General features: G+C 47.3%; 1 protein-coding gene and 2 non-coding genes across 3 annotated transcripts; all 3 read left to right on the forward strand.

Moving 5' to 3' along the window:
* The first annotated feature begins 23580 nt into the window (after positions 1-23580).
* Positions 23581-86246, forward strand: RPL5 (ribosomal protein L5). Its single transcript, XM_069641806.1, has 8 exons — positions 23581-23723; positions 30195-30264; positions 30344-30459; positions 30728-30862; positions 46755-46957; positions 68629-68806; positions 76779-76867; positions 86087-86246. The coding sequence occupies exons 1-8, from the start codon at positions 23721-23723 to the stop codon at positions 86184-86186; spliced, it is 894 nt and encodes a 297-aa protein (XP_069497907.1). The 5' UTR covers positions 23581-23720; the 3' UTR covers positions 86187-86246.
* LOC138565378 (small nucleolar RNA SNORD21) lies at positions 68489-68581 on the forward strand. The gene has a single exon (XR_011301265.1). It is a non-coding gene; the product is annotated as a small nucleolar RNA SNORD21 (small nucleolar RNA).
* On the forward strand, positions 72320-72412 carry LOC138565377 (small nucleolar RNA SNORD21). The gene has a single exon (XR_011301264.1). It is a non-coding gene; the product is annotated as a small nucleolar RNA SNORD21 (small nucleolar RNA).
* Positions 86247-144179: the final 57933 nt, after the last annotated feature.

Consider the following 144179-nt stretch of genomic DNA (forward strand, 5'->3'; position numbering starts at 1 on the left):
TGTGTTTGTGTTATTCCACCCAGACTTGGGTAGTATTGGCTGATATTGTGCTGGAGAGGGGGCGGCCCACTGCGCTATACAGGCTCTCGAGTGGGGGTATGCCATGCCTTGCCGCCTTTTCTGCTCGTATGTGGGGTAGTTCTGGGTTACCAGTTTACAGTTGCCATTTGACTCGCCCAATAATATGCTTGAATGTGTGGGAGCCCTATTCCTCCCTCCCACATTGAGCGTTGGAGGGTACTCAGTGCTATCCTTGGGTGTTTCCTCCCCCACAATAATTTCTGTATTGTCTTGACTATTTTGCGGGAATTCAGCTGTGGGAAGGCGTGGGGGGCATTTTGTAATATGTATAAAAAGCGAGGCAGAGCCAGCATTTTGAAGAGTGCTGCTCTTCCTAGTAGGGCCAGTGGCCTAGGTCTTGTGTAAAGCGTTTCATAATTGCTTGTAAGTTAAGGGTCACATAGTCTTCCAGTCTATTCGAGATCAGAATGCCCAGGTATCGGAATTGTTCAGTTTCGACTTAGTATTGGGGGCCCTCGGGAGGTATACACTCTACTCCTTTAACCAGGAGGAGTATCGATTTGCTCCAGTTCATTCTTAAACCACTGAAAGTGACATATTGTATCAGTATTTGTGTGACTACTGGACAGGAGACTGCCGGGTTACCCAAATAGATAAACAGGTCATCGGCATAGAGCAATATCCTGTCTTCCCATATTGGGTTCCATCGGAAACCTGACCATGACACTGTGTTCCTTAGGATTATTGCCAGGGGCTCAATTATCAGTGCGAATAGCATGGCCGATAGCGGGCAACCCTGTCTGGTACCTTTTCCTAGTTGAATGATGCGGGAGGGCCAGCCGTTTACTCTCACTTCTGCTATGGGGGCATTATATAGGAGCTGAACCCATTTTATGAATTGTTCCCCAAAGCTCATTTTCTGATGATTATCCATAGTGCCTCCCAGTGGACAGAGTCGAAGGCCTTCTCAAAATCAATGGCTAATAACGCCAGTGATTGTTGTAAGGTTGGTGCTCTTTCAAGCGCTAAATGCAGTCTACGGATATTCATTCTCGTGGATCTCTGTGGCATGAAGCTGCACTGATCGGGCTGGATCAGGGACGTGATAACCTTTTGAAGTCTGTTGGCAAGTCATTTTGCCAGTATCTTGGCCTCAGTGTTTATCAGGGATATGGGCCTATAAGAGCTGCATTTGTCTGGGGCTTTACCCACTTTTGGCAATACTATTATGGTAGCCTTGCGCAGATCCAGCGGGAGTATACCCTCCCTTTTGGAATGTTCGAACATATTGAGCAGGTGTGGTACGATGTTTTCATGGCTTAGTTTCTTCCAAACATCAACCGGGAGACCATTCGGCCCTGGGGTTTTGCCTGATTGTAATTGGGAGATGGCTGTTGATATTTCCTCCTCCGTAATATCACCCTCCAGTGAATCTGCTTGTTCTGTGTCTAGTGATGGGAGAGCAACGTCATCTAGTGCTGTGGTATTTATTGGGGTTTTTGGGGTGCTGTAGAGCTCTTTATATTATGTTGCAAAGCAGTCTGCCAACGCACCGTCAGTTGAGACTAGGTCTGCGTTCATATCTTTAATACTTCTTATTTGTTGATGCCCTTCATCGCGTCTTTCCAGCCAGGCTAGTAAGTTCCCTGATTTCTCCCCTGTTTCATATAGTCGTTTTCTTATGGCTCTGTGTGCCTTTTTGGCACAGTCCAATGATAGCTTATTCAGTTTTTTTGTGCTAGTATTAGGTCTCTATTTGTCTCAGGGGTGTTATTTTGTATGTGCTGTGTTTCCCTATGTGCCACCTCCTTTTCAGCGTCTAAAACCTCCTTACGGTGTGCTTTTTGGTGTGCTGCTGTCCATGCAAGAATTTCCCCTCTCAGGACTGGCTTGTAGACTTCCCATAGTGTTCCAGGGTTGTCCACGGAGCCAGTATTTAGCCAGGTGGGAGGGGGTCGTGGCCTTTTGGTTTCGAGTTCTATCAGCAATGGAGAGTGGTCGGAGATGCCACAGGGAATTAAGGACGCACTACATGCCTTGTGAATATTCTGAGCTGGTAGAAAGAAGTAGTCTATTCTAGACAGTGAGGCGTGCATGCCTGAATGGAAGGAGTATTCACATGTATCTCTGTGCAAGTCACACCATACGTCTCTCAAGCCTAGTGCTGAAGCGAAGGTAGCTAGCTTGGTGTTAGTTGTTGGATTCATCCCCCTTAAGTGTGTGCCGTCCAGTCTGTTATCCATGACCTCATTGAAGTCCCCGCCCACTACCCAGATATCAGTGGTATTCACCGCGAGAATGGGTGTAATGTCTGCTAGTAGTGTGGGTAGAAGTGCTGGCATGACGTATACTGCCATGATCGCAATTGTTTGGTTCCATAGCGTGGCATTTACTTGTATATATCTACCCCTGTGTCGTGAGTTACCTTCAATATCGTTAATGGAAGCTTCTTATGAATTAGGATCAACACCCCTCTTGCACCCATGGAAAAGCCTGCGTGTATCGCAGTCCGGTAGAGGTTGCATACCGTCCCAGCTAAGTGTGTTTCTGTTAAGAGCACTATGTCCGGTGCATGGCTATTTATGTATTGTGTCACCAGGTGTGTCTTAATGCTAGACCCTAGCCCGTTAATGTTCCATGTCATAATTTTTAAGCACTTGTTAGTTATCGTGGTGGCCAGTGCCACTGGGTATGTGGGGTTTGTGGTGCATGCTCATGCCCTATGGGAGATGTCTGTTCTGCAAGTGCCAGCATTTGTATTGTCGTCGTGTAATTTGTGTTTAGTGTGATCACAGTGCCTTTGCATAGAAGCATCTGTTGCCTAATTATAAACTTAAAAACTGCTAAACTTCAATACTCGTGCATTAACTTTCAACGTTCTGGAACAGAAAAATTGAACAGTTTAGTACTCTACTTTACAGACAGTCACGTCTACAAATACCTCTGTGCACTGAGTCGCCAGAGGTGTTACTTATAGTATTTACAGAGAGACTGTGTTGGGGGGTTTGTGTAGTCCTGGCTACCAGCTGCTCTATACCTGAGTCATGTAACAGCGCTGATGGTGTTGTGAAGTGGCGTTGCTTTGTTCCATGCCATTGTGTGTTTCTGCTTGTGTAAGCCCAGTCCGTCCCGCATTAGTCATTGGCTCCATTTAGTGGTGGTTCCATCTCACGTTGCGTGGTCGGGTGCTACTCTCTCAGGTCTTGGTCTGTTTCTGCTTGTGTCCCGCCTCCGGCCCGACCCCCAGTCACCTTCTAGGATTCTTTCTGCCCAGTTCCATGCTTCTCTGGGGTCTGTGAAGAGCACCTTCATGCCGTTATGGAGTATTTTAAGTTGTGCAGGGAACAAGAGTCCGTATTTTATGTTGAGAGTCTGTAGACGTTTTTTAAGTGGGTTGAAGGACTGCCCCACTTTCTGCACCTCCCTAGTGAAGTCTGGGAAAAGGGTGATTTTGGAGCCATTGTAGGTTATGGTTCCTTTGGTTCTGGCCATCTGTAGTATGGCATCTCGATCTCTATAGTTCAGGAGCTTTGCTATCACTGTGTGTGGGGGGGTTCTGGGGATATTTCTGCCTGTTGGCATGCAGTGTGCACGTTCTACTGAGAAGAATTTTGATAGGGACTTGGGAGCGAATAGATCTTCAAGCCATTGTTCTAGGAACAGCTCCATGCTTGGACCCTCAGATTTTTCAGGCAGTCCGAGAATCCGGATGTTGTTTCTTTTCGCTCTCTCTTCCCCTTCTTCCACTCGTTCTTCCAGTGCTTTGAGTGGTGCCAGCGTTCCAGTCATTTGGCAATTTATGCTTCTCAGACCCTCTTCTGTTCCTGATATGCGGCCCACAGCTTCACCTGTGCAGCCCGTCAGCTTCTGCAGGTCATGACGCAGTAGGGATACCTCTGTGCCTATGCCGTCCATTTTTTTTCTTCATCGAGGTCCTTGAGTTCGCAATGGCGTTCATGACACCCTTAAGAGATATACCCTCTTCCTCTGTTCCTTGTGCATCAATGGGTTTGGTTTGCTCCTGTTGGGTAGCTTGGGCCGGGGTCGTATACTGCTCTATTTTACTCTGCGTTGTCGCATTCTTTGCTCTGTCTTTCCTCATGGCGCTCAGGTTTGAGATTGTTTGGTGTTACCTCTGTCCCACTTGGTCTGTGGTTACGCTGCCGTGCCGGTCAGTAGTTGTCGACTCTGATTACTAACGTTTGGTTAGGTGCGCTCCAGTGGCCACAGTTATGTTCAAAAACACTTGTGAATTGGACTGGCAGAGCCTTGGAGGTCTTGTTTCGCCTCTACGGGGGTTTAAGTCGTCGTTTAATGTCTGTCGGAGCTGGCCATAAGTGCCATGTTGTGGTTCTATGAAGGATAGTATGGTCGCCAATCTCAGGTTCTGCCACACCAGGGAGGTTCAGCTGCGGTCTGTATCTTCTCTACTGTTCTTTCAGAGTCGCTTGCTCCCTACAGGTCACTGAGATCGCACCACTGTCATCATTTCTTGTCAGCGTATTTTACTGGGGCTTAGTTCACACTGGGCCTCATTACGACCCAGGCGTTAACCATGGCGCTATTAGCACCATGGCTGACACCGGTACCTTACCGATTCCGCCATGGTGAATGGCGGAATTACCGCCCCATTCCAAGGGTGGCGGGGCGGTAATTCCCCATTCACCATTGGCCCTTCCCCATTCCCATTTTTGCCCCCATAGGGCTCAATGGAAATGGGGAAGGTGGTAATTACGGTACCGCAAATTGCGGTACCATAATTACCTCCAAGGTCCCTTTGCGGGTCCTGTCCTTAACGCCTGCTAGAAGCAGACGTTAAGTCAGGACCCGCAAAGGGAACTCGGAATAGGGCGGTAAGGGTTTAACGGCACCGGTCTGAGCTTACCGGGCATTGGTGTGGGTGGCTGGGATTCAGGAGCGCCGCTCCTCCGTGCCGCTCCCATCGGGTGGAGCAGTTTCAGGTGTATGGCGCTTCCAGTTGCTGGATCACACGCTGCCCCCAGATGCCTGCTGCCTCCAGTCACGGCTTCCTGTGTTCACCTCTTTCCGGACGCCCAGTTGAGAGGTTGCGCCTGGCCTTTCGCGCCGCGTGTATTTCCCTTCAGGAGGAGGGGCACAGGCCTCCACAGCAGCCGGAACAGCCAGGTATCCCGCGCCGGCAGGCCGTTCCTGCGACACCAGCCGCTCTGCCCCAGGTAGGTGTGGAGCGGAGCCGGGGGCGCTGATGCTCCTTTGTTTGTTCTGGGCCCACATACACCTCCCGGTCAGGATGCTTTCCGACACCAGAGTTGGTGAAGGTGCACCACGCTCACACAGTCGCACTGTGCTGTCAGTCCTTCACGCGGGCCGTCCGGGTTGATGGATCCGCTGCTTTACTGCGTTCAGACCGCAGTGTGGGTCCCGGTGGCCATCTTGTTCAGGGTGCCTGGTCCACCGTCTCTGCTCCTTTCTCGCACCTACCTTTTAAAATGCTCTCCGATTTTCGTCAGTGTTGGCGCCATTTGTTGCCGAGGGTTTCCGCAGCCAGCTCGAGTCGTTTTCTTAGGTTTTGGGTACATATTTAATTAGGATATTGGCAGGATTAAGCCGGCGGCCTGGGAGCAGTGGGGAATCACGTACTCATCCCGCGTCTGCTGGCCACGCCCCCAAGAAATACATTATTGAGCGATTGGGTCACAACCTGGTGGAGCATCGAGGATCACCAATTACAGCCCTCAGCAACCATTCCCATGACATCTTTCTTACCAGGGGCGCCGAGTACGCGAGTGCTCTGGGGTCAGGGCACCCGCTGGCAGAATGAAGTCGGGCTGTGCCCCCCCCACCCCAGGCAGTAGAGAAGAGACGCCGTACGGATGACCCTTTCTTCCATCCATACTGTGTCTCTCTCTGGCCCGATTAAAAGCCGGGTAAAAAACGATGTTTAGAAATGGAGGCACAGGTGCAAAGCAAGATGTATTTGTACATCTGTGCACCCCTCTTGCATTGCATCTGTGCCTCCATTCGTTTTGGGTTGGGTATACTTCTACTTCTGTGCACCCCTGGTGCACTGATGTAGAGGTACACCCAACCCAAAACGATTTTTTTAAATTGAGGGACAAATTTTCTAAAAATCGTTTTGGGTTGGGTATACTTCTACATCTGTCCCAAAACGATTTTTAAAAATGGAGTCACGGGGGGGCGTGGCCGGGAGGCGACTGAACGGCATGGCTCCTTAAGTGCTCCTGTTCAGCCCTGTCATCGGAGCGATTTCTCGAGGGCTGGAATCGCCACTTATCACCACAATCAGCATGGCAGCGGTATGAACACCCAATGCCCCCGGCGCATAGAATCGGGAGCTGATTAATCCAGCCCCTGCGGCCTGTCGAGCCCCAGAATCACACCGCCGGGCCGGTGGGGGGAGGACCAGGATTGGTGGGCTGGCACGCAGATCGACCGCAATGGCAGAGGGGGAGGGGCCGCGACATGCTGTGCGGCCTGACCATACACTGAATGGAAGACTTTTGCAACTGGCCGCGAGTCGCTGGGGGGACCTGGACCTGCCTCTACCTTGAAGGATCATCGTGGGAGTCCTGGCGCGTCCCTGGCAGTGCACCCCGCGAGCTGCCAAGGCCGGGAGTTCCCCGTGGCCGCGCCCCAGAGTGACCGGTGGGCTGGAACCCTCCAGCACCACCCTGAAGATTTCTATGAGGCGGCGGCCTCTCCCCGCGAGTGGATCCGGGTACAGAAGAGACACCCACGGCCTGGGAGCATTGGAACAGAGCGGCGGGGGGAGGGGTTCCATTCCGGTCCCCGCTCATCTCCAGCCGCGGGGGCCCCTACACACGCCGCACCAAGGGAATCCTCAGCAAACCCCCGATTTGAGACCCGCTTCCTAAACGGGCACCTCCTCTTGTCTGGGGGCCGCAGCTGGATGTGACCCGGCGCTTCACCACCCGCCTCCATCACACCAGACCCGAGCGCACCTTTGGTGGTACTTCCGGCAACCCCACTGTAGCTCCAACCGGTGGGCAAGCAGCAGCCGGGGCAGCGCCCACCGGCACTATGACAACCAGCATCTGGTACTCTTAGGGCTGGAGGAGCGGCGAACAGGAGATTGGCTCAATCGACCATGGGGCTGGGCTCCAACCTCAGAGCAACAAACCTGCAACCCTGTGAACAGCTTCTCCTGAGGGCGGCCTGCGTCTTGGGTGTTGTCAGAGCTGGGACAGCCTATACGCACGATGGGGGCGGATGCCTGGGCATCCCCTGGACCTTCCCCTGACACTAACTGGACAAGCTATCTCCCTCTGATCAGCCTCCTTGAGCACCAACACAAGCATGTCCTTTCTTGGTTAGGCTAGCACCCTAGCTATCAAGCAGAACGCTGTTCCTAAGCAAGGTGGCCCCAGATATCGAACTCTCTCCTCATGCCTCTGCGGTCTAAACGCAGCACTATCAGGAGGGTGGCCAGGGAACTCCCCCCACCCTCGACCCAGGCATCGAGCGACGCGCCCCCTGCGACCTCCCCGGGGGGGGCTCGCCGGCATCACCTCCCGGTTCCGACCCAGAGACCTGCAACATAACCAGAGAGCTCAACCGCACCCGAGACACGAGGCTCTGCCCGACCCGCCCGCAGCTGAACAATAGGAATAGCGGCCTATACATGGGACCGAGAGAGCACCTCACCAATGCAGCAGAGCTCAGACGAACCCTGCAGGAACCAATTCAAAGTGCACAGGGAACAGCTCCCACGTCGGGCAAACACCGTTTGGATCCAGCGCATGCAGCAGCCCGCATCTATTGCATCGGACCAGACGGAGCAGCACCAGAGGGGAGTGAGCCCTTCCACGCGTGGCACAGCCGGCACCGTGCAGGCTTACACCCCTCTAAGGTCCCTTAGTGCCGGGAGCATGCAGAAGGAGCAGCATCACTGCTGTCTACACCCCCCGACTGGGGACGCCATGGCAAAAAGCGGCAAAGTGGAAAAACAAGCGGACACTGTGACAATGATGACCATCCCTAACCAGAATAAAGCAGGAAAACCCGACCATAAAGCGGGTGTAACTCCTGGGGGCACCCACACAACGGAGCAACCGCAGACTGACCATTTTGCTACCAAAACAGACTTAAAAGATCTTCTACTGACGCTCACCAAAGAGATCCAGAAGGGCACTGAAGAGGTCACCAAGAAGATCGCCTCACTGGACAGAAGAGTGGAGGAGGTGGAAAAACGCACCGAGGAAGTTGAGAATGGCCTGTGCGACAACATATTCGAACTGGAGTGCGGCCTAAACACAATAAGGGCATTGGAAGCCAGATGCGACCACTCGAAGCCAAGCAGGAGGACACAGAAAACTGATCCCGCCACAACAACATCTGCAATCATGGGATCCCTACCACAATAACTAACGCTGACCTCGAGTGCTTCACCAAAGACCTGTTCAGGTTCATAATAACATTACCAGACAGCTCCCCTCTAGAAATCGACAGAGTCCACCGCACAGCGCCAAGTCAAGCATCAACCTCCCCTCCGGACGTCCTCCCCCAGATCCACTTTTTCAGGGTCAAGGAGGAGATAATGAGAGAGGCTAGATTTTAGAAGCAAATCACCTTCAGGGGCGCCAACATTGCGCTGTATCAGGACCTGGCAAGCATAACCCTCCAGAAGAGGAAAGCCCTCCGCAACCTAACAGAATGGCTGCAAGAACGGAAAATACAATATCGCTGGAACCACCCAAGAGCCCTAAGTTTTGAGTGGGAGGGAACCAGCAGGCAGATTCTCAACCCAAAGGAGGCGGACCGGTTTCCGGGGAAGGGATCCACTGATGAGGATTCCGAGCCGGCGGCACGCTCCCAGCAACAACCTGGCTCGCCATCATCAAGCCGCTGGTCACACGCCGGTGGGTGCCGCAGGCCCCGGGGTCCTCGGAAGTAGCATAACCCGAACTGACTCGGTGGGCCCCAATGAACCGCCCGAAGTTGATGTGGAAGGTTAGTGCCATGCCTCTCAGAACTCCCCTGGGACTTACGAGCACTGACATTGCACCGGGTTCCCCTCTCTTCCCGGTGTGGGGGGAGGGGGGTCTCGCACCCATGGGGACACTCACACGCATGCAGCTAAGAACATAATCCCATATCAATCGCCAACTGCACTGACCATGAGCATAATTTGCCACGGCCTTGCAGATACCCTCTATTCCTTTGGGATGCAACTTCTGACGGTGGGGTTGACTAGCAACCCCACGGATGAGTTTTATGGTCTCATCCCAACAGTTTCGAGGGGAGGTGGGGGGTAGTTATGGGGCCCGGGAATAGTTCAGAATCCCAATGGCCTCAGTTAATAGTTATAATCTCACACATAGACATCGGTAACCATGGCAAATCAACACACATGCACGGGAACCCTTCTAAGGCCCCCCTTTTACTGCACAGCACGATCCGCATAGAACCAAGCGCTCCCCCATAACCAATAGGCCCGAACAACGTTTGAGATGTCCGCATCCTGACTTGGAACGTCCAAGGTCTTAACTCTCTGAGGAAGCGCAAATCGGTGGAGAACAGACTAGCATCGCTAAATGGGGACATAGTAATCCTCTAAGAAACTCACCTTCTGCCAATTGATGAGCACCGAATTAAATTCAAACGCTTCAAGCAGGGCTTCTTCGCCTCCAGTGGTGAGAAAAAACGGGGGGTGGCGATCCTACTAAGTGATAAATTCCCTCTGGCTAACCCCTCAGTCAAATCGGATCCAGCAGGCAGATATCTCTTCATACGAGGACACATCGCCGATCAGCCAATCACAATCGCAGGAATCTACGCCCCCCAATGCAAATCAGGACAAGTTTATCCTGGAACTACTTCCAGTGTTGTTAACTTTCACCATGGGATACCTCCTCATCGGGGGGGGGGGGGACTTTAACGCCGTCCAGGACCCCGTAAGGGACAAATCACTGCCTCCGTCCAGTCCCTATATCACCCGTGGGCTGGCCCAAGCTAAGCTGCTAAGAGAGTCAGGCACGGTAGACATATGGAGGGTAGCCAACCCAGAAACCCACGACTATACATACTATTCAAATACGCACGGGGGCATTCCCGGATCAACCTCTTATTAGCCACTAGCACACTATTTCCATGCTTCAGTAACATTGAAATCCATACACGCATGGTATCGGATCACGCACCAGTCTCAGCGGACCTTTCGGTCCTGGGGGGTCACGATCCACCGACCAGATTTTGGAAGCTCAATGATACCCTTCTACTGGACCAGGTGATCAGGGGAGAGGCGAAAATCGCCTTGGTCAATTACTTTAAAGAAAACAAAAACCCCAAAGTCACAATAGGGCTTCTGTGGTAGGCTATGAAAACGGTAATAAGGGGGGTGTTCATCAGCGCAGCCGCTGAGCAAATTAGAATCTCCAAACTCCACACGCAGGCCCTGGAATCCAAAGCCTCCACATTAGAAAAGGAATGAAAGGCCCAATACTCCAGAAAGGTGGACAGGGAACTAAAAAAGGCCAGAAGAGAGCTAGAGATGCACTGGGCCGACTGCACCGCGAAGGCATTCGCGTATACAAAACAATTTTACTATCATAAAAGTAATAAGGCAAACCGGATACTAGCATACAAATTACAGAAGATACACAATAGGAATAATATTGCAAGCCTCAAAGGGCCTGATGGGAAAATCAAATTCACAACTCCGGATATAATAGAAACCTTGGTGAGCCATCACAGGTCGATTATGCAAGGGCCGCCTCCATCTCTGAAGGAAAGGGCCCAGCAGAAACACTACCTGTCGTCAATTCACGCCCCGGCTGTCACTGCCCCCCTCGACTCCTTAGACGCACCAATCTCCGCAGAGGAAATCTTAGATGCTATAAAATCACTAAAGAATACTGCCCCAGGCTCGGATGGGCTGACGACCAAATTTTATAAGACATTTGCTCGCGTCCTAGCCCCCCAACTGACACTGCTGTTCAACTCCTTCCTGACCACTAAAAAGGTAACAACTTCCATGGCCGAATCAACCACTATCCTACTCCGGAAACCGGGGAAGGACCCCGAGCAGGCGGCCTCATACAGGCCAATAGCACTGATGAACACCAAGGGGAAAATCTATTCAAAGGTGCTAGCAGCCAGACTGGGCAGGTTCCTCCCCGAGTTAATACATAAAGATCAAACAGGCTTTATCCCGGGTAGAGGGACCCATGATAATATCAGACGAACACTGAACATTATCGAATCTGCGAACAGAATGAAAACCCTGCTCCTGATTATATCCCTCGACGCACATATAGCGTTTGACTTAGTAAACTGGGATTACATCCGGAGCACCTTAGCTAGCATGGGACTGGGTCACAATATCATAACCTCAACAATGGCAAACTACGCGACCCATCAACACAACTTCGAGTCAACGGTAGGAAATCAGAGCCCATCCTCATAACCAGAGGCACCGGCCAGGGCTGTCCATTGTCCCCCCTGGTGTTCGCCTTGTCCATTTCCGAGAGGATTTGTTTAAATCCTAGCATCAGGGGTGTCACCGTAGGCGGGATAGAGCACAAGGTAGCACTCTACGCGGATGATGTTCTTTTAAACATCACCGACCCGGACTACAGCCCCTGCTTGAAGAACTAGAGGCGTTTGGGGCAGTCTATGGGTTCAGAGTGAACTATGATAAGTCCTCAGCCCTGCCGATCAACTCACCAAAGCGGCAGAGAGACATCCTCAGCCCCAAACTCCCCATCCCATGGGCCAATGCTACACTGGAATACCTAGGGGTCCGGATTCCCAAAGACAGTGCCCAGATCTACAAACACAATTTCCCACAACTATTTAAAGCGCTCCGAACTGACCTAAAATGGTGGAAGAAGCAGGAGATCTCCTGACTAGGCTGAGCAGCGGCGGTAAAAATGAAATTACTTCCCAGAGTACTGTATCACTGCCACGCTCTCCCAACCCATATTCCAGATGAGATCATCTCCTTGCAGCGGGAAATCATGAAATTCATCTGGGGGGGAAAAATCTTGCATCGCAAAGAAAATAATGACCCGGAGTCGCCAGATGGGGGGCCTGGGCGTTCCGGATATCCCCAGATACAAACGAGCGTCCCAACTCTCACACGCCTTTGCCTGGATGCGGACCGAGGATCACCCATGCTGGCTGCAACTCGAAGAGGAATGGTGCAATTCAACTCTGTCTGACCTGCCGCATATCCAGTCCTGGAAGTCCTCCCCCACCCTGAACCCGCTACCGGCAACATGCAACATGGTGAACAGCTGGAGAGCTGTGACCCGGAAATGGGGAATCAGAAGCTCACTTGGCCTACTGACTCCAATCTGGGGCAACCCGGGTTTCTCCCCCGGCCTCTGCGGCCGCAGCTTAGACAGGTGAAAGGAGGGTGGCCTTCATAGGATCTCAGACTTTCTGGAGGGGGGCCAGCCCCTCTCGTTCGAGGACTGTAAGGTGAGGTTCAGCATCCCCGAGGAGGAAAGATTCCGCTACTCGCAGATCCGTCACTGGATCTCTCAGCGTATCATCAAAGAACGCGGCTCCAGGGACCTAACGCCTCTAGAACTCACATTGACATCCCCCCCCCCAGGGCAACATATCTGCTCTCTACAAACTCTTGGAAAAGACTAATCCAGACACGAAAGAAAGATACATGTTGAACTGGGAGAGGGATCTGAGACGCCCCCTGGAGCCAGAGACATGGAGCAGAATATGGTCAAGGCTTCACAAAAGCAGCCAGTGTGTTACTAACAAGGAAGGTGGATATAAGGTGTACTATAGGTATTACATTACGCCATCCCAGCTGTTCAAATCTGGCGTAAGATCATCACCGAACTGCTGAAGAGGCTCCCCGCAAGAGGGATCGCTATTCCCTCTTCTATGGGAATGCCCTAAAGCAGCACACTATTGGAAAGGGGTGCTGAGCCACGTACGGGCCATCACAGGCCTCTCGATCCCGTTTGACCCCGGAATTGTCCTGCTGGGGGACACGGGGATAGGGATCTGCCGCTATCTGGGAACATGGCCCGCTTATGCACACAACTGTTAACAGCAGCCAAGATAGCCCTCGCCCGACTCTGGAAGCACCCTGAAGGCCGCTCGATTCCACTATGGTGGGCCAAGTGTTGGGACATTGCCATAGCGGAAAAGATCACAGCACTTCACGCGGGCAACCTCAACCCCTTCCGAAACACCTGTGCCCCATTCATGACATACGCAGAACGCTATCCAGCTCTCACGCAAAAACCCACAACCGCCCGCTGGCTAGGCTGAACTATAATGCGGTCGCCCCCTACCCAAATTGAGCTTTTCGCCGCTGGTCCCCCGGCCCTATGGCCAAATAACGCAAGGAGTGAACTATGCGATAATGTATAATTTTCCTAACACTACCATGAATTGTGCCATTTTACACTTTTGCCATTACTGTTGTCTACTGCTGAATTGTTTCTTTTGTTGATAACAAAAAAAATATCCATTTTGAAAAATAAAATGGGAGGCACAGATGCAAAGCAAGAGGCTCTTGCTTTGCATCTGTCCCGCAATTTCTAAAAATCGTGGTGAAATAAAAATATATGAACCAAGTGTGCCTTCAATTGGTATGTCCTTTCATCTGCTTTTTGCACTGAATTCCTGTTAAAAGCAAACATTTGTACTGCGTCCTAGGAACAGATAGCATGCATACATTTCATTTTAGTATGTAAAAGAGCTAATGAGGGCACATATGATGACACAAAAGATGTGGAAACATTTTCAAATCTTATGATTCAAATGAGGGGAATGTGGGAGTGCAAAAGGAAGTGAGTATTGGGACATGTGGGCATAGTAAATGACACAAATGCGGAGCATTTTCTACTGAAAATATTGGGCATAGAGGTCAAATCCTGGGCATATGGTATGCAAGTGAGGGATATGGTGTGAAATAGAGGGGTATTGGGATGTACACGATAGAGGAGGGGCCAGTAATGGTGAAAACTAATATTATATTTGCAAAACTCCTTTCAGTTAGGGTTTTGGAAATGGTCGCCTTACTAGTTGTGATAAATGTATTATTGAACAAGGTGTATTCTGTTTTTATCAAGCGTAGAATATGATGTCTGATTATTGATACACTTTTATGATCCCAAATATATAGGGTGCAATTGTAGCTGGGTTTATGCATAAGTAGTAAGCATGTGTGGGTTGACTGCAGAAGAAGAAAACCTTGACAAAGCCAACAGTTGTTTTCTTTTGTGTAGGTACTGGAGAGGCATTTGCCAGGCCCTCTGCTAGTTTCTCTATTTGCCAGCTGTCTCCAAATTATGACCAAGTAGCAGAGTTCCATCATTGGCTGTGTTGTCAGGAAATGCACAGGTACTCTAATATTGCAGGCATTTCTATTATATTCCATTACATCTCACTGATAGTCCAGCTACCATTATCATCACTCTATGATACTATGAAGCCGTCCCATGCCGCACACTCCTTGTGTTGCGGAGGGGACCCTCCCTACACTGCTCCATCATGAAGTGGGTGGTGGGACCCAACCCCTTGAGGTACGCTCACACATGCACCAGGGTCCTGACAGGGGACTTCAGTATAGGCCATACCAGTTTTTGGAGACACCTTAAGAAATTGGTGTTTCCGGAGTGAACAACCCTCTTAATAGCTTTATGAGAGTCTACAGATGCCCACACTGTCCTTAGTAGTAGTCCTTTTAGAGTAGGGTACAGTATTGTAAATCTCCATCAGTGTGACTGTAGTGGACAGCACTAGGTGACCTCTTTGGCGTATCCGAGCACTGTATAAACATTAGATCAACCAAGAAGCACCCTTTAACTATAAGTTTATTTGGTCCTCGAAATTTGCATTTCCCACTAGCTATTATCTAATGGTCATTTGCTAGTGCTGAGTAAGAAATGGTGTGTGGGTATGTGTTGGGGTGAGTGGCTTTTTTGCCTGGCTAGTAACTTGCAGCTTGAAGTTCTTTCCCCTGGTTTATTAATATAATAATCTTCATCCAGGTGAGAGAAAGCCATTTTTTACCATATGCAAAAATGCAGATGGTAAATATACATTAATTTTTAGGTCCACTCCTTCCCATAGAAAAACCTTTATGCACAGAACTATCTGCAGGTGGTGCATTGTTCCGTTTAGCTATCTTGCTTATTTTTTTCTGGGACCAATATCCTTACCTAACTTCATTAGAGAGCTTTGAGATGATATTGTATTTTATTGTATTGTATTTTGCTTTATAAAGCCTGAAACCAAGGCTCGAAGATATCAGGGCGCTGAGGAGCAGGACTGCCGACGATCCCCTAACTGAGAGATTTAAACATTAAGGAATGTCTTTAAGGCCTTAAGAAAATGGAGGTGATCAGACAGCACTCGAAGTGGAGGTGGGAGAGCATGCCACATCTTCACAGTCAAAACAGGATGGCATGGTTGGTCGTATTGAAAGCTGTGGAGAGGTCAAGTAAAATGAAAAATCTGACCTCACTGCGGTACTGGAGCCTGGCCATGACATCAAGAACAGAAATCATCACAGATTCCATTCATCTAAGAAGTCTAAAGCCTGCCTAAAGAGTTTTACTCAAGGGAACATGAAAGTTGTGGGGTAACAATGGATTCCATAAGCTTAATCAAGTATTAAACAAGCACTCAGTTAGAAATAGGGCACTGTTTCAAAGAAATTGTCTACTTAATTTTTGGAGTCCCAAAAGCATTACACTTACATGCAGTGTACCCCAACTGGTAATGCCAGAGCTGCCTGTCGAGGGATGTTGAAACTTCTTTACTTGTTTTCCCTTGGATTGGGAATTTCTTTTTGGTGTTGGTGGTGGTACTACACCTTGAAGCTGTACTTTCTATTTAGCAAACATCTCTTTCTCCCATCCTAGTTGTGCTGCTCTGCCTTTTGAGGGCTACAACCTGGATGATTATAGAGGGGCGCAGTAGGGGCAGTGATGGATTACTGGAATGCAACTGGAAGGCTTAAACCTCCTTCTTACTTGACTTTAGTATATGCAGTACATGCTAGCCAATCTTTCCACCCACCCCCCTTGCACGAAGTTGGCGACTACATGCAAATGCGGTCATAACTGCTGGTGATGTCACTTCCTATATATGGGCACCCCCCGGGTAATTCATAAGTCGGCTCCCCTGTTTTTTACCTAATACAAAACTATCTTCCCAATTGGATAGTTTGGATGCCCTTACAATAAGTTAAAGTGGAGAATTGAGAAGCATCTCTGATCGCCAGCTTTTATTTCACATGGTCAGATAAGCGTGCTTTATGCAGCAAAAAAACGGAAGTGCAGTGACGGTGGTATGAGTCAATAACGATGCACACATAGCTTTTTGCTCTCCACCTAGCACATCTCTGCATTGAGGTTGTCTATTGAAGGAGTGATGGTCATCTAAATCATCTCGTGTGCATGATTGGATCCATGCATGAGAGAGCTGGACCTTTATTCGCACTTCACCCCAGTCCTCAGCTGTGTAAAACTATGTAGAAGGGGGCTGCCGGTAGAACAGCTCCAAGTTTCAGTTATAGAGGAGTCATATATTATTTTATCCATTCCTGTTATGTTATTTTGCATTTGTATAGCGCTTTATGTATCATTGGTACGATCTCAAAGCGCTGGTAGGTTGAACGCCCTCGAGAACCGCCGTTCAAGTCAGTTGAGAGAGAGAGAGAGAGAGAGTCGTAAAGTGCGTGGGCGCACCAGGTATGTGTTCAGCTGGTGTGGTTGTTGCATGATAGCTGCTTCTTAGCGATAGGTGTGGTGCTGAGGAGATCAGTTGAATGTGTTCAGTCTGAAGGGTGGACATCCAGACTGAGTTCTGGCTGCGTTAGGCCTGAGGAGACGCCTAAGCTAGCCAGTATGTCCTAGCTAGCTGTTTTTTATCAGGATGATGGGTAGTTTGATGAGTCATGTTAGTATGAGAACAGCTTTACCGAATGTGTCATAGTACAGCTGTGTTGTAGTTGAATGGAGGTGTATAGGAGAGAGTAAGCGTAGTAGTGTGATATTGTGGTAATCAGTAAAGTGTATGCGACCAGGCACACTCAATGATGTTGGGAATACTTTCTAAATTCAACTTTTAACACAGTGATGCTATTAGGGCACACTCAATGATGTTGGAAATACCGTCTAGATTTAAACATTAGCACAGTGATGCTATTAGGACACGCTTTCTAAGTTCAGCTTTAACACAGTGACGCTATTAGGGCCCATTTTCTAAGTTCAACTTTAACACAGTGACGATATTAGGGCACACTTTCTAAGTTCAACTTTAAACAGTGACGCTGCTAGGGCACACTTTCTAAGTTCAACTTTAACCCAGTGATGCTAATGGGGCACATTTTGTAGATTTGACATTAACACAGTTACGTTATTACGGCGTACTTTCTAGATTCAACATTAACACAGTGAAGCAATTGGGCACGCTTTCTAAGTTCAACATTAACAAAGTGACGCTATTAGGGCACACTCAATGATGTTGGGAATACCTTCTAGATTCACCTTTAACACAGTGACGCTTTAGGCACACTTTCTTAATTCAACTTTAACAGGGTGACGCTATTGGGCACACTCACTGGTGTTGGGAATACCGTCTAGATTCAATATTAGCACAGTGACAGCATTAAGGCATGCTTTCTAAGTTCAGATCGAACACAGTGACGCACTTTAGGCACACTTTCTTAATTCAACTTTAACATGATGACGTTATTGGGCACACTCAGTGGTGTTCGGAATACCGTCTATATTCAATATTAGCACAGTGACGCTATTAGGGCACGCTTTCTAAATTCACCTTTAACACAGTGACGTTAATAGGGCACACTTTCTAAGCAACTTTAACACAGCAACGCTATTCGGGCATACTTTCTAAGTTCAACGTTATCACAGTGATGCTATTACGGCACACTCAGTGATGTTGGGAGTACCCTCTAAATTCAACATTAACACAGTGACGCTATTAGGGCATACTTTCTAGATTCAACTTTAACACAGTGATGCTATTAGAGCACACTTTCTAAGTTCAACTTTAACACAGTGACGCTATTAGGGCACACTTTCTAAGTTCAATTTTAACACAGTGACGCTATTAGGGCACACTTTCTAAGTTCAACTTTAACACAGCAACGCTATTCGGGCACACTTTCTAAGTTCAACGTTATCACAGTGATGCTATTACGGCACACTCAGTGATGTTGGGAGTACCCTCTAAATTCAACATTAACACAGTGGGCCTCATTACACGGATGGCGGAGAACCATGGCGCTATTAGCGCCATGGTTCATGCCGGTAAAATACCGGCACCGCCTTGGTGGAAAGGGGAATTACCACCCCATTCCAAGGTTGGCGGGGTGGTAATTCCCCCTTCCAGCATTGCCCTTCCCCATTTCCATTTTTGCCCCATAGGGCTCTATGGGAATGGGGAAGGCGCTAATTACAGTACCGCAAATTGCGGTACCGTAATTAGCTCCTTGGTCCCTTTGCGGGTTGGGTTTTTAACGCCTGCAAAAAGCAGGCGTTAAATTCCCCAACCTGCAAAGGGACCTCGTAGTAAGGCGGTACGGATTTACCGGTACCTGTAAAATACCGGTACCGGTAAACCCTTACCGCCTACCGTGTAATGAGGCCCAGTGACTCTATTAGGGCATACTTTCTAAGTTCAACTTTAACACAGTGACGCTATTAGGGCACACTTTCTAAGTTCAACTTCAACACAGTGACGCTATTAGGGCACACTTTCTAGATTCAACTTTAACACAGTGATGCTATTAGGGTATATGACGCTATTAGGGTATACTTTTCTAGATTCAACTTTAACACAGTGATGCTGTTAAGGCACACTCAATGATGTTGGGAATACCCTCTTAATTCAACATTAACACAGTGACGCTATTAGGGCACACTTTCTTAAGTTCAACTTTAACACAGTGACGCTATTAGGGCACACTTTCTAAGTTCAATTTTAACACAGTGACGCTATTAGGGCACACTATCTAAGTTCAAATTTAACACAGTGACGCTATTAGGGCACGCTCTCTAGATTCAACTTTAACACAGTGATGCTATTAGGGCACACTTTCTAAGTTCAACTTTAAGACAGTAATGCTATTCGGGCACACTTTCTAAGTTCAACATTATCACAGTGATGCTATTACGGCACACTCAGTGATGTTGGGAGTACCCTCTAAATTCAACATTGACACAGTGATACTATTAGGGCACACTTTCTAGATTCACCTTTAACAGTGATGCTATTAAGGCAACTCCATGATGTTGGGAATACCCTCTAAATTCAACATTAACACAGTGACGCTATTAGGGCACATTTTCTAGATTCAACTTTAACACAGTGATGCTATTAGGGCACGTGCTATTTATCACAATTGTGTCTAAATGTGGCACAAGCTAACATTCGCAATTCCGTCCAAGTGCGGCACATGCTAACATTCACAATTCCAACCGGGGGTGGGACATGCTATCATTCACAGTGCACCTATTGAGCGATGTGCTACCAGTCACAATTCTATCTAGGAGAGGCACATGCCATCATTCGCAGTTCCACCTAGGTGTTGCACAAGCTATTTTTCACAATTTGATCTAAGAGTGATGCATGCTATTCTTCACAATTCAAGCTAAGAGTGGGAAATGCTAACATTGTTACACCTGTCTCAATGTGAGGCTGGCTAATTTTCACTATTGTCTCTGGGAGTGGCACAGTCCAGCCTTAAATTAGGTTGGTGCTCGGATCTCTCTAGGTGTGCATGGTGTAATTCTTTGGCAGTTTATGTTATGGGAACGTAAGGTAGAGTGGCTGGGGCTTTCTGGAGTAGAGTAAATGCTCTACACCCCACCCATGCCACACTTACAGTTTTGTTGGTGTCTGTCCGCTGCTGGCTTCACTGGCTTCCCCTGCTGACACCTGCCGACACTTTGTGGAGTTGCTATTGTAGGAGCCGCCCTTTGCCGTGGGCCCTTAGCCGAGGGGGCTGCCGGGCAGAGGGCTGCCTTGGGGAGACCAGTGATGAAGGGCAGTTGGACCAATCACGGGGTGGGCGGGTAGGGGAAAGGAGCCACGATGGAGCGGGGGGCGGGTGAGAGGGCTAACGGGCACAACGGAGCCCAGATGATTTCAACAGAGGATTGTCGCTACTTCCACAGCAGGGTCCTAAGTACCAAGCACAGCGTCCCTGGACGGGTCGGGAGGCGGGAGGGGAGGCTAAGCAGGAAGAGGGTGCGGGGTGGGAGTGGGCTGCTCGGGGCCTATGAGGATTTAAAAAATAAAACTTACCAGAATGGTGCCTACACTCACCGTGCTCCGCTGGTAATGGTAATGTGAAAGAACGCATCTGGCATGCGGCCTATATGTTGTACACCCTTGCTCTAGAGGCTGGAATTCTGCCCCGACCTTTACCTCTTTTAAAACCCCTTTGTTGGCTGGTTGAAAAGAGGAAGACTGTCCTTGAGGAGTGTACCACGAGGATGAATTGGACCTTGTGAACCCTTTGTTCCGAAATGAACGCTGGGTATTGAAGCTACCCCTAGTGAAAGCGTTTGTTGGATATTTGGATCTGTTGGATAATGTTTCATGATTGGTTTGTGGTTTCTAAAGCATCATCTACAGTCTTTCCAAAGAGGACAGTCTTCTATGGGCATGTTTATTAGTGTTGCCCGAGTTTGTTTAAATTCCGAAGTACAAATCCATGAAGGGTATTCCCCTCAGCTATGATTCTGCCAGAGGTCTCTGCTGGATCGAAGGTATTTAAAATTGTGTGCCACCGGTTTTCCATCATTAGTAATTTTAAGTAACTGGGACTTAATCGTCCCAGGAACGGAGTCAAGATGGTTTTGTAGTAGATCCCACTGAGCAGTATTGGAACTGGCAAGTAGTGTAGAGTTGTTAGCTATACGAGTAGGGTAAGACCCAGAAGTGGTCACTGTTTTGCATAGAGCATAGAGTCTCTTGCACGCTCTGTCTGGTGGTGCTTCAGTTTGGGACAATGGTACGCCCTGGCATTTTCCTTGTTGTGGTGACGAGAATCTGGCTTCACATGGCCCCTAATGTAGCGGGGTCTGATGGTGCAGGCTAGACATTCGCAACTCTTGGGTTCACTGCCCATGTTAGAGAAGGTGAAACTAATGACGGGGCAATCCTTTTCTTAATTGACTGTATAAAAGGTATTGCCCGACCGCTTTTTTTTCGTCCAGAATGTCATTTACAAAATCAGTGTCCTCAACTGTGTCCTGAGTTTGGATTTTAAAGTGATCTGCAACTCTTAAGGTTGGTAAAATAAGAGCTGGTCTATTGTGGGGCGGGTTGGTGTCTGGGTTCCAGTACAACATTAGGAGACTGTAAAAAGGAAATGTCAGGATCATCTGGTTCAGCACCTGTAGGGTCATTCTACTGAGTCCCTTGGTAATCATCCTGGTCTTGACACTACAGAGGATCTTGAGAGTCTTGTAATGCGTCATCTTGTGGTGGCTCAGTAACGTCAATTACCATATGTGTTGGAGACATACAAGGCCTGGGGGAATTAGACTGAGTTTCCCCCATTTCCCAATAAAGTATTTTTTTCCAATAGGTGATTTGTCCATAAATGAGAAAGAATGAAACCTTATCCATTGTGTCCTCAAACCATTCTCTGGTCCAATTACCAGTTTTATGAGTTTCTGCTAATGGGAACACTATAGCTTCTGTATCTTCCCTTTGACTCTTTTTTTGTAAAGATTCAGACAAGGGGTAGGTGATCTTAGAATATCTAGGGACCTCTTGTGGGGTAGCTGGTGCTGAGTTGGGGTGTTCCTGAGACATTTCCAAATGTTTCCCTTTAGGCATCTTGAGTATCTTGTGTTTCAACATTAGCAAAATATGTTCCGTCAAAGGTTTGGAAAGCACAGTAATCTGAGCCGGTTTACTTTTTCCCCTAAGCCTGGCCAGGAAGGCATTAGTGTAGCAGGCTTGTGGTGCGTGGAATCTGTAGGCCTTGCTGTACCTTCCACTACCACGTGGCCTTTCGGCGTACCTATCAAAAGCCGGCTAGGCGTTGTGTGTTAATGTCTGTGGTGTGTATGTCTTTGTCGCCAGATGTTTTCCCCCTAGCAGCGCGCTGGGCCTGCCGTTTGGGGCTGGGGACCGATAAGCAGGAGCAAGAAGGCTCCTCTAAAATGTCTTCGCCATCCTGATTGGAGCTACAGCTGCTGTGGCCTTTCGGATCTGATTCAAAGGCGCCAGAGGGGATCTCGTAACTGAGCCATCATAGGGTAGGCTGCCCACCTTTTGGTGTGCCACTATATGAGCGCCTTAGGCTTAGAGAGTTTGCCTGGCGCACAACAACCTTCTAGCTCTCAGAGAAGGCAATGATAACACACTAGGAGTGTGCTTCCATGGACATTTCCTGTTACACAACAAAATTTAAAGGGTGTTCTCTCCATTTTATAAAATAAAATGGCAGCTAGAAAAAAGCAGTGTACAAGGGGCGTGAAAAGATGTAGTCTATAAAAGTAGTGAAGATAATCAGTACCCGGTCTCTACCTACTACAAAGCTAAAGTCTGGTGTAGGCCGAAGCCTGCCATAGCTTCACAGAGGAATTTGCTGAAATCTGCAGTTGACTGAGGCTGCTCATCGAAGCATGCGTCGAAACTGCATTCACCGAAAGGACGGAATAAGTGTTACAATGCAGTTATCTTAATCTTAAAGCATCAAAGATATGGACTCAGCATTTAAAATGACCGAGCACGATACAAAAAACTATCTGATGGACCTCGACGAGATAAGGCCCATGGGTACAGTAAACACACTAGTGATAGCATCACAATCCCGCCCACGTAACTTTCTAAGTTCGAAAGCAAACTAGGCAATACTCTGCAACTACCACTAGATGTCTGCCTATGCAAAGCATGCGATTCTAAGTCGATCCACAAGCCTCCGAAATGATCTTATTGGGATGTGTGCCACACGCCATAGGCATGCTTTGTGTTGAGGTTACAGATGAGAAGCACCCGAGATCGGCGATTGTACATTTTCAATGTTTGATTTGATACATTTCTATTGTGCTTAAACAAAATAAACTGCATGCAAGTGCAGAGGTTACTAGATTATCAATCATATTGTCAATTACTGACATATAAACAGTAAAAAAAACATTTAAAAAAGCTGAATTAGTGAGTAACCTTGTTAGCCTGTGACAGCAATGTCTGTGTGCAGAGCAATGCCGCTTGACAGCATTCTCCTTGTTAACATTTGATTAGGGACCTTTTCATCAATGTTTGGTGATGTGCACCATCTAGTGTCCAGAAATAAATTAGACTCCCCGTGTCTGTTTCAAGAATAAACAGCAAACCTGTCTCAACCTTTACTGGCACACAACAAAATCCTCCTCACAGACCAACTAACACAGGGCAGCACTATAATTATACATTCTGTTTACTCATAACCTCATTCAGAGACACTAGAAAAGCCAGGAGATGTCCAAAAACCGGCTAACCAGTGGCTGTGTTCTCCTCTCGCCGTTAGATGGCGGCAGTCTTTTCATCGCCTGCTTCCAGTAAGACGAATACCCTCTTTCCCACTCGGTTCCACTTGTCAGCCAGGCGACGGCCTACATACTACGCATGCGTGGAAGGAAAGGCCTTTTTCCCAGCTCAACGGGAGCCGAGAGTCGATGCGGTGACTCCCCTGTCCGTGCCAACATAGGGCAGAAAAGTGTAAAATGGTTAGTAATGTTCCTCCCTTTCTGCGCCGCAGAGCTCGGTACGGTGCTGCACAACGCCTGGGCCCGAGGATGGGGTTCGATGACAGCGCTCCTCTGAGGATGGACTCGGATTTATAGAGCGAGTGACTGGTGCTCCCTGGAACGTGGCGCTGCCGGCGAGTACTCGCCGCGGGTTCCGGCTGACTGTCATTTGTGTGGCAAGGTTTCGGGACCGGCAAAACTGGGTTTCACGCTGGTGCGGTGTCCCGGCTATGGGGGGAGGAGTGTTTGGGGCACGGGCGCCGCCATGTTTGGTTTCGGAGCAGCCCGGTACTATATCATCCGGCTACGGGACTGTCTACTTTCTGGGAAGCGGCGCCATTGCCTGCTTTACTCTGGAGCATGTCCCCTAATTGCTTCATGTGTTTTTTTTTTTTTTTTGCACGCTTGGGTCGGTCTTCGTCCGTAGTTTGCTTATTTGACAGTGGCTCATGTACACGCTGGCACCAGCTGTTCTTGATTCCAGGTTCAGTTTCTGTCCTAGTTTTGACCTGAGAACACACCTCTCGTAATCTGATACATAAAGTTGCTCTTTTAATGCCCTATTTAGCCATGTTCTTTTAAAATCGCAGGCATTCCCCACATTTTGTATGTTACCCCAGAGTAGTTTATCGGTTACCCTAAAGGTGTTACTTGGGGAGCGCTTCTTGGCCACGTGCGCTGTGCGGGAAATCGCAGTACATGACTGCGAAAGGGTTGTACGAGTACCTGAAAAATACAGGGTAACAGAAGAGGAAAGCCAAAGCAGTATCAATGTCCAACAATTCACGTATGTGCGATATAACGAATAAATGCAATCCAGAAATGGTAACGCCTTTAATTCACACCTTTTTGGAATGGTAATGTCAACATTAAGCAATACAAATAACAACTTGTAGCGAGTTTGAGGAAAACGCCGGAAAGTTAAATGCGCGCTTCACCGAGATTACTGTGCACTATAAAAACGGAAAGCGTTATTACAAGATTTGTAAAATGTAAACGAACCTGTTTGGACATGGTGAAAATGTCAGGGAAAGGCATTCATTTCGTGCCGAAATGTTTTTTCCGTCAAAACAGGCAGTCGGTTCTCTTAGGAGCTGGAAATAAAAATGAAGCTCTAGTGCAATGGCATATTTTCAACTTTATCTTGTTTGCGATGATTTTTGACACTAAATAAACAGATGTCTATATGATCAATCATGAGTGACTTATTTCATTCAGAAGGATCTTGGAAGGTTAATTGAGTAGAGTGAAAACTAGATGGGGAGGAAGAATAATGAATATAGATATCGGGAGAGCATTCCGAGATACCATGTTATGTTGTGACCTTTTGTATAATGATTTCTTCATATTTCCAAGCTCTTTCTAGGAATTTGGTGACCGAAGCCTTGCCATTGCAGGTTTTGCATTGGAGACTTGAATTGCAGTCATGCCAGTTGATATTGCTGCACAGTAGAAAGCAATACGCGTTTACACCCGATTATCTGCCTTAAAACACCTGGTTGCAATATATTGAACAGTTGTCAGTTAATACTTCACAGTAGTTTGCTCTTTTCTGATGATTGTGCTGTCTGCACATTTCTGGATTGCTGTATAGGGTGGTGTTATCTGACTCGCTGCATAAGGTTTTGCCTGTATATAGTGCGTTATTTTGCATAAGGCCAACTTGGTTGCGAGGGTGGGGAAGGAAACTGAGGCTACTGCCCTGCTATGTAAACACTAGTAGGTTAAAAGATCTGCCCGAGTAGCCGAGACACAGTGTGACCCTTTAGACAACCCATTTCAACATGGCTAACCTGATCGTGTCCTGTTTGAGGGGCAGGGAGGCCATTCCAGAGGGAGGCCCCGGCAGAGGAGAAATCTACCCCCTGCTCTGCCTGGAGAAGTGTCTAACCCTTAGAGTTGTGGTAGCTGAGCAAAGGGCTCGAAAAGGTAAGTATTTTGGGAGGGCATTGGATGTAGTGCGGGCCCTGGCACCAGAAATCCTGGTGGACAATACAAAGTGTCTTGAACTTGATCCTTGCAGCCACCGGAGAGATTTTAGGGCTGGAGATATGGTCCCTGGGCTTGAGGCAAAGGATACGTTTTATGTCCGAAGGCGAGTCGTAAAATGCCTGAGGTGTGGGATCTAAACTGGTTCTAGAGGCAGTGTTCTGATGTCTGGTGGGAGGGGCTGTTAGTTTGTCTTGTGGTTAGCTTAATTGGTATGTGTAGTGTATGGGTACATAGAATTTGAGCATGTTGGGTTAGAGACCTCGATGAGCATGTTGGTGAGGTGTGCAAACAAACCTGAAACCACATCTATTCAGTCATGAAAAAAGCATTGGATACCATAGAAAAGCACGAAAATGTGAGGATATAAAATAAAGTTACAGACCGTGCACTGTAGCATTTTCAAACTCATTTTGAGGCTCTTTTCCCCACAATATATGCCAGTAAAAGAAATCTGTTTACGATGCCTGTGCTTGGAGGTTGCACCATGTCCGCATTGCCATATGATAAAATACACCTCTTGGCTTTACCAGTTAAGACTAATTTTTCTATACTCTTGCCTGGTGGACAGATGCATAGAAGGCCCACCTATATTGTGACAGGGACAACTCTAAAAGCTGTAGCCAAACTAGTACAAGGTAGCAAGGCGAGTGTTCTAGGCTAAAGAGGTGGTGAGTTTGTAAGGGGTCCACAATGAGCACACACAGTGAAGCTGTCAAGGAACGCACTTGGACAAACGGGTATAAAAATAAGTCTTTACTTATGGCCAAATGTCTACAAACAGATAATATTATCACACAGAACTAAAAATTAGATGCATATGTAAAATTACTGGAATGGGCCTAATACATATCAAACTCCTGAAAAGGAAGGTACAGATTAGTATTAGCACTACTAGTCAGAAGAGATTCAATCCTTACTTAAGAAGTCCATCCCTAAAATGTGTGGGGCCTTGTGCCCAAAGGATCAGCAACATTTCCACACAGTTTATGAAGCTGGAAAAAATGAAGGTAGGTTCTTTTGGGGTCCAGTGAACAGTTGTCAGGTGGAGAGTTAAACTAGCTAAAAAACGTGTTCCCCACTTTTGGACTGCTTGTGTGAACAAGCAATGGCAAAGCCAAGTGTTAAAGTTTGATAAAAGTTATCAAACTTTTTTAAAGGGGGTTTTTAGGGGTCAGCTTATTGCTTCAGCTCACCCCATCAATTCTTTGCAGGACTTGGCAGGTCGGTTGAAGGTCTGAGTCCCCTTTTCCTGCCGTCTGCCTCAGCTCTTGATCCCCAGGGGTTGCAGGTTCAAGCAGCTCTTCTCTGGTTTGTCTGATGCTGGTGCAAGGACTCTCAGCGGAAGAATGCAGCAAAATTCGATGCAGGGCCCCTCTTAGGACAGAAATGGACACGGGTATGCAAATTCAGATGACGGCCACTGAAGCACGGTGACGCAAAGGGATTCACTTGACGCAGTCAGGCTTCCCCCTCCTATCTCTGGTCCCCTTGATGCTAGGAACACTAAACATCAGGGGTAAGTCTTGTTGCACCAGCTGAGGATCCCCGAAGTTCCAGACATCAACTCGGAATGGTGACTTCTGCAGCAAAGTAGTTTAAACTCTGAGCCGATCAGCAACAGGCTGTCCTGGGGCGCTTTGAAGGCTCTTCTTCACAGGACTCAGAGCTGAATTAGGCAATGGACGTTCTCTCCACTCCAATGGTCGCAGCTCCTTCGCAGGACTGCTGGAGATCTTTCACAGGACAGGGCTCTACCAGGGCAGAAGTTGGTTGCCAACCCTTCTTCAGACGGGTCCACAGTGTCTTTGCAAGTCTTGTAGCTGGACAGGAGTCTTGGCTCCTTCAGTATCTTCCAGGATATCTCTCACGTTGGTAGAGGGGTCCTCTTCTTATTCCAAAAGCCAGGTAAGAGCAGCTTCCCCCACTAGCAAATGATTGATCTGGCTAATGCAGAACCACTGGTGGCAAAACTTAATAATTCCTCTGACGCACTAACAGCGGTATGTCGATTGGGACCAGACAGTATCAGCCCACTTCCTGGCAGGAAATGCACATAGCCTTCCAGTAGCCCACCAAATGCTTCTGCTTTGCCAGGCACTGAAAGTCTTATAAGGATTCCCCTGGCCTCACAGGCCAGGAAGAAGGCTAAAGGATAAGATGGCCAAAGGACAAGCAAACATTCTGTGGCATGGCTGTGTGACCACTCGCCACAGTAAGTAGCCAATCTGCATCAGAACATGGTAAAAAGTCACTGCTGCCACCAGCTTGTCCATTTAGCACACAGAGTAACCACAAATTCTCGAGTGTTGGTCTAGGGCAAATCAAAAAGTGCCTGCCCCCCCCCCCTTGCATTGTATTCGAAGATTCATTGTACAATGACAAGTGATAAGTCACTAAAAGTAACCAGACTAAGGGAAGCTATGTTTACCCAGTACTGACAGTCTGAAGGACATGTCATTTTTCCCATAACCGATGAGCAAAAGCCACTGTAGTGAAGCTCAAGGTTTCACTGTTCTTTGTAAAAAGAACAGGTCAGATAGCAAAAATCTAAGCGATAAGTTTGGGGGTCCATAAGAATGCACGGTAAGGTGCAGTAAAGGGGAATAATTCATAACACCAGTGCAAAATACCATGCCACCTTAAGAAAATAAGGTTAGATTGGCTGCACCAATGAAGTCTAGCCATGTAAATACTAATCATGACTTTACCCTTGATGCCCAGTAAAACTTTCCTTGCCAAGTGAATTATGTTCAGACTGGCCCATCAATGTGGGCAAGTACCACATAGGAACAACCATCTTGCTGCCTTCACCCTTGATGACTAGAAATGATGTGCCACAGTAATAATGCGTGTGTGCTGCAACTACATTTTTCTTACTGTGGCAAGCTTGCTGCCCAACCCATTCCCCCAAACTCCTCCCCCGCATGTACTAATGTAAGACCTTATCACCTTTGTGAAAGCCATGCCACAGTAAGAAAACAGGTCATTGTATTTTACAAAGATGATTAGCTGCATGCACCAATGCCCTCCTCCAGGTCCCAGCCTTCCATACACGGGCAGTCGCGCTTACATACAGCTTCTCTTAATCATTCACACACTTAGGCAAATAGTCTTACACTCGCTCTTTTCAAATAAACTCACACACGTTAAACCACACAAACGTACACACACACACAATTCATGCATGCACAGCATTCCCTTTTTATTTGCTGCATTGACGATCATTTCAGGATGCTGGTCTTCCCCCTTACCTTCACGTTGTAGGAAGTGGGTCCAAACAAGCTCTTCACCCTTTCTCTTGCCAATTCTTGGATAAGGTAGAGGGGTAGGGGCCGCTTTCTGACCCCATCCGGATAAAGACTGGCAGAGCGAGGGGTGAGGGTGATGAGTGCTTCATGCACCATGTTTTCCAGCGTCCCAGAAACGTTCCCACATCGCCCATGTTTTCCCTGATTCACAGAGCTCTAAATCGGTGAAGGCATGGGTGATTTATTCACCATCTTCACTCATGTAAAGTGTGGTGTAGGGCACAAGGGACACCACTATTACTTGCATTTGGAAAGAAGTTAAAGGGTTTTAGACTATTTGCAAATATAAACACTACATTTTAATTGGTGAGTTAAAATGACCGTCTGTACTGCAAATCATTTTTTTACATTAACCTTATGGACCTGGATGGTCCTGAAGGGGGTAGGCTCTCTCCTAGCACCAACTTTGGCGATCCACCCCATAATTTGTGGATGGAATGTAGAGTGCTGTCTGGAGATTATCAATGCTGTAAACTAGGTAGTAAGTTATGAGAGACATGAGCTTTTGGTTTAGAGAACCAGTTGCTTTAAGGATGAAGAACCCAGGTGCACATTTCAACTTCCTTATGTGAGTTGGCTGAGCTCTTCCTCGAACCTCACTGAAACGTGCTTGGGTGCTGTGCTTGGTGGTCAGCCAAAACATTTGCCTGTTTGAGTAATTAACAGCGTTTGATAGGTGATCAGAGCAGGGGTCAGAATTCCAGCTCACTTCTTTCAGCAGTCTACTCCAGTATCTCCTAAACTGAGAAAGCAGGCAGAGGTTTAATCCCTGCGGCCTTCCCATCCTGTAAATGCAACATTGCTTTTTGCTTAACCAGCATGAGTAAAATGAGTGTAACCCTACAGTTTGATAATGCATAATGAGTTTAAGGCAAAGCTTGTGTCGTGAGAAATGTTTGCAAAGTGCAATGTGAGTATTGGAGACACTGGGCAGTGACCTGAAAACTTGAGGTATTCTACATATTCACCTACAACTAATCTTCCTGTCGATGTTGATAAAAGCATGTCACGTGCTTATATTTCTGGCTGATAACAATCTGTATTCGATCATGGTAGTGTCCAAATTGGGCATGTGATGTTTGGCAGGAGTTAATTTATGCCAATGTAACTGGTTATACGATGAGCTTATTCCTGCTATTTTGTTTTTAAGGGGTTTGTAAAAGTTGTAAAGAGCAAGGCCTATTTCAAGAGGTACCAGGTCAAGTTTCGTCGAAGGAGAGGCAAGTTTTATCTTTCACTCCACCTTTAATGCTATGCGTTTCTCAAAACACTTTAACAATTGGTAATTTCTATTTTCAGAGGGGAAAACTGATTACTATGCTCGCAAACGGTTGGTGATTCAGGACAAAAACAAGTACAACACTCCCAAGTATCGGATGATTGTACGCATCACCAACAGAGATATCATATGCCAGGTGTGTATGGCTCCTTGTGGACAAAAAAGCCCTACATTAGAGCACTCGACCGTAAACGCTAATGTCCCTTAATATCCATCTATTAACACTTGTAAAATGTAATGGGTGGGATGTGGCGAGGTGTCAAGGGGGGTTGTGCCGGAAGCCTAACGCACTGCATATATATCTCTTTTGGGGCGCTTCCTTTTGTGTCTTTGTATTCGGGTACATGACCTAGTGACCACAAAACAAAAAAATGCATTATTTAACTAGACACATTTTCTTCCAGGTTGCTTATGCCAGGATTGAAGGAGATATGATTGTTTGTGCCGCCTACTCCCATGAACTCCCCAAGTATGGTGTGAAGGTTGGACTGACCAACTATGCTGCCTCCTATTGCACAGGCCTGCTGCTAGCACGGAGGGTATGTATGGCCATAATCACGATCTTTGAAAAAGTAATGGCAGACTTGTACGTTTTTTTTTTCCATGTTAATTTTTCTTTAGCCATTGGTTTTTTGGTCTTGCACTGCATCTGACGTGTACTACGGCCTCCAGATAAGTGTCATATCAAGCCTACTTGTGCATTAAAATCCTGCAAATATGACACCTTTTTTAGCTTTCTATGTGTAAGTTTACCCATCAATTTAAAGCGGAGGTCACTGCAAAGGGCAGGTGCCTTGGCAGAAAACAGATCATATGATTCAGATTCTTATCTGCATGTATAAAACTGCAGACAGTGAAACTGAGCAGTTCTGGCATTTTTGTCTAGACTGTGTTCTGAGCATTTTAAGAAGGTGAAACTCGGTGCGATGAGATGGTTTTTCCGTTTGACTTCCGGTATATGTTGTGTCTGGAGAGGAGCACTATGCATGCGTATTTATTTTCCTAGGATTTAGGATTGTAGCAGTAACAAGGTGGTAAACTTGGTTACAATTGGGACGTATCCTTTTAACAAACAAGCAATGCGTTTTCGGTGAAAACTTACTTGCATTGCACAAGTATTTTTCAGAGGTCCTGTGTTGGGTGCATTTATCATAAAGTTGCTTCTATGTGGTGTTTTCACACATTGTTGGAGAACATTTTCCACAAATGTAGATCTTTTTCAAGCTAGACAACTTTGCTACACTGTTTTGGTTATGTTTTTGATTCATGTTTGAGTTGAGTAATGTTCTGGTTGCTTGTTGCATACTATTCACAGCTTGCTGAGGCAAATTACATTTACTCTTACCATTTATTTTTGTTCTAACGGTGTGTAAAATACTCCCCACCTTTTTAAAACCTTATCTGGGCATGGGTTAGTATTCAATGTCTAGTTTTAAACGTCCATTAAACCTTAAAATGGAGTCAATGTAGTAAATTGTACTATTGTCAACTGTAGCGCAGGGCCCTTGATTGTTACTCAATAGCGTGCAGCTTCTTTCAAATCTTCAAGACATTTAAAACTTTCAAAACCTGGCTCTCCACCTAGCGGAAGCGCTTTGCAAAACAATGAAACAGTTGCATTTGCAAAAGAATTAGAAACTCTGCAAAACATGTCCCTGTAGTGGTAGTCCAGATAGGTTTTTTGTTTATGTAGCTCTTCATGCAGGATTCCTCCAATTTCTAAACACTTATTGGCTCAGTCGATCGTAATTTTACTGACTTCTGAAGGACGTAAGGCTAATTCTGGCCAGCCAACATTTGAACATGACATATGTAGATTGCCTCTGCGCTATCGTTATCAGCAATGGCATAGCATTAAGCACTACTAGTTCCAGCAAATGAGAGCTTTTCTTAATCTAGAGACATTTCTGCTTTCAAATCCCAAAACGCATAATTCAAGTTGGCGTTATTGACCAGGTCTGTTTTACAGAAGATATCATGTGCAGACATTTGTAGAGGGAACAATGAAAGGCATATTGAGTGACTTGGCCACCTGTAATATTAACACCCCTTCTGCAACATGCTTTGGGAAGTGGAGCGATAAGTGGGGCAGCTGTAGAGTAGCCGGGAAATGGTAGACACATTGATTGTTCAAGCTTGAATTATTTCTAATTATAGTTTACTAAATTGTTACTGTTGGATTTCTAATTCATTTAGCCTTTGAAGTCTCTTTCAAATTTTAGTACTTCTGTGAGGAGCTTGCACTGCAGAGGAAATTAACTGTTCTGTTCTATGTGGGTGGTGCTCCCACTCCTGTTAAGCTATTCCTATTCTATTTGAGGAGAACTTGGCTCACCCCTGCTGGGCATGTTCTTTGTGAGGAGAACATGGACTGCTTAAACCTATGGGGTTTCTGTTTTATGCAAGTGTAGCTTGCATTCGACAACCTTCATTTACCTGTTTAGCAGGGTTTGGGGGGGGGGTTGAGGGTGCTTGCGCTGTTCTTTCCTGTGCAGTTTTGTCCGAGTGGAACCTCCACTGCTGTGACTGCCTTATCTGTGGTAATCTTGTACTGCTGAGACCCATGACATTTGTTACATGCGAGGAATGGATACTATACCAAGGTCTGTGGCATTTTTCTATTTTCGAAGGGTTTGCATTTCTGCATACTATGTTGTACCTCTTCTATAGATCCATTCCTCATTTGTTCTGTGTCGGTATAGTCTACCATTGGTCAACTTGCATTGTTCCACGCCACAAGTTGTACATGATGGAAGCTTTCATTGCCATTGCCCTGATTTGCCTTTTGTTTGAGGGGGAGCGTGATTGGCTCCTGCTCAAGATGGTCTGTTATTTGTGAGCGACTATGCTGATCTTGTACTTATCTATGCATGCAGGGGAAGCTCGATGTTGGTGCTTATCTATTCTATTTGGTAGAGGGTGTTAGTTCTACTGCACACGTATCTAATAATTGTGAGAGGAAACCTGCCTTTTTGTCATGTTCACTGCTAGAGCATCATTCCCATACAGTGTTAACTCTTTGGATGAGTCTGCTACAGTCTCACATTTCTTGTGGAGGAAAAAACACATTGTTGCTCCTTTTTTATATTGCATTTATTCTTGAAGTTTAAAAATGGGGAGTAAAAGTGTGACGAATCAACTTCCGGGGAACCAGTGGTCCAGGCATGAATATCTGTTTCTAAATCAATCGGCCCCACACCTCTAGTACACCAGAAGGGCTCCAAACAGATTGGTAACAAGTCAATTATACACCTCCTTCAACTTTGTTAACATGGATGGAACGGCAGGATTACAAGGCATAAATGAGTGAAGAAAAATTGATTAGCAGAGTCGACTAATGTTATTTGATTAGCAAACTCAATTGATTAGCAATGTTGTGCTAAACAGATGTTTTACCAAGATGTACAATTAGCAACAATGTAACGCTAAAGTAAGACATTAGTGAGATGAGTCAGGCTTTACAAATTAGAGTTCTGCTAGACCTACCTAGTAACTTAGTTTACTTACTTGACCTAAGAGAAATGCACTCAACCTATGGCAACGGATGACAAAACATGTAAATGCACTTTCTGTAAAATGGTGCATGTCATCACAAACCCACTTTGTTTGGCCCACTGCTGCTACCCAGAGGCCAGCCATGCACAGCAAACCTTTATTTGACATTTATTGCAAATGTTCAAGCATCCCCTGCAAATGACTCTCCGCGCATGAAATCTACTCGTCTATGTAAGTGGGCGAGTATACTTTGTGAGCCCTGGATGACTTCTGTAATATGTAAAAGGTTAGCTGCATGAATGGACACACATAGATATGATAAAGACTCTGAACAGTTTGGCCAGCTCTCGCTGACAGGTGCAAATATATAATGCAATTCTAATCATAGAGCAAAGCATATGATCAGCCTCCTCTTAGCTTTGAAGGCTAACTACAGTGCAAGTCTAAGCAGAGTGGATGGCGTAGCGGGCATAGAACGGGACAAATTCGGTGGACTATTTGTCGCCTTCCCACTTTCAGGGTAGCTGGTATAAAACCACAAGGTGATACAAGATAGAATGTCGGGGTTATGGGATCAACTCATGGGTTGAGCACCAGTTGAAAAGATGTATGCAACCAACAGGCCACAGCACTAGGTTTGCATCATTTGGCTGTGTGATCGGGTACATTTTTCAAAAGTGTTAATTCCTCAATATGATGCATCTTCACCAACAAAATTAAATATAATTGACACCAAGATTTTAGTACACTAGCCTAAACTTTACTGTAAAGATCGACAATGTAGTGTTTTACAGTAGCAATACTGTATTCGTTTTACATTTCTAAAACATGTAAAGTTAAAACAGACGGGATATAGTTGGCTTAATCGAAATAGCATCCCAATTACTTATGACAATTATTTGAAAAAGAGAAATTCCTGTTTAACACTCCCACATGCCTTTGGCACTTTAGAGTGGAGGAGATAACTGCTGCGCTCTCTCGCCATTAGCCCCTTTCAACTTGGGAGTGGACAGAGAAGAGGGTGGCGAAAGCCCTGAGGACAAGGGAGGAATGCAGGGTGAGCTGTGCTTTCATTGAACAGGCTAACTTAAATGGCTAGCTTTGCTACACAAATGTTAATTTAATAGCAAATCTGCAGAATTGCATAGCAAATTGCTACGTGACACCTTATTTTATGCCTTGGGCTTATCTCTGCAAGGTCGTGGATAGTTTTAGTTGCAACAGCAAAAAACAATTACCCAATGATAAAAGGGACTCAAGTTTGTATACAATCTGCATTATTATTAAACAGACAGTTCTAGCACACTACATAATACAACCCACCCTATAAAGGAATGCAGGTCCTCTGCAGACAGTAGCGAGAGTGCATCCTTTAACTTCTCGAAACCGACATGAGGCTAGTTGATCAAGAAATCTCAATAGTTCAGGATACTTGGTTTCAGCACAAAGGGAGCAATGGGGGTCATAAAATGTCACGGGGGGCTGGTGGGCAGAACCACAATGTACCCTGTGCTTGTAGAAGTTCTTGGTGCACAACAGTGTAGTTGGTTTTAGGGAGATATGCTGCCTCTGCGACAGAGTTCAAGGCTGGAGACGGCTGCGGGGTATCGGTCGGCAGGCAGTTTCGCGAGTGAGGCTGGCCTACACGGCGGCTCAGGGTCTGGAATCGTTCTCTCGGTGCTTGTTGGCGGTTCTGAAGCACTGGTCGAGATGTGTCGGCAGCGTGTGCGACTGGGGCTTGTCAGCTGTGCAGCTTGAGGGGCTCGACTTGCTTATATGCCCTTAAGTGGACACTGGTTGATGTTTTCTGTGCACTCCTAGCTTCTTTGCTGGGCTTGTGACGTCCTTTAAGGTGGAATGGCCCAAAGCTGAGGAGAGTGTTGCAAAGCTGAGGAGTGTTGTAGGCAACAGTTTTGACCTTGGTTTGGTTCAGAGGCTTTACACCCAGGAAGTTTGCTTGCCGATCCTAACTGGGCATATGTGCTGGCTGGGTACCGGTTCTGCATCTGCCAGAGGGTCCTCCTGGATTGAGTATCTCCCTCGGTTCCCTGGGCGATGTTTAGGGGAGGTGTCTTTCTTCCCTCTTGGCGTTCCTGGCCTTCTTTCGTGGCAGATGCAAGGCAGACTGTACCTTCAGCCAGGGTCCCAGTGAGCTCTTCTTGCTACTCCTTGCAAAGTCTTCAGATCTGCTTAAAGAGGGATTCTGCCCTCTTTTAAAGGCAAATAGGCCCCAGTGATTTGTGTAGGCTAAGCCTACCTTAAAGAAATGGGGCCTCCATGACCCCTACCCTACGAGAGGGGTGGCTTCACAGCCCCCAACCTCGAGCTGTATAGTTGGATAGCAGCACAGGCTCAGCATGCCTCGTACTGTTGGTCGTCCGCCCATTACAGCTGGCAGTGAGAGATACTGACCTACAAAGACGACTCTCCACTAGACCCTACTGCCTCCACGCTTTTAACTTGGTGATGGAAACTACCATTAATGGTCGAGACACACCCCCTTTTTACAAATGGCTTCCCATCTGGAGATTCCCTGGGCTATAACCTACATATGATACAGCGCTGTTACACCACTGGTATGGGTTGGGGTAAAGGGCACTGACAGATCTATTCCCCCAATGGAAGGTTCATCATACCCCAGACATTAAGTGTTTCCGATCCTGATCCAGAGCGTCTGACACCCCAATACTATAGGCTGCATGCAGCAATCCGATCTGTGTGGCCATGCTTCCCGGATTAACCCAAACACCCAGGAATTACAATACATTGCCAGCTCATGTGGAGCACACTGGCTAGTCCCCTTCCCCCCCCCCCCCCCCCTGTATAAAATGATTCTGGGGAAAATTCCAGACACTGCATCCAGGGTGCGTGCTGCATGGGTGAACGAGTTAGACCTCAGCCCAATGGAAAGCTGACTCCCAATGGAGAGCTAATGTGCTCCCCCGCTCGCAGTCTCCCTCAATTTCAGATTTTGCTGCATACAGTACACAATTCTGGAAATGTTGTGTTGTAAACCCCCCTCCTGGCCCCACCCCACACAGGCTTAACTGTTTTGCCCTGCAAATCACTCCACACTTGCCTAAGATGCTATGATGAGGAGGCCGACCATATACTCATGTTTTGGGCATGTACCAGGCTCAAACATCTGGAATGAGGGTTTAGACACTTGCAGTGATCTACCATTGAACCAGATTCATTGGGGGTTTTGTTTGGGAAGGCACTGTGAATAAATATCCTGTCTAAATATAAGGTGTGTTGTAGCCAAAAGATGTGTACTCGGCACTGGAAGTAATCCTCCCCTCCTAGTTAAAAATGTGGCTGGCTGCACTTACCTGGACTCAAACATGCGAGGAGGAATATGTGAACCCACTTGCTCTGCACTCCCGCCCCAAGAATGGTCTGAGTTTCGTACCTACCTTTCCAACCATTCTGATTGATTTAGATCTATTGCATAGCATGCTTAATGACCACTTTACTCTGTAATTGGCAGTATACCATAATTTGTTATCCCGGACTGTTAACACTGTACCAATAATATGTTGAATCTGTCTGTATAAACTCTGAGAACGCATCTTGGCCATGTACTCTAGTTTTGCTGATCAAAAGATAAAAAATGTGATTTTTGGTAATGTTTGTGCAAAAGAACTTAATGTGGTGTCCATAGCATTTTTTGATTTGTTTCATTTAGTGGTGGGGGATGTTTGCGTCGCTTCACAAGAGCTCAAACCCTTGTGTCCAATTTTGCTGGCATATCTGGTTCCAGAATTTCATCTACACTGGTAAATAGGCTTCCACTAATGCGAGAATGAAATACATGATAATACCAGGTGGAGTAGAAGTTTACCACACGCCCCCCCCATCTGTGTGTAGGGTATGAGCGCGCAGCGTTGCAATTCTTCAGTTTTGAATTTGGAATGTTTCCTCTGCCCCTTCCCTAAACCATAAAGTGGTGCTGCAGGTAAGTTAGATCCTGGATCTAGCAAACAAATGTTTATTCTGCATTGTTATCTCAAGATTTGTATGGAATGCATAATGGTACACCCTTCTCACCATAATGTTTAACGTATAGTGTAGAAAACTAGTGCCTCTCGCATAGCATAACACCCTCCTCGCTGAATGTGTTCATTTAGAGTCCCCTATTCTAGGATGGTGTGATTAACTTTCCTTATCTTAATTGAACTTCTATTAATCATTACAGTTGTGATCTGCATTTTCACGAGGGAAGAGGTTGACTCTGGTTTGATTTCCTCCACTCTTGCCTCACACCGCATTGACCACTTCATGTATCTGCTTAAGTACAAGGGATATTTTACTGCAGTACCTTTTCTCAATTACCCATCAAAATTTTCTTTAAAGGGCGGCCCATATTTACCAGTACTCCTGTTAGGTCAGCACCTTGTACAAAATTGAGAATCTCCATACTACAGCCCATCGTAATAAAAGGTGCCGGTGCCTCCAGCTTTTTTCACTTATTTGTAGTTGTTAGCCACTATGTCTCCACACAAGTATCCCTATTACGGTCTTCATGTCGGAGAACGGACAACTAGCGTGTTGACTACATGTTCTATCTGGGACCCTTTTAATACATGCTCCTTTTATACATGCTAGGTTCTCCTTTTTTTGCAATTTTGCCATATATTGAACGGGGTCCTTGCACTGACTCAAGTTATTTGGAGGGGAACAAGGGTTGTAGCTACCATGGATGACCCAGTTGGTTGGCATTTTCTTTGACACCAGATGAAGTGACTGCTCTTTCCTGGACTAAATCTTGTCTCACATGGTATGGCTTCCCCATCAGTCAAGCGTTAACGCACTTGACTATTTGCCATGGGTACACTGCTATGTTTGAAGCACTATTTTTCTGGTGGGTCGAACACTGCCTTCTAAAAGTAAGCAGTGTCTTATGAATTGCAGGATTCATTCACTTGGTGGTGGGTTCCTTCTGAGGCTAGGGAGGTGAGCCTGCTATGCAATAATTCCCCTAGGGGTGGTGGTAAGCGAAACCTCACAGGGAAAGCCCTCCCCCCCCCCCCCACCCCCCAAACCCCTGCCTTCCACTGAGGGACCGGAGCTCCTGTTTTGCAGAATAACTCCCTTAAACCTTTCCCTTGACACCAACAAACCACTGTTCTTGAAATACAAGATCCGAGATTCCCCTTTAATATATTGCAAACACCATGCAGAATAAGGATGAGAGTATTGATGATTACCCTGGTCTCGGACCAAAGTACTTTGATAAAGAAGATTGACCCAACAATGAAAAGGGTTCAACAGACGAGGATGGACTACGATCCTCCGCTGGGGAGGACCCAGCAACCTGTAATAAAAAAAGAGAAGAGGGACTTCTCTCAAGTCGTGAATGGAACAGCAGACTGAGAGATCCTCCTTCGGGAGGAAAGCAAGACAGAAGGTGTCTGCCAGTAGCCCCGAAGTCTGAGGCTGACTAGCGGAGGGGAAGAACTCTCAAGTAGAAGCAGGCAAGGTGTGCAGCCAGCAAAATCCCTCCAGCGTAGGGGAATTCCCAGCCAGCATCCCTCCTGGTCTTTTTCCAGCAGGTCTGCTTTTGAGAACTATTTTCAGTTTGTCTTAATTATTGCAAAATGCCTCTTGGGTTACTCTTCTCCCCACTGTAAACTTGGGCACTGTAGATGGAAAATCTACATTTTCTTTTTGAGCTGGAAGAAAAATCATCTTTAATACACGTTGCTTTTTTGGTCGGATGGTGGGCCTGCACCTCCTTACAGGATTTCAACAAGTAGTTAATTTGTCTTTTGGGCCTGCGCTTGCGAATCTTTCAGTGCTTCAATCATTGCGTTATAAAGTTCTAAACAAAAAGGTACATACCACGCTCAGCTTGGTCAAAATATAAAATCCTCTGCAAGTTAAACATATCCCCAATTCAATAAAATTGCTTGCATGCTAGGTCACAATTCAGACAAGGTTAAGTCATCCAAAGCCGCCTTATCACCCTTGTGTAAAAATAATTGGCAATATTGGAAAAACATGTGGCAACAATGTGATAGTCATATGCAAAACGTGTAAATCGCACGCCTAATGTTGTAGTATTTAACATGCACACATCGTGTAATGACCCAACCAGACCACATTAATAACCTGATATTAACATTCTGAGAAAAGTGATTGTAGTGAGGGGCCTGCCATCTGTCTGCCCTTTATGAAGGAGGCAGTATCGCACAGAACAGCTCACAGGATCACTGACTTGCTCAGTAATCGTACAGGTAATTTTGGTGTATGACCAATAGGCCTTGCCTGGCTTGCTCATAGGGCTCTTGGATATATTGCGGGGTGCAGCATCACAAAAGTGGTTTAAAAAGACAATTCTGACACTTGGTTGCAATGGCATCATGTTTTACAGTGGCAGTACAGCAATATTCTGCTTAAGGTGGCTAGGCATCTATTGGAATTATTTGTAAATTGTATGGTGTTTTGCTCAACTTATATTTTAAAACTGTGCTCCTAAAATGCACCATTTGAATCCAATATCTCTCTAGATCTCCCACTTTGTGTAGATTGCTGAAGAGGATCAACCCTATTAATTCTTTTTCCAACCCATGGCTCTCCATGTTCTCTCCCTGTATTTGCCACCCTGTTTTGTGCTGTGCTCTTAGTTGTTAATTAGGTTTAAGCTATACTCAAACTGGGTACTTCCGACCTGCACCCATCAACACCACTGGGTTTGCATCTTGACTTTCCCACAGTCCGCTAATGACCCACCCACCCATTTTACTCTTGCAGAGCAACTCCACCAATAGTGGCAGACAAGCTATACAAGACCACTTGAATAACATTATTGTGTATATAGAAATATATACTTACCACCACGGCTCACTTTTCTCACCGAATTACTTCACCCGTACTCTTCAACAAAGGCTGATATAGAACACTCATTGTATGTGTTTTATGTCCTGGCATTGATGACGCATGCCACTTTACATTCCTATTTGGTTTTTATAAAGTAAAGAAGACAAAACGCCAGAATGCAGCGCAGCTGGTAGTTTTCTACATTTACTTAAATGTAAACTTGCTGTTAGTAGTTTAATACCTGTGTTGGCACATGCATACAGGGGAGAGCTCCTCCATATTTGAACAGTCATGAGACGTGGAATACCAAAGACTTGGTGGCGGAGAGCAGATTCTCTCACTTCCTACTACTTTGACCAGAGGGCAGGATCCATGGTGCGAGTAGCCCTTATTTTCATGTGTTTTGTAAACTTGGGCCTCTTGCGACTCAGAGCCAGTGCCACCTCCCCTCCCTACTGCATCAGATTCGTGTCCACCCCCCAAAGTCACAGAGAAGCAAAAGGACGCTGCGACATAGATCATATTCTCCTACTTCCCGGACCAGACTCTTGCAGCATCACTGAGCTTCCCAGCTCCATCTCCTATCCCCAATCCCTTGTGGCATCCCCCGGTCATGAGACATGGAACACCACATTGCTGCGCCCCCGGCAAAGGGGACTGGCTAAGCTAAGAGCGCCTTCTTTGTGGCGGATACTATCCCTGTTTGCTTGTTCTCGTCTGGCACCCTTGCCCTGCCAGACTTACAACTCCTCCGTCTACTTACAGTTAAGGGACCTCTTCAGTGAATCTTGCCATTGTTTGTATTGACAGACCAGGGCTCCTAATTTGGATTGCTACTTTGAAGCTTGCCATTGTTGATACTTGCCACACCTGCATTCGCAGCATAGCCAGACATTTGACATGCACACTATTTCTAATTACCCTACCCTAGAAATACATAATTCTCGGCCCAAGCACCAACACCCATAGAATACAGCCGAGTCCCACACATAATTGAGTCCAATTGTTTACATAGATTGACTCCTCTCACATTTTGTCACAGCACCTGTCCTCACACGTTGTTATATGGACTGCTGTAAGGGACCTACCCATTCCCGATCTACTGTCGATGAGGCCATAAATGCGCACATACATTTAAATGCCACATAACTTATCACAAATGCCATGTTAACCTTAAATACACTTGGGGTACTGCTGCCTTAAAACCAAAAAGTTGTCTTCAAATAAAATAACCATAAACGGCTACACTTACCACTAGGATGAACATTTCTTCTTGCATGCTGGGTCTAAAGGCATTGTCTCCCCCCCCCCCCCCTCTCCGCCGGGTGGGGGGGGGGGGCAGGATAAGAAGCCCAGGGGATTCAGACGCCAACGGCACTCATTTTCACATCTGATACACAGAGCTACTGCGGAGCCTTAGGCAACCTACCAGTGTCTCATGACCCTGGCTCTAGCTTGTGCTTTTCTACAGAGCTTGACTCCTATGTATTTCAGTGTGATGCCACTGAGGCTTGAGTAGCGCTTTTCATGATGGTCTCATACACAAAAATGTTGTCTTTTTTGGAATTCTTGTGTTTTCACAATTGCACACCTCCCCTTACAGTAAGTGCAGTTAGGATACTTTGTAGCCTTAAACGTTTTACCTGATGGCTTTTTGGTTACTTTGTTCCTAAGACAAGCTAGTGGAAGCTTTGTGATTTTTCTCGTGTGATATTTTTCTTGTGCCAGTGCCGAGTGTTTGCTTGTCCTTTTGCCATCTTATTGTTTGGCTGCCTTCCTGCCTTCTTGGGTCAGGAAACGCCATATATGTAAGCCCTTTCCTGATAAAAGCTGCTCCTTATGTGGGCTTTGAGGGTGTGAGAGCCAGACAAGAGAGATGTCTGGTCCCAGTCAACATCCTCTGGCGCCTGAAAGTCAGTTTCCGGACTGATGTGATGACTGGTGGTTGTCCAGGATTAATTGAACAACCCTGGACTGTTTGTGTGTTACCATTGGTGGGCTTGGGCCAACCACACAGCCTGAATTGTGGCTAAAAGGAGGGTTCCTGCAGCAATTTGACTGGATAGCGTTGGAACTGAGACTTCTACGAAGAGGAGCAGCCCACTGACAACCAGAGATGAACCCTGCAGCTACCCACCATCACCTTCCGGGATGGTCCTGGTGAAACCCTGCTCTTCTGCCTGATCTTGGAAGACTGTTGTTGGTGCTATAACCCTTTTAGCATCCACCCCTTTCTCGTGGAACCACACCTTTCAAGTGTCCCTGGATCACCCAGTGGAATTACCAGCTCCCTTTTGGGGCTACGGCTCTGTAGCTATGTTTTGGGCTCACAGGATCGTCCACTTATGCCATTAAGTCGCCTTTCCTTGCAATTTCAGCCTTCTGAAAAGGGGCATTGAGCTGGTGCTGCTTCTGTGTTCAACGCTAGTCTCTGCCTGATCTTGGTAACCTCCTTCGGCAGTCCTGTGAGGTGTCCTGAAGGGTCTACATCGCAGAGGTCTTAATTTCCTCGCATGGGGTCATCTTCAAGAAGCTGCCTGGAATAGTCTGAACTGTGACCACCTTCCAACCTGAGAAGTTGGCTTTGGAGCCCAGAGAATTCCGGGAGACCTGTGGTGTCACCTGGAAGAATCAGTTGGGGTGGGTTGGTGTGGGGGTGACATACCTTCTGTCCTCTATCTCATAGGGTATGGAGTCCTTGCCCCTAAACTCCCTCTGGCATTTCGTTGTCCAACCTGGGTCATGGATCCTGTTTTAAGACTTGCCTTTGTAACAGCATAGAGTGGGGGTATTAACCCATCTTGAAATAACTTACTGGCTTACTTATAAGAAAGTTTAAATCCTCACAACATCCCACTTCAATAATTCTTAAATGCCTTCACCAGAGAGACCTCAGTGGAACTAGTGACTTCTAGGACTGGACTTAATCACCACACAGGTCCCTCTTGGTTTTTCTTGCATTTCATTACTTACCAGATGACTACTGGTATGTAATATTTCTAAGGTTAATGTATAAAATGAAACCAAACCAGACCGCAGTGCTACATGACGGCTACTGACCGAAAACGCACTGGTGACTGGTTTCTCCAACAGAAGCTGCCAATGGCACATCAAAACCCTCTTGCTCTTTTCCCTCTCAACCCCACTAACAAACGCCCAACCATTACAGAACCGCCAGAGCACCAAGAGACCCAAGTGGCGACAATACACGTTACGAAACCATTAACATTATATGGATCTCGTAATGAGTAAATGTACAAATTCTTGAATGTGGTTTTCATTCTTTTTTAAGAAAGGCCTAAATTGTATTTTCATATAGTCACCAACTTATAGTGAGTTGCCCCGCCCCGAAAGCATAAGCGCGCATGCAGGGGAACAGACATTAGAAAAAACATACGGGAAAAAGAAACCAATGCAGAGTCGTACTACAAAACGGGGTCAAACAGAGGAACGTTTTCAGTTTCTGCTTAAACTCCAGAAATTGAAAGGAAGTCAGGAGGTAGTTCAACACAGCAGGAGCAGCAGCAAAAATGCTCCCATACTGAGATTCTTCAGCTCGGTTCTCGGAACGCAAAGAAGGTTCATATACCTTCTCTGGTTAGTCCTCTTCCTCAGCCTTTCAGCTAGATATTTCCCGGATTTGTTTTGGCCAGGAACTTGTGTGATGGCTGGAATGCGGTCCTGGAATCGTTAACCAGTTGCGCCCCTCCCCCCCCCCCCAACCTGGAGGCTGATTTTTAGAAATCAATCTTCACAATGGTCATCACACAAATATTTCTTAATCACCTTTTTGATGTGATCTCGGGACCATCATTTAGTCAAACACTCAAACGCTGTCACTTGAGACGCTCTGTGTCGCCACTATGATCATGTTAAAGGACATTTGTACCGCGCACTATCGCCACCGAAGTGGTCCCCTGGCGGCTCTGAAAAGGGGGGGGGGGGGAGAGTGGAGCATATGAACGTGTATCTACCCGGTATGAAGCCATTCTGATCCGGATGAATCGAACTAGGAAGGATATTTAAAATTCTATCAATAAAGGCCTTTGCCAGGATCTTGACCTCGCAGTTCAGGAAGGGAATTGGCATGTAGGCCGCACAATTATCCCTGGGCTGGCCCTGCTTATGGACCACTGTTTTTTACGGGTGAGGCAGCCTCCCTTACTAACATATTGAGTAGATATTCGCTCACTTATCAGGCAGGCAGTCCGCCGCAAGGCCCTTTGAGCCTGGCGACCTGCTGTTTGTAGAAGCTGAATACACCTTTCCACTTCCACCATGGTGACCGAATTTTCAAACTCTCCCTGTTTCTCAGTCAATACCCCCAACTGTAGTCCCTGCAGGATGGCCTCCCTTTCCTGATTATGTTGCTCCGGGTTACTACTATACATTTTTGTGTACAACAGGGTAAATGTTTCCACCATGACCTCGCCACCCTCTAGAGCATCCCTTCCTCAATTGCGGGGACCCATCCGTCTTCAATTCATGACTTTTTTATTCTTCTAGGCTTTTGTCACCACTGTGCTAAGTAAGCATTGGCTTTGCTGTTTACACCTCCAGTTACCTGTAAATTGTGTTCTTGTGGCTTTTGAAAATTAAGTTTGAATTAAAATCCAACGTGCGTGCACTCGGTCTTAAATAAGGTTCCCACACTAGCATTGCAGGCAGACAAATTGGTTGAAATGGCACCTGGGTGACCCTATACGTGCAGCCAAACAAAGGCATTGCACCTCATAATGGACACGCCGTCCATATCTTCCTTCACACAATTGCCCAATAATACACAGTGCCTGCCCCAATTGATCATGCATATAAAAAGAAAACCGATTCCCTTTTAGCCGGCCCCCCATCTGTACCCACCTACCTAGACTCCCAGTGGTTGTTTCCTTAGGAGAAGGCCTGAGAGAGATGCTGTCCGGCTGCATGCAATTCTTTGTAGAAGAACGGTACAAAAGTCTTAAACACATGGGGGGGGCACACTAATTGGCTTATTGAATTATGCAAAATCACAGGGCAGTACAGGTCATTTTAGTAAATTAAGACTTGTACCTGGCCCCTTGTGGCTACTTCCCTTGAGCACAGTATTCTGAATGCAAAGTAACAAATGAGTAAATGCTGACTCTTATTACGCACTTTTGGAACCTTCATCCCTAGTCATTCTACACTTGTGTTCAGCCAGCCCTGGATTTTAGATTCATTTTGTTTTCCTTTTTAAATTACTTTATCTCATTTATAGTTAAGGGCGTGGACGAAAAGTGGTGTGAAGTTAAATGCATACTGTTTTAAAACCAAGTCTTTAACAGCTTTTAAAACCAACAAGGGGATACAATCTAGGCCATCCCCACTTGTCGATGTATGTGTTTCTGACACAAAAATGGAACACTATCTCGTGCTGCTCCCATGAAATCTGCTTCCCTGAGCCCATGCCTAGTTTGCCCCTGTTGCAAATTGTTCCGCGGCGGTGGTCAAGCTACACACTGCATTGCCTGTATGAGTGCTTAGTTAATGTAATTCTGCACACCGTTCGGTATTCAAATTATGCTGTTAAGTGTTTAATTTTCATAGCTGGTTAATTTAAATTTAGAACTGTGGCAGTCTGATCACAAAGCCCTGGACCTACATGCATTGATAGAAATATTTCATTGCAGTTGTCAGATTTTTGGGGATAGCAGTTAATCCACACTAGTACAAGGAAAGCAGAGGCGTGATGTGTGCTCTGGGCAGGCTTGGTGGGAGTATGTAGCGATTTATGCTGCTTGCCACCTTGGAGTGAGCAGCTTGGAAATGTGAAGGAATTGATCCATTAAATGGGGGGTGGGGGGAGGGTACTGTCGATTGCAAACTTTCTTCGTCGTTACGCCAGCTCATTAGATTACCTCTTGTTGGTCCCTTAACAGACCAGGTGGGAAGACATATTTCAGACTGCCTAGTTTTCCTGCTGCCTTAATTGCATCCCCATTGTTGACTATCGTCAAGTTGCTTTGCATGTGGACTTTGTAAAGATTGTTTTGCAAACCAAGTGAAATTGAATGTCCTCACTTCTGAAAATAGTATGCAAAGGTGACCTGTGCTGTTAAGATGTGATGTCCAAATGCCTGTGCTTATCGCCTTCAGATTCTCCACAAGTTTAGCCTGGACAAAGTCTACGAAGGCCAAGTAGAAGTTACGGGTGATGAATACAACGTGGAGAGCATTGATGGACAACCTGGTGCCTTTACTTGCTATTTGGATGCTGGACTTGCCAGAACCACTACTGGAAACAAAGTTTTTGGAGCCCTTAAGGGAGCAGTGGATGGAGGATTATCTATTCCCCATAGGTAATGATCCATAAATTTACTTTATTGTCCTAACACTACAATGGCCACCCATACTAGCCCATGTAATACGTTGTATGAACTTAGTAGTTGTACCTTTTTAGTGGCATGCTATGGCTGATTGTAGCTCATTGCTGTCTGTAAATTATCCCCTCGTGTGCCAAGAATTCTCATTTGGTTATCGGTTGGCTCTGAAGGCCCTTATTGTACGTTGGCTTACCTGTTAATGTATGTAGCCTACGGTACCTTCTGTTGCACTATTGATGGTGTATGTGGAGGCATGTGCAGAATGTCTTAATTTCACTTTGCTTGGAGTGGTGGGGACAGGAAAATGGATTTTTTTTTTGTTTCTAATTGTTCTCTGCAGCTACTAGATCTTTTACACATCCATACCCTCCACAGGTCTTTGCCCACAACCCCTGTGGAAAGATGCTCTGATCTCTAGCCAGCTTCTCTTCGGCTAGCTAGATGGCGTGGCATGTAGCTAATTATTTGGGTGTTACAAATGTCACTTGCTCAATGTTGATTGTAAGTACCGCTGCTTAAGTCTGCTGCACGTCGCCTACAATATTTTGGGCACTTGGGGCCCTATCTAGGAATCTTGCATCTAGGTGTTTGTTCTGCTATATGTTGAAACCTAGGCTTTTTCACTTATCCTGGTCACTTCAATCTAGATGGCTGCACTGTTGGCTTTGTGCTGCTCCCCTCTCCCCTTTCTCTCCCACATCCCCTGATGTTGTATCTGGACTGCTCCACTCTGTGCCAGTCTCAGCCTAACTGGCCTCCCCCTGCTCCTCCAGAACTTTAGGGGATAACATTTCCTCTGTTGTCCCCTGCCTTGCCGGATTCTGCATCACTCCTTGCCAATGGCTCCTTCCTGCTTCTCCTCTAGCACTACCTTGTGCAAGTGAACCTGTCCACTTGCACTTATGTACCCTGCCCCTCCTTACCATGCATCTTCCTTCCAGTCCCGCACTTGCCTCTCCGCCCTTTCTATTCCTTGACTTGCATGCTCCAAATTGTTGTTGTACCTAGTAGTAACTTTGTTTTCTTCCCGCCCCTGCCCCATCTGTCTTGTTACAGCACTTGCACGATCCTAATGCCTCAAGACCTATTGGGAACATTTTTCGCCCCTGTACGGCCACGCCCTTGTTTTGAAGTGCCTTGAAACACAATTTGGCTGTATAGGCGCATTATAAATGACCAATAAATATCTAAATGCAGCAGTCTAATGTGGGATGACATCCTCTCCGAAATCCCACTGTCGCCCACCTATTTAGTGATGTATACTTAACTTTGGGGGGTGACATTCAGATTTTGAATCATTAGTTCACCGGTTTGTGATCTTTTTAATGTTTAGTGTGGTGTAAAGTACCTTAGTTATAGTGAACAGGGGAAACTGCGACCTTGGCCAAACCATCAGTGTAGCATGGAGAGTGATCAAGGCTTGGTCACAGGGGAGGTGTGGAGTCTGGGGGCCCACAATGTGTATACACAGCAGATTACACAGAGGTACACAATTACTTTGATTTATTATTGACCAAAGAACACACTATAATGACTTGGACAGGTCATATCACAATACATATGATACATCTATATACACTCGGTGTAGAATAATCTTCACCCAATACCTAAAAGGAAAGCAATTATAAAAGTCCACAGGAATAACCCTAAATTATAATGTCCAGCCAAAAGCTCACTAAGTTTCCATTACTTTTAGGGGGGGGGGGGTAATTGGGTAAAAGGTCCTGTGGAGGTGGTGATTGGTGCAAAAATGTGTCCATGGAGTTTACCAGTAAGTAAAATGCTTTTGGGGTGCTTTCAGAACAAGTTTCACCCACAGCCAATGGAGATGGGAGGGGCTGCGGGGGGGGGGACACACCCCAAGTATTAGTAATTACCCATATTTTATTCCCCACATCCATCTTGGCGGGTCGAATGAGGTTTATCAGAGGTACCTTTTCCCTGCTGTTGATGAAGAAGCCCAGTAGCTGTGGGTGCAAGAGTGCAGGTTGGGTACAGGAGCTGTGTGATCCTCTTCTCATGGAACAATGCAGCAGGCACCAATGCAGGACTCTTCCGGATCCTGGACTAGATGCGGAAAACAGTTGCCAGTGATTGGTACCTATGCATGCCGGCAGCAGGGGGCACAGGTGTCTTGGTCGAAGGAAGCCCCCCTCGGGAACCCGTTGATGCTGGGCTGACGAAGTCTCACAGGAAGGCAGACAAGCTGAGGACCCATGAAGTTTTGAGCCAAAACAGCAATGCTTCTACCACAGTAACGCCAAGTGGAGTTGGTCAGGCCACTGGATGGCCCATTAACGCTTCTGAAGACTCCAAAATGCAGGGCACCAAGAAGACCTTCGAGAGTGGGTGTTCCCACCAGTCGAAAGGGTCGCAGCACCAACTAGGGTCTTTGAAGATCAGTAGCCAGACAGTGCTCCACCGGGACAACAGCAGAGCTGGTTTCCAGGCCTCTTCAGAATGGGCCCACAGGCCTTCCTTCGTCTGTACAAGCTACACCAGATACTTGGCTGCTCTTCAATATGGTGAATGGCTGCAGGACCTCCTTTCTTATCCTAAAGTCCAGGGGGAACAGAATTGTAACCCAACCAATGGAAGATCTTCCCCCTCGCATACAGCAGACTTCCAATCTGGGACCACTGTGGGCAAACACATGCATACACTGTAGACCACTGAAACCAGTTTTATGGGTTGGAACTGGGAACCAGACAGTTTCAACCCACTTCCCGGCTTTCAGCACACAGTCCCTGCACCAGCTTTCGAAAATCGAGGCTTTCCCGGGCAAGTGCATGACCATAAAAGGAATTTCCTGATCTGGCAAAGCACGAGGGACAAAAAACAAAATGGCCAAGATAAAGCGAAAAACCTCATGGTACGGATGTTGGGACACGAGCCAATTAGTAGCCAAACCCAGTAAATCCGAGAGAGTTAACTAAAAATATATAAAAATGCAACTGTTGCCACAAGCTTGTCGTTGGGCACATTTAAACCTAAGCAAAAATTATTTCAGTGTTGGCCTCGGGTGATGGTTTGAGGGAAGCATGCTGCAACGTGAGCTACCCAAAATAGATAACCTGTTAAAAGAAAAAGGGAACCTAGTTTCCCAGTACTGAAGGACTCACCAGTTTTCCCTGTGACTAATTGGCAAAAGGCCAGTGACGCTGATGGCTTGACTTCACTGTAAAAAGTCAGGACAAGGTGTAAAAGCAAAAAGTTTGCTTAGAATATGGAGAAGATGTTGCTCCAAGCGAACTGTCCTAAATGTTTAAATTTATAATAAAACTTGGCACCTAAAATGTTTTCCTTGGAGTCCATTGATCCCTTAGTCAAAGTTAGCAGCCCTGTATAGCTCAAACCTGAAATCTGGGTAGCCATTTCGGAATGAAGTGGGCCCGTTTCAAAACCATATAAATCTGCCTCTTCAGATTAAAGGCACATTGCTCTAGAAAACTGTGCCTTGCAGAATTCCCAAGTCTTTCACACAAGCCATATAATACTTCTTCCCTCCTGTGCAAATGACTGTCTGCTTCTCTGCCTTTTTAATACTCCTAAACACAGCCCACGGTGGAAGCTATATTTTACATATGTAGCTCCACTGTTTATGTAGGCAAAACTACCCGACAATTTAAGAACTCTAGCACGTGCTGAGATGTACAGCATTTCTTTTTAGATGCAATTCTTTTCAAGGTGCACACTGGATGCGATCTGAGGTCCCATACTTTGTCATGAGTGTCCAGCAAACAGAGGCAACCATAATACCAGAAATCTGCTCTTGCCTTCATGTCTTCTTTTTTTTTTTCTAAAAAGAAAACTTGACCAAGCAGACCTGCAATCTGCTAGCATAATTAACTTCCTAATACATTTTCTACATGGTAAAATTGTTCACTGAAATGCAAGTGATTGCAGCTGTTGGGGTGTGTTGGTGCTTTTAAACCCAAGCTTATCTTACTGCATGTTACGTTTGTTGTTGTTTACATCAACTTTATCGTCACTGAAGGATAGAATGGGACGCCCTCGGCCAGCTATTCAGGTTGTTCCCTTTGCTTTCACGATCCCATTTCCTCTCTTAGTGTTGGTGCGGGGGGAGGGTGTGGGTGGGGGTGTTGGCTAAGCTCCACATGGTTTTGTGGTTTTGTGGTTTACATTTGATTTTGTACTGTAATCTGTGGTCCTTATCGAAATGTTCCATAAACTAAATGGGGGGAGGGGGTGTAGGGGGACAAAAAAATTGGAAGCCCAAAAGGTGGGCTAATCGCTGGTTTGAAAAGGGTTTGAGAGGTACGCTCCATCAAAGAAAATGAGTCAGCTGGCACCTCAGCCTCATGATCCCACTGAGACCAACCTGCTTATTTGCTTTATAATCTCACTTTTGGAGGATTTGGACCTGGAAACCCATGGTTTGTGTGGAGGAACCGGCGAGATTTATGGCAGGAATAATCCAAATGCTTTCTTTGAAGGGTTGAGAAAAAGATGTAAAAATGTGTGCATTTTATTTTGACATGAAAACTTGTTTCATCTCTGATGGAATTGTATGAATGTGTATTGGCAAAAGGAATATAGAAGGAGCTTAATTGTCCCATGATGAGTGAAACTACAAAGGAAGAAGAAACTTTAAACCTGGTTTAAAAACCAGCGCAGAGTGGAAACTTAAGTTGTTGCATTATTGTAAAAATGAATGGAAGTTATCGGTGATGTTAAAGAACTGTGGTGGATCATAAGGGGGACAAGGACAGTGATCTTCAATGTGTAGATATGCTTTATTGAAAGAAGTAAACTCTTGACTTTCCCTGAGCTAGGGGTTTTCCCTACCTAACAAAGTAACACGGGTGCTTGTCAGTTGCCAGTGAGTCCGAAGGGAAGATTTCTCCTCAGTCAAAACTAATCTCACCTGTACCAAACTAAGGCACATGAGAATCCTGTGGGCTGCTTCTCAGCAAGTTCACTTTAGTAATGTATCCGTAAGTAGTTCTTGATAAATACTTTAATCAAATCGTATAATTCAGATATTCGGCTTTGGTAACCTATTGTGAAATTTGTTTCTGTTCTGGCTCGCCCTGCCCCCCTCTTCCAGAGGGGAAATTACATTCTTTCCTTGGTTCTTAAACCTGACTCAATCTTTTCCCTGGCTTGGCTAAGTAGGACTGAGTAATGATTCTCACTATCATTAGATACTTCCCATACCTGACCGGTATTGAGGACAGTATGAATGTTGCACATGTTATTTACGGTTCCCCACCCGGGTCTCCTGCTTTCCCTTACTTTTATGCCCCAGGGATCACGTCACCAGGCTTGTCTGTACGGGGCCGCCTTCAGTGGTTGTCAGGTTGGCTTGCCGACTTGTCTCCTTTGTTTGGCACACTCCAAGTGCCTTTGGGTATGTGCCCTTGGCATTGCTTAGGGACTCCTGAGTCCTCAACTTTGGTCATGCTACCACTTCACACTCGGTCCTTCGGCTTCTTGGATCACAGGTACTCTTGAGTGCAAGATAGCTGGCCTCACACGCCAGCAGGTGTGTGTAAGGAGAATCTAGGTCGATACCGGCCAGAAGAGCTGTAAGGAAGGAGGTAGAGTAATTGGACCAGAAGAGTGTAGAATTGGTTTGGGGTCTTTTGAATGAAATCCGAGGATTGGGAGCAGGGTGAGTATTCTTGATCATTTTGTTCGGCGAGCAGGAAGCAGTCTGTGAAGTTTTCCAGGAGGCAGATGGGTGGTACTCACTGTGAGCATATCTAAGTTGTGGTTAATGGGAGCACAGTACTCTGAAGCGTTACAAGTGGAGAAATTGGCAAGGGAAGGTCTCTGTGCTAGATGCAATAGTTTGGGATGCGTTGTTTGTAGATGGCAGAGGAATCTGGGACAAACCAGGTTTGAGAGGCAGGCATAGCATTGATTATTGTAAAAGGTTGGCTCAAATGTGATTTGCTTTTATACTTGTACGTCCCGTCCCATTTCCTCCATCCTTGTGGGCATCGGCCAACATGGAGCGGTACCAGAACCTTTGGCAGCAAAAAATTGAGCTTTCCCTTTAAATTTAGTTCTGTGCCCAGGGGTGCAGTAACTCCCCAAGGCACCGGCCTGTGACACATCAAATCCGTCCCTTTTTCTGCATGGACGGTGTCCAACCTGGCAGCTAGGCGCAGAGACGTGTTTACTTTGCGCTTGCTACATTTTAAATATTCACCTCCCTCCAGGGCCACGTCCCCCGGCGCATGTCAGCTGCAGGTGGATTAGTGAGATGTGCGTCCTGAGAATGCTTGTTCCTGGCCTCTGACCCCCATGCGCTCTATCTTGAGTGCATAGGGCCCAACCACTGCTGGGACGCGTGAGCAGCTTGCAGCGCACTAGGTCACCGAGAAGGTCTTTCGCGCTGGAGGGCGATCTTCCATGCTTCTTTTCTAGGTCATCTGAAAGTTGGTCTCCAACGTCCAGACAAGGTAGGCCCTTTTTGTTTAGTACGGTGCCTCAACTCGAAGACTCCTTCCTGTGGGCTGCCACTGCAAAGGGTATCTTAGATTCTGGCAGACCAGAGGCCGCTAAGGCTACTGGCACCCAAGCCAAGGGGACTGGAGCAGGTCTGCCTAAGGTTACCAAGCAAGGGGCTCGGGCGCTCTACCAGGCCATCCATGGAGGGGCAATCGAGTTTGTCTGCCTCTTTGGTCCCAGGGGGCAAGGTATTGTCATGTTGTATGATATGGTATATTTATATAGCGCCTATACAGTGTTTCAAAGCAAGGGAGGGAGCAAGGGAAAATACAATGACAGTCTTACAGGCCATGAACAGTAAGGATATCAAATTAACTACGTACTCAGCCTGACAACATTTCAGATAGTGCAAGAGCTAAGACATAGATAAGGAAGGAAGGGGGAGAGTGGGAAGGAAATAAAAACGCAGGCGACTACCGTACTAGGCTTGACGACATTGCTGATCGAGCCGGAGAAAAACAAGAGGTGAGGGAGATGGGTGCAGAAAGGTAGGGGAGTAACAAAACAAGCGATTATCATACTAGGCTTGATGACATTTCAGATGGTGCTGGAGGGGGTGTGGGAGGAAAAAAACAGTAAGGGGGGGAGACAGATGTTATCATACTAGGTCCAGGGACAATTCCGATAAGAGTAAGTGCATAGAAGAAAGTAAGGGGAGGAGATAGGAAAAGGGAAAGGAGAGAACCGAGTTAGCAGTCGAGTGGAGAAGCAAGAGGAGAGCGAGAGAGAGAATACAATTGCAGAAGTCCGTAGTAACACAATGTTGCAAGCCAGGCAAAAGAGGTGAGGTGCCCTTTTGGGGACTAGCAGCTTGGCACCAAAAATACTAAATAACAAAGCGCTGCATAGATGCAGTACTAATGACCTTAGAGATGTGCTAAATGAGTCAAGTACCTGTTCACGGAATTGCACTAAATCTAAACCCGGAAACCTTATCAGTGTATGATTTATACAAAGAAACAGCACATGCTGTGACATTTTAAATAAATTATTGTTGTAATTGTTCACATCAAATTACATAAAAGACAATGATTGACAAATAACTAACCCTCCAGTCTCATTCTGAAAAAAGGAAGAAGAGAAATGGTAGTTCAGGTTGAACAGAAACCCAGTGCTGAGGGAAAAGAGATGTCTCTAGATACAGTAAAGAAATAATGTTTTTGGTTAGACTAAGGAGAAATTCTAAAAATGGAAACGATTTGACAATTGCAAAACAAAAGTTTTGATCTCAAACTGATGCACGAAGAGGTTATTCGTACACAAAAATAAATATATACACACACTGTCCTTAAGTCTCGATTTATGACTAGGTCTCCTTGTAGCAATGCAATGTGAGATAAAGGCTTTCATTCAATCTGTCAAACACTAGTTTCTATGGCTTTTACTAGTAAGTCCTATTGAGAAATCCATAATTCTTGTGACAAGGAATTCTAAGCAATGTAATTTGTAACGGACTTCCATCCTGTCTGCTGGTGCAAGTATTTGGATAACATTTGCTGGTGAAACTTCTTATTAAATTCTTGGTCCAATTAATGGATCACATGAAGAGCTCTCGTTGGGTCTACCGCCTACGCGTGCAGGGGGTAAAACATATACAATATATCAATAGGCTCCCAGGTGTTCTAAAGTCCAGGCGGACCGCTGTTTGTGTGCACAGCCTGGGATCCGGAAAAAAACCTTTGCAGTCCCGCATTTTGGTGGTCTTTGAAAGAGACTTATACTACCACCTTCATCAGGGCAGCGTCAGAGTACCCTATGGGGGAAAGAAAAGGAATGGCCTTGATTCTTGGTACGTGGCATAATACCAAAATGCATGCATGAAACCATAATTTAAAAACCTGCTTGAGTAAGTTTTGCATATGAACAAAGGGAAAACCCTATCATGGGCAGAAAGATTTCTTACCTAGAGGGGCAGGACAATCTATGGAGACGTAAGATTGAGGCTGCATATCAATTCCTGTGGCACGGCCACGTAGAAAATGGCCCGAACACTTGGCATGAATGGAGTAGACCACGGTTCAGATGGAGTCTTAGTAATGTATCAAAGATCCCGACCCTATACAGAGGTAAATAAAATGTACTAATTAATTTTCTACCCTCTTGGTCTCCCAACCCAAAAGTTGCCCGTTAGAAAAAAGGACACCAAGTGTAGGTAAGTATAAATAAACCTATCATGGACCCTTGTATGTAACTCCCCACATTCCAGAACCATACAATACTTGCGTAACTGATCACATAAAAGATCCACTATAACATCCCCCTCGCTTATATTGTGAAATGAAAAGTAACCAAACTAGAAATTAAATTACTCAGAACGGGGAAAGGTAGTTCAAACACAAGGGAGAGCAGGAAAAAAGTAAGTAAAACATCACTGAGATAAAAAGGTTAAATCTGTGTTCCCTATGTATTCCAATGCCACTCAAATATAGTAATTGGTAAAATTTTGGATTATCCTGCAGTTTCTCTTAGACAATGCACCTCCTGTGACATCACTCCTACTTCCTGCTTCATTGTCTCTTCTGTCCAAACCACTGTCTTGTATTCTGCTGTTTGTTTTCTGTCACTACTTGGGTACTTGACTTACTGGTACTTTGTAACGCTCACCTGGTTCCCCCGGAGGCGCCGGTCTTGATCTGGCGAGGATACTGTCTTCAGTGTTAGGCGCAGGGTTCGTTTTGCTCCCGGACTGGGCCCCCTTCCCACCGACAGTTTAAGCTGAAGAGTGAGATGTCTGCAAGGGTAAACCAAAGTATTAGTGTTTGGAAGATTCGGAAAGTTCCTAGCCCCTCTCGCCCTTTCTTTCCCCGTGGAACTGGGTTGATGTTGCGCCTACCTTATATAGGTAAATGCCGGGCTCTCCATCCTGCGTCTTGTGCAGGGGCGCTGGATCCAGTTGCTTCACTGGATGCGAGCTCTGCCTCTTGATAGCAGAGGATTTGCTGAGAGCAAAGACGCCGTTAATGCACGAGCGTGCCTTGTAAGTATTAAAGTTCCTTTTGCATTGTTCTCTTCTCCTTCAAAAGTCTTAAGTCTGTAAAGTCTATGTCTTTCCTTTTTCAGATGCTGTGACGATGAAGATTATCCTTCTGATGGCACGTAAGTAGAAAGACTGCACTAGCGCTGGAGAATGCTCCGTAATGTCTCTTTTGTCTTTGCAGGTGCTGAGGTGCAGCGCGAACAGATTGAAAGCGAACGTAACACAGGTAAGCAGAACTTGTAGTTGAATATTACTGACCGATGTTCTTTCTCTTTGCAGATGTCGGATGCCGGAAGAGAAAGGCAGAAAAAGGCGCCTTGGATGCTGCCGTTGGATCAGGTAAGTAGATTCACTGCCTTTACTTTAGCCTAACCTGTGCCTTTGTTTTGCAGGAGCTGCAGAAGACTGAAGAAGACTGAAGATTGGATTCCAGCAGGTTATTTCGTGTTCACAGGATCTGGAGCTGGAGGTTTCCTGGAGCTGACACGGTGAGCGTCCTGCTGCAGATGCAGAATAACGCGAAGCACGTGAAACCAATCGGGTGTGGTTTAAATGGCCTTCTGTAGTGCTTAGGCGTCTCCTTCCACGGCCCCACCCAGGTAAGAAAAGAGTTCCAGATTTCTAGAAGAGTTCCTGTGTTCTGCTTCCAGGGAGTGGCTCCTGCTCCACCCAGACAGAAAAAGTAGTTCCAGGCAGAGAAGGATCAGGAGACCAGTTAGCTGGTAAGTAAGCAGCATGGTCTGCTACAGGTAGGTCCACCAAGCACTCTTATCTAATATGAGCCCGGCGCTTCCTGTGCCGGGACCAGTCACCATCATGAGCCTGGCGCCACTGGCGCCAGGACAAGGTCCAGAGGGTCCCTATAGGGACTGGCTGGTTCCTGGGATCAGAGTCATGGGCCTGCTTCCAAGGTCGTGGGGCAAGTCCTGACCCCTTGGAAGCAGGGATCATGACATACTTGGCATATTGGATGGAATCCCTTTCCACCCTTACATCATCGCATGACCCCTTTTTTCCATCCTCCAACACAATTGATTTTCCCGAACAGCTCTGTACTTTGTGGTGACCTGAACCTGGATTCTCATTAACGTTTCCTTAGGCTCCTTATACAAACCCAATCTCCACTTCTGTTTATTTTCTCCTTCGCTCCATTTCGACAATCATAATACTCTTTGCATTTTGCTTGTTTCTTTCACCCTCCTTGTGACTTGTTCCATGTTGAAATGCCCTTTACTTGTGTCCATGAACATCCATGCAGGTCTCAAACGATTGGATGCTAGCCTACCACGCATCATGGTAAAAGGCTCAACCCCTGTGGTGGAATGTGGAGTTGTTCTAGAAGTACAAAGAGCCTCCTTGAGGGTATGTCTCCATGGAAGCGAGTTGATCACAGCCAGTTGAATTACACTCTTTACAAATTTGTTCATTCTCCAGCATTGGATCTTTCATGGATTCACATGCTTAGAATATTCCCCGTCGTCAGACTGGGACCCCTCGGTACACATATATAGCCTTTTCCAATAGGAAAACTTATCTACGTCCTTTTAGGAACCGCCTACGCATGCTCCATAGGCCGTCCCCATATAAGAGGCCCGCCCCCGCGGTTCCCCTTCAGATTTCAACCGTCTCCAAAGTAGTGGGATCTCCTCGCATTGTCTTACTATTTTGTACAAGGTTGCATTACTGGAATTTGAGTACAGAAAATGTCCTCAGTGTCAGGAAAAGCGCTGTTCCGCCCATTCCGGACATATGGATTGTATATATTGCCTCCACCCTCATCATTCGGTGGATAACTGTGACATATGCAAAGGGTTTTCTCAAAAAACCCTCAAAGACCGCAGTCGACGACTGGTGGCATGGCTGAATGAGGGAGCGGGGGCACACCCTCCTTCGGAGGTAGGCTCCACACAATCGGCAAAAACATCACGCCGCCTTACCTCGTCGGAACCACCGGCGAAGAAATCTCGACTGACGGAAAAATAGTCGTCTGGAAGTCACTCAACTAGAGATTCCTCGTCAAAGAAATCATCTTCATCAAAGGAAAGGAAATCCTCCTCGGGCGATCATAGATCGAGCACGAGTCGAGAGTCGAGTAAAAGCAAGCCAAGTGTGGAAAAGGCGGGACCGCCAAAACCACCTGCTAAGTCACCGTCGACGGCGGCCCAGTCATCGGCCTCCACCCTGCCACAGGTGGCATCCACCGACGTCGACGGGGGTTCTACAGGAGGCCTGGAGGCCTGAAGTTTTTGATCCGATCCCTCCGGATACTTTACTACAAGAACAGGCTGTGCTGCTGTCCTCGGAGGACGAGAATGAGAGAATAGCTGGCCCAGCAGACCTAGGGCTACGAGTGGCTGACAAGTCGTTGACGAGGGGATCCGTTATACCGGTATCTGCCCCTCTTCTCAATCCTCAATCTGTTTTTGTCGTTGGAAATTATGTCCACGCTTCAATCGTTGTTAGTCGTTGGACCAGAGACTACCTCAGGCAAACCTGCCACAGTCACCCGTCGACGAGCCCGTCCCGTCAACCGACGCACCTACGCACGCCAATCTCAGCACTGGCACAAGAGGAAGGTGAGCTGCCAGATTCGGAGTCTGACAGGGGAGCCATGTCGGATATCTCATCATCCCCCTCCAGGGATCCAACCTGGGAATCAGAGGTGGAGTTGGAAACCCCTAGAAGCCCAGCTCACCCGTCCCCTCCGGACGACATTGCGTCATTCCATTCTATGATGGAGAAGGCTTGCAAAGAATTTGGTTTGTCCCAGGAAGAACAGAAAAAGGACTTTTTTGTTCAACCACATGGGTAAGAGAAGGAGGTCTGTGTTCTCGATACCAATACTAGACCATGTATGGAAGGAGGGGTTGCAGACAATGCGTCACCTGTTTTCAGAGCCGGCAGTGAAAGGACGCCTGGAAAAAAGTTTAAGGCTCAAGAGTCTACCCCCAAGTGTTTATCCTCCCAACCAACTCAAGACTCGGTGGCGGCAGCGGCGAGGAAGGCGAAGGCCCAGCACAAGTGCACGACGACGCCTGAGAACGAAGCGAGACGCCAAGATGCCTTTGGCAAAAAAGTGCTATCCGTGGGAGCGACCACAGTAAAGGCCGCAAACTCTCTGGCAATTGTTGCCAGATACGATAGGGAGATGTGGCACAGGCTAGCTCCGTTGCTTGATCATATTCCGGAAGAGCATAGGAAGGCAGCGATGTTACTCGTCCGAGAAGGTGAGGAAGCCTCAAATCACGCAATAAACATCGCGGTGGACCTCGCTGAGTCAGGCTTTCAAGCAAGTCAATAATGGGGTTGTATTACGTCGACAGTCATGGCTTAAGTGTACCTACTTCAGGCCAGAAGCACAATACAAAGTTTTAGATATGCCCTTTGAGGGAGACCACCTTTTCGGTGAGAAGGTGGACGAAGCCCTAAAGGGAATGAAAGAGGACTCGGACACGGCACGTTCATTGGGTGCCCTCCAGAGTGGCAGAAACTAAGTCTTTTCGTCCCTTTAAAGGGGCTTCAGGTAATTCAAGATTCTCTGCATCTGGAGACGGATCCTTTGGCAGATCTGCTTACCCCTCCCAGGGATACAGACGTGCCTCCCAAACGGCAAACCATCGCCGGAACTTCCAGACTTCCAGAAAAAGACCATCATATCCGTCGTCGTCGAGAGACAAGCAAAATAAAGATCAGCAGTGACATACAACACACCGTTCTGGGGGGAAGAGTTTCAGCATATGTCGACGAATGGGAACGAATAACGACTGATCAATGGGTGCTGGATACTATAAGAAACGGACACTCTCTACAATTCAAACACAGCCCTCCGCAAATTCCACCTGCGTTCACCGCTCATTCCCATCTGAAGATACTGCAACAAGAGGTAACACTCATGTTAGCAAAGGGCGTGATAGAATTAGTTCCAACATCAGAGAGGTCAAGGAGTCTACTCAAGATATTTTGTCGTAAAAAAGCCGAACGGCAAATGGCGTCCCATTTTAGACTTACGCGATCTCAACAAATCTTTGAAGAGCCTAAAATTCAAGATGCTCACTCTGCAGGAAGTGATCTGCGCATTTCAAGAGGGGGATTTTCTAGCGTCCCTGGATTTACAGGACGCGTATTTCCATATTCCAATGTGTCAAACACAGGAAATTCCTAAAATTTGTAATAGGGCAGACGCACTACCAATTCACGGTTCTTCCTTTTGGGCTCAAAACCTCCCCCACAAAGTTCACGAAATGCCTGGCTCCATTGGCAGCCTGGCTAAGGAAGCAAGGCCACCATGTATACCCATACATCGACGACTGGCTGGTAAGGGGATCCTCCCCAGCGTCGGCCAACACAAGTTTACAAGCCACCATGCAGCTTCTACAACAGCTGGGATTCGCCATAAACTTCGAAAAATCCTCTCTGCAGCCATCGAGATCGCTGGTATTCCTGGGGGCACAGTTCGAGACCCAGTTAAGGCTAGTGAAACCTTCTCTCGACAGAACCTCAAGACTCAATCAACAAGCATGCCGACTACGGCGAAACACCAAGATCTCAGTGAGAAAATAAGTTTCGGTCCTAGGGGCCATGGCATCCTGCATCCATCTGGTGGAAAACTGTCGCCTATTCATGAGGCCAGTCCAGGAATTCCTCGCAGACCGATGGACGCAGGCTCAAGGATCGTGGTCAGACAAGATAACCATCGACGACAAGCTGCTTCGGACCCTTCAGTGGTGGCAGTTTCCACAATCTGAACAACGGCGTACCCCTACAGGAGCCGGAGTTTCAGCGAACCATAGTCGCGGATGCGTCCCTAACCGGATGGGGAGCTCACATGGGTGCTCTCCAAACGCAGGGTCGCTGGTCTCCAACGGAGTCACTCCTACACATAAACATGTTAGAACTCAGAGCAGTACGATGGGCCTTGAAGGCATTCCTACCACACATCAAGGGCTCGCGAGTACGAATACTGACCGACAATACAACGGCCATGTTTTATCTGAGGAAACAAGGAGGGACGCGATCAAGAACTTTCCATAGAAGCCCAGAAAACATGGCATTGGGCATTAAAGCATGAAATTTCCATCGTGGGTTATCACCTTCCAGGAGTGAGGAACTCCCAAGCAGACTCCCTCAGCAGAAGCATGGCCCAGATACACAAGTGGGAAATGGACACAGTTCACCTGATGAAAGTGTTCGAGAAATGGGGTCACCCCTCTCTGGACGCCTTCGCGACCAAAGACAACAAGAAATGCAAGCAGATGGCCTCAAGAGGGCTCCAGGGGGAGGCATTCTCCTTCCCATGGACGGACATGTTCCTCTATGCTTTTCCCCCGTTCCCCCTCAGACGGAGGACAATACAGTGGATATGCGGATACAATTGCCGGGTAATTCTAGTGACACCATACTGGCCAAGGCAACCGTGGTTCTCCGACCTGCTTCACCTGTCGCTGGAACATCCCATAGGTTTTCCGAAAGCCCCGAACCTACTATCCCGGTACAAAGGCACGGTGTGGCATCACGACCCGGACAGTCTCAACCTTAGAGCATGGCTCCTGACTTTTCGGAGTTCGGTGCTTTAGACGTTTCGGAGAATTGTCAAAAAATTCTGCAGGCGGCTAGAGCCCCTTCTACAAACAAATCCTACTCCTATAAGTGGCGGAGGTTCTGCGAATGGTGTAGGGGACAACAGGGCCTACAACCGTTGTCGGTAACGCCGGAACAAGTTCTACCTTACCTGCTCCTCTTGGCGGAGAGGGGATTATCCTTCGCATCGATAAAGGTGCACCTGGCGGCCATCTCGAGGTTCACAAGGAAAAGGCAGTCGTCTCCTCTATTTAGCGACAGACTTGTAAAACACTTCATGAGGGGTTTATTTCGAGATTTTCCCCCGGAAAAACGTTTCCCCCCGACTTGGAGTCTCAACACAGTGTTGGCAGGCTTAATGAAACTGCCTTTTGAGCCTATGGCCACGTCCGACATAAAATTCATTTCGTGGAAATTGGCATTCTTGATTGCTATCACATCAGCTAGAAGAATCTCGGAACTGCAAGCGCTGGTCGTAGACCCGCCATACCTAAGATTCTTTAAGGACAAAGTAGTCCTGGCAACTAATCCTATGTTCGTTCCGACAGTGTATCACAAACACTCGTCCATTGTTCTCCCTACTTTCTTCGCCACATCATCGGCAGCAGAAAAAGCTCTTCATACCCTGGACGTTAAGAGGGCTCTGAAATTTTACCTACATCGTACACAGGAATTCAGGTCTAGACAACTGTTCGTCGCATATGGTCCGTCGACGAGAGGAAAAGCAATCTCTAAACAAGGATTGGCTCGATGGGTCGCATCGACGATTGCGTTTTGTCACTTTAAGGCCGGAAGGCCACTGCAAGGACATCCTAGAGCCCATTCTACAAGATCAATGTCCTTCTCAGCTTTATGGGCAGGAATTCCGTTGACGGGCATATGCCAAGCTGCGGCATGGTCAGTGCCCCACACGTTTACCCGCCACGGCTGCCTTGCCAGGCAGCATGCGGACGAGGTACAGATGGGAAGAGCTGTCCTGCGCCATCTGTTTCAGTAAGGTAAGCTCCACGCTGTGGAGAATCTGTTGTCTACCTTTTTAATGACAGTTTATTTTAGGTGGGTAAGGTTATATGCGGTAACTTATTCTTACTGTACATATGCATTGTGTAGTATGTTGAGGGTATATTACATTACATTCTCACCGCCATCTCAAGTGTTACTGCTATACAATATATTCTAAGCATGTGAATCCATGAAAGATCCAATGCTGGAGAAGGGAATAGTTTCTTACCTGTAACTCTATTTCTCCAGCATTGGTATCTTTCATGGATTCACATGCGCCCGCCAACCTCCCCGGAATGTAATGTATTTAATTGATAAATTTAACCCTTCCTACTTTGGAGGGGCCGAAATCTGAATGGGAACCGCGGGGGCGGGCCTCTTATACGGGGACGGCCTACGGAGCATGCGTAGGCGGGTCCTAAAAGGACGTAGATAGGACACAAGTGTCGGAAGTTTTCCTATTGGAAAAGGCTATATATGTGTACCGGGGGTCCCAGTCTGACGGGGAATATTCGAAGCATGTGAATCCATGAAAGATACCAATGCTGGAAATGGAGTTACAGGTAAGAAACTATTCCCTTCTTTTAACAAGGCCATTGGCCATGGGATGATAGTGTATATGCTCCATAGCTCTATCCTTCAAGAACAATTGAAATTCAATTGAGGTGAATTTATCTTCATTGTCAGACGATTTCCTTTGGATAGCCTTCTCTATTAAAAATCTCATTTAAAAAAATCAATAATTTCCCAGTGGTGACATTCCCCTCCAACTCCCCACGTGACCCATTTAGAGATATAGTCCAATATGACCACAATGTAGATTTTGGCAGCCTCTAGGTTTTCCATGACATCAATTGCCAGCTTGGACCACACTTTACTAGGAATCTCCACTGTAGAGGTGTTTTCCTTACAATTTTCACTTTGTCGCTCACCGCACATGTAATACAGTTTCTGACACTTCATGTCCTCCACATTCCTGGCCACCAGTAATTTCTACTCGCTCTCCTTTCTTAGACTTCTGCCTAAATGCCCTTCATGGGCCAATGCTAGCTTTCCTCTCAATCGTGGGAGGGATGTCTCGATTGCCCCTATGTGTATTGAGTCCATGTATATCATCTTTTATTTGAGCATACGTTTCTAAGCTTTGATCATAGTTTTCCCATTCGTTAATTATGGCTTCTCTGAGGGCCAACTGCTCTGGTTCACTTCTAGCTGTATCTTTCCACCCTTTTGTTATGCTCTGGTTTATTGAAGCTATGTCATCGTGCTCGGACCCCATCCCTGACTCGGTGTCTGCATTTTCACTATCCCATGGCAATGTGGAGACAGTCGGCAACCAAATTTAGTTTACCTGGAGTATAACATACAAATGTTGCATTGCATTATATCTAAAATCCAACGCCTAATCCTTGGTGATATTAAATGCGGAGCCTTGGATTGTAATAATAAACCATTGGTACATATATCAGTTTTGAGAAGAATGGGTAGCCCCCACACCAAATTTCTGAAGTGCTGCCAAATCCATTTTACCTCCAAGGCTTCTTTCAATTGTGGAGTAGTTTAATTCTGCACCTTTCAGGATGCTTGATGCAAACGCAATCGTCATTATTCCTTTGTCTTAAACTTGCTCCAATAAAGCACACCCACAACCCCCCCCCCCCCCCCCCCCACCCCTTGCGACCAATCTTGCTGGCAACCACTGATGTCATGGTTTTGACTTGCAGTCGAACATCCCTAATGTAGGAGCATCATTGACTGCAGTTTTTATTTGTACATGTGTGTTTTCACCGCTAATAGTTAACCTGTTGTCCGGGCCATGGTTTTCATGAACAACCCTCACCATGTTTTGTAAAGGTGTTCATGGAATATCTATTGAATCTGCCCCCTCTTCCACAAATATTCTTGCACACGTTAGCAAAATGTCCAAAATGCCCACATTTGTAGCATTCAGCAGCTGCTGCAGGACCTTACTTTTCAATATCGCTGTTTATATCAACCACACTTTTGACAATGGCTTTGACTCTGTAGCTCATTTCCCTTCCTTTTTTGAAGTTTGGCCTAGAACTATTAGTGGCCATTCTCCTTTCCATTGCCACTAAAGATTCATCAGCGTTCTGCTTACTATCCTCTTGGACCATCTTGATTTCTCTTTTCACCTTTATCGAACCTCTTTCATGCAACGAACGCCCAGCTCCATCGTTCTAGCGATCTCTAGCGCTTGTTAAAGCGATGGATCTCTGATTGCCACAGTCTCTTTATACGTGAATCTGCCACATTCAATACTAACTGATCTCTCAAATAGTCTTCGACACCTGTGAACTTGCAAGTAGACATCAGGCCTCTTAATGCTGCAACGGAAGTGTCTATGGATTCACCTTTCAACTGGCGCCTGGAGAAAAATATGCATCTTTCCAGAACGTTTGGCAATGAAACAAAGTGTTTAGCCATCTTCCCCCAGGGCACTTTCAAACTTGCAGTTATCACCTGATCCACTCTCTGCACCATCAAGGTCAGTCAATGCCCTAAAAATCCTTAGCGCTTCTGCTCCAATGCAGTTGAGTAATGTGGCCTCCTTAAGGTCCTTGTTATACTTTGCTCCTCCCACAGCTCTTAGATATACCTGGAAGCCATCTATCCACTGCTCCCAGGGGCATATGGGGATTCCTGGGAGAGGAAGAAATTGGAGTGGTGCCGTCACATGTTGCATAGCCATGATGCCAGTGTAATTAGTCTTTGCGACCTGAACAATTGCCTTGGAAGCAAACTTGTATAATCCTCCAAGCCAACAGCAGTTATCACCCCTGCCAAATTTTGTGTTCACTCATGGTTTAGTACTCAATGCAGTAAAATTTCATAAATTCACAGTAACCACACAGTTCCAGAAGTATTGTGTTCAACTTGTCAGAAGAATTTCTAGTTTATGCTCACCATAGATGTGACAATAGTTGCAGCAAATTGCTTACAAAACTTCCTTTTAATAGACTCTCTATTGTCCGTTATATGGAAATACTTTGATCGTGGACCAGATAAGTATATAGCACTTCGCCACAGTTCATTTTGTACAACGCTGCCTTCACCGCAGCTAGATCTATATGATGGTTGCTACGGCAACCATAAACAAATTTCCAATATGGCTGTCACGCCTCAGCACGCACAGTGGTGCTTTCCTCTAGTGTCTGCAACCGGCTACCATTCGAATAATGCGTGGCAGGCCTCACCGTTGTCTTGCGCCATAATAAACTTTCATTTTTATGGTTAATTGTTCCTCCCTTCATGCAGTCTCGGTCTCCCCTGCGCTGCATAACCGCTCTCTTCACCTCGTAGCATGGACTGGAGCCTGCATGTCAAACGTTTGCCCAGCACACGCAGATTTCCTACGCCTCCAACGACTCTGCATATCACGGCAAGAATTTGCTTCTCCAGGGGCTCAATTCCTTGTCGCCAATGTGGTAAACCCATGAGTCATATATTATGGGTAACTTTACGGTTTATTGATAGAGCCCCCGTAGCTTATGGCCATCAGCATCTTCCATATTTGTGATCACATAAAAGATCCACTAACAGTCACTCCAGGTTATCAGTGTTCTTCGCGAATCCAATCCCACAGTCGTATGTAGAACAGGCTTTGCATTCCTTGGACATCAAGAGTCCTCGTTCTACCTCTCGGACATTATCTTTCATGAAGTCTGAGGCCTTGTTCGCCATGTTTGGGGGCATGTCTCACAGCATCCAGGCTTCCGAAGCTTCTTGTCCAGGCCATTTGACCGCTTTGAAACACTTGTGTATAGGTGCGTTATAAATGCCATATAATTTCGGAGGCGTGTACAGCCTTGGGCAAACCGGTTCTTGAGAGGATTCATGCCAATGCCGTCGCTTTTCAGACTTGCTTCCTTGGATGGCATCGGGGTGGCTACTTGGGACACACTGTGCTATAAGCACTATTCTATGGATACTAGCTCCAGGCGAGGTGCACGGTTCTGACGAACCTGTTCAATCAGTCCTAGATATTGTCACAGCTCCACCCTATGGGGCTGTTCGGTGCAATCGCCCCAAGGATGGAGGCAAGGGATGGCACGTATGAGTAAATTTAATCACTGTAGTGACTGAGTACTCCAAGTCCTTAGTCCACTTTGCTCCATATGTCCGACCCACCTTCCCTCGCTTGTATGCAAGGGGCTAAAGTATTCTGTATAGCCAGGTATTCAAACGTCAGGTTTAAAAAGGGTACTGAGGAGGTGACGGAGAGTGGGGCTTGTGGAGAGAGAGGGGGGGGGGGGTAGTGGTGGTGGGGAGGTTAGTGGTGGTGGGGGGGCGATTCCCTTGTCCAGGGCTGCACCCTGTGTTGGACTAAATTTAAATGGAAGCTCACTTTGAGTGCGATTTCAGTACCATCCACATGTCCACAAGGATGGAGGAAAGGGGACTAAGTACTATGGGTACTCACTAAAGTGAGTGTTTTTATTTGTTTTATCAAAGCTTGGTCTGCAGTAAAAGTATCAATCTGAATTATCGTTTCCAACTTAAGTAATTGGGTGCTCCTGCATATTGACTACAAACTTGCTGTCTGGAAAGTTGTTTGCCCCACTTGTTTAAAGCAAAATACTTGTTTGGAACGGATTCTTATTGCCGATAGTGGCTAAAAGATAAACTGTATTTAGTTTACATTCATGGGAATCAGTAAATTGCAATGACACCATGAAGTCTGCAATAAACAACCTTTTGTGACGTCATTGTGTGGCAGATTTGCACAGTAAGCCAGTGCCGAGGAAAGCGCATGTAAATAAATCCTGATGTATGGTACTTTTATTGCTTTGGCGTGGCTGTGTGCTGGAGAGGGAAGTCTAACCGATACTTCTATTCTGGTTGGCCCCTAGCTTTTGGTAGTTTGTTTTGTGCAGTATTGTCACCCCTGTTCCAATTGAAACTGCCTTGATGAATTGAAACATTAATGTTGTGCAGAACGAATCTTCCCTGACATGATTTAGTTAGTTTAGCATGATCTACTGAGGGCAGCATGCCTTTCTCTTGATGTCTTGCCCTAACGTTTTTTTTGTTTTTTTTTATTTTTTTTTTTTAAAGACCTCTAGTAGCAAATATCTGGTATCAGTGCTTTAGACTGAGTGGCTTTTACTGGTCGCTTTTGTGTTTTTCTATGACTTATGTGAGCCGTGAAAGATTACTTAAAGCAAGAATTTCATACAGGTTTCCTGACGCATCTCGAATGTTGTTGCTGTTATTCAGTGTATTAGTATTCGTTCATTGAAGTTAGAAATATTGAACGACTGAGTTGTCCTGCTCCTTATTTGTAATTCTAAATTTAAGGCTTCATGCATGCTCTAGGTGGGCTATTCCTGGCGTAAGTTAAACCATTGCGTTATACGACTTTCAGAAGTAATGCAATGCCCGTTTTTTGTAGGAACGCACTGTTAATCGCTGAAAATATTAAACTAGAAAGAGCTGAATCAGCTGCTAAATGATTCCAAACTGACTGAGTTCACTGTAGTTGGTACTTCGTCTGCATGTGATGTTATCCTCCGTTTCAAGACGGGACTGATAGCAGCTGAATTGGAAGCTATGAACGGTACTCATATTTCTTCTTTCTTTTCAGCACAAAGCGGTTCCCTGGTTATGACTGTGAAAGTAAAGAATTTAATGCTGAAGTCCACCGTAAGCACATCCTAGGCCAAAATGTTGCAGACTACATCCGTTACTTGATGGAAGAAGACGAGGATGCATATAAAAAACAATTTTCACAGTATATCAAGAACAATGTGGCACCTGACCAGGTTATTTTCTTTTTCCTTGAATATCACTAAAGGGATAATTTACTGCCTGGGCATATCAGAATGACAGAAGCAGCAGTTGGTGGAAAACAAAATCCCTTCAACAGCTGCATTATTTGCAAATTAAATCTGTTTGGCAAGAACATGAGTAATAATTCTGCTCTACATAAATATTCTAGACTGACATTTGCTGCTTGAATTGAGGCAGACCAATTATAGAACAACCAATTACAGCATTTGGCCCCAAGGTCCCAGGTGGCATTTGGGCTATATAGATATTATGGAGCCAACTCTAGAAAATATTTGACTAGCTGATTTAACCCAATACTTCTGAAATGTTTTTAATTACTGACCAAATGTTGCTTGATTGCGTTTTTCCAATCCTATGGCTAGCGGTTGCTTTGTGTTAGGGAGAATTCTCATTTCTGTGCTGATTCCCTTTAAACTTGGACACCCCCAGCTCTTTTACTGGACTTAAGAACTTTTTTCATTTTAACCCTGGAGTGAGACCGTTTTATCACTCGTGCTCTGACCTGATGGGGATTATTCTGTGTTTGTTTTTGGAGTCTGACAAACTCCATGGGCATATCATTTTTGTATGGTGGCACCGCACCTTCAGTGCAGTGCCGGAGTAATCTAAAGGATTTCTCTTAAGGTTTAAATGTCCTTTACTTGTGTGAACTACCGTTACCAAGCATGGTAAAGTGAAATTGACTTTACTTACCTTTTTCTCTTTGTAGGTCCTGCACAGACCATCTTATGCAGAGTGCTTGGGGGTTACTTAGTAGCCCCTTAGCCTATATTCTCATGTAACTTTTTTGTTACCTCACTACTTTAAATGGCTGGTGGCAGTGGCTTAATTTTGTATTGCAGGCTGAATCCTCGGCTGCATTACAGCACCCATGGGTGACCATTTTGTCGCAATTCCCCTGCTTTTTTTGCCATTTTTGGTTTGAGGTTGGTCTTGGGTTTTACTGTGAGCCAGGTTTGAGCCCTTTGTTTTGCCTTTGGCGGACTTAAGGCTGCCTCTGGCTCCAGTGTGTCTGGAAAGGCAGGATGCGAGGGAGGTTCCTGAAACTCCCCTTTCCGGTCTCTAGGTGTGCCTGAATGCAACCAGCCCCGATTGGCCATCCTGCTGTGTGATTGACCGTCTAGGCTGTGCACGAATGGGAGAAACCTGCTTAAAAGGTGAGGGATTTGGGCTAGGAGGCAGTAGACCCCTGGGAGAAATGCCTGACAAACTGTGAATGAAGCTTTGTCTCCTCCTGGACCTTTGACATCGAGCGGTGAATCACTGCTGCTGTGCTGAACTCCTTTTTCGATTCGACAGACGCTCCAGAAGGGACTACTCCTTCGCTTGGGTTAGTGGCACCAACTATAACCCTGAGATTAACCGCACTGGACCATCTTCTCCAACTGGCTGTACTACTTTGCTGCTTCAAGAACAGAGTGCTTGGGGTCAAGTAATCCATAGTTGAGTGCAACGTCTGACCATCTGGCTAGAAGCTCCCAGAGTCTCCTAAGGACCCTCCAGAAGCCAGACGACCTGGAGGGCAGGACCCAAGGAGCGAAGGAAGCCCAACCAGTATCCGAGATCTGCAACAGTGTGGTTTACTAAGCGCTGAAACCGCCAAGTGCGCTGAACCGAAAAGAGCCCGTAGCTGCTGACCTCAACTACCGGTGCAGGTGCCCTACAGACCTCCTCCCTCTTGTCCCCACGTCTGAGGCTCAGGAACATGGGGTCTGCATCACTGTTACAGGACAGAATCCAGCTGGACCACTTTTCAAACCACAGGTACTGTTTAGACTTGGGTTACTTACCTCATTGTCTTTTAGCTCTGCTTTTCCCGGTTGGGAATTGCAGTGGCTTACCTTTTTTAGAGTGGATTCCAACTCTGCTTGTGGCCCTCCAAGACCTATCTGAAGTGCCTCTGCTCCGTAGACTGTTTCAAATTGACTTTGGCTGTCCTGGCTCCCTACAGACTCTTCTGGCCCATTGACTGTGATATTGCTGTCCCTCATAGGTGGTAACTTGTTTTAGACTATTGCTGGGAAAGGCTTGTCTAGATTTCATTGGAAGATTTAAGTGTCCTCACATATGAGAACCTGTTTAATCTTTTTGCTTTCTACAAGTAGAACAAGTTCAATATATAAATGCCAGTACTGTCCTTGAGTCACCTCAGGGTGTAGGAATTGTGTATGAAGCATACCCAAGGACAATTACTTTTTGTGATTCTGAAATGTAGTTTAAAGTATATTTGTTACATGAATTGCCTTTTAAAGTGCTTATTTAAAACTGGATGTTAAATGATTTAATCTTGTGTTATTTGTATTGACACAGTTCATTGCTAAAGCTCACATTTACCCCTCTTGAGATAGGCCTGGCTGCTCAGTCACGCTACCAACGTGTAGTACAGACCTACACCAAAAGGTGGGTTACCTAAAACCGAGAAGATAACTGTTGTGTAGCCTCGCAGTGTGACTGCATCAATTCTTACCTACTTTGTCTCAAAAAGAGAATGTATTAGATGTAAAAAAGACAATTTTCTGAACTTGGATCAGTAATGGGCTACGCTGCACAGGTAGAAGTATGGCATTTCTTTGGTAACCTCGACCCAAAGTAATGCTCAGTCGATTTAGGTTTCTTTTAATCTTGTATGAAAGCTCAGTTGCTATGTTGGCCATAGAATTTTTCCCAGAGACTTGAAATGGTGATTATCGGTTAAACGTGTTAGTATTTTTTTAATTATTATTTTTGGCGAGAGCATCCCATTGTAGTTTGCAAACCTTTGCCCACTTTTGACATACAGCATTAACCTTGATCTGGATCATGCAGCTTTACTCTGATCACTTTCTAGCTGTAGTTGGGCGCAAATAAAAGACCTACAATACATTTCTTTAAGCTTTATGGCTTGGTGGATGGCTACCAAGAAGAGATTTGTTCAAGGAGATTCTTGCAATGTGCTGCACCCAAAACACACGATTACACTATCTTGCGTTTTTGTTTTCAGCAGGTTTGAGTGAGCTGTTCAATCTTGAGATGGAATAGGGCAAGGGTTCCCTGAAGTGACCATTCTAGAGCTTTTAACAGTACCATACTAATTGCATCTCTAAGACCAGTAGTGTTTGTTGCATATGCTCAATTGCTATCAAACACTACCCATCCACCTCCAACCTAACCTTGAACAAATTGCATCACTTTCAGGCATAAAGCACATTGTTTGGTCTGAAGCAAATTAGAAAGTCCATGTTGGTTATGTGAAGTACACCTGAAACTGGTTTAAGACACAACTTGCTTCGGCTATTAAGACGCACGTCACTGCTGTTCTAGACTTTAAACGGCATGCTTAGTGAGACTTTAAATACCAATCGGCATTTGGCAGTCTATGCAAGCATTACTTTTTTTTTTTTTTTTTTTTGACATACTGGAACACAACATCAAGCAGAAAGATGTTTAGCTTCTTTTTTGTGTTTGTCATTTAATTTTGTGATGTCTTGTGTATTTGGTCAACAGCTGCTAGATGATGATCCAAAACTGACTGAGCCTACTGTAGTTGGTCCTTGGTTTGCATATGATTTTCTCAGTTTCAAGACGGGACTGATGGCAGCTGATAAAACCAGATATATATGCCATACTAGTTGGTTGCAACTTGTACATGTATGTTTGAATGCCATGTAGTGTTACCTAGTTGATATGATAATGGTACTTCAGGCATGCCCCTGCTAAAACAAACTATTCTTTTAAGCAGTATAAATAGGAATACAAGTGCCGTCTATAGGCACTTTTCTCGTGCTCTCGACATCTTGGTGTGTACAGATTATCTTTGTGGCCAAGGAAAGGGTGTGTTGTTCACCCCCCCCCTGCTATATTAATTTCAAGTATTGCAGTTTGTCGAAAGCAGTCTAAAACAATTTCTTCCTAAGCTTCCCTGATCCTCCCCCTTATTCATGTAAAGGCCTCCTGCAAAGTCTGGCTTGAGGGGTTATGGGTAGGCAATTCGCCCCAGGCGTGTGACCAGTCTTGCCGATCCTTCAAGCAAAAATGACTGGAGTCAACCCAAACATCCATATAGTTGCCACTGATGCCATGTTTGTGGCTGATGCATGTACTGAAAGTGGGATATTTTTTGCTTGGAACTAGTAGCTTTCTGCCTTTTGGCACATGAAGTATGTATATCTTTTGTTCACGAAGAATTTGAAGGGACGATGGCCCAAGCTTTAATCCAACTGTTCAGTTTCATTTGTCAGTCCTGCTTTAGAACCAGTTAACTGTGTTTTGGAACTTCCTATATTGCACATACAGGCTGCATGGTAGTGCCCCCCCTCACCCAGACAGATTTCTTCATTCCATGTAGTCTGAATCTTGCAAAAAGTTTTTGTATTGTCATATGACAGAATTCTGTATAATTCGTTTTGTACCGAAGACCAGTTCCTGCCCGTTTGTGCCTAGAAACACCTTGGAACTTGCGCTCGTCATGATAGTTTCCGCGGTATTACAGATTCTTTCCTAAAAAGCGGGACAGCCCGCTCTGGAGTACACTTCAGTGTACTCCACTTTTAGTACTGATGGAGGCCATGTTATATGTCCAATAAAATAAGTAACAGTAGGGTGGCTTGGGAAATTTGAAGAAGCCTCTTAAATGGTCTGTGTATGTCATTGTGGAGAGCATTATCTACTAAAATGAGAGTTGGGTGGGTGGACTTCTCTGTACAGCCTAAATTGTTGGCCAGAAACCTGAAACTCCAACCACCTTCTATCTCTGGGACCTCAGTGTGTAAGATAGATCACCCACTGCACGTCCAGACTACCTACTTGCACGTCTGCCACTTAATTGTTGCTTTCTGGTGATAGAACAGTTCTTCTAATAGTTATGCGTATAACCGTGCTATTGAATTACTTCACATAAGCATGGAAAAGAAGGGGCAGCCCAGCCACTGGTGTTGCCTACTACGATATATTGCCACCTCTTGCAAAAGCAAGCTAGTGTCTCTGAAACAGAAGCAGGATCGACACACCACCATCATAGGACTGTGCAATAGGGCTGAGCAATACAAATGGAAGTGTATGTGCCTGATACCAGCCATACAAATAGAACTATATCAATATGTCTTATGTTTGAGTCCTATTGCAGAATCCTATTGCATTATGAAAAAAAACTAAACCAAAATTCAAACTGGCAGGATGAGGGCCGGCCATGTTAACTGTACAAATGTGTGAAAGCAAGTGGGTTCATGGAGGACATGTTCATCTGCCAAGTGTACGACTATATTGGTACATACGCTTTAGAAGTTTGTTTTTGGGCTTCTTATTGGAGCATGCCTAATAAACTGCAGGTTATTGTGATCTTGGGGTCTCTTGGTAAAATATTTACGTTTGTGGCTTCATGCTTATGGCACAAAGGAGCAAGTATTGTGCGTATATGATATGGCATTTATAACGTGCATATACACAAGTGTTTCAAGGCGAGGGAGAGGGAACAACGGGAAGCCGGACAACTATCTTATTAGGCCAGGTGTCATTCAGATCGCGCAAGTGCATGGGGAAAGGGAAAAGTGCGTGGGAGAAGGGCGAGGGGAAAAGTGCAGTACAAGGGATGGTAGAATAAATAGGATAATAAAACAGCCAGATGGTGGTAAGTGCAGACATAAGTGCTGGTAGGGGGACTGAAGGATACCAAAAATGGTCCCCAGGTGCAGGGGTTGCCAGGGAGGCAGTGCAGGTGTGCAACTGGTGTAGTCTGGGCCCAGATCAGAAGGGGTGGGCAGGTGACTCGTGCAGTTTCAGCCAGGAATTCAGCAGGGGAGAGAAAGCGGAAGCAAAGAAGGTTTTGAGGTGCTTCCGGAACCGGAGATGGTTCTAAAGTTTCAGGGAGGTAGGAAGGCTATTCCAGAGGGAGGCCCCTGCCGACGAGAGGGGATCTACCACCAACTCGTTGCTTGGAGAAGTGACTGACCTTGAGGGAGTTGGAGGCGGATGAGCGAAGGGCTTGAGGGAAGATATTTGGGAAGAGAGTTGAGGGTATTGCGGTCCCAGGCCCCAGAAGGCCTTGTGTGCAATGCAGAGGGTTTTGAACTTAATGCTCACAGCAACTGGGAGCCAGTGCAGAGATTTCAGTCCTGGAGAGATGATCCTTGGGCTTGAGGCCAATGACACGTCTTGCAGGCCAGTTCTGGATAAGTTGCAGAGGGCGGCAGAGTTAGATGTAGGCTGTTAATAGTTCAACCTAGAGAGAACCAGGGCTCTGGGGAGACTGAGCTTCTGGGGGAAGGAGAGGAAAGGAAGAATACCTCTGAGGAGGTGCAGCTGGTAGTATGACTTCTTAGACGTCAGATGTCTGGAGTCGAAGATGACCGAGGTTTTTAGCCTCAAAGGTGGGAGTAGGAGGAGGGCCAAGAGGCCGGCCAGAGAGCTACAGGGAACGAAGGAGCAGGTGTGCTGATGAGAAGCTCAGTCTTGCTGGCATTAAGGCAGAGGTCATTGGCGGCACACCACTCCTGGATAGTGGACAGTCCGAGATGAGGGACGGGGAGGAGGGGGCCGAGGGTAGCCTGAAAATGAGCTGGGTGTCATCCGCATAGAGTGGCGATGCGATGGGCAAGGAGTGCCAGGTATTGGTTGAAAAGCCAGGGAGCGAGGTTAGACCCTTGGGGGACACCACAGGTAGAGTAGAAGACAGAGGAGAGAAAGGACCCAAGTTGGACCTTGGGAGGGTCGGTCGGAGGAAAGAGGTCAGCCGTCACAGAGCCTGACCAGTGATACCCAGGTTATCGCGGAGACGGTTGAGCAGGATGGCATGGTTGACGGTGTCAAAGGCAGAGAGATCAAGCAGGATGAGGACGCAAGGTATGTTAGAATCAAGGTTGGAGAGCAGGTCTTCACGGATGTTCAGGAGAGCAGTTTCCATGCTACTGGCAGCTCTGAAGCCAGAGTGATTGTCATGAAGACAACCAACAGATTCAGTATGGAGATTCAGCTGAGAGATGGGCAGTTTCTCCAGGAGCTTGCCCAGGAAGGTAGTGATAGAGATTGGGTGATAGTTAGCCGGGCATGTGGGGTCAGCAGAGGGTTTCGTAAGAAGGGGGTGCACGAGGGACTGCTTCAGGGGGATGGGAAGACTCAGAGGTGAAAGAGTGATTGCAGAAATCAGCCAGGACAGGAGCCAGGGAGTCCATGAGGTCCTTGATAGGTTCACCCCTGTTCTTCCAAAACTGTTTCGACAAGACTTTCATAGATTGGACTTGTCTAGAAACCTTGTCTGTGCAGAAAAGGGGAAAGGAAGAGCAGGAGGGCGGAGGGGTGGCTGCAGAAAGGCCGGAGGAGGAGGAGGAGGAGGAGGAGGAGGAGGAGGAGGAGGAGAGGGAGAGGATAGGAGAGTGAGGACTGGATTTCCACAGTTTGAGATGAAATGAGAGGCCAGTGCTGCGCAGAGGGACTGGGAAGGGACGGGAGAGGAAGAGACTGCTGCAGGATCGGCCAGTTCCTTGCAGATTTTAAGAGTTCAGCCAAGTTGTTGGATGTCGCAGAGACGCGGGCTTGGATATGAGCTCTCGTCTTGGTTAAGACAGAGCCGGTATTGCCTTTGCAGCAGGCTGCAGGCCAGTTTGTCAGAGGATGTACACAAATCACGGCACTTTCTCTCGGCCACCCTGCAATTACGTTTTAGGGTGACGAGGTCCGAGTCGTACCAGGAGTTGCACTTGGCTTTGGGCTTCAGGTGGATTCTCATGACCGGGGCCAAGATATCGAGAGTATATGAGATAGCAGAGGGCTGTGTCAGGGTGAGAGTCTGCCTTAGAGCCATGAATGCCATCTCTCTTCCACATATTGAACTAATAGGTCTATAGCTCTTCTTTGTAATGGGGAGGGGGTACTGCTGTAGAATATTGTTTCGGGGAGTGAGCAAGCTGATTGGGGGGGGGGGGGTTTAAAGGTTTTTGAATCTAGATGTAATTGTCAATGCTTCGTCCCTCCTAGATGGAAGACATTTACAAAAAAGCCCATGCTGCTATACGAGAGAATCCAGTCCATGAGAAGAAACCAGCGAAGGAAGTTAAAAAGAAGAGGTAATAATTATGCTACAATCTGGTTTAGTGTATTTGAGAAAGCAAACTTTCTCATTTCATTTTAATCAACTGTAAAATCATGGTTTTGTTTACATTACAATTAATGGGTTTGGCGAAGCATGTTATCTACCAACGGTAGACTATTATTGCAAGTAACTTTATATGTTGCCTTCATCCCACTAATTTATTGATTTGTAATGGCGCTGGAGAGATTGCTCTTTGAAATATGGAACCTGTGAACCAATCCACATCTGAGTCGTGGACTACTTGATGACTCCAGTACTAGGGATTCAGAGTGATGCGCCAGAGGACCTGTTCATCCATCCTGAGCTTGGATCCACTTAGTCTCTCTAATCAATTCCCATCTTGGTTAATTGAACTCCCTATATGCCTGCCAGCCCCCATCCCGCGCCCCCTTGCTGTTACTGCTTCAACCAGCAAAAAATCCAGACTGGTGAAAGGTCATCATAAGCAAGATCACATCTGTTGCATAATACTTTTTCACCTATTTTCTTAAATGTCTAGCTTCCCCCTTCCTACCTTGCCAACACAGATCTTCAGGGGCTCTTTTCCAAGAGCGCATTGATCCATGGAATCCAATCTTCTGCCTGGCCAGTTTAGATGCTGCACATGTGGAGGCAGATATTTTATTTGGGGACCTTATGAATGTAATAACCTCATGCTGAAGTGAAGGCATGTGCATGATTGCTGAAATTGCAGTCCCTTCTCAAAACAATTTAGTCTGCAGTGAGACTGCTGCTCCACTGCAGTAATGGTCAGAGCCAAGAGTGGCAGTGTACTGTGAGGGGGTCAACTGCTTGTAGTTTTCTCAGTATTTTACATTTTATTTTAAACAGAAAATGCAAATAAAACCGAACTAAGCCTACTCTACCAGGGATTTCCCTACCTACTCTAGGCTCTAAGGGATCATCTCTGAACATGCACAACTGGCCTTTGCTCTAAACGTAAATAAGAGTCTTGGATAACTTGTACTTGTCCTGGGTAGATTGCGTTCCCCAAGAATGTCCAGTCTATTTCTCCCAATGAAAACTAGTCTTAAATCAGTTCTCAAAGTTGCAAAGAAACTTTCACTCAAACAAAAATCCAATGATGAGTTCCTTCTTTTGAGAGGTTCCCCTTCCAATCTTCACAAAGAAAACCAAACCAGTGGTAATCCTGGATAACCTCCTTCCAGGTTGGATAGAATAGATGAAGTTCAAACAAGTTTTTTGCTTCAACTGTCTGCTTTTGCAGTGTCTTTGATATAACTTGTCAAGGAGAAAGCAACCCCCTTAGAAGTATCTTGACCACTCCCTTCTACAAATGGTACTGCAAAAGCAGGCTTCTCTGCTTCAGTCTACTACTGCTTCAACTACATTCAATATAAAGTGTTCTGATAATATTATAGACCACCAGTTTTGATTCTGCTGCAGCTTGCAACTTTAGACTTTATCGGGCAACATGTACCAGACTCTGCAACCTCTACAGGTAGGCAAGGCATTATTCTTCTCTGCCCTTTTTAGCCCCTTTGCTTTTTTGTCTTACAGCTACCACTAGAATCTGTCTTGGCTTCGAGACTGCTTCTCCCTCTCAACTCCAACAGTTTCAGCTTTACAGATTGTTCATTTCTTAACAAGCACCTAGCTTTATGCACACCACCTTGTTTCAAGTAGTGCTCCCAAAGCTATATTGCCACTCTTTCAGTCTTGGATAACCTTTTCACGCTTGTATCAGAGGACTCTCCCCTTTTCCTATTTCTCCCCCCCCCCTTACTTTCCTCTATGCACTTACTCTATCAGAATTGTCCCTGGACCTACTATGATAGCAACCTCGTCTGTCGCTCCCCTATCCCCTTACTGTTGCCCTCCCTCCAGCACTATCTGAAACGTTGTTAGGCCTAGTACAATATTCACTTGTTTTGTTCCTCCCCTTTCTGCACCCCTCTTCCTCATCTTTTGTTTTCCTCTGGCTCTACCAAAAATGTCGTCAGGTCTAGTACGGTAGTTGCCTGTCTGTTTCCATTTCCTTCCCACTCTCCCCCTGCCTTTCTTATCTGTGTCTTAGCACTTGCGCTATCTGAAATGTCGTCAGGCCGAGTACGATAGTTAATTTCACATCCTTACTGTTCATGGCCTGTAAGAATGTCGTCCTATTTTCCCTTGGTCCCTTCCTTGAAGCACTTTGAAACACATTGTGTATAGGCGCTATATAAAGAAACTATCATAACAGCTTCAACTTCAATACATCGGTCTTTAGGTCTTGAAAGGGCTGGTTTCACCTGAGAAAGGATCGCTCTACTGGCTTGGGTAACCCTTGGTAAAAGAAAATTACTGTCTTTCTCCTCTAAACCAATCGCTGAGCTGTGTCTCATACTAGTTCGCCAGTTCAGTCCTTTGCGGGCGCTCCATCCATGGGGGCCTAAGAAAAGGCCAAGCACAACTTGTCGGGGTCGCTGCACAAACTGGTCCCGCTACGCGCAGGGCGCACTCTTCAGTCTGCGTCCATCTTCCAGTTCATCCCCGAAGAGGAAATCTTTTAACCCGGGGGAAGCTGCGGGAAAAGCCAGAGAAGACCAAGGTGCAGGGGAAGGTTTCCGACCTGCCCTTGAAGGCCTAGGTAGTCTCCACCAAGTCATCCTCGACAATCGAGCTGGTGTCTGCCACCCTCTCAAAGGTAATGGGGCTGACCTGGTCCAGGAGACCCCAACGGCACCCAGAGTGGCTCTCCCTCCCAAGCAGGAGGCTTCGGCTAAACCTGTTGAGAAAGTGCTGGTGAAGATGGTATCCCTAAGCCTGACCCCTTCAGGATGCAAAAAGGGAGCGGAGGCCTAAACTGTGCTTCAGGGCACAGATATTTTTTCTTTGGGCGAAAAGGACCTGTTGTCGGCTCACATGGTCCCGAGGACATGGGGAACGACAACCGAAACGCTGAGGGGGACAATGGTGGGGATGCCGACGATGTGGGCGCTGGGCCCAAGGCGCTGGACTCTGCACCCAAGTGCCTGCGGTCGCAGCACTCGCCAGACTCTGGTCTCGGCAGCTGCAAGTATGAAATCTTCAAATCGCTCCTTCAGCCTCCATTCCCCTGGACAGCGAGGGGAAGTTGTTGGATGCCGTGGGTAGAAAGATGATCTACTCGGCACAACAACGGTCAAGCTAGCAAATGCACTTGCAATCTTGGCTGGATATGACCGGGAGCTGTGGTATCGGAAGGCCCCACTGCTGGAATTTCTCCCCAATGACAAACTGGTCAAGGTGCTGGTGATCCTACAAGAGGGTGAGGTGGCCTAGGACATGCCATCACATGGCTACACAGGGTTCCAACAGATGGGCAACCTGTCTGCCCTGTTGTCTTTGCTGGTTGAAAGCCACCAACCTTTGGCAGGAAGTTCAGACGAGGGTCCTGGACATGCCTTTCGACGGGGACAATCTCTTTGGGAAGGCATCACGACTGACACGGAGGGCCCATGCCCTCGGCACGCTTCAGCAACATTGTCCTTTCTTTCGTGCCTCAGGAGGAAAATCTGCCAGGTCGCCTGAGGGGGTTTGGGAGGGGGATCATACTCATTTCGCCAGCCCTACCGTTCCATGGACATGGAGGCCTACAGGTGTTGGAAAAAGGCTTTTGGAGGTGGCGTCATCGTTCCAAAGGCAGCATGCAGGCCCCGAAGATTGAACCGGCCAGGACCCCACCCATGCACCCCGGTGGGAGGCTGGCTGGCGGGTTTCGTCAACGAGAGGGAAAAGATCTCCACCAACCAATGGGTGCTGGATGCTTTCACCCATGGACACTCTAGAATTCCAGCAGAAGTGTCCGGATAACACTGTCCCGGCAGTAGCAGCACAAACCACAGCTCCTGAAACACATTGTGTATAGGCGCTATATAAATAAACTATCATATCAAGTACGGGCTGTGTTAAGAAAAAGGGAGATGGAGCTGGTTCCAGGGATACATGTGTACCCATACCTCGAAGACTGGCTCATCCTTGCCAATTGAAGGGGAAATTGCTGTCGCACACACGGAAACGACCGTCCGGCTGCTGATGGATCTGGGCTGCTCCGTGAACTATACAAAATCTTGTTTGATATCGCAGAACGCGCTGTTCCTGGGGCCAGGTTCAACACTGGGCTGCTTGGTGGCTCCTTCGGAAGAGAGAATGGCAGCCATACTGGACAAAGTGCAACAGCTGTTGGCACTGAAGATGGCCACAGTGCGGCCCATCAAGTTGCTGCTCGTCATGATCTTGTGTATTTACCTGATCACTCTGCAGGTTTGCGGATGCAACCCCTTCAGTAATTCCTGGATGCTCGGTGGATCCAGGTGTCCTGAAGCTTCAGACAAGATGGTTCTCGACAGGGTTTCAGGGATGTCCATGGAGCGATAAGGTGGTGGGGTGTGCACTCCAAGAGCACAGCTTTCCAGAGCCCCCATACCAGGAGGCGGTCACCACGGACACTTCCCTGTAGGGCTGGGGAGCCCACGTCTCCACACCAGAGGCCTGTGGCTACTTGAGGAGAGTATCTCAACATCTTGTTACTGCAAGCCGTGTTCTATGCCCTCAAGTGGTTCCTCCCGTCCCTCGGGGGCTAGATGGTGAGGGTCTTCACAGACCATACCACCACAATGGTCTACATCTGGGGGGCTGTAAGGGGGGTACCAGATCCCCAGCACTCTCCAGAGATGCGCAGGACTTGTGCCACTGGGCCGTCACCCAGGGATGTTCATTCCTTTTCACCTGGTGGGAGTCAAGAACAGTCGCAGATTCCCTCAGGGAACTGCGTGCTTGCCACAAGTGGGAGCTTCGACTGGATCAAGTGAACAGCCTCTTCAAGTGGGGTAGACCCCAGATCGACCTGTTGCGACAGTGCCTCCAAATGCCAGAAATTCGTCAGCAGGTTCCACTAGCTGAGGAGCATGGGGGGGGGGGGTGCTTGCCTTCCAGTGGGAAGGCATGTTCCTGTACGTGTTCCCGCCGTTGCCTGTTGCTGTCTCAGCCTGTCGACGTCACCTCCACTCAAGCTGCCAGTAGTCGCATATCTGCTTGCCAGAGAAGGAGGAACAATCCTACATAATGACCCTGGTGCGCTGAACCTGCAGGCCAGGCTCCTGCCGCCTTGGAGTTCGGTGGGTACGAGCTAGGACTGCAGGGAGGTCCTTGCCAAGGCCAGAGCATCGCTGAGACTGAAGTGGAAGCGTTTCACACCATGGTGCCGGACGCAGAAGATCAACCCTCTGAGGGTCACAGCCCCGCAGATCCTTCCATACTTGTCCTTGGCCAAGGCGGGGTTGGCACACGCCTAATCAAAGTGTATCTGGTGGCTATCTCCCGCTAGGCCAGATCTCAGCGACTGTCTTCTCTTTGGTCGCACAGTCTAGTCAAAGAGTTCCTCAAATGACTGGTTTGTTCTCACCCGTGAAGGTGCCTGCCCTGGCGTGGGCACTCAACATGGTACTGACGAGGCTCATGGGTTGGGGGAAGCGAGGGGGGGGGGGGGCTTTCCAACCTATGCATCGGGCCCCTCTCCAGTTCCTCCCGTGGAAAACTGCTTTACTCGTGGCAATCGCCTCTGCCAGGACGGTAGGTGAGATCCAAGCCCTAACCTGCAAACAGCCTTATCTGACTTCATGACAGAAGGGTGGTGCTGCGGATGCACCCCTCCTTCATTCATGCCCAAGATTCCGTCGGAATCCACCTCAACAAGCCTTTGGTGTTGTGTTCTTTCCGAAACCTGTCGCCGGCTGAAAGGACTTTGCACTCGCCATGTGGCTTGTGCTCTGAAATATGTGGCACGCACGAAGAGTTTCTGGAAGACGTCAACTATTTGAACTTTGGTCCTGTTAACCGTGTCCTTTTCCAAGGCTTCATCTCCAGGTGGCTCTCCGACTGTGTAGCACACTTGCCATTGGTTGGCAAACCGACCATTGCCCAGGCCGTCCGAGAGCCCATTCCACCAGAGTGATTGCTGCGACTACGGCGTTACTGTCTGGTGTGCCCCTGCTGGACATCTCCAGGGCTACTATGTAGAGGTCCACTCTCACCTTCACGAGATTCTACTGCGTCGACAGGGATTCCAGGGAGGAGTCCAAGGTTGGCCAAGCAGTGCTACGCAACCTGTTCGCTTGAAGGTGAGCCTGTTAAGAGGCAAGACTAATTGCTTCTGTTGAGCCTTTCCACCTCCCGTGGTTGTGTAATGGTGCATTGCTATGTATTTGTTTTCATGAGCATGTGAATCCATGCCAGACCCAATGCTGAAGGAACAAGTTATTTACCTGTAACTATTCTCCAGCAAGGGTCTGGCATAGATTCAGATGTGTACACTCCCTCCTGCCCCTCCGCGACTCGTCTTGATAATGCCACTTTACATGCTAGCAAATCTGAAGACTGATGTTGGAGGAGGGGCTTCGGGAGAGGGCAGTCATTGGCTGGGGGGAAGAGGGGGCAGTCTGACCCAGAGCTCAGTTTAGAGGAGAAGGACAGTTTGTAAATTTAAAGTTTTTTTCATTTACCAAGGGTTCCCGGCCTTACGGGGAATATTCATGAGCAGGTGAATCCATGCCAGACCCATGCTGGAGAATAGTTGTAAGTAACTTGTTCCTTCCTCTTCAACTAATCCAGAATAGACCTGGGAGATCTTTTGCCTCGAGCCCAGAGATGACATTTCTCCAGTTCTCAAATCTCTCCACCCTGCCTGCCATGTGGTCTGTTGTGCCCAACCCCGGTTCCCTCATCCTGCTTTGCCTGATCTCTTCTTCCCTGCCCTCCCCTTATACCACCCGCCCCCCCAATCTCCTTAACCACCTTTTGGAGTTGTCTTGATGCCCTATGGTGTCATCACTGACCTGTTGCCATTGCTTAGATTTGAGTGTTTGGACACATTGACTCTTGTTGCTTCAGTCTGAACTCTTCTGCTGGACCTCCCCTGGATCTTCTACTGGGGTGGCCCTGAACCATGCTGTCCATCATTGCTCACATTTTCAGTTCCCTGCAACCATTGTTTTACTGACCTCTGCAACTGTATTCGCTACCCCCTCTGTTTCTCTGCTTTTTCACGGTTGTACTGTTCTTTCCTCCCCTTCCTACGTCTTACTTTTTTCCATGCACTTACTCTTATCAAAATTGTCCCGGACCTAGTATGATGGCATCAAATGTTTGTATCCTCCCCCTTCCCATACTTGCTTCCTCAAAGCCACCCCCAGCCCCTTATCTGAAATGTTGTTGGGCCTAGTATGATAGTTGCTTGTTTTGTTCGCCTCCCTTTACTCCAAACCACCCCCCTCCACCACCGATTTGTTAAATTACGGCAATACCTCAATTGTCATTAGGCATAGTAATGTAGCTGCTTGTCTGTCTTCTTCCCAACCCTCCCCTCCTCTCCTATCATTGTCAAAAGCTCTTGCACTATCTGAACCAGGCTGATACGATCATTTCACATTCTGAATGTATCGAGGACTTGTAAGAATGTCACTGTATTCTCCCTTGTTCCCCTCCCTGCCTTGCAGCTCTTTGAAGCCCATTTTATATAGTGCCTATACGCAATCAATCCACTGGCTCCTCATGGCTGCAAGGATCAACTTTAAGACCCTCTGCATCGTGCACAAGGCTTTCTGGGGCTGGTGACCACACTACATCCAACTCTCTGCCTAAATACCTTCCTGCTAGAATTCTTAAGTTGTTGCAAGTCTGACGCAGAGAGTGGGGGGGTAGATCTTTCTTAAGCAGGAACCTCCCTCTGGAATGGCCTTATTGTGCCCCTCTGTCTTGAGCTGGATCTCCTTAAATGACAAACTAAAACTACTCAGGAACTTCACCTTCCTTTTTAGCATTTTATTTTCCTTCCCATCTCCCCTACCCCCCATATCCAACCTCCATTGTCTGGTTGCCCCCCCCGTACCCACCCTTGTCGTGTGGTGCCTGGAAACACTTTTGATGTGTGGGCGTAATAGTATGGATTCCACCCAGTTGGAGAGAATGAGGAAGGGCCTGTTGAAGGATTTGGATTACATTGTTACCATGAGAACATAATTTAGCAGGTAGGTAGCCCATTTCAAAATAGCTGGACAGCTGTACTGCATAGAAGTGCCCCTGAAAGAGCAGATTTCCCAAAGTTACAGAAATGGCAGTTGATGCTAGTCGACATCTGGGTTCTTGGTTATGCATGGCACATGTACCCATGCAAGGTAAATCCACAAGATGTTGCTGAGACTGCTTTGCCTTTAGGAAGGAAACATGCATTGCACCTTATTGCAAATGGTGTGGCATGCAAGGACTGGTAGCACAGTCAGTCCGGTGCACATGCCTAGGCAGTGAACAGATTGAGATATACCTGGATTAGTCTGTTTCACTGCAACTCTACATGCTATTTTTTTTTTTTATTGTGGTGCAAAGTCAGATGAAATATTAGGTTAAAAAAAGGCTAAATTCCTAGTGCTCCATCCAAATAATTTGGAAGGGTTACACCAGTTATACGACCCAGGCCCTGTCCCAGCTAGCAGATTGAAGACTCATTAAAGGCAGATGTTGGCCTAACACACGGTGTAGCTTACTGCCTGTTCACCCCTTGGCACCTTTGTTGGCACTTTATTCAACCCATTGTCTGGCTACATACATTCCTCAATTAGGAGAAATTGGTTCTGCAGACATTCTTTCTGGGTATTGCCAATTCAAACTTGAATTTGGTACAAAACTGCCAAAGAAGCGAGCTTTGTAAGAGTACCTAGGCATAACTAGTGTTTCATGGTTGCACTATCCCCTCTTTTCTCTCTAACCAGCACAATCCTACACCAGTTGTAGGCACGAGGAACCTATACTGTGGGAGGGTACAAGCATAAGCAATCATGGTTTGACTTGATTTCTATGCAACTGCATAGTTTGTCTGGTGGGATTAAGTATTATCCGGTCACAAGTAACTCCTGTTGAAAGGAAAATACTGCACTGCACCGCACCTAATTGCCCCTTTGTCCAAAAGGCACCAGCTTTTTCTTTTGACTCAATATTTCCCCAATGCAAAAGTGTGTTCAGTAGCTTTGTGACCTAGTTCTGGAAATGTTTTATTCATCCACTTCTATATGCAATATGATGCTGTAACTCTAATTCATCCATTCATTGTTACCGTGAGAAGTATTGTTTTAATTTCATGTGTGGTACATTTGGAGTAAGGTGTCAAATTTGTGCTTTTTTTGCAAACTGAATTTCACTTTTTAATTTTCTTTCAATCCAGGTGGAATCGTGCTAAATTGTCTCTGGCTCAGAAAAATGACCGTGTGGCTCAGAAGAAAGCTAGCTTCCTGCGAGCACAGCAGCAAGCTGCAGATAGCTAAAATGAGTTCTTACTTTTTCTACACAGATAAAATACTGAAAATAAATCTCTTGATCCACAAGCTTGATTGTTTATTGGTTGTGACCTGTGTTCAATCGTGAGTTTTTCAGTGATGAAACTAGAATTTGAAAGTAGGTGCTTTTTACCACGTGTTGAAAACCTAATCTCGCACCTCAAAATGTAATTCAGTGGTACATATTTCAAGCTACTTGCCTGTCACTTACTCGCCACCTGAATTCTAAACTTAAACACAGCACACTATTTCTTGCTCACCAAGTGTATCTCTAGCCTGTTGCTAGTGCAACTTCTGAGCTATGAAGGACTCTTGATTGGTGTACAAGATCTCGGTGACAGTCTTTATTTGGCCTTATTGTTTGATACATGCACTACTTTGCCTTTGCTGCGCATGGAATTTTGTGTGCCTAAAACAAAGTAATCCTTGTTTGTGATAATGGTGAAGCTGTTAAACTTGTAGTCTCTTTGCTGAAATGTTTGAGAACGGGGGAGCCAAAGCAGTGATTTGATTACGTCTCAATCACGGACTGTGTAACTAATTGGTACGTTTGAGTCCGAATTGGTTTAAATCTAGCTACACATTACCCTTACAATGGTGACAAGACTGGATAAGGGAGCTGTGAATGTGATCTGCTGACTAGCTTCTGCACTGCTGTGACACATGAAGTGAATGACAAGTTTGCTGAACAGTTACGTCATACGCATGCACTAAATAAATTTGTAGCCATCTTTTGGTTATTCCGAACCAGACCTCCACAGGTTGTGTGCTTTACTATCTATTGGTAAAGTTCCACATTGCAAACCACGTAGAACCCCAAAATTGTGGAGGGGACACCTGGGGTGTGGTGTAAGGGAATTCAGTGTGGGAACAAAGTAGTATATAGCACAGGTTAATGCAGTGAGGCACATCACAGAATGCATGGGAGTGACATGCTGGAGAGGAAATATCACAACAAACTGCTACATTGGGTGGGAGGTCTGAGGGGGTAGCTCTAAAGCGATGTTTGCCATGCAGCAGGAGGTTTGTGTCATTGGTTTAATACTCCTTCGTGGTTGAATCAGGCCTGATCTCCCTCAAATTATTCCAGGTCAAACTTATTGTAGTCATTATTTCCCATAATACAGTAATAAGTAACATCTGCAGGAAAAGCAGTGGCACCCATCTATGCCAAGGGTATGGTACACAGGTTTCTTGGGACACTGCAAGAAATCCAGTCTACCTTTCTATGTTTATCACATAGACCGCCTCTGAAGAACCCCCACCCAGGGTTTCAGCTTCTTTCTGAACAGCTGATATGGGTGTCTCTATTTTGGGCCATTGGATGTTTGGGGGATTTTCTTTTCAAACCCTGCATTATGTCTGCTTAACAAGGGATTCTGGCCCATACCCCATCTCCAGATGAATTGACGGTCTGTTAAACAGAAAGGAATGCCTGCCAAACTTGTATGCTGCCCATAAGCCTGAATTCTTAAGGTAATGGAAGGAGTCTACGGACTGCCCACTCAATTATCTTATACAAAAAACGAAGGCCATCGTGTCATTCACACTTCCATTTACACCATCGGATTTCTTTGTGGTTGATCTATACACATGTCACATTTAATCATTCAACTTACTTTCTAGGTTTCTCACAAAACTTATTCAGAAACAAATGGGCATTTCCAACCTGTATGCAATAGAGAGCCCTGTTTTAATCCTGGATCAATCCAGGTTTTAGTCCTTTGTTTTTGACCTGCCCTTTGTTTGCAGCGTCATAGGTAGTACTCTTGCATGCCGTCCCTTTTCCTCCATAGTGCATGGGCGTCCCTCACAAGGGACGGGAGACGGAACCTTTTTCACCAGGGGAAAAAAAATCTGCTTTAAATGTAGAGGCGCAGTCCTGTGACTGACTCCGCCCACTGGCCCCACTCCCAGTCCCCTTTTCTTAGTCGATGGGAACAGGCCGATTTCACCAGCACTCCTGGGTTTGGCTTCGGCCATGTAATACCACTCTCTTCTCTGGATACATACTTCTGGCTTTTTGTCTTTTATCAATCAGGTACTCGGTCCTCCCCGGTGCATGTCGACTTCAGCAGGTGTCCAGCCTGCAAAGGGCTCTTCCCTACTTCAGATTCCCCATTCTCTTTGCCGCTTCTGCCTTGGCCCCGACCACAGCTGGGAAGGTTGTACTGTGTGCTCTGAGAACAGACTAGCTAGTCTCCTCCAGAATACTTGAAGGACTTCCGTCAGACAGGAGTCAAGGCCCAAAGAAGGGCCACTTTTTATTTATATATATTTTTTCTTTTTTTTTGTTCCAGCGCACCCTGGAAGGGTGACTCCTTCCCAAAGTAGCACCTGGGTGGTAAGAACCTCCTCGGGTTCTCACACCAGCACAGGTACCGAGGCTAGTTCAGCTACCGGCCCTCAGGCTTTGGGGGGGGGGGGGGCGGGTCTGTACATCCTTCCGGAGACAGTGCTGAGGGACAGCAAGGTGTGAACCGAGGGGCTATGCACTTGTACTGGCATGTCTGAGGGGCCACCTGCAGGCAGCACTCCAGTGATCCTGCCGAAGGCGACATGCCTACCAGGCCTCGGCCTGAGGTACAGGGTAGATATCGTGCTCCATCTGCAAGAGTCCTGGAGGAGGCCAGGACCAGGGAGCCAAGCACCCCGAAGTTCGGTATGTGGCACGCAGCTCGACAAGATGGCCAATCATCTAATACCGCCCAGAGGAACGAAGCAGGTGGCAGATGGGACTGGTGTCAAACCGGTATGTGGCCTACAGCTTATCAATCAGCATCACAGGGCAGGTTTACCCTGCAACCAGCTAGACGGAGTATGCCCCGGCCCCAGCAGCCCCCTGCTACCCCTTTCAAGTCCTGCCACCTCACCGGCATGTGAGGACGGGTTCTTTGAAAAGGACCTCAAATCATGAGATCTCTTCAGATGGGGGGGCCATCCTTAGGGATGCAATCAGAGACCTGCTCCCTCTGATTCTGGCTCCCCTGCCTCCAACAGTTTAGGCGCCTCTGTACCAGCCTCCGGTCTCAACACTGCAGCCCTCGGCACCCAGCACCCCACCACCCGCTCCGTACCAGCTGGACGTCCTGGTGGATACAGACTAGGAAGAAGACCCTGACACCATCGGCCGAGGCCTTCCACGAACTGCTGGCAGGTCTGGCAGAATACTTGAGCTTCTCAACCCAAAGTGGAACAACCGTAGGCATGAGTACTTGCAGAGGGCCTCACTCTACGCCCCGTGACTAGAACAGGGATCCCGATGCAGAAGGACGTTGTCGACATGGCCAGAAAGGAGTGGCTCAAACCCCACTCGGCCCAGTCTGTTAATCGGTGCCTCAACGGCAAGTATAGGCAAATGGAGGGGCATCCACGCTTGATGTCAGCCCACCCACACTTCGGTGATTGCTGCAGCGTCACCCTACTCAGTCTGTCCTCGGCGTTTCTAGGCAAGGAAAAGATTTTGAAGGTGTACAGGAAGAAGCTTTATTCCAAAGCTTTGCTGCATCTACATCAATCCAATGCAGATGCCATGCTGTCTGCCGTTAACCAGAGGCTTTGGTGGGAAATGGCTGACTTCCTTCTGGAACTTCCAGTGCACAGCCAGTGGCATTTCAAGGCAGGACTGGCCGAGACTAAAATGGTGGCACAAGACATGACGTCCACCATGGCCCACATAGACGCCTCTGACTGGGCCACATGCATCACCACGGACATGAGGATTGCCGGGCTTCGGGCTAATTTTAACCCAGACATCCAGTGATGCATACTCTAGGGTAGTAACCTCTTCACTCGAACACCGATGAGGAGCTAGATAGAAAGAGAGACAGTTCGCAAACCGTGCCGTTTTTATCCTTACGAAGGCCACACCCAAGGCGTACACTCGGTCACATCAACTCTCTGACAATGGGTGGGTGTTGGGAAGGTTCTGCGGCTTCCAAGAACTGAAGTCCAGGCAGCATGATTCCGGTGCAAACAAAAGGGGGGTAGGGAGGCAATCACTTTTTTCAGTCCCACCCCCTCCTCTGCAACAGGATCAGAGGGAAAGAAGGCATGACGCCTCCCTTCGGGTCCACATAGCTCTTGTTTGGGGCAGGTTTGCCCTTCACGCACAGTTTTGATGTCAGATTTTCGCGTACCCCCGGATCCTCTAGATTCCATGGGGTACTGATTTACCAATCCCTTTCCCCTCCCCTATACTCCCACAGATTGTGAAAACAACTCTGTTGGCAGACAATCAGCTGCTTGTCGAGCCAGGCTGTGGAAGTCCCAGCCTCCCAGGGAGGATTGGGCTTCTACTCTAGGATTTTCGCAATACGAAAACAACCAGGCTGGCCTGAGAGTTGGTGGACCTCTCCACCCTCAACCTCTCACTCCCTCTTCAAAAATGAAAGCTGGTTACACAGCGCTCATTGCGAAGACATTGTGAAAGGGAGATTGCATATGCTCCCTCGATCAGGACGTTTATCTACATGTGCCGATTTTCGCAGCTGCATCGCTCCTTTCTGCGATTCATGGGCTGCCATTTCCAATACAAGGTGCTACCCTTTGGCCTCAACTCAGCCCCTGGGGTATTTACCAGGCTCATAAATGCAGTGGCAGCCCTCCTCTGTGCCCAGGGCCACCAAGTCAACCTGGACTGGCTCGTCGGGCCAGATCTCTGGAGGCGGTGCACCACACTTCCTCCGCACTTATGAACACACTGAGCTGGGATTTTTGATGAACCTCCAGACTCAGCTGCAGCCTACGCAGAACCGGACCTTCCTGGGCCTCATGGGACACAAGTTCCGGGAGTTCCCCTCATGAGGACAAGATCATGGGCATGAAGAGGGCCACACTACTCACTTTTACCCGGGAAGGGACACCTGCCTGGTGGTACCAACATTTATTGGTTATCATGGCAGTGGTCCTACTGGCTGTGCCCCACACGAGACTAGATTACAGCAGCATTTCGTTTTGCAGCCTCATGGAATCGGGGGCAGGGCTTCAAGCTGGCCTGCATTCCTCTTGCTCTACACTCAGACCTCACATGGTGGTCCAGAGACTGCAATTTGTGGACGGGCAAGCCCTTCTGGCAGCCATCAACATGAATTCCTCCCTGCAAGGCTTTGGGGGCCACTCGACCACTGTCCATGAAGTCTGGACCCAGCAGGAGGCCCATATCAACTGGCTGGAGCTAAAGGCCATCTGGCTAGCTCTCAAAGCTTTCCTTCCGCTCATTGATGGCAGGGTTGTCCTCATCCAGACCGACAACTTCACCAGTATGTACTGTCAACAAACCTGGGGTGGGAGGGGGGGGCACCAGGTCCCCTCCACTGTGCAGCCTATGCTATCAGCATATGGGAATGTGCTCTGGAGAACATCTACCTCGAGGCCCTGGAGAACATCTACCTCGAAGCCGTCTACCTTCTGGGGGGGTCCAACCTGGAGCAGACCGTCTCAACAGACGGAGCGGATAATTATGAGTGGCAATTGAACAATCAGGTGCTGCTGGAGATCTTCAGCAGATGGGTGAGGGGGGGGGGGGCATCCTCCAGTGGATCTTTTTGCCTCCTGGATGAACAGGAAGTGCCAGCAGTTTGTGTTCTGTCAGGGACAAGGCCCCAGCTCACTGAGTGACACCTTACCGATACAGTGGGAGGGCATGACAGCATGCGCTTTCCCTCCCACTACCCTGGTCCACAGTGATCCGCAAGATAAAGGAATCTGGTTACCTCTGCATCATTCTGATAGCCCCACGGTGGCTGACGAGACCATGGTTCTCAGAGCTGTTTAGAGATGGCCCATTCACCTTCCATTGGGGCCAACCCGTCCTCTCCCAGCAGAGGGGCGCAGGGACATCCGCCCTGCCCTGCAGAAGTTAGCCCTCGCAGCGTGGTTCCTGAGCAAGTCTTCCTCAAGCACCTGAGCCTTTCACAGGCTAATCTGGAGAGCATTCAGGGCTGCCAGGAGCCAATACAAGAGTAAATGGGCATGGTTATGTGTGCTCCTTCTTGGCACACTCAGGAGTATAGGTGGACACATGTTGCACTGATCTGTTGGCCATTGACCTACAGAAATTTGGAGAGGAAGTCTTCCCATCCTCCAACCCGATAGCCATGAAGCATTTGGTGTCTGTCCAGGCTTTACCTGCCCAATCGGAAGCCACACCCCGTGTGGGACCTCCATGTGGTTTTGTGCATCCTGGCGCACAAACCCTTCAAGCCATGGCATTCGAACATCAGGCTTGTCACCATTAAAACAGCTTTTAGTGGTCCTGACTTGCGCTTGCAGAGTCGTTGCGATCCAGGCTCTGGTGGCCTCGGAACCCTATACCACTTTTCACAAGTATAAGTTAGTCCTGCAGACTAACTGCAGGCGTTCCTACCTAAGGTACCTGCATCTTTCCATCTAAACGAGGAAATTGTCTTATGTTCTTTGCTGACCCCAAGGACGAGGCGGTCTTGCATTGTCTTGAGGTCAGGCGTAGACACAAATTCAATCTGGACAGGACCAACCGCGTCTGCAAGTCTGATGTACTTGTCACCATCGGCTGGTAGGGGGGTGTCGAGGCTGGTTATCGGCATCCAACGCCTATATAGCAAGGTGGATGGTTGCGGCCATTGGGGAGGCCTACAAAGGGCAGCACAAGCCACTTCAGCTAACACGCACGCCCATGCTGTCGGGGCCACGACCATTGCATTCCAACGGCAGGTTCCGTGGCAGGTCATACGGAGGGCAGTCCCCTGGACCACTCCTTTGGTTTTTTGTAAGCACTGTTTGGACGCTGGCTCCAAGTCAGATGCGGTTGTCGGACAGGCGGTTCTAATGAACTTATTTGCTTAAGAAGGGTCTCCTCTCCACCCTGGAGCTAGATTCACTTGTAATTGCTCATGCAGTATGGAGAAAAGGGGGTGGGATATAAGAGTAATTATAAGTAATCTTACGCCCCGTTCCTCCATACTGTATGGTTGTCCCTGCCAAGGCATGAGATGGAACCTTTTCACCAGAAAAACCTTCCCCTTTAAATTTAGAGGCGCAGTCCAGGGAGCATGCACTGCCCTGACTCCGCCCTCCGGCACCACACCCCAGTCCCCTTTTCCGCATCGACTGGAACGGGCCGAATTCACCAGTGCTCCTGGGTTTGGCTTCGGCCATGTAATGCCATGCGCGGATACTATGTCTTTTCTGTCATTCAGGTACTCGGTCCTCAGGCGTCACGCTCCTTCCCAGCGCATGTTGACTTCTACAGGGTTCCGCAGGTGTCCATCCTGCAACGGGCTCTTCCCAACTTCTGACCACCACGCCCTCTGCATGCGTTGCCTTGTCCCAGACCATGGTTGGTGTGCTTCGCTGTCCTTGAAGGCACTGAGGAACAGACTAACCAGGTGGAGGGAGCTCTTCCAGAAGTCTCTTCCAGAGGATCTCAAGAACTTCATGAAGCATCGTCCCAGGTCCAAGATGGGGCTGATATTTTCCAGCGCACCCCGCAAGGGAGACACCGTTCTAGGGACTCGCCTGCGCGGGCGGGACCGGCCAGCTCCTTCCACTGTCACGTGCACTGAGGCTACTACAGCTACTGGCCTTCGGGTCCCGGGGTCCTCTGATCCTCCCGGATGCAGTGTCGAGGGACCGGAAGGGTCTTGTACCGGGTTTACACCCGAGGGGCTATACCATTTTACTGGCACAATGACTGAGGGGCTATGCCCCCTTACCGGCAATACGTCCAAGGGGGGGTGCCTTAACGCAGCTCTACCAACGTCTGGGTTGAGGGTGTCATACCTACTGTGCCGAGACCGGAGGAGCAGGTTAGGTCTTATGATGCACATGAGGCTGGACACAGTGGACTGGGCAACATGTCGCTGGTACACGGCAGGCAGGCTCGACATAATGGCTGCCGTGCCAGACAGGAGCACCCATCCGACACTATTCCACAAATTCGGCGAACTAGTGTCAAGGTGGGACTAGTCGCAACCAGGTACGTGGCCTACAGTCTACCCAACTTTCCCCATGCATCCGTACGGACTGGGTACGCAGTGGTTCCAGCAGTCCCTCGTTACCTTGTTGGTGACACCTCTTTGGACAATGGAGTTGCTCTTCGATAAATTCCTTGGCCTCATGAGTTCTCCTCAGATGGGGGGGGGGGGGGTTTATCCTCAAGGACGCAGTCGGGTAAGTCCTCCCCACCATGCTAGCGGCACCACAGACTCCTCCATCGGGCTCCCTGACCCCGGTGCAGCCGCCTCTTCCGGCTCCACAGCCAACTCTGCATCCTCAGCCTCTGGCTGCAGTCTGGATCCTCCCCGTCCGTGTCCTGCAGATCTTGTGGAGGAGGGGTAGAGTACAGACACGCCATCCTCAGCCAGGGCCTTCCATGAACGTCTTGCTGGCCTGGTGGAGTACCTAGGCCTCCCTCAGCCTGAGGTTGAACAGCCGGCAGAGGGTTCTGGCTGAAGTCCCCACAAGATGTCCCTCTGCCAACACAGGGATTCCACTGTAAACCGATGTAGTCTCCCTGGCCAAAAAGGGTTGGCTCAAGCCCCACTCAGTCCAGCCGGGCAACTGATGCCCAGATGCCAAGTACAGGCAGATGGAGGGGGACCCATCCTCAGCCACACTCCTCAGTGATGGCTGTGGCATCACTTTATTCCAAGCCTCAATTGTCCTCAGCCGCCGCCTCTGCGGCACTGCTGGGCAAGGAGAAGATCTTGGAGGCTTCTGGCAAGAAGATCAACTCGCCTCCTTGCACCTGCGTCAGTCCAACGAAGATACCATGCTACCTGCCGCCAACCAACAGTTATGGCAGGAAATTGCAGACTTACTCCTGTAACTCCTCTCCCAATGCCAATCGTGCTTTAAGGCGGGGCTAGCAGAGGCCAAGCTCATGGCGCACTACCTCATGGAATTCTCAGTGGCCCATATCAATACCTCTGGCCAGGCCATCTGCATTGCTACGGACATAAGGCGCACAGCCTGGCTCCGGGTAACTAAATTCAACCCGGATGTCCAGGAGCGCATTTGGATCTACTATTTGAGGGAGGAGTGGGGGGTGGGGGGTGGGGGGGGGCCCCCTCTTCCACTCCTCCACTCCTCCACTCCTCCACGGATGAAGAGCTGGACAAGAAAAGCTCACAAGCTGCAAAGTCTTTGTCCATTCTTAGAAAGGCCACGCCCAAATCTTACACCCAATCTCGGCAGCGCTCAGATAAGGGTCGTGCATATGGAGGGCTCAGGCTTCCAGGGATGCAGATCAAAGCAGCCGGACTGCTCGCTGTCTCTGAGCCGATGCAAGCAACCAAGGGGGAAAGGGCTTTTTTCACCCCCCCCCTCCAGCCTCTGAGGGAAAGAAGGCATGACATGCACATTCAGGTCCACGTGTCTCCGGTCGGGGGGTAGGCTTGCTCTCTATGCACATTTCTGGTGCCAGAATTTCATGGACCCCCGGATCCTCTCCGTAGTATTCACGGGGTACCGCCTACCGATCCTAGCCTCTCCTCCCACAGGTTGGGACAGCAGCTCTTTTGGTGGTGATCTGGTTTCTTGTAGAGGGCCAGGCAATGGAGGAAGTTCTAGCCTCCCAGCAAAGCTTTGGCTTCTAACCCAGGATTTCTGCCATTCAGAAAAAGAACCAGGCGGGCCTGAGTTGTGCTGGATTTTTACACCCTCAACCTCTCCTTACCCCTGCAAAAGTTCAAGATGGTTACGCCAGCTTTTATAGCGGAGACATTGGACAAGGGAGATTGGATGTGCTCCCTAGACCTGGCGGATGCATACCTACACGTCCAATTTGGCAGCCCCATCGTGCTTTCCTACAGTTCAGGATCATGGGCTACCATTTCCAATACAAGGTCCTCCTGTTTGGCCTCAACTCTGCTCCCAGGGTCTTTACCAGACTCGTGAACGCAGTGGCGGCCCTCCTCAGAGCAGTGCCTCCACATCTATCCATACCTTGACGACTGGCTTGTCAGGGCTACATCTCTGGAGGTGGTACTCCACTCCTCCCATGCCCTTATGAGCACACTGCACGACCTGGACCAACCCCATCAGACCACGTCTTCACTGTGGGAAGATGGCCTTTAACAAACCCATGGAGCATTTCTAACCCCAAAACAAAAAGTGGACCATAAATATGCTGTACAAAGTTTGGGATGATATTAGCATCTGTTTTTAATACCACTGCCCATTATCTGTACTACAATCAATACAAACAGTTAAAATTGCCCCAAATTAAAAGTGTTACCGCTAGGTCATGCAGTGGTATCGGTGCTGTATCGCAACCTGGTGTGAATGTGCCACGAAGGTAGCGCTATTGGCACCCTGTGGAAACTGCACTGAAATGAGTGTTACTGCTGAGAAACTGGTGCTAATAGCATTACTGCCATCTATCCTGGCGCTAATAGTGTCATTGCCGGAACGGGCAGCATTGCAGCAGCTATTTTGAAAAACGCAATCCATTAAATAGCTCCACTTCTTGTGGCCATCTGGTCCTGTAATGCCATCTGCCAGAAGGTGACAGCGGTGGCAAGTATACCCTTTGATGGGGAGGACTGCTGCAAGTGGTGGAACGGCCTGAGGGTCTGGGTGTGTGGACTGCTGTCACAACACCGGAGGCCCTGTGGAGCCACTGGTCCTCACTGCCTGGGAGGAGAAATGCAGTACTGTGCTGGACATAGAAGTGATAGAGGGAGTTGGTAGTGTGGAGGTGGGTGCCAGGAGGCAGGTGGAGTCCACCCCCCTCCCCCAAACACAAGTTCATGCACAAATGACAGCCTAGCATAAAATGCTCCAGTGGACAGGGATGCATGTCGGCAGACCCAGAAGCTGGGCATGCCAACAGTGTGGAGTGAGGGGGTGGCATATTGGCCACATTTTAGGGTACCAAGGGCACCCCTGAGTGTCACGGCAGTGGGAAGGGATGGCAAGTGGCCCCACCAAATGCCATGTGCACCACGCCCCTACTGGTGCACCCTGTGCTGGTGGGATTGAGGTGCGCAGATAAGTGCAATGCCATGCAGCAGGGTCGCCAGCATGTCGCTGGCCCAGTCAGCCTGCCCCATGTTGGCATGGCAGACAAGTCACAGGGAAGTACATGTCCCCCACACTGACCTGTGCTCAGCCTGCCAATAACCGTACACTACAGTGCTGGCTGCAAAGCAGTGCCCCCATAAAGCTAGTGCCATGGACTAAGCCACCCCGCCCGACGCCATGTGAGGGGATGTGGTGACATGAAGGACCACAAGCTTGCTGTTAAGGATTTCAATCGGGCAATGCACACCTTGGTCTCGGCCTAGTATGCAGTGCACAACTGAAATGCTTATGATTTTTTAGATTAGATTCAAATTGAGATGACATACCACTCATATCACACCCCCTTTTCAAATACCCCGGGTCACAATGGACCATGAACCAGGCTAGTTGGTAAAATATAATATTTATTTGAAAATTTAAAGGAAATCATACACTTTAATATGGGGCAGCAATCCATCACCAATGGGGTGACAAGTACAATAGGAATGTAAGCAATACACTTAGTTTACCTTCTATTGATACATCTACAAAGCATCAGGGAATAGGAGCACTTTTTGATTTTAGGTAAGATAGCACTTGAGTTAAAATTTCCCCCTGCAATGTTCCCTCAACCCAAAAAAAATTCTACGTGGATAAACAGAATCAGCAGGTAATCAGGAATAACACATGGAAACCAGAATTAAAATCAGACTTCCCCTCCCCAAACAAGGGAGAAAAACGGATTTTAAACCCTGGCAATACTAAAAATGACACTTGGAAATGGATGGATGAATGAATGTGTGTTTAAAAAAAAAAACACCTTGAACCAAATATTCTTCACTACAACAACCATGTAGAAGTACAAACAATCACAAGCAATGTATAACCAAGAGCATACAGTTTGAAAATGAGGGGCAGATTTTGAAACGTGTTTGCAGCAAATGACACGCTGGAAAATTAGCTTTGCAATTCCTGCCTGAATTTACCAAAATGGTTTTTAATTAAAACTGGTGAATCTCCACAGTTATGTGGCCGTTGCAACCCTTCATGTGGTGTACCCTGTTATTTATGGAAAATCAATTTATTTAATCAAAATCGCTAATGGCTTGTATTCTATGCAAAACAAAAATGAAGAGGAAATTGGCGCGGACACCAGGAAACGAAGGCAGGGTTTCACATATAATGCTGACAATTTTAACAAGATGTCGGGGTCAGAATAGGATGACTTGGAGAGGTGAACTAAGGACAAGGCAAGGTATACTGTGGATTTCTATGGATTCCTATTAATACTCACTGTCCACTTTAGTTAGGATTTTGGACCGTCAGCATTCTGGTCACCCCACAGATCTGGTCTAACAAAGGACAGCCGGGCAAAATCAGCAGGACAGGATCAGCTGGGCATGGACTGGATACCGGATAGCACGTCTGGACACCGGATAGCACGTCTGGACTGGTAATTCTGGTTACTGGATAATAGAGGTCATCAGGGTAGCAGGATGGCCGTTGGATGCAGTGAGTGGCAGCAAGCCAATCTGCATCAGGATACCAAATGAACCATAGTTCTTCCCTTGTTAGGGAATTTTAGTGGTTTTCAGAATTGGAGTCCTGGAGCAGAATCGGCAATGCTTGGCCTTGTAGTCGGGATCTGGAGTCTGGATAGATGACTGGTACAGGAACACAGCGCAGGAAATCGGGAAGTGTCCATCTTGTCAGGGACCCTTATTTATAATGCCTAGTGACATCATCCCAGTATATGACTGGGGCAGGCTTAACTAAACACACCCCTGACAAGGGTGCTAGTCCCTGCCTTGCTCTCAACTGGTGGGATTTCCAAGGGAATGATGTCTGGTTTATGAGGAGTTTTACAGTGTCCAGAAACTCCCACATTTACTTTGCTGAAAATCTGATTTTGCCAGAAAACATTCATTTCTACAATTTCAATCTCTTGACAAATTATACACACAGGTTACATATTATTTGCAGCACAGATCAGTCCAATCCTCCAGTCTGTGCAACCTTGTTTTGCCGTTAATACATTTTGGTAATTTTAAACATGAAAGATTTGGCCTAAAATTCCAAAACTTTGTACACAGATGTGAATTACCCCCAGGAATGTATGTACACAAATTCACATTTGGCAACATTGGTGCTTTTCTTCTAGTTTGTCATATTTTGTAACTTCTGTTCCCCCATGTGGCAATGAGTTGTACCAAGACTTAAAAGAAAGCACATTAAATTAGAATTAAAACTGCTACCTTTTTACATTTTTACTAATTCTTGCTGCAGAGATGTCTTTAAGGTTTCTTTATACCATCGTCTTTGGAACCAAATGCCCATCCCTTTTTGTCTTTTTTTTTTTTTTTACTTCAACTGCAAGCAACTCTCATTTCCTTCAAGGCGATGGGTTGCCCCATCTTAATGGAAGGTTTTATTACCCCTTACACTTGACAGGTTAGTGTCCCAGGACTTCCTGTCATGAACCGCCGCCTGCGTCCATTCTGGACTTCGTGGTCCCTGACCCATAGAGGACTGAATTCCGTGACCCTTCCAACATGGCCGTTTGATGCGGGACACAGCTTGCCAGTCTTTTCGCGCTACGTTCAACATTCTACAAAAAAGACACGCCCCTGCGGCTCTGCGCGTCTCAACGCTACTGCTCGGTGTAGTCCGACGTGTGTTGCCAGAGTTCTCTCGGGACTTCCTTCCGAGTCCAGTTTCCCGATTCCTTGATTCCACTTCCTTTCCTCGAACTTACCTTCTAGCTTCTTCCTGGATCCTCGCCTGCGCTCGGGTCACGGCGTTCCGTGCCTCCGAGCTCGGACATTGTTTCCTTCCTGGTTCCCGGTCCTGGACGTCTGAAAGCATCCTGGTGTAGGACTGCTATCCTCACGCTGGAACTCAAAGACCAGCACATGTGTCTATACAAATGCTGGACCGTGCGAAAGAAATTGCCCAAGAAGGTTGCAAGCAAGGAAAAAATGGTGAGAAGGGGAGAGACTTGCGACAGATTGAGATGCCTAAAAAACGATACGAATACAGAGATGGAAGCCGTGGTTCAAGACCTCATGCGAGGTATTCGGGAATTAACCACTGAAGTCCAGAACCTTGAGGCAGAGAATGCTGCTTTAAAGCAGCTAGTCTTGTCTCGTGACTCTGCTACTAAAGGAAGTGTCTTATTGGGAGGAGTAGTGGACAAATATGATGGCTCTTCAAAGAACCTTTGTGCCTTCCTTGATTCATGTTTGGTGCATTTCACCTTCAAGCCCTACTATTTTTCCACCCCAAGAGCCAAGGTGGAGTTTATGATCTCACATCTCACTGGTAACGCCTTGACCTGGGCAACCCCCGCCCCCCCCCGCCCCAGTCAATTCGGGCGATGCCCTCCTGGATGATTATGATGGGTTCGTGGAAGCCCTAAAAGCCATGTTTGGTTGTCCACAGCTTGTTTACAGCGCTCAAGAACAACTACTTGAATTTCAACAAGGATCCCAGGATATGCTTACCTATGTGACTTGCTTTAAACAACTTGTAAAAGAGGATGATTGGTCCCAAGAAGCCAGCTTTACCCTCTTTTGAAGAGGCCTAAATGAAGAAATAAAGGACGAGTGAGCCAGGGTAGCTCGCCCAAGCTCCTTCCAGGCCCTCATGGACCTCTCCCTACAAATCTACTTTCGTATCCAGGAAAGAAAAGCAGAGAAAAGTCAACATCCCAAAAGGCTGTCACAGACCATCCATACAGACCAGAGCCCGCAGCTTCTCCAACCTCTGATTCAGAACCCATGCAACTGGGGGCCTTCCGGTGACCCATTACCCCACAAGAAAGGATGCGCCGGATTCGCACTGGACTGCATGTACTGCGCCTCCGATAATCGTCTTGTTAGGGAGTGCCCTATCGCTCCACCACAGCGTTCGGGAAACGCCAGCTCCCGATCCTAGATGGGGCACAGTTTCGGGAGAAAGGTGTCTGCTCCACGTCAATTCCTTCCTTGAACTCTCCTGGACAAAACAATCATGTGATTGTACAGGCATTCCTATTGCCTTCCAAGAAAGAATCCTACCCCATCCTGGCATTAGTGGATTGCGGAGCCATGGCATTATTCATAGATCATGATTGGGTCACTAGTCGCAACAACCCCCCACGAAGCACGAGGGACCATGCAACCTGTTGAAGCTATTGATGGGAGACCCTTATCTTCAGGACCCATAACCCTTCAAACCAAAGAGATTCTTCTTTCTATAAATCACCACCAAGAAAGGATTAAATTTGACATCCTAAGGTCTGCCCACTATCCTATGGTTCTAGGCATGCCCTGGTTACAGAAGCATAACCCCCTACATCATCTGGGCAGCAGGCTCCTTATTTCTTGGTTCAGATCACTGTTTGTCCCCAATCACCTTACCAAGTTCCTCTGAAGAGACTCAAACTCAGCAAATTCCGGTCACCGTCTCTTAACATTATCCGGATTCCCAGGGCCTACCAGGCATACACAGATGTATTCTCAACAGCAATTGTTCAAGCTCTACCACCCCACAGACCAGAGGATTGTGCCATTGACGCTGAACCTTCAGCTGTGATTCCCTACAGAAGAATGTTTATTCTGTCAGAACCTGAAAAAAAGGGCCCTCCAGGAATACCTGGACACCAACTTGGAAAATGGAACTATATGACCATCCAAGTCCCCAGTGTGCGCCTGCCTTTTCTTCATCCCTAAGAAGGGTTCCAAGGAGCTTAGGCCATGTTTGGATTACCGTGGCCTTAACCAATGCACTCTCAAGGACCGTTACCCATTGCCTCTCATCTCGGATATCCTAGTTGGTGTCTACCATCTTTTTCGTATAAAAGAAGGTGATGAATGGAAAACGGCCTTTAGAACACCCTTTGGCCATTTTGAATACCTGGTCATGCCCTTTGGACTTGCTAATGCCCCTGCAATTTTTCAACGTTTTATGAATCTGGTCTTTTCTGATATGTTGTTACTCTTCGTCATTGTATACTTGGACGACATCCTGATCTACTCCAAGGACCATCTGAAACACGAAGAGCACGTAAGGGCAGTCTTGCAACGTTTACGAGAACACCAGCTCCTGGCCAAACCCGAGAAATGTCTTTTCCATCTATCAACTGTTCACTATCTCGGATTTGTTCTTAGCCCAAAGGGGATTGGAATGGATTCTTCCAAGGTTGATTCCATTCTATCTTGGCCTGTTCCGACCACTGTAAAACAAATTCAGTCCTTCCTGGGGCTTCCTAATTTCTACAGTAAATGTATACCCGCATTCATTGTCACATTATTACTGAAAGCTACCCCCTTTCAGTGGACCTCAGCCCTAGATTCGGCATTTCAATGGTTGAAGTCGGGTTGAGCTAGGATGGGAGCTTGTGTGAACTCCGACACTGACCGATCCTTCCTTGTTGAAACTGATGCCTCCAACTACGCCATCGGGGCAGTCCTGAAAAAGGAACTTGGCGACAAGTTAGAACACCCCATCGCCAATCTCTCCCGCACCTTGACTCCCAGTGAAACTCATTATTCCGTCATGGAGAAGGACTTGTTAGCCATTAGTCAAGCCTTCACTGATTGGCGTCATCTCCTTCTGGGAGCCAAACACCCAGTGCAAGTCCGCATGGACCATCGGAATCTTAAAGTCCTACAATCCCTGGAAAGTAGAAACAGTCGCCAAGCCCGTTGGGCATTCTTTTTTTGCCCAATACCAATTTCAAATCCATCATTTTCCTGGAACACATAACATTATAGCCGATGCCTTATCCAGACGTCCTGATTAAGAAACCCTTGAGGACTGGACCTTTCCTAAAATGTTTCCCAACACAATATTTGTTGCTCGAGCAATTACTCTCCTGGAGGATATTTGAGCCCAAACTCAGTCCTCTGAACCCTGGAAGGAGTTTAAGAGAAACAACCGATGGAATCTCAAAACAAAAGACGGGTATCTATTCAAAGACAATCAACTGGTCATCCCTACTCCAGGATTGAGACAAAAGATCACAAGCTTATGCCATGATACTCTCCATTCAGGACACTGTGGCATAACAAACACCCTCCATCTTATACAAAGACAGTTTTGGTGGCCAAGGATGAAGGCTGACATCAAGATCCATGTCCAGACTTATGTTTGTTCTGATTACAGACTGCACGACAATAAAAGACCAGCAGGTCTCCTACACCAACCAGCACTACCAACAAGACCCTGGGAAATCATTGCCACAGATTTTATCGTAGAATTACCTTCTTCCAGAGGCTACCCGACTATAATGGTTACCATTGATTTGTTCACACATATGGCTCATTTTACGCCTCTATACAAACTACCATCCTCATCTGAACTTGCTGGGATTTTTTTAGAACACATTCCGGCTTCATGGACTACCTTCCAAAATCATTTCCGACAGAGGACCCCAGTACATATCCCAGTTCTGGAAACAGCTATGTCGTATATTGGGAATTCCACGTGCATTGTCTTCGGGTTATCATCCACAGACCAATGGAGCTACCGAACGAGTAAACCAAACCCTGGAACAGTATCTTCGTCGTTTCGCCACCAAAGTCCAGGATGATTGGTCGCTCTTAATACATGTGGCTGAATTTGCATACAACAACTAGGATCATTCTGCTATCAAGACCAGTCCTTTCTTCTGTAGTCAAGGATTTCATCCTCGAGTCCTACCATCCATTCTCCCACATCCTACCCCAGTTCCTGCGGTTGATTCCTGGATTGAAACACTAATCGATGTGCACAAAGAAGCTAAGGAACACCTAGAAAAGGCCTGAAGAGACGTGAAACAATATGCAGACTCCAAAAGAAGGCCTGGGCCTTCCTATTCAATTGGTGATAAGGTCTGGTTATTCTCAAAACTCCTTCCTTGTCACCTACGACCAAATAAATTGGCTCCCAGGTATTACTGACCTTTTTCTACAAAATAAATTGTTAATCCAGTGGCCTTTCGACTCCGACTACCAGAGTCATGGAAAAGGATTCATCCAGTCTTCCACACTTCTCTATTAAAACCATATGGTCAGCCCTCTCGAACTGCTCCAAGATCCACCCCAGTGATTGTCAATGACCAACTATGAGGTCTCCAGAATTTGTGACTCTAGGTACCGACGTGGTCAACTACAGTATTTGGTTGAGTGGAAATGTAATCCTCCCAGTGAGCGCACCTGGTAACCCGTTTCAAACATGAATGCCCCCTGGCTGATACGAAGATACCATCTCATCCATCCAGGTAAACCCGGAGGAGCTGGGTTTCAGAGGAGGCATACTGTCGTGAACCGCCGCCTGCATCCATTCTGGACTTTGTGGTCCCTGACCCATAGAGGGCTGAATTCCGTGATCCTTCCAACATGGCCGTTTGGTGCGGAATGCAGCTTGCCAGTCTTTACGCGCTACGTTCAACGTTTTACAAAACAGACACGCCCCTGCGGCTCTGCGCGTCTCAACGCTACCACTCGGAGTAGTCTGACGTGTGTTGCCGGAGTTCGCTCGGGGCTTCCTTCTGAGTCCAGTTTCCTGATTCCTTGCTTCCAATTCCTTTCCTTGAACTTACCTTCTAGCTTCTTCCTGGATCCTCGCCTGTGCTTTAGTCATGGCGTTCCTTGCCTCAGAGCTCGGACATTGTTTCCTTCCTGGTTCCCGATCCAGGATATCTGAACGCCTCTTGGTGTAGGACTGCTATCCTCGCGCTGGAACCCGAAGACCAGCACGCTGGTCTGTACAAATCCCAGACCATGCAAAAGAAATCACCCAAGAAGGTTGCAAGCAAGGAAAAAGAGGTCAGAAGGGGAGAGACTTGTGACACTTCCATTGTCCCAGCCTGGAGCACAGACAAATATCTGATGAGCGTGTGAACTTTCATTGTCCTAGCCCATTCAAAGTTTTTCAAGCTGGAAACTTTCACGGACATGTCCTGGAAGTTTATGGTGTCCCTCCCTCCATAGGGGGAAGTTTCAGGGCTGGCAACTGGAATGACTGGTTTTTCTGAGATCTTGCAAATCCAGCCCATGTGTTTTAAACTCCTTTTTAATCTCTCATTTTGGGTCCTGAATTAAACAAACCTGTGAAAGAAGATAGCCTATGTATGTATTATCACCACTAAGCTAATCCCTTTTGATAGCTAATTAGGCAGGATTTCATTCACAATTTATTTTTAAACCGGCCACATTTTCCACGTGTTTTAAAACTGCTAGAATGTCTTTCTTTAAATTCGGTTTTGCAGCTCCCTCAGCTGCCCACACTGTCTTTGCAGCTGTAATTATTGCCTTGAATGCAGGAGTTTTATCTAAAGCATAGATACATTTGACTTCACCTGAGTCTATTTGAACTGCTGAGCCTGGATACATTTTGGCAAGAAATAAACTTGTGTTCCCGTGCAAGTGAAAATTAAGTTGCTTCTTGATTTCTCTGAGTTGGATTGACTGGGCCTGTCACTCAGGAATTATGCCTGGTTTTGATGAAGCACTGTGAAATATCCTGGGCATGACAAGGCCTTTTTACTCAGTGGTTTCAGAATGTACAGATGGAATTCGCATCAAAGCAGAATTTTGAAATGGTGAAAATGTTTCATTTTGAAGGGGATTTTCGGCTTTTGCAGCAAAGCAGTGCTGCCTGTTCACTTGATTCCATATGTTTCAGAACACACTGGCATACTTTTTCAGGGTGTCCCTTTGTTCCATTTTGCCTGAAGAGTGCTGGGTGGGATGGAGCAGCCATTCTTTTGCTGCCAAAATGCAGTTTTGACGTCCTGGTGCGCACAAGAGCCAATACAGCCAAGTTGCTTTTTCTTGCACAAATGCAGATTAGTGATGTGAGGCAATGCCGTTGAGTGGGTCAATATGTCCCACAATGCATGCCCGACGTCCATTGACTGAGCACAGACAACCTGCCCTCACCACACAGGCCAAAGACCATGTGGCCATGTGTGTCACACTCCTCGCTACAAGCAACCCCATGATGCTGGGCCCACATGCAAACCTCCTGACCAAACATGCCCATATGTGTGGGGTCCCACTCTGTACCATAGCAAATGTCTTGCATGCCAACACACAAGAAGGAACCATACCAGGATTGTGCAGGCCATCATTTGGAACAGTGCTGAGACAACTGCCAGCACGGCTACCCTGACACTACGCCCAGAGGGTCAGTGAGATGACTGAAGGCATCTCTGCATTGGTAGAGGCTATCCGGCAAAGCACGGTGGTGCAACACCAACAAAACCTGGGGACAGGCTCTGTCCTTTCACTTCACCCACAGAGGGGCCACAGCAGAGCACACCGAGGTGTCAGTCACAGTGCCCTCTGCACCCAAAATCACTGGTGGCTAGCAGGGGGGAAAGAGGGGACTCAGACACTGATTGCCATGAGTTGGTGGTGGGAGGGGAGGTAGTGTGATGGGAAGTTGGTGGTGGGAGGAGGGATACTTGGGGCACTTCATTCCATAAGAACCGTTGAACTTCATCAATGCGAGTACATTCCTGATTGTGCCACTGCCCTGTTTTTTGATAGAGGTAAGTGTCACACAGTCGTGCATGGCTTGTGCCATGTGAAAGTGCCAGAAGAAATTGTCTAGAAAGACTGATATGTGGGAAAATTTCTTCTCTGTGAAAAGAACAGTGAGCTAAAGACTTGGTTGAGACTCTCCCAGGGGCCATCCACCCAAGAACAAGTCCATGGGCTGTGTTCGTGCTGGTAGTTTCCTAGACCCCCCCTGTTTTGCATACCAAGTAACTTTGGGTCTCACCCTAAATTACCAGGGGACTCCAGACGTGGACCCCTCGCTCACTGTTCTTAGAGAGACACAGCTTCACCTCACTGATGATGCCCAACAAGATTGAAACACGTGTATGGGGTTGCTGTGGTACTCTTGTTCTGTCATGATCTCTGCTTCCAAAAGGTCAGGGTTTTCCCAACTCCCTTGGAAGCAGATCCATAACCCAGGTTCCGAGTGCCAACCAGTCCCAATTGGGACCTTTTGGACCCAGTCCTGGCGCCAGTGGCACCAGGCTCATAAATATGCCCAGTCCCAGCGCTGGAAGCGCCGGGCTCATAATGCTTGGGTGGACTTACCTGCAGCAGACCATGCTGCTTACTTGCCTGCCAGTTGAGCTTCTGATCCTCTTCTGTTTGGAACTACTTTTCCTGTTGGGTGGGGCAGGAGCCACTCCCTAGATTCAGAACACTGGAACTCTTCTGGAAAGCAGGAACTCTTTTCTTACCTAGGCGTGGCTGTGGAAGGAGACACCTAAGCACTACAGGAGGCTATTTAAACCACACCCGATGGATGAATCTTGCTTTGCGTTATTCTGCATCCTCTGCAGCAGAATGCTCATCGTGTCTTCTGCATCTGATCCTGGGCCTAAGGAAAAAGGCTTACCATCCTGAATCCAGTCTTCAGCAACACCTATAAAGACAAGAAAGAACAGGTTAGCATTACGGTCTTCAGTGACAGCTCTTCACTTACCTGGTCCATCGGCTGTCACCAACGCCTCGCGCTGCATTCCAGCATCTGAAAGACAAAGGCTTACCTACTCTTCGTGCGCTCCGGAGGTCTTCACACTGCATTCCGGCATCTGAAAGACAAAACAAGGTGCGTTTAAAGACATTGGGGAACTTTAATACTCACGTGCCATTACTCCTTTCCACATCTAACCCAGTGGGTATTCCGGCACCCTGCAGCCGCTCCGAACTTGAACCCTGCAAAACAAGAAACATCATTACTAAAGACTTTAAAGACATTAGAATTACTCGAAACTTACCGTTCGTGCAGTAAACGACGGACAGCAGTCCTCTGAAGTCAAGAGGCCTGCTCCCCTTATCCAGTGAAGAAACTGGTTACAGCACCCTGCCCCGAGGCAGATGGAGAGCACGGCGTTCACTTACCTAAGGTGAGAGCGTTAACCTTTGGGGTTCTACAGGAGAAGAGAAAGGGAAGAAGAGAGAGACATTCAATAACCCAGTTCCTTAATCCCATATTTTCTATCTGCAGACATCTTACCCTTCAAGTCAGACATACAGTGCACAGAGGTCCAGCCCAAAGAGCCAGCTGTGTGTTACACATCACCTTTGCAGATACGGTATACGCCCAGTCAAGACCGGCGCCTCTACGGGAATCAGGTGAGCGTTACATGTTCAGAGGAGAATTGCCTAGCATTTCGGTGCTGGACTGCCCCTGGGCAGGACAAAGACTGATATGTGGGGAAATCTCTTCTCTGTGAAAATAACAGTGAGCTAAATACTTGGTTGAGACTCTCCCAGGGTCCATCCACCCAAGAACAAGTCAATGGGCTGTGTTTGTGCTGGTAGAGAGTCCCCCCCCCCCCCCACCCCCATTTTGATGTATGGAAAAGGGCTGGCTACCCAGGAGTAACCAAACAGAATACGGCGTACGACGGTTTGCCGTTTAACAACTACCGAGCGGCCGTGTGGTGTGCTCTACGGGTGCAGTACCCAGACACTTTAGACATTAGTGCGATTGTGGCACGCTAAATGGGGCAAGGCTAAGACCCCTTGCAGTATATTCAGGCTATTCAAGAGAAATGGAGACTTGAAATGTGAGAACCGTGGGACAAAACAGTGAGGTTGTTTTATCATATACTATGTCAAAGTTTGCCGGAGCAGGTGCAAAAGCAGCTTAAGGAGTTGGTGGGGATGGAGGCTAAACCATGGTCTGGAATCCAACTCACTATAGTGCACTATTGCAGGCTAATGCAAGAAAATGTGAGGAAAGGCGAAGTTAGTGCAGAAGTTGTCAAAATATATGATGGGAGGAGCATTGTTAACAAGCAAGGAAGGAACCGGTGCCCTGCATGCGCAGTACAGACCGCCACCCACAGGGTGTGGTTTCATGTGGCGGGGTGGCACGTAACAGGTTCAGAGGAAGAGGGGGGCCACCTAAGGGTAGAGTATATGGGTATCAAGTGCAGCACAGCCAAGAAGGGTTGTCAGGGGGATATTTGAGACCAATGGGAGGACCACCCCAGTGCTGGGTGTGTCGAATGATGGGGCATATTTCATGAGTGTGTAGGAGTAGGGGGGGAATGCAACAGAATGGTCGGGATGCAACACCAGCCCACATATGGAGAACAGATGGATTACTATGCCCAGGGACAAACTGAGCAATAAGTGCAGACATCGGATGCACACACAGAGGCATACCAGCCTCTGGCACTGACACCCCAAGTGCAGGTGCTCACACAGTCCTATTCACAGGCAATACCTGCACTGCAGATGTAGAATAATAAGCAGTCACTGTACTCGACACAGCAAAACGACAGGGCACTGACACGCACAGATTCAATGAGAATATCTCCCATTCGGAAATTGGGAGGGGTGACTGTGGTGGTGGGGGGCAACTCAGTCACAGGGAACAGAATTTCATTAAACTCACAATACAACAGCCCACACACCGATATATGTTCCATCCTATTGATTACACCCAACCCGGCAGAGGAACCACGTATAGGGGTGAAGATAGGTGGTCAGGGAAGGAAGGTATCCAATGTCAGGCAATGCCATGAATGCTCAGGGATTTTCTGGGATGACTGATTTGGTTCCCTTCACAGATAATCTTACACTTTCTATAGGGGAGCATGACTTAGCTCTACCCTTGTATTCCCGACGGCCACCAGTAAATATAATGGGAAGAAACATTGAGGAAACCTAACATGCCCATCTCATTCACTGACCAAGGGATAGTGTGTTCCACACCTGGGATTCACCTCCTAAATGTAAAGGAGGTTATTCAGGCCTATTGCGGACACACAGTACAGAGAGTGGTGCCAGCAGACGAGGAGCTGTTCCAATATGGAGTTGAAGTAATAATTGCATGGCTCCAAGGGATTCGGGGGATACGGGATTCTTCCAAATGGGTACATCTTCAGACCAGAACTACCATTGGTGATTCTGATAGAGCTAGACGCAGTAATAGTGGGAGAAGTCCAGGATCACATTGCACAGGACAGATGACACCAGACAAGCATGGAGGACCGTGATTACAGTGGGGTAAGGTTACAAGTTGACTACTGTGACTGATGAATAATTGTTCAGAGACAACCCCTCGGATCACGAGATGATGTTCGACATTAGCATTACATACTGGGTGAAAATACATTACAGGGAGGTACCACAGAGAATGGTTATGATGCTACAAGCAGCGCCGTCATTTCTTGAGGAAGACTTGGCTAAGGTCCTCAGTGTACTATGGGACAGCAAGTCACAATGATGTGAGGCTTCTGAAAAGGAATGGGAGCAGTAAAAGTAAAGCTCAAACCAGAAGCCATTTTACAGCGAGCAAAGCAATATTTGCGGTCCTAGTTAAACAAGGCATTCTAATACCATCAGAATCACCATGCAACACAGCGGTGTGTACCCTGTGAAGAAGGCAACGGGGTTTGGGGCGTCTTATACAAGATTTACACCCTTTGAACCATATTGTCGAGGCAGAATTTCCTTTAGTTCCAAATCCAGCAACACATTTATGGAGCATTCCTATGGACGCTACCTACCTCACTGTTACAGATCTGAATTCTCTATACCACTCCACCCAGACTGATGAGATTTGACTACCTTTCTATATAGAAATGAAAATTGGAAACGCACCAGGCTCCCACAAGGGTACTGCAAGTCCCCTTCCATGTTCAACACAGTCCTCCAGATGGAGCTAGTCAATGTACAATTGGAAAGTGCTGTTATACAGTACGTAGACAACATCTTGATCTGCAGCAGAACAGAAATTCAATGCAGAAATCACTCCGTACACATGTTGACTGTGTTGGCAGAAAAGGGGTGTAAGGTAGATAAAGCCAAAGCACAATATTGCCAAAAAGAGGTGTTCTATATTGGACAACTGATATCACAAGAGGGATGAAAAGTGATACCAGAAAGGGCAGAGGCAATTCGCAAGACTTCAAAACCCATGACCATAAAACAAATGCAATAGTTTCTAGGCCTCTGCAATTATTGCAGAGCATGGGTATTTGACTACAGTACATATACAAGACCTTTGTTAAGCGCACAAAAAGCAGCACAAAGAGGGTAGGGGACGTTGCAGTGGACAGAAGAAATGACCAGAGCATTTGAGGAGCTGAAGATGGCAATATGCACAGCTCCAGTGTTTGGGATCCCAGACTATCAGGCTGAATTTGACTTATTCTCACACTCCAATGGAGTAGTAATGACTGCAGTACTGACACAGAAAACAACCATGGGTCACAAACCATTAGCTTACTACAGCTGAAAACTAGACCCAGTAATGAGGACACTACTCTTTACAAGCAGGCACTAGCTGCTGCCACCTTTGCAGTGGAGAAATCAGCGATTATTACCATATGATGCTGCACCACTCTTTTTGTGGAGCATGCTCTCTCTGCAATACTAAGACGACCCAAAAGTACACTGACTACACAAAGGGCTTCAGGGTATGAGGTGATACTATCAAATCCAGCCATAAAGGTAGTGAGATGCTGACTTGTGAACCTGGGGACACGTCGTCGAGCCCATAGAGGAGGGAGATTATGTACACGACTGCACCACAAACATAGAAAGCTATGATGATGTCCTGTGAGTGAGAGAGAACGCACTTGAGGGGGGAGAAGTACTTTACATTGAAGGTTCCAAAACAATAGACCAGGCCACGGGAGAAAGACCTACTGGGACAGCAGTAGTGAGAGTAAAAGAGGATGGGGCAAGCAAGGTCGTAGTAAACACACGCTTACCGTCACATTTTTCCTCCGCACAAGCTGCAGAGCTAGTGGCTCTAATATTGGCACTGGAACAGAGCAAGAACAAGGAAGTGAAAGTATATTCAGATTCAGCCTACGTGATGTCTACAGTCCACTAGCGGCTGTCACGCTGGCTAAGGAGGGGCTTCCGATGTGCTGACGGTTCGCCAGTGTAGCATGCGCCATTATTAGGCAGACTGATAAAAGTACTCCAATTCTCAATAAGCATAGCGGTCACGAAATGTCAGCCCCAGGGGCGAGGATCCCGTCTCTAGGGACGAGGCAGCAGAGGCGGAAGCAAAATGTGCAGCATATATTTGAGGACTTCCTAGATATGGATACCCCATCTCGGGCACGTAATACTCCTACATCCCGTCCCCTTTCCTCCATACTGTATGGGAGTCCCTCGCTAGGGACGGGAGACAGAACCTTTTTCATCCCAAAAAATAATCTCTTTCCCCCCCACAACCTTTTAAATTTAGATGTGCGCTGGGGGCACGGCCCTGGGAACATGTGCTCCCCTGACCCTGCCCACCGGTGCCACTCCCCAGTCCTCGTTTACGCATCGATGGGAACGGACCGCTTTCAGCAGCACTCCTGGGTTAGGCCTCTGTCCTAGCAATTCGATGCACTCTTCCCCGGAGAAGTACTTGTGTCTCCTTTTTTCTTGTCTTTAATCTGGTACCTCTGGCACCACGCTCCTCCCCGGTGCATGTCGACATCAGCGGGCTTCAGCAGGTGTCCAGCCTGTGAGGGTCTCTTCCCTATGTCTGTCTGACCCCAACGCTCTCTGCCTCTGCTGCCTTGGCCCCAACCATAGCTGTGAGGGCTGTACTGCGTGTGACGCTCTGAACCACACACTCTGAAGAACAGACTAGCCAGGTGGAGGGAGTTTTTTTGGAAGGTCTCCTCCAGAGGACTTAAAGGAATTCATCAAGCACAAGACCAGGCCCAAGGTAGGGGCACTGTTTTCATCCGCTCGCTCCAAAGGTGACTCCTCCCCCAGGAGGCACACTAGCGGGAGGGACCTATCTGGTCCTAGTACCAGTGCAGATACCGAGGATGCTTCAGCTACCAGCCATCAGGCCGAGGGGTCGTGAGATCCTACCAGTGACACTGTTGAGGGACCCGAGGGGCTACACCCTAATACCAGACAGATGTCTGAGTGGGGCACCTGTATGCAGCACTACCGGCACCACAGCCAAGGGCACTCCGCTGACCAGGCTCTGTCCTGAGGTACAGGGTAGGCCTCAACCTCCACCGCCAAGAGTTCTGGAGAAAGCAATGCCCAGCGTAGCAAGCGTCATGGCACAGGCGTGTGGCGTGCAGCCCGACAAAATGGCCACCGGGCCAGACAAGATGGCAGCTCGCCCGACACCACCCCCCTTTGGGGATCAGTTAGGGGAACGGGTTTCCAGGTGGGACTGGTCATCGCCTGGCATGTGGCCCACGGCATATCAGTCAGCATCGCAGGGCAGATACACCCTGCATACAGCAAGACAGAGTGTGCTCAGGTCTCAGCAACCTTGGGGCCCTGCGCCCATGCCAGTCTCCAACAAGCAATCCGCCGTCCTGTGAAGACAGGTTTTTTTTAAAAATTCCTGACTCTCATGAGGTCTCTGAGGTTGGGAATCATCCTCAAGGATGTTATAAGGGACATGCTCCCTCCGTTACCACCGCTAACACCCACGGCCACCCCACCCTTGGGTCCAGCGCCTCTGGGTCCAATGGAGCTCCAGCTGCCTGCGCCAGTCCCCACAACACCGGCTCCCATGCCTCTGCCAATCACAGCAACCCTTTAGCTGCTGACGCAGCAGCCTCTGGCACCTGGCAGTATGCCATAGCTCCCTACGCCCAGCACTCCTCCAGCGGCACCGGACCAACAGGACACGCTGGTGAACACGGATGAGGAGGAGGAGGAGGACCCAGACACACCCTGATTGGCCAAAGCCTTTCATGAATGGCTTGCGAGCCTGGCAGGGTACTTGGGGCTCCCACAGCCTGAGGTGGAACAACCAGAGGCGGTGCTCTTGGCAGAGGTCCTCACTCTACGCCCCATGGCTAGAACAGGGATTCCAATGCAAAAGGACATGGTGGCGCTTGCCAAAGAAGGACCCCCTCTTGCTGTCAGAACACCCCCAGCCACACTCTGTGATCTCCACAGCTTCACTCTACTCCAAGCCACAATAGTCCTCTGCTATATCAGCCTCTGCACTCCTGGGTAAGGAGGAGCAGATCCTGGAAGCATATGGAAAGAAAATCTATTCCAACGCTTCTCTTCGTCAGTCCAACGCTGACGCCATGCTGGCTGCTGTCAAAAAGTGGCTCTGGCGAGAGATCACTGATTTCCTTCCTGAACTCCCTGTGCAGAGCCAGGTGCGCTTCAAGGCTGGGCTGGTTGAAGCCAAAATTGTAGCGCAAGATATAATGGAGTCCACAGTGGCTCACATTAATACCTGAGGGCGTGCCATATGTATCGCTACAGACGTGAGGACAGCCTGGCTACGGGCAACGAAGTTCAACCCTGATGTCCAGGAGCATATACTGGACCTTCCTTTCGAGGGTGGCGACCTGTTCCATTCCACTACAGACGAGGAACATGATAAAAACAGTTCAGACTGCCAAATCCTTATCGATCCTCACTAAGGCCACCCCCAAGGCATATAGCCAGACACACCAGTTCTCAAAGGCTGGTCTTTCAGAGGTTTCAGGGGCTTCCAGGGGAGACTGTCCAGGCAACTGGACAGATCCCAGAGCCAGTACAGGTGCAAGCTGCACAAGGCAGCGCACAAAGACCTTTTCCAGTCCCCCTACTCAGCCCCAGCCTCAGAGGGCAAAAGGCATGACACAGCCATCCGGATCCACAAGTCTCCGGTGGGGGGGGGTCCCGAACCCATGGATCCTCAGTAGTATCCACGGGCTTCCGGCTTCCTATCCCTCCTTCTCCTCCCCTCTGCTCCCACAGATTGGCACAGCAACTCTGTTGGCGGAAATTCGCTGGCTCATAGAGAGTCAAGGAATGGGGGAAGTCCCAGCCTCCCAGTGGGGTCTGGGCTTCTATTCACAGATTTCTGCCATACATCAGAAGAACCAGGCTAGCCTGAGAGTTGTTGGACCTTTCCTTTCCTCTTCAAAAGTTAAAGATGGTTACCCCAGCGCTTACAGCGGAGACATTGTGTGCGGGAGACTGGATGTGTTCCTGGATCTGAAGGATGCCTACCTACATGTCCCAATCTGGCAGCCCCATCTGGCCTTTGAGGTTCAGGATCATGGCTTTTCATTTCCAATACAAGGTTCTACCATTTGGCCTCAATTTGGCCCCCAGGGTCTTTACAAGACTGAACGTGGTGGCAGCCGTGTTCAGGGGTAAGGGTCACCATGTCTATCCATACCTAGATGACTGGTTCGTCAGGGCAAGGTCTCCAGAGGAAGTCCACCACACTGCCTACACCCTCATGAATACACTACATGAGCTGTGATTTTCCATCAATCTCAAGAGGTCACAGCTGGAGCCCGCGCAAAGTCTAATGTTCCTGGGCCTCATCTGGAATACAAGCTCTGTGAGGATTATCCGCTCAGAGGACAAGATCACAGCCATCAAGAGGGCCATGGGGCATTTTCTAAGCAGAGCAGTGAGCTCGGTGTGGTGGTAGCAACACCTACTGGGCATCATGGCGGCATGTCTTCTTGCTGTGCCACATAAGAGGCGCTTGCAGTTATACTTCACAGCCTCCTGGAGCCAGGACAAGGGTTCCCAGGCAGAGATGGTCAGCATCCCATGTCATCTCCACCAGGACATAGTCTGGTGAAGCAAGGACCACAACCTGCAGATAGGTGGGCCCTTCCGTCAACCAGCGTCTCAGGTCACCATCACAAACTCTTCCCTAGAGGGCTGGGGAGCTACCTTGGGCAGCCACAGTGTCCATGGGGTTTGGTCGAGTCAGGAGCAGGCGTCCCACATCAACTGGCTTGAGTTGATGGTCATGTGGCTCACTCTCAAAGCCTTCCCCCCGATGATCAGCGGCAAGGCGATCCTTATTCAGACCGACAGCTCCACCAGCATGTATTACATCAACAAGCAGGGTGGCACCAGGTCCCCTCCCCTCTGCACTCTAGCAGTCGACATTTGAGAGTGGGCTGTGCTAAACAACATACACCTGACAGCAATACACCTCCTGGGGGACTCCAACCTGGAGGTGGACAGGCTCAGCAGGTTGGGTGCGGACAGCTACGAACGGCAGTTGAACAAGCAGGTCCTTCAGGGGATTTTTGACAGGTGGGGTCTTCCTCAGGCAGACCTCTTCACCACCTGGTACAACAGGAGGTGCCCCCAGTTCACGTCCTGGCAGGGACAGGGCTGAGGCTCCATGGGCGATCCCATTCAGATCCAGTGGAATGACATGAATGCATGTGCCTTCCCTCCGACTCCCCCTCCACCCCCGGTTCACAGGGTAATCTGCAAGATCAGGGAGGTCCGGCAGCCCCGCATTATCCTGATAGCTCTGTGTTGGCCGGCAAGACCATGGTTCTGGGAACTTCTCAGCATGTCTGATCAGGCGCCGGTGCACCTTCTGCTGGGTCTGGTACACCTACTCTCGCACCAGTGAGGGACAGTCATCCACCCCGCACCCCCCAGAGGTTAGCCCTCACTGCGTGGTTTCCAGAGCAGGTCACAGTTGAGGCATCTGCAGTTGTCGCAAGCCAACCTAGAGATCATACAAAGGGCTAGGAGCGATGCTACCAGGAGCCAATACGAAAGCAAGTGGACCAGGTTTTGTCATTGGGCAGAATCAAAGGATGTAGATCCCTTGACCTGCACTTTGGACAGTGTGCTATCCTTCTCTGCACACTCAGGGGTTGTGGGGGGCAGGTACACACCTGCTGCACCTATCTGGTGGCCATTGGAGCCTACAGGAACTCAGAGGAGGAGGTGTTTTCATTCTCTAATCCAGTGGTTAAGACACTTGGCAGGCTTGACCAGGCTTTACCTGCCCATCAATAAACCACACCAGGTGTGGGATCTCAATGTGGTCTTGGGTGCCATGGCGCATTAACCATTCAAACCTATGGCTTTCATGGACATCAGCCGAGTCATCGTTAAGACGGCCCTCCTGGTGGACCTTACCGTGGCATGCCCGATCAGTGAAATCCAGGCCCTGGTGGCTTTGGAGCCTTATGCGTTTCAGAAGGACAAGGTGGTGCTTAGAACGCCCCCCGCATTCTTACCTAAGGTTGTCTCCCAATTTCACCTAAATGAGTAGCTAGTGCTACCAGCTTTCTTTGCGGACCTTAAAGATGACGCTCACAGGGTACTGCACTGTCTAGATGTCAGAGGTGCTCTAAGATTCTACCTGAACAGAACTAAGATTCCGCAAATCACACGCTCTTTGTCACCTTTGGGGGAGGATGGTCAAAGACTGGCTGTCAGGGCTTCAAGGCTTCCATAGCAAGGTGGGTGGTTACAGCCACAAAGGAGGCGTACGAGGGGCAGCACAAACCTCTTCCAGCAAACATACATGTCCATCCAATCAGAGCTAAGGCCTCAGCAGTTGCGTTCCAAAGGCACGTGCCGTGGCAGGTTATCAGCAAGGCAGCGACAACGCCCTGGGCCTTCTGCAAGCACTACTGCTTGGATGTCAGCTCCAGGTCAGATGCAGCATTTGGTCAGGCAGAGTTAAGGAACTTGTTTTCTTAGGAGGGGCAACTCTCCTCCCTGGGGCTATATTCAGTTGTAATCGCCCATACAGTATGGAGGAAAGGGGACGTAGGAGTAATTATAAGTTACTCACTGTAGTGACTAACGTACTCCCAGTCCCCTTTCCTCCATACGTCCCACCATCCTCCCCCCTCCTAATAAAACTGGTGTCATTAGGCAATGGTAATATTGTTGACACATCAAAGGGGACTTAGAAGTGGCGTCGGTGGGCGGAGTCAGGGGAGCGCATGCCCCCAGGGCCGCGCCCCAGCACGCATCTAAATTTAAAGGGAAAGATGATTTTTCTGGTGGAAAAGGTTCCGTCTCCTGTCCCTAGTAAGGGTCACCCATACAGTATGGAGGAATGGGGACTATGGACTAGAAGTACATTAGTCACTACGGCGAGTAACTTATAATGTATGTAAGCACAATGGTATTTAAGGAGGGTACAATGAATTACTGGTGAAACAAATGATGGAACTGCAGGGAAATGTGCCAAAATAGGAAAAGGACTTATGGAAGAAGAGTGGGTGTTCTATGACACCTTCAGATGCCCTATGGTGACAGGAATGCACAGGCAAGGTAGTAATGCCATTATCATTGTTGCACAATTACACATATCCCACTCTGTGGGATATTACACATATCCTACCCATATGTGGAAAGATGTACTTGCTGCTCACATTGGAGAGGATTGGTTCTGTCCCAACTTGGCACAGCATGTGGCACAATTTATGACTGCCTTGTTTGTAAGAGCTTTACAGCAGGCCATACATTAAGGGTAGTGAGAGGAGCCATACCTCGCCCACTGGGTACATTCCATCACCTCCATTTCGACATGCTCCAAGTATGTCAAGGCTACCGCTACATGATAGTGGTTGTATGCCCATTCTCCCGATGGATTGAAGCCAGCCCCTGTTCCCATCCTGATGCCCTTCAAGCCGCAAAATTCCTAGTTAGAGAAATGTTCCTGAAGTGGGGTGTGTGTGAGCTCCTGCAGTCTGACAACTGCCTTCACTTCGCCAATGGAATGTTTCCTAGGAATTCAACACAAATTCTCCTGTGCATATCACCCACAGGTGAACAGAATATGTGAGCGCCTCAACGGGCTGCTCAAGGAGACCATCGCCAAGATCAAAATAACCCTAAATAAAAGTTGGCTCCACTGTCTGCCCTTACCTTTATTTGCATTGCGCAACAAACCAGGGTCTGACCACCATCTAATTCCACAGGAGGTGGTAACCGGGCGGTGCATACGACTTCCCCTGGCTCCTGCCACTAGGGCTTTCACAGACCGAAACAATGCCTAATCTATTGGGACATGAAATGCATATTTACACCGCTGCCTTGATGGCTAGTGCCTCTTATTTCTCTCAAACTGCAGGTTCGACGGGAAAGGCCCAGGAAACAAAGAAGACAACGATACAGAAACAAATGAAGGCCGGCTGAAACCACCACAACTCTACCCAGGTGATACTGTTATCCTACAGAACTTCACCCGTACCTGGTTCAAGCCCAGATTCACAGGACCACATACCATTGAGGAGGTAACTGATCGGGCCATAAAGATACAGGGCAAAAAGGCCTGAAACTATCTCAGGGACGTCCAGCACTGACGAGCAGCTACCAAAGGAAGGGGCCAACATCCCGCAAGAAAAACAACAAAGTATTACACCCCAGCAGTGGCCAACCCATGATTATTCGCGCCCGAGCGAGAGGGATGGGGAAACAGCTTCCTACACATCCAGAGTGAGGGCACACTGTTTATTATTTTTCTTTCCGCACATTGAAAGTATTCATCGTGAAAGTAGCGATTGTCCCATGCTCCCCCAGGACCCTCACCACCCGATCTTTCAAGGCCAATTTGTAAACTTAATCAATTGCTCCCCACAAATACTTCTACTTAATATATGGTCACATTTTATCATTTTGATAATTTCTAGCAGGCAGCAGTCAAATATAATGTATTTTGGCTCCTTTAATAGCCAATCGTCCAGCAGTCCAGTGGTTTGTGGTGCGATGGTGGCGGACAAGTCTTCCACACTGGGAAGAGTGATGTACAGATCATGCATGAGTACATTAGTGTATCAATTGCAAAGATGCTTCAGTTATTTCTGATAGTTACTGATTTTCCATATGTATTGGGGTAACAGTGAACATTGTATGTTTCTTCAATTGATATATTTCTTTTTTAAGCTTTTCAGTTTCAGTGAACGACCAGCATCGTTACAGCCACAGGTCATATAGTACAGTTTAATAGAAGTCTGAGTTCACACAAATTTTAACCATTATGTCAACAACCCCTTTCCCCTCCCTCTACCCCCCTCTTAAATTGTACAAAACAAAGAAAACCAGTGGTGGCATAAGTTTTTTGTTTTTCCAATTGACAGTAAGGCTTTCCTTCAAGGGCTCATCCCACCTTCGGTGCAGTTACAACCCCCTTCAGAGAACTGAGAAATTTCTGATCAGAGTGGGCTTGAAATAGTTCTGCTTTCTGTCCAATACATATTCATGAAATGGGAGCGATACTGCAAGGAATTTTTGATATGTGCCGTTGGCCACAGTGCACACCTTCTCAATCGCCATGATTCCCCACATTCTAACCCATCACATGGCCACAATTGGGCCCTGTTCAGTTTTCCAACCATGGGCCATTGTAATTCTTGCTGCAGTGAGAATGTGGGTAATAAGGGTGGCACCGGCCCTACTAGCAGCATATATCCTGGGAGTATAGCTCAGTAGCAACGTGCACGCCTTGGAAGCAAGACGATACGAAGCAACACAGGTTCGATCCCCTGGTCCGCGCTTCGAAACCTCATAGTGTTAAAGCGAGTTATAAATACACAACTAAGAAAAAAAAAATGTATCACTACTGTTGGGCTGTGAGGTAGTTGTGTGCCCAATATGTCCTTAAAACAGCTCAATTTCGTTCCAGAAAACATGTGCCTTTGGGCAAGTCCACCACATGTCACCCAGGTTCCCAACCTGCCCATAGTTCTGCCAGCAAAGGGGAGACATTTCGGGGCAGAGTCATATACCAACGGAAGCCTACCTTATATACTGATTCTTTGATGGCCATGCATTTGGAGCTCTTGAGCGTTTGATGCCGAATCTGGCCCCATTCTTCCTCCATTATGGTAACCCCCCAGGTCTTGCTCCCACTTAGTCATGTATGGCCGAATGTTCCTGGGCACGGCCCCATCTAACCAATTTAGTCTTGCTACTCCATATTTTGGTGACCCCTCTCACATCGTGAGTTCTAAGCCTGTGGGAGCTTTAGTGCCCGCCTCTCTGACCAACCTGTTCAAGGTCCAATGTCTGGTCTAATGTCTGAGCTGCACGCAATGGAACCGTTTCTGCTCGGTCACGTGAAAGTTTGCTTTACAGTCCTCAGTGGAACCCCGACCTGGTAGAAGTTTGTTAGAGTTGAGATTGCTTTCCCAGTCCAATTCGCCCAGAAGTTAGGAGATCTGCCTGGTGCAAAGTCTGCATTATACCCCATTGGTGTGTATGGGCCTAGTCCCAATTTCAGCTTTGTATCCTGCAAAGCTTTATCAGAGTAGGTGAGTGTGCACTTTGTAGTTTCAAGCAGTGGGTAGTCCCCCTTGTCCAAGGAACACCAGTTACCCCAGTGGAATGTCTGTGGCATTTAATTTCAAACCTTTTGGTATTCTACTGAGGACCATTGCAACATGGGGGCCAACTGCGCAGCCAAGAAGTAGTGGGCTATCTTGGGAACCCCCAAGTCTCTCTACCCCAGAGGCCAGAAAAGGACCCTCAGGGGCACTCTGGGTTTCTCCCCCCCCATATCAACCGTAGGACCTACCTTTGTAGGTTTTTGATCATTTGAACTGGGATCCGGATCAGGAGAGAACTTATTGTATACAAGAACCTAGGTAATAGGGTCATCTTAATTGCTGTTTTGCGGGCAATCTTGGAGAGTTCTTGCATATCCCACCTCTTAAGGTTGTCTAACGGAGCTTTCCAGAGTCCCGGGATATTAGCTGCAAACAAGCAATCATACGCTGCAGTCATTTGTAGACCCAGATATTCTATTTTGTCCCGCTACCAGATCAGGGGGAAATCTCCTACTCTAACTAGCTACCAATTTAGCATCTTCCATGATACGGAGTGCTTTCAATTTGGAATAATTGATGCAGAATCCAGACACCTCTGCAACTCCTCCAGGAGCGTCATCACCTTTAGGAGTGAGCATGCAGTATCACAGAGGAACAATACATAAACTGCATAAAGTGCAATCTTCAATTGACATATTTTAAAGGGTGTGGATTGTGTTAGCGGGTCTGCAAGCAATTCTGAAACCTCTTCTGTGTGATCTGTCTCTTCACGGTGACGTGTGCTGTAGCAATGATCCATGGTTACTTTCCAAGTATAACTAGTGACATTCTATTCAAATTCAGGCCACTGGACATCTGCATCACCTGAATCCTGAGAGGAGCATGCTGAGCCTCAAAATGTAGTTGCTCCAAAGTAACATTGGTTGTTGCTGCCTGAGTCTTGATTTGGCGCCTATACGCAAGTGTTTCCAGGTGCCACAAGACAAGTGGGGGATAGGAAAGAAGTAGAACAGAACAGTTATATGGCCTTGTGACAATCCTACCGTGCAAGACAAGGTGGTAAGTGCACGCGGGGAGGAGGATGAAGAGGGAGAAGTGCAGGAGTGGGGTTCCCAAGGGAAGGGGCGAGCAAGTGCAGAGGTATGGGGGGGGCAAGTGGGCAAGTTCCTGGGGAAGGGGAGGGAGGATGGGTGCGGTGGACAGGGTGGACCAGGTTAGGGCTAGTCTAGGGAAGGGTACCCGCAGGCAAGTGCTGGAAGGCATGCTGGGGGGACGGTCTGGTCCCTGTGTGACTATGAAGGGACCAGGCCCCCGTCTCAGCAGCAGGTCTCAGTGGTGGAGGGAATCTTAGCACGGGAGGGAGAGGGGGAAGGAAGAGGAAAGTCTTGAGGGTTTCCAGAATTTAAGAAGTTCCGGCTCAAGTCTGAGGGGGACGAGGAGGCTGTTCCAGAGGGAGGAACCAGCCGAGGAAAGGGATCTACCTCCCACTCTGCTTGGAGAAATGTTTGACCTGCAGAGAGTTGGAGCAAAATGATCGAAGAAGTCTAGCAGGGAGGTATTTAGGGAGGGAAAGCTGGATGTAGAGGTCGCAGGCCCAAGACAGCCTTGTGGATGATGCAAAGGGTCTTGAATTTGATCCTTGCAGTCACTGGCAGCCAGTGGAGAGATTTTAGGGCTGGAGAGAAGCAGTGCCTGGGCTTGAGGCCAAGGATAAGTCTCATTCTGGATTATTTGAAGGGGGTAAGGGGAGGAAAGAGGCAGATTAAGGAAGAGGCAGTTGCAAAGGTCCAGCCTGGAGAGACCCAGGGCTCTGGAGACATTGAGCTTCGGGGGGAAGGTGAGAAAAGGTAGAATACCTCTGAGGAGGTAGAGCTGAAAGGTGTGTGCTCTGGCACCTTGAAGCATCTGTGTGCATAGATTGAATTACCAATAAAATACCTCAGACCAAATAACCGTACAGACTCGAAGAAGATGGTAAAATACTGCTATAATCTCAAGAAGTAAAGCAGGGCAAAAACACACTCCTCAAATCTATTCATGCAGGATCACACCATCCTTCCGCTTATATTTAGTTTATATAATGCTATAATGCGTTGGAGAGTCTTTCCACTGTGCTGTTTTTGTGAGGAGGAGCCTCCATAAAGCTCCAGTCCAGCTGCGGAGCGGGCCGCGGAGTGAAGGCTGCAGAGTGAAGGCAGTCTGTGGCAGCACAACCCTGCATTGGAGAGTCTTTCCACTGTGCTGTGTTTGTGAGGAGGAGCCTCCATAAAGCTCCATTCCAGACGCGGAGCGAAGGCTGCAGAGTGAAGGCAGGCTGTGGCAGCACGACCCTGCATTGGAGAGTCTTTCCACTGTGCTGTGTTTGTGAGGAGGAGCCTCCATAAAGCTCCATTGCGGCCACGGAGTGAAGATTGCAGAGTGAAGGCAGTCTGTGGAAGCACAACCCTGCGTTGGAGAGTCTTTCCACTGTGCTGTTTTTGTGAGTAGGAGCCTCCATAAATCTCCATTCCAGCTGCGGAGCGGGCTGGGGAGTGCAGGCTGCAGAGTGAAGGCAGTCTGTTGCAGTCCGCGGCCCGACGGTCAAGGAAATGGTCGCTCGACTCCAGGGCGAGGAAGGCCACTGGCTGAGAAGCCAATGGACACGCAGTGAAGACAGCGGCTTGGAACGCCGCAGTCCTCTGAAATCTACCTACCAACAGAAAAAGGTCCCAGTAAAACCAGAAAACATAGCACGCCAGTGCGAGGGCTTGCCTGGCGTGTCAGACAGAACAACTATCACAGCTAAAGTTACTGATCTCGGGAGCACTTCGTCAGCAAACATCACAGTTAGTCTGCCGCGGGTAAAGGATCAAAATCTGGCTGCACACACGCCCAGATGCTTTACAGTTCCATCTCAAAAGTCTTTCAAGATGACTTCGCCCAAGTGCACATTCGACAGGGGAGGAAAATAATCTATCATCCCGTTACAGCAGACAAAAACAAATCATCATGAAGATGAGCGACACAACTTCTTACATTTCTGAGGATCGCTTACCTGAAGTCGCCGACCCGACGCGTGGACTGACTGATCAGATGAAGGCGGCAAAGAATGTTTGTCCTGCTCCGTCGCTTGTTACCTTGGCAGCGGGGGCGCTTCCATCCAACCACTGCCTTTCCCCTAGCCTGTAGCCCGCTGCTGATGTGACGAGAGGCAGAGCTGGTGCAAGGGCTGGCTCTGGAAGATGATGAGGAGGAGCTTCGGAGCAGGAGCTCGGCGAGGACCACCTCACCGAGGAGTCAGGAGCAACAGGCTCCCGGCGGCTCGCCGACTCAGCAGGAAGGAAAGCCTGTCATGCAATGGACTCAGCGGGCGATGCCAGAAAAAAAGCAGGTCAATTCCGAGGAGGCAGGAATAGTCTCTGGGACTCCAGTATCCAGCCCCCAGCACTCGGCCAATGGTGCTGGGGTGCCCGGCAACCTCAAACAAAGTCCGGGCAAAACAAGCGAGATAGACCACCCCTCTGCTCCATCTGAAAATTCAACAGAGTGCCAGGGGAACGTCCCACCTTCAAAGGGGACAATCGAAATTGACATTCACCCTGTCTATGCTCAAGCTGATTTACTTAGTCCCCCAAACAGACTCAAAAGTGACAAGGAATCAGCATTTGAGGACTACTCTTTTTCTACTATAGATCTTTCTGATGAAGAAGTGGAGACATCCTTCATCATTGGCCCACAGCTCACTGTTTCAAACGATAACAACAAAAAGGAGAACTCCTTGACATCTACATTGGCCAACTCCACAAGGTCCTCTCAACCATCTCTATTGAAAGTGGAAATATCTCAAAAGAAAAAAAAGTTCAATTGCACTAATCTACAATTGCCAATCAACAAAAAAAACAAAATGAAAAAAAAACGGAATTCTTCTCACCGGGGGCTCTTACCACAGAAGCACTCTCGGAATTCTTTGTTTAAAAAATAAATAAAACACAAATTACAGAAAAGGAAGGAACACGTCACGAGCTGACTATTGATTCTGACTTTAGAACTCCTCTTCATTCAGGTTCCCAGCAAAAACTGGAGGACGAAAAGGAATCACTGAGAAAAATAGCATTCCTGAAAAAGTGGCATACGAAAACCCGGCCCGCAAAGGAAGGAGAAGCCTTTGTTTGTGGCCCAGGAGGTACCGTCTCGATCTAAGGCAGCGATAAATTCGCTAGGCGAATCAGATGCAAAGATCCCCTCAGCCTGTGCAACTCGAACAGAAAACACTGAACCACAGCCGCTTGAAAGCGCACAAGGGACCTGTTGGGTAAGATTTCCACAGAGCTGTTAAATCTTCCTTTCCTGGTTCAACTCCAGAACCTTTTTGCTTTTTCTAGTGGGATATTTTTCATTAATACCTCAGTGAGTGGGAACCTTTTTCCACACTCTCCTAATCTCTAACTCTTTTTATGGGTGTTATTTTTAAGACTCTCCATAGTGTCCTTTTAAAGTTATCATGTTTAACAACTTATTGGCAATAATTGCCTGTTGTTGCTGGGTTGCCCTAGGGGGCTCCCCATTTAACTTTCTTGTGCTAACCTTGAGTGAACTACAGTTCACAAGGGTATAAAGGATCTTTGGATCCCTTTTTCATTTTGTTAGGTGAAACCAGCACACCCCACCTTATGTGGAGTGCTGGGGAGATACAATGTATCCCCTTTCACACTAAAACTGTAACAATTCTGTTACAGTGACAAGGGGATACAATGGAGAAAAGGATAACAACGATAGGGGCGAATGTACCCATCGGTAAATGGGATTTAAACCATTGAAAATGTATGAATTATACTATATTCAAAGAGTGGTGAATAATTAGCCCCCTCTTTATTCCTTGTATTTTTCCACAGATCATCATCCAGAAACTGACCTTTAGCTCCAACCCAAAAAAAAAGGGATGAGAAAGGAGACCTTGAAGGCTGGTGAAAATCAAAAATAAGGAACCGCTTTGAAAACAATAATTGTTGTTTATGTATTTAGTATTTATTTCTTCCCCTGAAGAATTTCCTGTAAATGAGTGTGAAAGTTGGTTATGAGGAATGAAACATGTCGGGTATGTTTGTGTTGAGGAATGAAAGAATGGACGAATGAGGAGCCATCTGTACAAAGTAAAGGAGATACTAAAAGATGGGATCTCATAATAATTGGAACCACGATTAAGTGTCCCCTGGTGTTATTAAAGAGCTAGAACACACTAGATTCAAAAAATGCCTTTGGGATATATATTGTAAGAATATATCTGTCGGTATGGGAGGCTAAAAATGTTGGTAAATGCAATTATTTTTACGAAGAGAAATTGAAAAAGAGAAAAAATTGATTGTTTTTACAGATATTGAAATATACTGTTTGTATAAAGGAAATGAAGAATCTGTATATTTTTTTATATGAAAATAAATTGGTTATATTTCTTGATATAAGGCTCCCTGTAGTATGTCTGAATATAATTGGGTAATGACATACATCGAGGGTCAGTAACTGGATGAATAGTGGAAAACCAGGGACCGTATGCACATTTAATACTATATTGTACAGTCTGTTGAAGAGGGTTGTTGCATATAGGTCCAAGATAAAAATAATAGTCAAAAGCCTCTAGTCTCCAAAAATTGTTTGTTACAGTGACAAGCTTACTTTTAATGGCTGGTGGCAGTGATACTTTTTACTAATTTGGTGCTCCTTTACCGCGGGCTGAGATCACAGCTGCAGTAAAGGCATCTATGGGTGCTCATTTTACCAAAATGGCCCCTGTCTTTTTTTTTCTGCCATTTTAGTGTTTCTTGTCATTTCGTGTTCCTTCCTCTGACATCCAGGGCAGGAAATTCCTTTGTGTGAGTTTTGTCTACGGCGGGAGTCCCATGGACACCCCGCCCAGGCTCCAGTCAGTCTGTAAGCACAGGAATTGGGGGAGGAGTCCAAAACTTCCCCATCCTTTGTCTTACGCCTTGCTTCAACTGGGACAAATCCCAGTGGGGGGCTGGCTGTCCTGATTGGACAACCAGACGCCCCTTTCTTGTAAAATGCGGGGAGAGAATGCAGAGGTTGTGCTGTATTTCCTGATAAATTCTGGAAGCTGAAGTCATGTCGACCACTGGAACTGAAACCGAAGAGGATGATGAGGGAAAAGCAGTGAAGATGATTTCCAGCAACCGGAGAGACTGCTGTGTAACCCGAAGCTGCTGCAGCAGTTCCTTCCAATCGACCTGTGGACTCTGAAAATGACAACCCGAACCCAGAGCCCGGTGAGACCTACTAAACTCAAGAAGACCTGCATTTAGAGCCATCCCACGGGTTGCTGCGACCTTGCGTTCTTGCAATACCCCAATACCCTGGAACCTCCAGCCACTGTGCTGTGCACAGTCTTCCGAATTCTGAAGAAACTTCGTGGGCATCTTGGTGCATCTCCAGAGACACGAATCGAGTCTGAAAAGTCCCCTCACAACAGTGCTGGACCTTTAAAACGACGAGAATTCAACCACAATTTTCTGTCTTCTTCTGTGCTCCTTGAAAAGGCGCCAAATCTGCAGAACCGCATTCAGCCACAAGAGAAATCTTGCTTAGAACCTTCTTCATCGATCCCTGCTGCAAAGTCCCTTCTGAGGTCTTGTGTTCAGTCTCCAGGACAAAGAACCCACTGACCGGGTATTTGGCTGCAGTCCCTGAAGTTCTCCTGCTGCAATCTCTTCTTCATTGCTGAGGTACTGTGTTGGCTTGGGTATATACTTGCCTTAAGCCTGTTTGGATTTCTGTGTAGTCCTGGGGTGTTTTCTGTGATTGGGAGGTCCCTCGTCCAGTGCACCCAGTCCCACTGCTAGAATCCTGCTGGGGTGTCTTCTGTGAAGCCCGTGGACCCTCTTCTAACCCTAAAAGTAAAGTACTCACCTGTTTGCCAGTTTTCCTAAGGAAACTCTGACTTTTGCTACTAAAGAACGTCTTCTAACACTGCGTGTTGGTCAGTAGTCCTAGTGACCCCCCTTCTGCCACTGAGAACACTCATGCTCCAAGAATAAGGGAAATACTTTGAAGGGATTGGGACTTCTGCCTAGAAAAGAAATCAAGTGTTTTACTTACTTGTAAAGAGTTGGTTGGTAACTGTAATTCTAAGAGTGAACAGTTAAAAAGTTTCTTACTGATCTTGAATGCGTGATGCATTATTCTTAAAAGTATGGTTAACATCTTTTCTTCCCTAGCCACTGTTTTGCCAGTCTAATAGAAAGTAGATGTGAAGGTATTTTACTCTCCTGTGATTAGGTTGTACCTCTTTACAAAAGTAATGTGTTGGTTTCACCAGATTATTCCTGTAGGATAACTGTATCGCCAACTGGGTCTTGCTTCCCCTGACTTGCTGCTAGCCTGTCCTTAATAAGTCTACATTAGGTTGTTGCCTACCAAAAATAACTATTCAGTAAATTGTGACATTGGGTTTTACTTTCCCCTTCATTGTGAAGTTAAAGTAAGTGGGTTTTACTTACCTTGTTTTAGCTGTGTGCCATCCAAAATAAGTTACCAGAGTTATTGCTTATCTCAATCTAGGGTTCCCCCTGATTTCAAAAGCATCTGTAATTGTATATTACATCCGTAGGTTTTACTCGCCTGGTATAACTGTGTGTTGTGACAAAAGTAGTTATAGGTTTTTACTGCACCTAGGATAAGTGTTTCACTATTCAACAAAAGTATATTGTCCAGTTGACTGTTTATGTGATTTGTTCCAATAGTCACTGTGCAACTAGAAGGGCCTACTGCCCTTGTATTACTGAATGTAATCTGAAAGTAACCATTGGTCTTTTACTCCCAAAGGATAGGCTTGACCTATACTAAATGTGTATAACAAGGTTTTGACTTCCCAAGAACTACAGTTAAGTGTTCCAAATAAAGGTTATACTTGGGTCTGTGGATTTCAAGTATAGTGTTGTGTTTTTATATTGTGATTTTATATAATGTGTTAGTACTTACTTAACACCTAGATTTATCTGGGCCTACCTGTATTTAAATAAATCCTTTATTTTTACAATACACAGTGTTTCAGTGTTTCCTTGGATCATTTGTATTAAAATTTCAATTGTGCTGTATCTACTGCCCTCTCTCCCTCCTAAGATAAGCCTGGCTGCTCTGCCTACGCTGCCATGTACTCAGGTGGTACAGTCTTATCCCAAGAGTGGAGTCTTGTACTGCCTCAGTTGAATGGTTTTTCTAGGCCCTTAGTTGGACTTCAGAAAAACGGTCCCAACACTGTTGGCATGCTCTGGGATAAAGGTGGATTACATTACATTGATTATTGATATACTTTGTGTCCAAAGGAAACCATCCAGTAGGTTTGGTTTAGCCAAGGTAAATTGTACTTATTGTATTTAACACAAGAACCAACACCATGGCCTGCTTTAGGCCTGAGGACTTCCACCATGCTGCAATGGAAAATGTGGTCACAATGTGTATAGAGAAGGGCCTCAATTGTGAAGGAAGTAAGCTTGACCTACTACAAAGGTTGTGGGACCATATGCATGGTTTCAGTGAACCTGTGTCCACTTCTAACAATATTGCTGGGAGTGAGGGGGATGAGGGTTCAGACAACTGTCCAAACTCCTCAGAGGAGGAATATGAGGAAGATGTTAGTTCACCCCCTCTCCTTCTCTTGCCTCTACCTTACTACCTACCATGTGCTCTGAGATATCTAAGAAACTGTATATAAGAAAATACCTGTGGAAAAACAATTTGGAAATTTGGGAATATGGGAAAGAGTATAACAGGTCTGTAGAAGACAGTTTTCTGGACCCCTCTTCTTTTTCCAGGTCTTCTGTGTCTGCAGCATCCAGGTTCCCAGAATTGGTGAGTCAGTATGATATGAAGTATGACATTGCTGTGTGGCTGAAAACTTTTGACCTCACTTGTAAAAGGATTGGTCTGTATGAGAGTGATAGAATACCCTGGGTTCTTTTTAGACTTCCCAAGAGAGACTACCAAGTGTTCTTGGATTTACATGAACTAGAAAGAGGTAACTGGGATAGGGTAAAAACAGCTCTCATAGATAGATATAAGAAGAAAGCTTCTCCATATCTAAACTCCTTACGGGACTCTGAGAATAGAGGAAGGTCAAAAAGTGCCGTCTCCTCATCCCTTAAGAAATCTGTCAATCCTAAGTATAGCAGAAAAGCTGTATCCTTTGGCTCAGCTGAGCCCCTTGTAAAAAGGCTGAGGCTCTTAACCTTGAAGTAAGAGTGGTCCCCTTAGGAGACCCCTCCTTAGAGATAAAAGGCAGCACCCATAACTTCAAATAGGGACAAAGCCCCTAGGCACACAAAGCTAGAGGTCACTCCTGTGACCCTACGTTTAGCTGCTGCTAAGGTGATAGAGCCTCTTGAAAAACCACATGTAGTGGAAGTGGTTCAACTAGTTCCCAGAAACTTAACAACTTCTGTCCTATTACCAATATGGGGTAATACCATTAACCAGGTAACTTTTGTGACCCCACCTTCAGTTAACACTGAGTTGAAAGAACCTCTTGAAAACACACCTAGAGTGGAAGTGGTTCACCCTGTGGATAGAAACATATATTCCTGTCCAATCTATAACACTGTGTAAAAACTTTGTTGAAACTGACAAGAACCTTAGTGTTCATGTCACACACCCTGTGTGGTGTATGTCCTTTAGAATAAAGGCCCTTTCAGTTAGACCTGTAGTGGCTGAATCACTTGGAATGCCACTTGCAGTGGAAGTGGTTCCTAAAACCCTAAACATGGATACACCTGAAAACCCACTTACAGTGGAGGTGATCCAGATGGATGTACAAAGCTTAGGATTTTTAACAACCCTAAGAGGGCAAGGAGTTTCCTTGACCCCAAGGTAGGAATTGAGTTTTCTCCTTTAGTTCAGAGTGCCCAGAATGTAACTTCCAGGCCTGAAAAACAGAAAAACAAAAAGAGTTATAAGAAACCTAAGAATAGCTTTCTTACTAGGCCTTCTAATAAAAAGCCTGTGACTCCAACTACTCCTACAGGAGAGATGGATAGGTGTTCTGACAAGGCTAGGGTCTCCATTTCAAGAGACCACTCTAAACCTGTGGGATCCTCTATAGAGAATCCTACTGAAAGTCCTAATGTTAGAAGGGAAACCTCTAACAAAGGCAAATCAAAATCTAGAATATTAGGGAAATGGGAGCCAAAACCAAGCTCTACCATTTAAGTTCCAATTCTAAAGTCTTTGACCCACACTGCTTCTGAGGAAGGGGTGGATAGACAAGTTGGAAACCTAACTAGGCCTTTGAGGACTGGTAAACATCAAAGCTGGTGGAAATCCAGAAAATATATGTCTAAGGCTAAACCCCTTGACATTGTGGGCTCTTCTGCTGAAGATCCCCTTGTAAATCCTATTGTTAGAAGGGAAAACCCTAACCAAGGTAAAAACAGATCTAAGAGGAAGTGGAAGGATGGACAATGCTTTTCCACAAGCCCTCCAACTAGGATACCTGAGACCCAACCTGCTCATGTGAGAGAGGTGGTGAGGAATTATGGAGACCCCTCTAGGTCTAAGGGATTACTTTATAAGAACCCTTTTAAAAATACTTTTGTCAGTTCAGAGGTTGTCACAACTTCCGAGGGACTGTTTAATCAGATCCCCTATACCTTAGACAAGAGTAAAGTGCCCAACACTACTTGTAGGTCATATAGTTTGCAAATGATAACTAATATAAGAAAAATTATCACAGCAAGGGTTACGAAAAGATTGCCAGTTTACTCAGCAAACAGTTTAACCGACTTGAAACAAGAGATCCAGCCAGGTGGGGATTAGCTTCTCCTGTTTCTTAGTCTGGGGGTGGGGGCGAGTGTTGGGTAAGATTCCCAGAGAGCTGGTAAATCTTCCTTTCCTGGTTCAACTCCAGAACTTTTTGCTTTTCGAGTGGGATCTAGTGGACATCTACACCGGAGCCAGATGAGTGTTGTCCCTGTGTGCGGTGGCTGCTTTTCAGCCTTTGCTGCCCTTTGTGGATTGCACTTGGGCCCGAGGCCCTGTGCAGACCCCGCTGCCACCCCGTGCCCGCCTCCCGAGTCTCCTTCCTTCCCTCCCGCCTCCTGTCCCCCCTGCTCCCATTGGTCCGTGGACCTCGGTGGCTGTGCTATAGCCACAGGAGCAACGCTCACCAGTCCCATCTACACCAGAGAAAGGTGAGTGTTGCCCCTGTGTGCTGCGGCTGCTTTTCAGCCTTTGCTGCCCTTTGTCGCTTGCCCTTGGGCCAGAGGCCCTGTGCAGACCCCGCCGCCACCCCGTGCCTGCCTCCCATGTTTCCTTCCTTCCCTCCGGCCTCCCGTCCCGCCCCCCCTGTTCCATTGGTCCGTGGACCTCGGTGGCTCTGTTATAGCCACAGGAGCAACGCTCACCAGCCCCATCTACACCGGAGCCAGGTGAGTGTTTCCCCTGTGTGCTGTGGCTGCTTTTCAGCCTTTGCTGCCCTTTGTGGATTGCACTTGGGCCCGAGGCCCTGTGTAGACACCGCGCGACCGCCTCCCGAGTCTCCTTCCTTCCCTCCGGCCTCCCGTCCCGCCCCCCCCTGTTCCATTGGTCTGTGGACCTCGGTGGCTGTGTTATAGCCACAGGAGCAACGCTCACCAGCCCCATCTACACCGGAGCCAGGTGATTGTTGCCCCTGTGTGCTGCGGCAGCTTTTCAGCCATTGCTGCCCTTTGTGGATTGCACTTGGGCCTGAGGCCCTGTGCAGACCATGCTGCCACCCCGGGCCCGCCTCCTGTGTCTCCTTCCTTCCCTCCAGCCCCCCCCTGCTCCCATTGGTTTGTGGACCTCAGTGACTGTGCTATAGGCACAGGAGCAACGCTCACCAGCTCCATCTACACCAGAGCCAGGTGAGTGTTGCCCATGTGTGCTGCAGCTGCTTTTCAGCCTTTGATGCCCTTTGTGGACCCTATGCAGACCACGCCGCCACCCCGTGCCTGCCTCCCGGGTCTCCTTCCCTCCCGCCACCCGTCCCACCCCCCTGCTCCCATTGGTCCGTGGACCTCGGTGGCTGTGCTATAGCCACAGGAGCAACGCTCACCAGCCCCTTCTACACCTGAGCCAGGTGAGTGTTGCCCCTGTGTGCTGCGGCTGCTTTTCAGCCTTTGCTTCCTTTTGTGGATTGCACTTGGGCCCGAGACCCTGTGCAGACTCCGCCGCCATCCCGCGCCCGAGTCTCCTTCCTTCCCTCCTGCCTCCCGTCCCGCACCCCCTGCTCCCATTGATCCTCTTGTCTCCCATTACCGGCCCTCCCAGGGCAACCCTCTGCCCTGGCAACCCTGCGGCTAAGGACCCTAAGGCCAAGGACGGCTCCAACAGAGGCGGCCCCAAGAGGTGTCAGTAGAGGAAGCAGTGACCAGCCATCAACCATCAACTACAAGGACCAATAAGGTAAGAGTGGCCGAGGTCAAAAGTAAGGGCAACCACCCTACCATAGATCCCTAACCACTTTCCAAACCCATAATAAACAAGGTGATTATTCTGCACTGCATCTCTCTCCTTTACCCTCAACTTAGAGAAAAATGTAATCACTACTCAAGACCTGTACAGGTCTCTCAAATCTAGTAGAGGTTCTATCTCTGATCTGCACGGTGTGATAACTACTTTGCATTGATAGGCCTCTCTCCCACTATACAGGTATCTCAAATCCAGTAGGGGTTCTATCTCCAAATTGCATTGCATGACATCTAGACTGTATTGATAGGCCTCTCCCCCACTGTATGGGTCTTTCAAGTTTAGCAGGGGATTCTGTGTTCAAATTGCATTGTGTGTTACTCTGATTGAATTATTAGGCCTCTCTCCCACTATACAGGTCTCTCAAATTTAGCAGGGCATCCTGTGTCCAAATTTCACTGTGATACTCTGATTGCATTGATAGGCCTCTCTCCCACTAAACAGGTCTCTCAAATTTAGCAGGGGATTCCAGGCCCATATTGTATTGTACGATACTCAGATTGCATTGATAGGCCTCTCGCCCCTTGTGCAGGTCTCTCCATTTTTAGCAGGGGAATCTGTGTCTAAGCTGCATTGGACGATATTCAGATTGCATTGATAGGTTCTATCTCCAAATTGCACGGTATGATATCTAGATTACATTGATAGGCCTCTCTCCCACTATACAGGTTTCTCAAATCTTGCTGGGTTTCTGTCTCCAATGGCACTGTGTGATATTAGACCGCATTGACAGGCCTCCAAACTGTATTGTATTATATCTAGATTGCAATGATAGGCCTCTCTCCCACTATACAGGCCTCTCAAATTTAGCAGAAGTACTGTATCCAGATTGCATTGTGTGACATTTAGATTGTATGATATCTAGATTACATTGATAGGCCTCTCTCCCACTATAAAGGTTTCTCAAATCTTGCTGGGTTTCTGTCTCCAATGGCACTGTGTGATATTAGACCGCATTGACAGGCCTCCAAACTGTATTGTATTATATCTAGATTGCAATGATAGGCCTCTCTCCCACTATACAGGTCTCTCAGATTTAGCAGAAGTACTGTGTCCTGATTGCATTGTGTGACATTTAGATTGCATTGATAGGCCTCTCTCCCACTATACAGGTCTCTCAAATTCAGCAGAAGTACTGTGTCCAGATTGCATTGTGTGACATTTAGATTGCATTGATAGGGCTCTATCCCGCTATACAGATCTCTCAAATTCAGCAGACGTACAGTATCCAGATTGCATTGTATGACATTTAGATTGCATTGATAGGCCTCTCTCCCACTATACAGGTCTCTCGAATCTAGCTGGGGTTCTGTCTCCAAATGCACTGTGTGATATTTAGATTACATTGTTAGGCCTCTCTCCCACTATACAGGTCTCTCGGGTCTTGCTGGGGTTCTGTCCCCAATTGCACTGTGTGATTTTTAGATTGCACTGATAGGCCTCTCTGCCACTATACAGGTCTCTCGAATCTAGCTGGGGTTCGGTCTCCAATTGCACTGTGTGATATTTAGATTACATTGTTAGGCCTCTCTGCCACTATACAGGTCTCTCGTCTAGCTGGGGCTCTGGCTCCAATTGCACTGTGTGATATTAAACTGCATTGACAGGCCTCCAAACGGCATTGTTTGATATCTAGATTGCATTGATGGGCCCCTCTCCCACGGTGCAGGTCTCAAGTCTAGCTGGGGTTCTGTCTCCAATTGCACTTGTGATATTAGACTACACTGATAGGCCTCCAAACTGCATTGTATGATATCTAGATTGCATTGATAGGCCTCTTTGCCACTATACAGGCCTCTCAAATTTAGCAGAAGTGTGGTGTCCAGATTGCATTGTGTGACATTTAGATTGCATTGATAGGTTTCTCTACCACTATGCAGGTCTCGCAAATTCAGCAGAAGTACTGTGTCCAGATTGCACTGTGTGACATTTAGATTGCGTTGGTGGGCCTCTCTCTCGCTATACAGGTCTCTCAAATTCAGCAGAAGCCCTCTGTCCAGATTGCATTGTGTGACGTTTAGATTGCATTGCTGGGCCTCGCTCCCACTATACAAATCACTCAGATCTGGCAGGAGCCCTGTCTCCAATAGCGCTGCCTGAAATTAGATTGCAATGATAGGTGCATCCCCCACTACACAGTTCTCTCAAACTTGCTGACCACCTCGCTCTTAAGTGAGATACCCGCTAAGGAACTACGGTGGAGTGACACCCAACTAGGGGCTCACGCTCATAAGGTGTAAATCCTAGCTACACCCCTCCAAGCCACTCTTCAACTAGGAGATACCCTTCTCACACTCACATAGCTAGCTCACCTCAGTGAACTGCGTCCAGGGAAACGGACACTAAAGAGATCCCTCGATAACACCAGATATATAACCCTTATCCACCTCCCCTAAGCCCTCTCAAGACAGTGACTGAACGAGTCAGAAACATCAGCCGGAATACCACTTACAGACAAAACCCGAACCAGTGGCAGACAACACTCCAGACCCACTACCACACCACAAGACAACCTGACCAAAGCGGAACCAGCTGGACATCACCAAACAAACAAACTAAACTACTATCAATCTTATAATGCCGTGCAAACGACCCATTCCGAGGGAAAGAACAAGAGAAGAAGAAAGAACAAACACTCCAGAACAACAAAGAAAGACAACTACAGAACGCACCCCGACAGACAGGAACACAAATCAAACCAACACTGAGAGAAGAGAAAAATCTCTCTACTTAACTCCTTACCTCGCTGACAACTGGCCAACACAGCAAACCAACCCAAGGCTAGAAGCAGCAACATCAAATAACCTAACACAAGCACGTAGAAGAAGAATGAACAACAAAAAAAACAACAAACACACAACCGATGCGATAACACCCTACATCACCAAAGCAAGAGGAACGTCAAATTGACAAACACATCTCCCGGAAGACGAACCTAATGAAAACAAAAACCCAAGACAGAACCTAGAGGAACTCTTTGAAGACGCTGACACCCTGAAACCTACAGTCCAACAAGTAATCGACCAGGAAGGAAACCTCAACATCGATAAGAAGACAAACTCAGCAAGAAAGTCCAAACCAAACAACACCACCAAACTCCACTGCAATCTAATAAATCGCAAGATCCATGTCCAAACACTTAACAGAGATCTTCGACCTACTCGATGACAACAGCATTGACATCCTGTTCATCACAGAAACATGGCTGGACGACAACTACAAAATCACACTCCAAAGCTGCCTTCCAACCGACTTCAAATGCCTTCAAATAAACAGGAAAAACAAAAAAGGAGGAGGCATCGCAATAGCATTCGAAGAACACCTGAAGTTAAAAACGGACGAACCACTCCACATCCTCAACTGCGAAACCATGGTAATACACCTAACGAGTCCAAAAACCAACATCACATTCATCCTGGTGTACAGACCACCGACATATGATGCAACCTTAGTTGACAACTTCATAGAAGCCATCACCAACTTAGCCATCAACCACGAACACCTAATCATCCTGGGGACTTCAACATTTGGTTTGAAGACAGTCACACCAACGCCCATAACTCACTCACTGAACAACTCGCCACTATGAAACTACGACAACTAGTAAAAGGGGCCACACACTCGGCAGGACACACCCTCAACGCAATTTTTGCAAATGAAAAACTCATCACCACGGCACCTCCGATACAAATACTGTGGAGCGACCACCTCATCATCCCATTCATGATCACCATGCCAACCCAAGTACGCATCCAACCTCAACTAGCAACCACCACCAAAAGAAACTGGAAACACGTCAAAGAAAGCAACCTATCGAACAACTGGAATTAACCAAACCCTCAACTACAGAACTAGAGCTAGTTGACCTAGATGGATTGCAGACACAATAAATAAGATCGCCCCAGAAAAACCATTCACCCCATCAAAAAAAAGAGCAATGGCAAATGGTTCACACCACTGTTAAACACCATGAAAAAGGAAAACAAAAAGATGAAACTGGAATGGAGGAAAGAATACAACCCAGACAAAAAAACACTGTTCCAAAAACAAATACGCGCATACAAGAAGGAAATTCAAAAGGCGAAGAGAAGGCATTATGATGACAATCACCAACAAACAAAAAGAAATGTTTAACATTGTTAAAGAGATGAGAAACCCACCAGGCTGCGATAACACCCCATCCCCCTCAGAGAAACTTTGCAACGACCTGGCAGACCATTTCAAGAAAAAAATCAATGACATCCGACAAACCATACAAAAGAGACCAACCAACCACAACATACAACCAAACGAACCTAACACAGAACTACAGCACGAACTCAAAAACGTTCCTGAAATATCAGCAGAGGCATTCACAATGCTGGTAAAACGTAGCAAGAAAGCTGGATCACCCATGGATCTCTGTCCCCCGGACATCTACAAATCAATCCTAGCACAAGGAACGCCGTCAGAATACTACAGAAACCTTCTAAATCTATCACTAGCAACAGGGACTGTGCCGAAGATCTTCAAATCAGCCTATATCAAGCCACTTCTAAAAAACACAAGTGGCGACGTAGAAAACCTCTCCAAAAACAGGCCAATCTCAAACATTCCCTACCCGGCAAAACTCCTGGAAACCTAAGTATATAAACGTACCCAAGAACACATAGAAAAACACCACCTTCGGCCCTTATTCTACTCGACCTCTCCGCAGCCTTTGACACAGTTAGCCATGACACCCTGACCAAAAGACTAGAAGACATAGGCATAACAGACACGGCACTACTCTGGACTAAATCATTTCTAGCAGACAGAACAGAAACAGTATGGATTAAACCCTTCAAATCCACTCCACGAGTTAACCCCAAGGATCCTCACTATCACCACTATATTGCAACATCTACCAGATTCTAGTCATCAGAATCTTCAAAAAATACAATATTACTTGCTAGAACTATGCCGATGACACTCAAATCATCTACAAAATCAAAGACAACGAAGCGGATCACTCAACTCTAATCGACTGTCTAAAAGAAGTCTTCAACTGGATGAATACCAACAACCTGAAAATCAACCCAGGAAAGACCGAAATCATGATCATATCCAAAGACCAAGGAAACGAAACCGCCATCCCATGGCCAACGGAAATTGGAACCGCACCTACACCATCTAAGGTAGTAAAGAATCTGGGAGTTCTGATGGACAACACCCTAACCTTAGTACCACAAATAAAGGCAACAGTGAAGAAATGTTTCTTCCTCCTCCACACGGCAAGAACAATCCTACCTTTCCTCTCCTTCACGCACAAAACACTCACTATCATCGCCCTCATCATGTCATGAATAAGACTATGCAAAAAGCCTCTTTCTCGGAATACCAGAATACCTCCTGAAGAAACTACAACAAATCCAAAATGCGGCAGCCAGACTACTCCTCAAATTATCCAGAATAGACCACATCACTCCTGCCCTAAAAATACTACACTGGCTCACAGAAAAACATCGCATCACCTTCAAAACCATGTGCATAGCGCACAGGGCAATCGGAGGACAAGGAGCAGAATTCCTTCAAAAGAAAATAACAATCTATAAACCAAAGAGGTCCCTCCAATCCAGCAACGAAATCCGCCTGGAACTAAAACCATACCTTAAGAAAAAACTTGGAAGCACCCCCTTCTACCACTTTGCCACAAAAACCTGGAACAACATCCCAAAAGAGATGAAACACAGAAGATCACCACAAATTCAGAAACTTACTGAAAGCCTGGCTCTTCGAGACCACAGGCTCAGACTGAAAAACCGAAACAGAAAAAAAGGACGAATAAACTGGAAAGGACACTGACAGTCCCAGAACCAACAGGGAAGCTCCCACAGTACCAGGACGGATGACACCAGATAGACTGAAACACAGGTGACACCCATGGAGACAGACTCAACTACCCCAGACAATCCCACCAACCCTCCTCCTCCATTCTCCCCCTTGAAAACTTCCCCTATCACCTGATTCCTCTCTCCCCGGTCCTACTCCTCTCCCTTTCTCTTCCACTTTCCCTCGCCCTGTCCAACTCCCTCTCCTCCCCCACCTCTTCCCTGTCCCCTTTCTACCCCCCTCAGTTAATTGCTCTTTGCACTGTTTTGTTGAATGATTCAAGATGTAAATTTTACTCCCATTGTTAAGTGTTGTTGGTTTTTTGTAATCTGTTGTTCCATTGTACAGCGCCTTGGTGTAAAGCGCTCTATAAATAAATCAATCAAACAAGCAAACCTCACCCCCTCTCCTCCCTTAGTTGCCACCAGGTACCAAGTGTCAATTGAATTGTCAAGATAATGAAAATCACCACACGAGCTGAGTGGTGGACATTGGCAGATGCTCTGGCCACAGGAGTAGGAAGGGAGTACCGGTGGGGTTGTGAGGGAGGCTGGTTGAGGTGGGGGATAGATGTGAAAGGGACATTGAATGCAAGATGGGGCCAGATCAGATCTGTGGCGCATCAGGAGAGACTACACAAGCCCATCACCTCAAATCAGGATAGAGATGCCAACTAACCAATTCCACTAACAATTTCCCCCTCTGCACACACCTCTCAAACTCCAAACCAAACACAACCACAAACCTACAGCACAACAAAGCGCACACACTTCACTACCCTGCAACAACACAACAAAAAGACACAGACTTCCACAACAGTACACGACAACTACCGGCCGCAAGCACCCCAGGCCCAGCCAACGGACCCACCGGACTGAGGCCGCCAACAGCTCATCACTGCTCACTTGCACTTTTCCTGCTTTATCCCACTAACTCTCCCTCTCTCCCTTTTTCAGAGCCGCCAGTGCGCCAGGGGACCACTCCGGTGGTGATAGTGCGCGGTACAAATGTCCTTTAACATTAACATTAATATCTCAGTGAGTGGGAACCGTTTTCCACACTCACCTAATCTCTAACTCTTTTTATGGGTGTCATTTTTAAGAGTCTCCATAGTGTCTTTTTAAAGTTATCATGTTTAACAACTTATTGGCAATAAGTGCCTGTTGTTGCTGGGTTGCCCTAGGAGCTCCCCATTTAACTTTCTTGTGCTACTTGAGTGAACTATAGTTTCCAAGGGTAGAAAGGATCTTTGGATCCCTTTTACATTTTGTTAGTTGAAACCAGCACACCCCAACTTATGTGGAGTGCTGGGGAGATGCAATGTATCCCCTTTCACACTAAAACTGTAACAATTCTGTTACAGTGAAAAGCTTACCTTTAATAGCTGGTGGCAGTGATACCTTTTACTAATTTGGTACACCTTTACTGTGAGCTGTGATCACAGCTGCAGTAAAGGCATCTATGGGTGCTCATTTTACCAAAATGGCCCCTGTCTTCTTTTTCTGCCATTTTAGTGTTTCTTGTCGTTTCTTGTTCCTTCCCCTGACATCCAGGGTGGGGAATTCCTTTGTGTGAGTTTTGTCTTCGGCGGGACTCTCCTGGACACCCCGGCAAGGCTCCAGTCAGTCTGTAAGCACAGGAAGTGGTGGAAGAGTCCAAAACTTCCCCATCCTTTGTCTTATGCCTTGCTTCAACTGGGACAAATTCCAGTGGGGGGCTGGCTGTCCTGATTGGACAACCAGATGCCCCTTTCTTGTAAAATGCGGGGAGAGAATGCAGAGGTTCCTGATAAATACTGGAAACCTGGAAGCTGAAGTCATGTCGACCACTGGAACTGAAACCGAAGAGGATGACGAAGGAAAAGCGACAGAGACGATTTCCAGCGACCAGAGAGCCTGCTGTGTAACCCAAGCCTGCTGCAGCCCTTCCTTCCAATCGACCTGAGGACTCAGAAAACGACGACACGAACTCAGAGCCTAGTGAGACTCACTATACTCAAGTAGAACTGCATTTTAAGCCATCCCACGGGTTGCTGCAACCTTGCGTTCTTGCAATACTCCAATACCCTGGGAACTCCAGCCACTGTGCGGTGCACGGTCTTCCGAATTCCGAATCTCGCTGAAACTTCGTGAGCATCCTGGTGTATCTCCAGAGACACGAATCGAGTCTGGAAAGTCCCCTCACAACAGTGCTGGACCTTTAAAACGACAAGAATTCAACCACAATTTTCTGTCTTCTTCTGTGCTCCGTGAAAAGGCGCCAAATCTGCAGAACCGCATTCAGCCGTGAGAGAAATCTTGCCTAGAGCCTTCTTCATCGATCCCTGCTGCAAAGTCCCTTCTGAAGTCTTGTGTTTTGTCTCCAGGACAAAGAACCCACTGACCGGGTATTTGGCTGCAGTCCCTGATGTTCTCCTGCTGCAATCTCTTCTTCATTGCTGAGGTACTGTGTTGGCTTGGGTATATACTTACCTTAAGCCTGTTGGGATTTCTGTGTAGTCCTGGGGTGTTTTCTGTGATTGGGAGGCCCCTCGTCCAGTGCACCCAGCCCCACTGCTAGAATCCTGCTTGGTGTCTTCCGTGAAGCCCCTGGACCCTCTTCTAACCCTAAAAGTAAAGTACTCACCTGTTTGCCAGTTTTCCTAAGGAAGCTCTGACTTCTGCTACTAAAGAACATCTTCTAACACTGCCTGTTGTTCACTAGTCCTAGTGACCCCCCTTCTGCCACTGAGAACACACCTGCTCTAAGAATAAGGGAAAGACTTTGAAGGGATTGGGACTTCTGCCACGAAAAGAAATCCCATGTTTTGCTTACTTGTAAAGAGGTGGTTGGTAATTGTAATTCTAAGTGTGAAGAGTTACAAAAATTCTTACTGATCTTGAATGTGTAATGCACTATTCTAAAAAGTATGGTTAACATCTTTTCTTCCTTAGCCACTGTTTGGCCAGTCTAATAGAAAGCAGATGTGGAGGTATTTTACTCTACTTTGATTAGGTTGTGCCTCTTTGCAAAAGTAATGTGTTGGTTTCACCAGATTATTCCTGTAGGGTAATTGTATGAGTGTCCTCCAACTGTTGGTATCACAAGGTTAGTCCTGTTATGCTAACTGTATGAGTGTCCTCCAACTGGGTCTTGCTTCCCCTGACTTGCTGCTAGCCTGTCCTTAATAAGTTTACATTAGGTTGTTGCCTACCTAGAATAACTATTCAGTAAAGTGTGCCATTGGGTTTTACTTTCCCCTTCATTATGAAATTAAAGTAAGTGGGTTTTACTTACCTTGTGTTAGCTGTGTGCCATCCAAAATAAGTTACCAGAGTTATTGCTTACCTCAATCTGGGGTTCCCCCTGATTTCAAAAGCATCTGTAATTGTATATTTCATCCTTAGGTTTTACTCACCTGGTATAACTGTGAGTTATGACAAAAGTAGTTATAGGTTTTTACTGCGCCTAGGATAAGTGTTTCACTATTCAACCCCCCTCTCCTCCCTGGAAGGGAAGAGGATAAGCAGACGGATCAGACCCTCCAGAAGCCACGAATATCAGCAGTAAGGGACCCACAGCCCACCATAAGAACAGCAGTGCACTAAGGACATACAACCCAGAGGGACAAGGCAACGGGCAGACGGCAGAGATCATGGCGCAGAAGGGTGGCAAGACCAAGGTCAAGCAACCAACGATGGATATCTTCACGAAAACATCACAATTCCCGGCCAAAACAGCGCAAGCGACTACAGACCCACAGGATATGTCGGGCCCCACCTCGGGAAGACCAGTTGATCCTAAAGGCCATCACGGACATGAAATCCTCGTGGACTACCACGATAGCGGATCTCAAAGCGACACTAGAATGCAAAATCGATGCACTGGGTGTGGATGTAAACCTTCTACGACAGGACGTCAGGAAACTGGCAGAGTGCACAAGCTCCCTCGAGAGCTCGGTGAAGAACAATACAGAAGTCAGTACTACCAACGCCGAAGAGGTCCACCTACTGAAACAACAAGTACGCAACTTAGAGATCCGAGCGGAAGAGGCAGAAGGGCAGGCGAGACGCAACATATCCGCGTGGTGGGACAGCCAGAATTAGAAGAAGGACCAGATCATACTGTCTAAGTCGAAAACATGTTGATCCAAGAAATTGGGGCTGGCAAGCTCTCCCAAGGGTTTGCGGTAGAACGTGCGCACAGAGTCTTAACGAGGAGACCGCATCCGGGAGCCCCCCCCCTGCGAGCGATCGTTGGAAAGATCTTAAACTATAGAGACAGGGAAATGATCCTGAGTTCTTCCAGAAGGGGGGAACAATAACCAGAGCGGCGGCTACTGTCAGTGTACCCGGACTACACCATGCTGGTGCAAAGACAACGATTTAGCTATGTGGCAGTGAAGCGGCGACTAAGAGAGGCGGGATATAAATACATGCTGCTATATCCCGCAAAGCTAAAGATATTGCATAAGGGCAAAGCACACTTTTTTGACGGCCTAGAGGAAGCGTCAAATTGGCTGAATACCCAAGGCTGCCCGGACGAGACAGAGACCAGAGCATCATGAACAGGATAAGTGAATCAACGTGATAACAGTAACTCTAGCCTTAAGGGGGACGGCAGCGAGGAATGTAATGCAATCAGATGGGGCTGCCATTAACAAATAGAAGTAGTGATTTAAAAATGCAATATAT

The sequence above is a fragment of the Ambystoma mexicanum genome, chromosome 1q, assembly GCF_040938575.1.
Source record: "Ambystoma mexicanum isolate Mex_15411 chromosome 1q, UKY_AmexF1_1, whole genome shotgun sequence".
Classification (NCBI taxonomy): domain Eukaryota; kingdom Metazoa; phylum Chordata; class Amphibia; order Caudata; family Ambystomatidae; genus Ambystoma; species Ambystoma mexicanum.

Excerpts from the sequence above, each read along its gene's own strand:
- RPL5 (XM_069641806.1), top strand. Across the intron at positions 30,265-30,343 it reads CAAGTTTCGTCGAAGGAGAG|AGGGGAAAACTGATTACTAT; the intron begins GCAAGTTTTATC and ends TTCTATTTTCAG. Across the intron at positions 30,460-30,727 it reads ACAGAGATATCATATGCCAG|GTTGCTTATGCCAGGATTGA; the intron begins GTGTGTATGGCT and ends ATTTTCTTCCAG.